Genomic DNA, 140,647 nt, shown 5'->3' on the forward strand with positions numbered 1-140,647 from the left:
TTTCATCTAAAATTAGGATTTTTATCAGGTTTCTGTATTTATGTTCAGTTATTTCACTTTAATAGACTGGAAAAGGACCTGCACATTGCCATTTAAAGTAAAATGACTCAACCTATGCATAGGAGCTTAATAAAAATCCAAAGTTTAGACTAAAATTTCAGATGGCACTTAGAGGCTTTTGCATCTGAACTCTTCATATATACATATATAACATACTACTGTTTTTATTTATATAATATACTGTTTATATTTTATTTATTTGTATTATTCCTTTCTGTCACATCTTTTCAAGAGAAGAGATTATTTTCAAGTTGAAATCTTTTAAATGGGAATCATAAAATGTCAACTCTGTTCTCAAATGTGAAAATATCTAAAACTGACAATCCTGTCACTTTTTAAAAAACATAATTACACAACAACATGTATCGATATTGTCACGATGCACACACGAGGAACACGGAATTGAAGGAGCAATGAGACACGGAGTAAACAAATCAAAAGGGTTTTATTTACAAGGGATCACAACACATCAGGATGACTTTTAACGGCTCAGGAACTCAGAGAAACACAGGGTTTAAATACAAGGGCAAAATAGGATAATTAATTAATTAAACAGCTGGAACCAAATAAAAATAATGGGGACAGGAACAGGAAACTCAGATAAGGCCATGGTAACACATGGAGATAAAACCTGGCCCTGACATTACTCCTCCCTCCCGGAAGATGCGTCCCGCGCCATATAACATCAAATGGGAAAGCTGGGTGGGTGTTCTGGAGGCCTCTAAGAGCAGGATTACTAGAAGAGAGACCTCCAGAGCGGGCGTCATGGTGGATCTGTCAACTCCAGGCGCAAGGCGGAGTAGGGAACACAGGGGGACATAACGGCGAAGCGAACAATGGAGCTCATGACGGAGTAGGGAATACAGGAGGACATGGTGGTACAGGCAGCTCAGGAGGTCAAGGCAGAGTAGACTCCAAGGCCGCAGCTCCAGTCCTGCCTTGGCCTCTACGGCTGGAGCCCTTCTACCACCCAAAATTACTTGGGGATGCTTACAGGTTCCAAAACCCATTGTGGGTCATGGCATGAGACTATACCCTCCCTGGGCTTACTTAAGGCTTGGGAGCCCTTCCAGGGCTGAACTGGGGATTGGGAGCCCTCCCTGGGCTGAACTGGGGATTGGGAGCACTTCTTGGGCTTGACTGGGGTTTGGAGCCCTCCAAGGGCTTGACTGGGGATCTGGAGACCTCCGTGGACTATGCTCTTGGGCTGGGCTAATACTGGTGCAAACTTTGGGGCCTGGGCCAACATTGAAAAAAAACTCCGGGGCAAAGGCTGACACCATTCTCCTCATCCCATTTTCCACTTCTGGATCGGGGGAAAATGCATGGACTGGGACCGCAAAGCGGAGTAGGGAACACAGGGGGACATAACGGCGAAGCGAACAATGGAGCTCATGACGGAGTAGGGAATACAGGAGGACATAATGGTACAGGCAGCTCAGGAGGTCAAGGCAGAGTAGACTCCAAGGCCGCAGCTCCAGTCCTGCCTTGGCCTCTACGGCTGGAGCCCTTCTACCCCCCAAAATTACTTGGGGATGCTTACGGGTTCCAAAACCTGGGTCATGGCATGAGACTGTACCCTCCCTGTGCTTACTTGGGGCTTGGGAGCCCCTCCAGGGCTGAACTGGGGATTGGGAGCCCTCCCTGGGCTGAACTGGGGATGGGGATCCCTCCCTGGGCTGAACTGGGGATTGGGATCCCTCCCTGGGCTGAACTGGGGATCGGGAGCACTTCTTGGGCTTGACTGGGGTTTGGAGCCCTCCGAGGGCTTTGCTCTTGGGCTGGGCTAATACTGGAGCGAACTCTGGGGCCTGGGACAACACCCTTCTCTTCACCCCTACTTTCCTCTTCTGAACTAGGGGAAATTGGCATGGTCTGGGCCAACACTGGAGCAAACTCTGGGGCCTGGGCCAACATTGAAAAAAACTCCTGGGCCAAAGCTGACACCATTCTCCTCATCCCATTTTCCTCTTCTAGATCGGGGGAAAATGCATGGACTGGGACAACACTGGAGAAAACTCTGGGATGTGGGCTGACACTGGAGCGAACTCTGGGGCCTGGGCTGACACCCTTCTCCTCACCCCTAGATTCCTCTTCTGGATTGGGGGAAAAGGTGTATAGAGCCATCACTGGAGCAAGCTGTGGGGCTGGAGCTGACACCCTTCTCCTCTTCCCTAGTCTTCTCTTCTGGATCGGGGGGAAAAGGCATGTTGAGCCATCACTGGAGCAAGCTCTGGGGCTGGAGCTGACGCCTTTCTCCTCTTCACTAGTCTTCTTTTCTGGATTGGGAGGAAAAGGCATGTAGTCAGCGGGTGAGAGTGCTAAACATACTGTGTAAGCTTCCCATATTAATGTCCGGCGGGCTTGCCATATGAACCGCCAGTTTGGCCGGTTAACTTGACTTCTGAGTGTCCGGCTGACTTGTCTTCAGTGCAGACAGCGGGCTGGAGTGAGCCACGGCTAATGGCATTTATAATGGTGCGGCCGATACGCTTCACAGCAGGGTGGTCTTCATACCTCGGAGACACAGGGGGGGAAAAGAAAAAAAAGAACGGCCAGCTGTTCTGTTATGATACACACACGAGGAACATATGAACGAAGGAGTGAGGAGACAAGGAGTAAACAAATCAAAAAGTTTTTATTGACAGGGGATCACAGGGCTCAACACATCAGGATGACGTTTAACAGTTGACATAAGCCCTATTCGGACGGGACTAGTTTTACAGGGGGTTGTTAGAGAAATATGAGTTTCACAGACGTACTTGGTGATTTTAATCCCGTCCGAATCTGCCACGTCTATGTTTTTCTCACACAACCTTTGTGATAATTCCAGAGCAAATTACCTACTGTTTTTCAGCAAACTCCGTGATCCTCTGAGAAAACTAATCCCGTCCGAATGCGAATGTCTGTGATTGCCGGTGATATTTTATTTCACAATGCGTTTCTTTGTGTGTTTTGGCCAACATGAATTACCGTAGATGCTCTTACCACGCGCATGTTTGATATATTTGCTTACCGACAAAGAAATAATAATAAAAAAAATAATAAATTTAATAAAATCAAGAGCAAGATCACGTAAACTGTTAATACCGGCTATTGTAATATCAGCATCAGGTAAGATTACTCACGTTCAATTATGCACTCCGTTACATAATGTTTTAATTACATATGTACCTTTATGAAAATTAAACATAAGGTAGGTTTAGTCTACTACACAAACACAAAAAAAAAGGAAACCAAGTTAAACTAAAGGAACCACACATTAACATGGTTTTGCTATACTAGCCGAACTCTGTAATAAACACAGAGATGTTAGTCCCGTCTGAATTGGTACATGAAAATCGCAGACGTCAGGTGGTAAGAATCGAAACTCAAACGTAGTTTAGAAAACTAGTCCCGTCCGAATAGGGCTATAGACTCAGGGAAACACAGGGTTTAAATACAAGGGCAAAATAGGATAACTAATTAAACACAGCTGGAACCAAATAAACATATTGGGGACAGAAACAGGAAACCCAAATAAGGGCATGGGAACACATGGGGAACAAAACACACACAAAACCTAGTTTGTCTGTCAGTCTGACTGACATATCTGTTTTAAAGTAAATAAAATCTCCTTTAAAGTGTTAATTCGCCCAAAGATTTACTTTCTTCTTTCAGACGAATCCAGTCGGAGTTATATAAAAAATAGTCTTTGATCTTTCAAGCTGTTTAATGTCACTCAGAGGGTGTTGCAGTGCTTCAGTCCAAAAGAAGTGAAATAAAACCGCCCATCCATAAAAGAAAAAAAAAAAATGTCTTGCACGGCTCCGGGGGTGAACAAAGTGCTTCTGTAGCAAATCGGTGCGTTTTTGTAAGAAAAATATCCATATTCAAAATGTAAAAATCACTTTAATCTAGCTTGCGCCAACAGTTGTACACGGAAGCAGCTCCCGGCTGATGATGTATGAGGTTTGCGCTGCACATGCGCCGGTGAGTCTTGTGAAAACCAAGGTTTGTTAACTGGTGCAAAGGAAGCAAAGTTTTCTTACTTTAGCAAAGGAAAACCTCTCCTCTTTGCTTATACTGAAATCCTCCGACATTCTCCTTTCCAAATCCTCGTTTTGTACTTCTAATTAGTGACCGATGTTTTGTTTTGATCTATCCACTGCGTTTCCGCATTCGTCACTTATGAGCAGTGCATGCACAAAGTCGACCTCATACGTCATCCTTCTGGAAGACTTTCCGTTTACAACAGTGAGAGCAAGCCTTTGTTTACCCCCGGACCCATATGAATTTTTTTTTTTTTTTTTATGGATGGCACTTTTTATTTCACTAATTTTGGACTGAAGCACTGCAACACCCACTGAGCGGCATTAAACAGCTTGAAAGATCAAAGACAATTTTTTATATAACTCTGAATGGTTTTGTCTGAGAGAAGACATATACATCTAGGATGCCTTGAGGGTGAGTAATTTATAGGCTAATTTTCATTTTTATCTAGCAAGTCATCTTCACCACATCTAGATGCCTAAATGCATAGAGTTGCTGCCATGTGATTGGCTGATTAGCAATTTGTGTTACCAAGCAATTGAACATGTGTACTTAATAAAGTACCCAGTGAATGTATTATATATATATATATATATATATATATATATATATATATATATAATTTACATTTTCGGGTGAACTAACCCTTTAAGAATGCAACACTTAAGCACACTGGACTCCAAATGACAATTGGTGCATTAACTGCCATCTTTGTAATTTCTATGTGATATCACATATAAAATGAGATGCTTTTGTAAAATTCAGTTTTCAGTTTCTCAAATTATGAGTTTGAAAAATACATGCATGGTTTTACTCCGCATACTTGGAAACTAATAACTGCAATACTAAGGTTGATTTCTTATTAAAGAGACAGTGTGCTAATGAAAATTGTCAGAATTTACTCGCTCTCATTTATAAAAGACATTTTGAAAAATGTCAGTGTTTATTTCTATTTTTTTTTCCTGTACTTTGGAAGTCAATGGGGACCAATGTTGTTCTTTAAAATATATTTTTATTTTATTTTTTCAAATAGAAACAAACTCAGATTTACACTTCACCCACATGCATAAACATTTACAAAGGGGCAAAACTAGAACTACCACTTCTGTGTAAGCTGAAAGCCCAGAGGGGCCTGTTCGGTGACTGCTGGTCCTGTTGAAAATAATGACATATCCTTGTAGTGAACATTTCCTTATGGGAAATAATCTGCATACATTAAAATTGCTCATACAGGCCAAGCTATTCAAACACATATTATGACATAACAGTAATGAAAAGGGCAGAAAAGTGAATATGAATGAAGAATGTGCACGTGTATGCATGGGAGTTGGAGTCGTTTTGCTGCTAAAAAGTAAAAAGCACCCTCTTGCTTCCCGCGCTTAGTCAGTTTGTGTATGTGTGTGTTGTACTCCATTCACCTGGTGAAATAGAGCAGAATGAAAAGACTAAATGGAGCTCATTATTCATCCCGATACACACTCCCGCCACACACACGCATGCATGCATACCCCCTGCCCTGAACCCCCAACACCAGGCTGCTGGCCACGCTTTTGTTACCCTCTAAATGATCCTGACAGCAAATGAAGCAGCACACACACAATTTGGGCCACTCGTCATTGGTCACTGGACATCACCAGCTTAAAAATCTCTGAATGTGTCACTCAGTTATACTATTTTTTTCCCAGAATCTTCATATTTACAGTGATGCAAATAGTTCAGAATACTGTGAAATGAAAGCGAAAGTTGATCTGTAAATGACAGTACGGTTTGGTCACAAGTCTTTCCGGTTTCTCCTCTTCAGTGGTGTTTAGAAGTGAATGGTGATTTTTCCACAGACCTGTCCTTTTGTAATACATGTCATTTCAAGCACATTTCCACTTATATTTTAGAATCGAAACACTTCAACATGTGATTTGACTCCAGCTGTCATGAATGTGATGTAAACTTAATGACAGTCATTCATGAAATTCAAAGAATTAATTTCTCTGAATCATTCCTAAAAACACTCTTCCATAAATGAAGAAGAAAAATGGGAAAATAAGAAACTACAATAAATAATATAATAATATATAATAATAATAATAATAATAATAACATAAATAAAATCATAATAAAAAACAATAAATGTTCCCCCAGTAACACAATCAGTTATTCCCAAAAAGGAGAGTTTCAAATAAATGTTTTTTTTATTCACCAAAGAATCCTGAAAACAAGGTATCATGCTTTCTAAAGATTTCTATATTTAAAAATAGTAAAGTAATTTAAAATCATAATATTTTTTCAGAATATTATTGTTTTACTATTAGTTATTATAACTTTTATTTTAATCAAATAAATGTAGTCTTGGTGGTCATTAAAACGTTTTTAATGTCAAAAATTATATTAATATTTTATATTTATATTATAATAATAATATTTTTTAATTGATTATTCAATTCTGTCTGTGTTGCATAAATGAGGCCCACTAAGTAAAAAGTTAATTTTAAAAGTCTATTTATCACAGTTGTGTGAGTATGTGCTGCAGGGGTGTGGCATGAGTGCATGTAAGCCCTGATGAGCGTGTGTGTGTGTGTGTTTGTGTGTAGTGCAATGCAGTCAGGGGATTCCACAACACCTGCTCAAGCATTATCACTCATTTTATAGTGGTTCATTAAATGGCAGTACTGCTTCAATAAACACGCACAAGTACAAAAACAAACACAACTCACATTGATATGCATTAATTTATGTTACTAGACACAGTAGCCCCTCATGAGGGGGTTTCCAGTTTGGGGGTGTGTAGTTTTAAGTATATCTATGTCTTTGCAGACACAAGTTAAAACGAAGTATATTGGAAACATGAGAGTATTTTTAGTACATTTTGTACCATGAATGTGTTACATGCTCTCAAATAATGTTGCATGCATGTACACAAATATGAGTAGATCATACACAAAAGAAAAGAAAAAAGGAGAAGTAGTATATGTGTGCGATTTGTTAGCGGTTAGCGTAAGAGAGCTGGAGTACGAAATGAAAACAACTCGACAAGTCACTTCCCCTAAAGCTACACACACACACCTTCCACAATACCTTATTAATATCATAGAAATATTCTCTTATGACAGCGGGGGGAGGGATTTGGAGAGGTTTTAGATTTGTGTATGTGTGATTGGGTCAATACAGTGGAGGAGAGGCTGTCAGTGATGGACAGTGTATGACGGTGAGAGGATGTGTGAAAAAGAGCGACAGAAGCTGATACAAGGGAAAGTGTTAAAAAAAAATGCTGATGATGTTTAGAAGAAATGCAAAAGAGAAGCATGAGGAAAAGAAATTATGCTAACTGTAAGAATTCGAGGTTAATACTTAACACATTTGCACTGTGCCAAAACTATGATAAATAAATGTGGTAGTAAAAAACATAAGCAGAGAGTACAAATTACTTCATTTTTATTTAAAACTTGTATTACATAAATTCAAGAAGTGTCATCTTAAAATGGTAATTACATTAAAAATGTGTGTGTATATATATATATATATATATATATATATATATATATATATATATATATATATATATGAGTGTGTGTGTGTATTATATATAATGTGTTTAGTAGATGAATAACATTAATATATCATATTAGTTTTACTTATAACAAACACATTTTAGTATATCAAACAGAACAGCTGAACTCCCACACTTTCACTGAACACATTTCTGCACATACGTGCAACTTTGCAAGACAAAAGGTGGAAAATACGTTTTGAGTTCTCTCATATCCACCCTAAACCACATCGCTATTAAACTGGGAAGCCACCACTCTGGGTTCCCCTTCACACACAAATGCATGCACACACACACACACACACACACAGAGAGGCAGAGAGAGAGAGAGAGAGAGAGAGAGTTAGGCATTATCAGAGCAAAGCACTTGGGTAATGTGTCATCAGAAGCACTTGGGTTTCAGACAGACCTAAGCAAAGATAACATAGACAAAAACCACAGACACACACACAGAGAAGGAGAGAGAAAGTGGATAGGATTGAAAAAAAGTAGAAGCACAGAAGGTCAGAGAGATAAGAGATGTTTTTGTTTGTTGTTTTATGGATAGAAAGTGAGAATGACAACATATCATTGAGGATTTCTCAAACAATCAACTATCTTCATATCATAGATAAGGCAAGAAAACTTCAATACCTAAAAAAAAAAAAAAAAACTTTCTTATATATAAAACTAAACTATTAAATACGCGATTAAAAATAATAACCCATAATCGTACGGAAGCTTAAAAGCTTTAATATTAATTCTATGAATGCAAAACTATCATAAAATGTGCTCCATGTGTGTTTTGCTATATTTCCAGTAATAAAATAGTTTAGTTTGAGTTATTAACCACTGTGACTGATCATTGAGTCAATGAGCTGAACTTCAGAAAATTCAACAATATGCTCATGAACTGAGAGACACTAAAGTGTCCCTTTTTTTCTCATTCAATTTAACGGAGACCTATTGCATGGATTTCTTTCACAATTCTGTTTTTGCTTTAGTGTCCCTTTTAATGCCTAAAACCACCAGTCCTTGTGCAACCAGAGCGTCCAGAACATTCTTCAGAATGTTCCCTCGTGTTCCACAGACGATAGAAAATAATACACTTTTGGAACAACATAAGGAGGAATAAAGAGTTTGTCTAAATGAGCAGAAATCAAAGATTTTTTTTAAGTTAAGTGATTTTTTCAGCAGAACATATACTTTACGTTTGTGAATTTTTAGAGCAGTGTTTCTAACTTCAGAATCGTTTGAAGATTTTGTAATACTCCTTTTAATGAATCTATAGTATTGACTCACTAGAAATCACCTTATAGGGTTCATAAGGTTAAGTTATACTTTATGTTTTGTTTTACATTAAGACCTTTGACAGCGAAAGGTCATCATTAAAGTAAAAAACATTAACCTTAAAGAAATCAAATGTCACAATGGCTTTCATGTTTCCTTTCACACTTTCAAATAATTTCAAGACTGTTGCCATAGTAACAGACAAGATCAAAAGCCGAGACTTTCATATTGTACATATTTGAAAAATTGTCTCATTTTTCTAAAGTCTGATTCATTACTAAAATACCCTACAAGCCAAAAATAAAAGAAAAAATAACACAGAATGGAGAAAGAAAGAAAGTTACCATGTAGCCAAGCCTCCATCACTGTGGCGGTTTAACCTACCTTCACATTTACGTCTCTAATCCACCTGAAAAACCACAGAAGAACACACACAAACTAAATCACATACAAGTGCTCAAACGGTATTAGCTTCATACTCACTTTGTCCTTTGAAATCTCAACAAATTGACTACATAGAAACCACACGCAAAGCCAAGTAAGAACGAGTAGATTAAGCCGACTCACCGTGTCATGGTTTGATCGGAATGGGGAAGAGGGAGCATTGGAGTTATGCAAAACACACAAAGATTCACTGCCACTTCACACAGCTGACTCATTACACTGCTTTTGGACAAACTTTTGGCCCAAAGGTTAGAGTTCTAGTGTTTAAGGGAATAACAGTTTTAAGAAGTATGAACGTATGAACACATAAATCAATGCAGTCACCTGTTTTTCAAGGTAAAGTCAATGTATATGGATTGCACCGTGAATGCCATAGCATATACTTCCTAAATTCTCACACAGACTAAAAAAGTGCATTAAATGCCCAAGAGGCCAACACTATAAAATGTAAGTGATAGCAAAATGTTACCTTTGACATGGTGTTGTAGTGTAGTGCAATGTTAAACATAATACTAACCATAAAGTTTTCAATCAAAAAATCAACTGCACAAATAATGTTATAATTAATTCTAGCAGGTAGCTTAACCAGCAGCAAATTAGAATGTTTTTAGTTAATTCAATTCTACAGGCTATATTTGCAATATAATCATATCCATTATTATTGCCATAGTTGTTGTATAGACAAGGGAACACAAAAGCAGCGTATACATGCAAATGTCCACTTTATAATGACTATTTTTACCCCAAAATTAACTGTGTACTTAAAGGAATAGTTCATTAAAAATAAAAATTTGCTTAAAATGTACTCACCCCCTCAGGCCATCCAAGATGTAGATGAGTTTGTGTCTTAATTGGAACAGACTCTGAGAAATTTAGTGTTACCACACTTGCAGATCCTTTACAGTGAATGGGTGCTGTCAGAATGGGAGTTCAAACATCTGATAAAAACATCACAATTAAGTAATCCATTCTTCATTCACAAGCGAAAACAGTCCAAACCAGCTCTAAAAAAAAAAAAAAAAAAAAAGTTGGTGGATTTTGATGTGACAGGACTTTTCATTATGGACTCAAGTAAATACTGAGTCAGCACACAGATTTTCACTTTACAAGATATTAGCTGATGGACTGTAGTGGATTACTTGTGGATTATTGTTATGCTTTTATCAGCTCTTTTATCAGGTCTCATTCTGATGGCACCCATTCACTGCAAAAGATCTATTGGTGATGTAATGCAAAATTTCTTTAAAAAAAAATCATCTACATCTTTTCATTGGCCTGAGGGTGAATAAATTTCATTTCATTTTCATTTTTGAGTGACTATCTCATTAAAACCAGTCTGGTGCATGTTTTCACCTGTATTCAATGATGTAGTTTTATATAGTTAATTGTATGATTCATATTTTATAATTGATTAAATGTTCGTCAAAACATTGGTTAGAAAATTTATTATTTTACACTTTCATTATTTAAATATTTTGCTGAAAAGTTATTAAATAACAAAAGATAAAGATGCAATTGTGACAATGTACCTAATATAGTGTGACAACATGCACTGGTATTCAGTCAAGACCATGGGAAATATTCACTGGAGTAAAAAAAAAAAAAAAAAGATAATTCCCCCTCAGTCTTCAAAACCTCACAGTAAAAAAAGTGGATGTGAGCAATGTGGGCAGACCATCAAAGTAGACTGTTCCTATTCAACACAAATAAATGTGGATGGTGAGGTGCCTGTTAGCCATAAGATATAAGGAAGTGAATTTAAGGATTTAAAACATTACAAAATAAAACAGAAAAACCTAAGAGGCAAATGCATGTACAGAATAGAAACAACATTGAAAATAAGACAAGAAAGACCTCCGCAAAACGTAATCTCCTGTGTGCAGGGATTTTCCACTATTTTGCAATTGCCAAATTTATTGACATACATTTTTAAGAATTTATGGCAGATGTTGAAAGTTCCCTGGCTGGCATGGCAGAAATCCACCACAAACTGCCTTGTCTTGCTGATTCAGCTGAAGTTGTCCTCGCACACAATACAAATGGCCCCACCAGTTCCTGTACTCTAAATCATTCTCTATTGTTGATGCCGTCTTCAATGGACAAGTCATCAGAACACATTTTGGAGAGGAAGTCTAAAAAGGCCCCAAAGCAATTCCCTATACTTTGGGTGAATCATTACCATAGTCTTTCCTTTACCACCCATTGGTAAGATAATATGTGATCCTGGAAAAAAAGTCCCAGGATGTTCCACTTCAACACCCTTGTAAGGTTATTCACAAGTCAGATAGATAGGATGGTGGTAAAGCCACTGAAGGTGTCGAAGAACATACAATAGTGGAGCCAATCACAGATGAATTGACAATGCCAAAGAATGCAAGCTTAGAATTAGAAGTAGAATTTAAAGAGATTCTCACAACTGCTGTAAGTGTAGTTTTAGTAAAACAAAGAGTAATAGATGCTGGCACCACAGCCTTGCATCACAGGAATAACTTAATTACATTTTTAATATATATATATATATATATATATACAGTGGTTAAAGTGGGATTTGGCAGGTGGGGGAACCCTCAAATTTTGTGTAGGTGCAACGGAAAAATTACTCGCCGTGGGACAACATACAGAGTATCGTGGTATAGAAATAATTTTTGGGACAAGAGTGTCACTGTGGCCCCAAGTGTCACAATACTTATTCACTTGATATTTTAATGTTTTTTTTTTTGTTTTGTTTTGACAGACTATTCTGTGTAATTACTATTCATGGACATTTTTGTCTCTTTCAATAGTGACAAGCTGGAGTGCTAGCCAACTACCTTGCAGTTAACCTTATGTTTGTCACATGGTTATGATAGTTTTGCAGTTTATTTTAATATCGCTTTCAATTTTGTTTTAAATTTCAGTTTAGTTTTAGTTAGTTTTATCAATGGTTTTGTTAGTTTTAGTTTATTTAGCAAACACATTTCTATATAGTTTTTATTTTATTTTTAATTTCGTTTTAGTTTCCGTTTTAGTAATTATATTATATTATTTTATTAGTAATTATAGTTTAGCAGAGCAAACAGAACACTTCCGGTGAAGACCAAACAAAGACATTTAATTTCATAAAGTTAAATTTTTTGCACAGATTAGTTAACTCTTGTGCAGACATCTTAATAATAAAAATAAAATAATGGTTTGAGATTGAACAAAAAAAATGCAACTTAAAGTAAAAACTATGAAAAATTCAGACAAACTAATTCATATTAAAGATGAGTGTCTGTCGGCGTATGCGTGCGTGCGCGTGTGTATGTGTTGTGCTGGTATTCTCTACATTGTGGGGAAATGTCTCTCCACATGGATGATAATATTATTAGCAATGTTTTGTAAAAAAAAAAAAAAACAAAGATAATAACAGCACATTTCAGCCTGTCAACCTTCGTGAAAATATGACATCTCAAACATACAGAAGTAGTAGGCTACAATAAAGTTTTTTTTTTGCTTGACGGACTTGTTTTGCTGTTGCACCCGCTTCTCGCACAAGAAACTAAAAAAGCAGCGCTCAAGTTTATAGTTCAACTTCTGTCTCATAACCTGTGTTATTTTCCATTTCACTGCCACAGACGCATCCTTTATGATCAGACACATAGTGTTCAAGGTTACGGTCCTTCATTGAGCGGTTAATGGCCTCAGCAACTTCACGCGCGAACAGGCATTTCCCTAAACAGCTATTGGCCAGATTTTCCCATAGACAGTAAAAGAAATGGACACAGCGACCCCATTGGAACTCAATTGAGACAAGTGAAGCCCATTTTTAGCGATTTTTAGCACTTCCGTTTCTGACGCGCAGACTCAAACTAAATTTGATGACGTCAGCAACTGGTCTGTATGTAAATCTTGTACAGATTGTAAACTTGTACAGATGTAAATCTTCTAGTAGCTGTGCGTGCAAACTGCCATCGTTAATCTTGCAGAGACGGCGAACTTGAGCGGGGAGTTCTTTGGCGTGAGTGAGCAGGAGTAAGTATTCTGATTAATTATTTTGTATAGTATTTTAAAATGTAACACCAGGGCTTGTATCTATGGGCTTCTCTCTTGACGTCTCCCCGATTGCCTGCGAGCTTCTCCTCCTGTCTGTACGGTAATTTCTCTACTGTGCGACAGAGAGTCGAGTGGTTATGACGCAATCGTTAGCCTATTTTTACAAAAACTGTTTCTACGGGGCCATAATGTAACATAGAAGGTAATAGAGCCCTTTATACATTGTCGTGTATCTTTAGAAATAAATAATGGACAAATGGAGTCTTTAAACGCCTCAGATGTAAAGTTATTCGCTGTCAAAGTGACGCCAAAATGAATGGGAGTCAATGGGATGCTAACGCAAGTGAAGTTCTGCTACAAGATGGCGGCACGTGGCCAACTTCAACTTCCGGTCGACTTCCTTCTCGCCTGGATTTTCCCGCCACAGTAAAGAGCTTATTAATAACGAAAACGTTTATTGATTTTTTGCTAATTCATATTTTATTTCAGTAACTGTTGTTAGTTTCGTTTTTCATTTATTGTGATTTTTTTATTATTATTCCAGATTACGAAAAAAAAATTTGACCAATAGTTTAAGTCTAGTTTCAGTTTTTGTTTACGAACAAAAACTCCACTGCAACATCCACTAGTTATGGCTAGAACAGGAACTGTAAACACCATGACTTGCTTTGAACCGGTGGCGATGCCCTCAAATCAGACACGAGAACCGTGACTGAGAACATTACACACGTCGGTAAACGTGTTTGTGAAGGCAGGGCCAGGGGGTGATATTACTTCAATATTACTTATGGCGTAAAGATTCCTTCAGATCAAAAGCACCAGGCTGGCTGCAATTTGACAGTGCACATACAACATTTTCTAAACTATAGCCTACTATCGCTCTATCATTGATATTAATAAATCTATTTATTTATTAATTTATCTGACGCCTACTTTAACCCCTGTGTATATATATATATATATATATATATATATATATATATATATATATATATATATATATATATATATATAAAACTGTTATTTTAAATTGCATTACAAAAACTTTTACAAAAACAAATCTTACTGAGCTCAAACAGTAGTGCAATCAATATACTAATATGTCAATATCTGTATTTATTTTAATAAAAATGTCTGAAACAATATAGTGGAAATTGTTGTACTATATAGCAAAAGGAAAAATTCTGGTTTTAATTGGTATAAGTTAATAATAAATTAAGTTTAAAATGTAAAATGAAAATAAACAAAGCAAATTAATGGATGTGTTGACACTAGACTTGCATTAAACTAACACAGCTCATCTGTTGAATTTCAGTTCAGTGAATTCCACTTCCCGCTGTTTTATTTCAACTTCCTTTAGTGCCAATTCAAATCCCAATTTGTGAACTGAAATACAAGAATCCTTAATAGTATATTTTAAATATGCTCCTTTAGCTCTATTAATCAGCATTCCTGAACTCATACTGGACAATAGTGAACACAGCGATTCTGTCAGGACACATCAGTCCTCTCACAGTCCTCTCACTATACCGTCTTACAGACCAAAACACTCCCTGAACCACAGACACACCTTGCACACATACACACAAACACAAACAAATAAACTTCACTACCACACCTCAATCTGTACACCCACACAGCCACATGAAAGACAAAAACTCTTTTTTTGCTGTATTTTAATCCTCTATATTATTTCTATTAATCTCTCTAACTTATTGAAGACGACCTCTGAGACACATCTTGTACACACAAAAGCACTTCCAAGGAATGGATTTTTAGCAGAGCAAATATTTAACACAAGTGGAGGGGGAAACCCAGGCTATGACGCGACCCTATTCGCTTTTTATTATATAATATCAGCACACTAGCGTGAGCATACAGGTATGTATGGCTTTGAGGTTGACTGACAGGTGAGTTATAAAGAACAGGTGCAGAGCCTTGAGACCTGATAAGAGCATTTCAACCCTGCTCCCTCCCCCATAAACACACACACACACACGTTTAAATACACATTACATACACATTTATGCAAACATGCAGTTGTGGTGATACAAACAATGTACGCCTTAGCGCTTGGGGTGCTTACACAACAGGAAGACTGATTTTGATAAAGACTGGAAGGCGGGTTGCGGAAAAAGGCAATGCATCCTATAAACATGGGCTATTTCCAACATCTACCTACTCAGAAGTAACCACCAATGCAACACACATTCATTTGAAATATTAAAAGGACATAAATGCTCCATTCCAAATAGTGTTGAATACATCATTATCTCAAAGACAAATTTGGAAAAAACTGTTAAAATGTTGCACATTGAAATTCAGCTTATTTTGAATTATGCATTGCATCGCGTTGTGTTGTAGGGTTAAAGGAAATGCCCATAAAGCTAAAAGATAATGTCCTGGAAGAACATTACTAGCACTTCTTAAAAAATAATAATTAAGTGCAAAACTGAAACTAAAACTATTTCTTAATTTAAATAAGGCTGAAATAAAATGTAAATATTAGAGGGAAAACAAAATTCAACATTAAACTAAAATTTAAGTGAAAATGAAAATATATTAAAAAAAAGCTAATTTTGAATAATAATAAAAAAAATGATAAATAAATCATGTTAAATAAATTTAAAGAAATAAATAATGTTCTAAAACGTAAGAGCTGCCTACATTTACAGCATCAAGATGCAAAGGCTTTTCTAATATACTTTATTCTAGCCTTAAATTTTAAGGCAACATCGTATGTATCCTTCATAAAGAAGGCAATCCCAGAATGCATTGGGGTGAGCTCACTGAAATGACTTGCTGAATACTGAAAAAACATAAAAACATTTAATAAAAATATGTACTCTTTACCTAATATTTGCTTATTCTGTGCATTTTTATGGTTATTTGAGTAATAGCTTAGCAATATGCTAATTGGAAATCTCTACTGAATGCAATCCAAAAGCATTGGCACACAGAGATTCTTCCCCTGTAGACTGTTACAAACTAGTCACTTATGAGGGCCTTTGATTAGGATGATGGCTACGTAGTAAATATGCAGCTCACCATGTTTTGGAACAGAGCTACAGCCGAGAAAATGAGAAGTAAAGAGAAGACAAAAGCCATCTACAATTCTGTCATGTTCTGTCAAATGTACCCACCCATGCAAACACACACATACACAAACATACGATTGTGCACACGCAATGACGAGGAAGGAACACAAAAACAAGAAGAAAGAACAGGATAGAAAAGGAGGATGTAAGAGTGGTGCTATGTGATCCTTCTGGCAGAACCAGATTGGGATAAGGGTGAATCACCACAGGCTCGGCTCAGCTTGTCTCTGCCCCCTCACCCTCCCATCACACCCTGGACCTCTCACCTGGGATCCGGGATCAGTCCAGACATGCTAACACACACAACACAACCCGGACATGCACGACTAACCTGTACTCTCACCCTGCTTCTCATTCTCTTCAATAATAGTAGAGTAAAGAGAAATATGTGAACGCATGTGACGCATCTGTTGTTTACTGCAAAGTAGGTCCACAGAGATGCTATTTTCTTACTAAAATGAGATTTAATGACTGAGATTTCATAAACCAGGCAGCAACAAACAATGTCAAACAAAATGTAAAAATGAACTGAAAGGCCTGTGCAAAATGTGCAACTATTCAGTGTAAAATTAATATTGTTCGGTGGAAAGCAAAATCAGACCACCATTTGAAGTTTCACAAAGTTCTGAAATGAACGTACAATATGGGATTTTTTTTCATTATTAATTGTACATCGTACTGAGGTCTAAATTGTGCAAATACGATAATTATTGTATGTCTGGCAACACTGAGCTAAATAAGCAATGTAGAGAGTACCTTGCATAAGTTGTCTGAGTGCCAGCAGTTATGCAAATGTGAAATTCAAGTGTGGGTCTTAAAGTGTGCTAAAGATCTACACTACAAATTTGCGGCAATTTTTACAGCATTTTTGTAACAGAAAAGTCATCAGCCTGACTGACAAATGGAAGAGCCACAGGCCATGGCAATCCTTCTCAACAGAGGTACCTACGTCAGTCTCCCGTGTCCTGGGAACTTAACCAGCTGGTTTAGCTCAGAGATATCTTTGCCTCCAGTCCAAACAAGTACATCATGTCAGGCTGCACTGATCCAGGAGTGATACAGGAGGAGTCACAGCCAGGTTTCTGCCCACCTGAAGCACCTCTTGCACTTCAAAACTGCTGTCAATGTAGACACACCATTAAAAAGGACAATGATACTTGGGGAAAGTAGTTAACCTACAGGTGTTACACTGACAAAAAGTTAAAATCCTATTGCTGCCAGTACCGGTTCATATTACTGACAAATTAGATTTTTGATGAATATTATAAACAGTGCCATGATACTTAACAAATAGCAGATGTCTCACTGCCCACATGGGACTTAATCAGACGAAGAGTAAACACAGAAATCTTTTCATGCCGATTAAAAATGGCTCTTTACGCAACACTTCAACAAACACTTGTAGCAACCCGATAAGCATCATGTGATATTTGTCAAATTCATAGGAAAAGGCAACGTCATGGATCCGGGTTCAAGGACATCTAGAATTAAAGAGCAATGTATTAAAGAAATAGTTCAACCAGAAATTACAATTATGTTATAATTTACCCACTTTCATGTCAGTCCAATCCAATTTGACTTTGTGTTTTAAGAGTGTTCTGGTTGCTCTTTTCCTGGTTGCTGGACTGAGGCTTTCCAGCTTCACAAAGGATTCAAAAACACCATTAAAATGAGTATGAAAATTGAAAATCTTTATATAAATTGCACAACCTAAACTACCATTTCAAAAGTTTGGAGTAAGATTTTTTTTAAATACATAAAACGCATAAGCTGCATTTATTGAATCAAAAATACAGTAAAACAGAAATACTAAAATCATTTTAAAGTTACTTTTCAAATAAAATGTAAAAATGTAATTTTATTCATGCTGAAACAGCATTTATCTGAAAAGTAAATCTTCTTTAATCATAGATCTTACTGGTCATAGTTTAGAACATTAGTGTACCTCTTTCTAGAAGATTAAAAAAGACCATTAATGATTTTTCAATCACTGTAGTATCAAAACAATACTATAACATTATACTTTTAAGCTTTAGTAATTTACATCAGAACAAGCAATATCTGTTTCAGACAAGAGACAAACTGCTTGCAAATTAGACATTGGTTAGTGATTCATAGAACTGCTACTTAATGATTTATAGTGGCTAAACAGCACAGTATGGACAAATATTTGAACATGCACAAAACTTCGAGAATTCAAAATTTAATTGTTTTCAGTTCATTTAAAAAACAAAAGGTCACAAAGACACGTGCTGTATAAGTCTGTGATAACACATGGACACCCATATACAGATTCTTCCCTTAAATCCCTGTGGGACCCCCAGAGTCGCAATGGGAGGTCACGAATGTTCTCGTGGGAAAATGCTGGACCGATACTCCCTCAGTCGGGACACAGACCTGGAATCCCGTCAGGCCTGTTTCCACCTTCTCCCTATTCTCAGAGTTCCGATCCCAGCATGTCCAAACCCGTCATGATGCAGACTTGCCGAACGGGAAAAATGTTACTAATATGACTTGGGGATCTTATTTAAGTTTCATTTGGGCTTGTTCTGTCAGAAAAGGTTGTTTGATCATTCATTAGGAAGTCTTTAGCGGAATAATAAGAAGTTAAATGAGGTTTAAAATGTTTTAATACAGCAGACTCTAATGACTGACTTTTACTGGGGTCACATTTCTGAATTGACGGCAGGTTGCACAAAGGTTCAACTTCTCCTAAAACATAGAACGTGCCTGGAAACATCCTGATATACACAGATAAGCCTAACCTCTTCCCCTCCACCTCTTCACCACTTCTTCTTTCCTATAAATTCCAGAGATAGAGGAAAGTGGAGGCAAACAGGACAGACTGGATCTGACTGGTGTATAGTTCTGCCAGAGGATTCTCCATCTTAACGTGGGAGGTTAATCACCTGGCCTGAAGCTCTGGCAAGCAGGGTTTCGCCTGAAAGAATGAAGTCATTTTCCCCCAAAAATTGTCAGTGTGCCATGGACAGGTTTTGCTGCCTACGTTCTGAATTCTACTAGACCTGCACATTCCTAGTTCTTAAAGATTATATAAAATTAGAGCAAACATTTTATTGCAATTATTCTCATAATTAACCTTGTATATTCCGTACACCTTGTATATTCTGTACTTACTGCTTATTGCACTTCTGGTTAGATGCTAACTGCATTTCATTGCCTTGTACCTTACATTTGCAGTGACAATAAAGTTGAATCTAATCTAATCTAAAAATTCTCTTAGTTAATAAATCCAGTTCCTTGTTAAGGAAAGAACAGTAAAGAAAAATAATAAATCTATTATACTTCTTTATAAACTAATATGGATGCCACTTGGTCTTATTGTTGTTATAATATGCAATAGCATTCATTCATTTTTGAGTCTCCAAATACTAATCAAGGGGCCACGGCATTTTGCATATATAAGTAGCATAGTACAGGTCACTAGTGCCCAATTAGTGAATTAGCCAATAAAATTGTATGTAGTTTGCGAGTTTGAGTGCTGGTTACATTTTACAATAAGTTTCATCTGTTAGCATTATTAACAAGGACTTACATTGAACAGTACCTTCATATTTATTCATCTTAGTTAACGTTGGAATCAAGTCATATCTTTAACTTTAGGTATTGCACTATGAATTGAACAAACAATTACATTAACAAAGTGTAAAAAAACACTACAACCATATCATTCATGTCATTATATTGCGCTAGCTGTTAGTTTATGTCAGTTAATGCATTAACTAATGTTAACAAACAAAACCTTACCGTAAAATTTTATTAACACAGCCTATACTAATGCACCTATTTATCTTATTTTACTGCATTTGTTTACTACTTAAAAATCCGCAGCAAAGAATAATTTTAAAGCAAACTCAAGAGCAACAATACTTAATTTGCCTCAGCAGCCATTATGATGTAACTCTCTCTATACCCCTCTCAAAAACACCTGGCAATGTCTTGACGTCCTTCTAGACACACCTTGTCACGGGTCTTCATATTTGCATATCATTTGCAAGTCAAATTAAATTCTCTGCCTGATATCAGGCCAAGGGTCTCAGCAGCCAGTTTTCCACATATTCTGTCTGCGCCTTCAACCTCCCAGACACATCACAAACTAACCCTAAAACATAGCCTCAAGCACAGAAACATACACGAAGCACACATCCAGACAACACCACACACCTGTTAATGAAACACGAAAACTGATTTATTAAATTATTAACTACACTAGGCCATTTGTGAATATTGAGGCGTCTGAAATGGACACCATTGTATGTATTGATACCAATATTTATAAATTATCACGTAGTTTAAACTCTAAGTCTGCATTCTCCACCACATTTAAAAGTTTAAATAAAAGTGTGAAAGTAAAAAAAAAAATAGAAAAGATTGAAATTGAGAAAGTCTGAGGTTCCAAAAAAAAAAAAAAACTTCCAAAAGGAAACATGTTTGAAAGAAAGTAATTTAGAAAGTTCAAAAGAAGTTATAAAGGGGAAAAAATGTAAAAGTAAATTGTACAAATATCTGAAAGATAAATAAGTTAAAAAAGAGATGCAAACTAAATCTGAATGTTTAAAACAAAGTTAGCAAAAGTTCTAAATCTTAGAAAATTTCTGAAATTAAGTTCTAATTATTTGAAATTTAGAAAGTAGAAAGAATATTGAAAAGACTAGATGGAAAAAGTTAAATGAAACACAAAATAAAATATTAACTATAGGCAATTCATGAATAAGTGACACCACTCTGTGTGTTTAATTTTCACATTTGCGAAAAGAAAGCAGAAAAGTTCAAAAGAAAAAAGATAGCATAAGTAGGTAGAAATGTTCTTCCAAGCAATCTCTCAGTTCTTGGGAAGAAACCAGAACATAATGTCGCAAGAACGCTGTGGACCACTGCACTAATAGTGTGGGCAGACAGCGTCACAGTAATTCTACACATGTGTCCCTGTGTCTGCCTTCACGACACATGCATACTCACCCGCCTTTCTCTGTGTGACCCCCACATACACAACTGGCAGACACATGACCACCTTCTTGACACACCCTTACTCAGAGCCCTCATTTGCATAGAGATTTGCAAGTCAAATGAGATTGTATATTCCCTATGTCAGTCCAGGGGTAGACATCTCCAAGTTTACACACACAAACACACACACACACACACACACACACACACACACACACACACACACACACACAGTTTCCAGTCCAAACACTTCAATCTCACACAAATTCCTGATACACATGCAAACTGTTCCTGGTGCTCATAGTTCCAGACAAATAAACTGTAACACAGATACATTTCTGAGGCACAGGCATCACCAAATTTAAAGGAATAGTTCACACAAAAATTTTAATTCTGTCATTCATTACTCACCTTCATATCGTTCCAAGCCTGTAAGACCTTCATTCATCTTCGGAACACAAATAAAGATATTTGTGATGAATTCTGAAAGTTCTCTGACACTCCCATTGACAGCAAGAATCCTTACACGATCAAGGTCCAGAAACGTAGTAAGGACATCATTAAAATAATCCATGTGACATCAGTGGTTCAACCATAATTTTACGAAGCTATAGAATAATTTTTGTGTGCAAAGAAAACAAAAATGACTTTATTCAACAATTTGTTTCCTCCATGTCTCACTGGCTCCATTTTAATGTATGTGCATGGATACACTGTTTACATTCAGATCAAAGCATAAACAACATAAACAGCATATCCCCGTACAGTGCTGCTGACACAGAACAGCATATGTTGTTTACGTCTGTAATACTCTCCAAAATGGCACCAGGGTGATGCTGAGGAGACAAATTATTGAATAAAGTCATTATTTGTGTTAACTCAGCACAGAAATATTATTCTTGTAGCTTCAAAACATTACGGTTGAACCACTGATGTCACATGGATTAGTTTAATGATGTCCTTACTACGATTCTGTACCTTAATGGTGTAAGGATCTTTGCAGTCTATGGAAGGGTCATAGAGCTCTCGGAATTATAATTAATATCTTAATTTGTGTTCCCAAGATAAACAAAGGTCTTCCAGGTTTGGAACGACATGAGGGTGAGGAATGAATGACAGAATTCTCATTTTTGGGTGAAAACTGTAAAAATGGTTGTTTTCAAACAGGTTCCCACAGGGATTTTATTTAAGCCTTTATTAAAGAGTTTAATGAACCTAATCAACCAGCAACGAGGTGAATCACAACATTACAAACAAAAAGACTATATGTTTGTGTGTGTGTGTGTGTGTGTGTGTATAAGCACACACACAATATGGAGTAGTTTGAAATCCATTACATAACTTCAATTGTTTCACAGGAACAAATTATTTTCTGATTAGTGGATTTCTTTGCAGAATCAGGGGTAATGTAGTTTCTCTCTGTAGGAATTTTGCCGTTGAACATGTAAAATGTAATTTGAAATAATGTGGGCTGATAGCTTCAACAAAAGCATTTACCATCGATTAACAAACTCACAAATCATTAAGGGGCCTATATTTAAAGGTTTATAAGTTATCATTAAAAATGTATTCTCCTATGGAGAAATGTTATGTGATTTTTACTTCCAAAACCCAGCTGCACTCTATTGACTGTTGCTAGTCAAAATTCTCAATGTTCAATGGAACAAACCTAAAGATATATTTCTTACTATTAAACTAATTTTACTAGATCTATCAAGCTAATTAAACCAGTCCTTGTTTTAACACCTCAATAAAATTATACCTCACTTTTAAGCTGATATCTGAACATTACAGCTCAGCGTAATGAGCTGTAATGCATCATGAACCTCTGAGAAACAAATGTACTGAAACGTCAAATGTTTTCATAATCACGGTAACATTTTAGTCATGTCATTAAGTCACAGTGAGTCAGTGTGTACTGACAGAAGGAGATCGTATTGTTTGTAGCCTAATATTTGCCTTTCATTAAACCCAAAAATACAATAATTAAAGCAGGCATCTGAAAAGCAGACAAACTAGCTCAACTCATTCTACAGGTTCAACTTATTGAAACACCTTTTTTCCTATTTATCATCTCTCTGCTTGTGTGGAAATCACACACACAGAGCAGCTGACCCATGACACTTAGCGGCATGCTAACACACAAAAAGCCGCTCTCTCTTTCTTACACACGCCTTTTTGTAATGTTTACGATTGCAATAAGAGCAGGTGATAGAGACAGGTGTGTTTTCCTCTGTTTATGGGGGCTAATAAAAAATACATGAGACTGTGAAAAGCACAAAGTAGTATTTAAACGCACGCATAACCACTATCCACAAATAAAACATGCATATGTGTGTCAGAGGGCAAGATGTGTGTAGAGTTAATCTAAAAGTCTAAATGAAGTACAGAGAGCTGCCAAACGAAACAGAAAGAAAAGGAGAGCAGGAAGAGAGTGACAGGAAGAAAAAGGGAAGAGAAAAGGAGAGAAAAAGAGATGGGGCAGTGAAAAATTAACCCTTTCTTTCCCAGAATCATCAGCTTACTCATTTAACAACTCAGTGACTCTCACTGGGAAAGTACCGAGCCTAGGCCAGAAAGGAGGTTATACACGCACACATGATGCTTATATAGTACATTTTTGTGTTGTTAACAATAAAATGAATTTAATTCTAGAGAAACTGAATTAGTCAAGTGCAGTCCTGACAAACGGTATGAGTGCAAACAGGGTCAAACCAGTCACAATGGGCCTCATGGGGATTTGTGTTGAGTGTAAATAGTGCTTGTGTAACATGCACACATAAAAACAGATTATGTTCAATGACTTTAAACATGTAATTTGCACTTCCTGCTAAACCTTGCATGTAGTCTGAGCCCCTTAACGATGCAAGTCAAAAGTCACATGACCTTTTGTGACCTCAAAACATTAAAAATTACTATTGGTCCACTAATATTGTGAATGTATATACGTTTTCATCTTGTACAATTGCTTTGTAGTGTTGTAAATACCTAAATTTGACCCCTGCACTTCGGTTGTTAAGCTTCTTGTCAATAGCATGGCCTGCACGTGTTTTTCAAACACGGAAAGCGCCTCTGGAAAACACACAAACACAACAACAACAAAATCTGCAAACTGATGCGTGGAAACACTCCACACGGAATTCTTCTCCAAGGTAAATAGGTAAATGTTCAAAATAGTGAACAAAGAGTGCGTCAGGTGACCAAACGAGCAGCCAATCACATCCCAGTGTTCCTTTAACTCTCTGGCTTGACTTTGCATTGCAAATAAGTTCATACAAGTATGCAAATTCAAAATGACACCGACCCATGAACTTTCGCGGCTTCTCCCTGGCCTCTTTTTTCCCCACTCATCACATCTCTGCACTCTAGCTTTTTCCCTTTCTCTTTAAAGTCGTCGGGTTTATGAGTTACATATCAGTTTCTGCAGTGTTAGTTCTGATTGCATGATGACGGCAATCCTTAAGCGCCCTCAAGTGGTTATTGACTCGCATTTGTCATAAAGTTCATCTTCAAACAGAATCTTAATGTAACGGAGTCTGTATTTACTCTTTACCCTTTATATTATGATAGGACAATATTAGTGAATATTTAATAGAATAAAAACTGGAAACATCAAAAAATGTTTTTTTTTTTTTTTTTTTTTTACAAAAATATATAAAAATATGCATGTCCCCTTAAACACTCAATATCTTAATTTTTATAAGTGAATATTTATTTGAATAAAAACTGGAAACATCTAAAAATGTTTTTTTTTTTTTTTTTTTTACAAATATATATAAAGATATGCATGTCCCCTTATACACTCTGTTGTTCAAAACCTTAGCAGGAAAGCAAATAGCCATCCACAAAATGATCAGCCAACAGATGCAGTCTATGGTCAAAAAACACAGGGCTTAGGAAAACTTATTTCCTGCCTGGTAGCAGAGACAATTTATTTACTAAGAAAAGAACAGGGAAAAAACGTAATCATTATCACCCTCCCGCTAAATTCTGTCAGCCTTAAGAACAAACAAACATGTGTTACGGAAACGTGGGGGTAATAAATTTAGTCCACAAGTTTCTCATTAGAGCAGGTGCATTTTTGAAGATAAACAAAAATAGAAAGCATGTGCTAGATATAACAGTGGGGGAGAGACTTTACACTACAATATTCCACTCTGAACACCCTCCTGTCAGGCCAACATCACATGTCTGACGGAAGCAAAGGATCAATCAGATTTTCAGCGTGTAACCATTTCCTGTCTCGGTAGACCAGCATATCCTCTCCATGATAACCTTTAGTGATTGGAAGGATGTGGTTTACAGACACAACAAGTTGCAATTATTCCATCCAACAAGCATCCACCCACACATACGTACACTGGGCCTGAAAACAACAGTGTAAACACATGCTGTTGTGTGGAGGTTGTAAGGTCAGGGTCAAAGGTGCACGCAATGCACATCCACACTGTTTCACAAAACGTTTGCAAATGCATGCAACCATCAGTAGTTTTGAAGCATTTCATGCCCTTTTTGTCTGCGTTACTGCTGCTAATATATTTATATGGTAAGTAAGCCTCAGAAAGAATCAGTAATCAATAATATTTTTACTACAGAATTGATCATTTTTGTTTACTGAATTAAATTTTTTTTTTAATTTAGTTTACAGCTAAATTAAAGGTTAAAAATATCTTAATAAAATCACTGAAATTTTTTTTTTTTAAATAACATAGCCAAAGTATATTATTGCAAAATACACTCTTTCAAGGTGATACAAAACCCTCTCCCCCAGGATTTATTTTTCGATAATTAATAAAGAGTGCAAGTGTTAGAGGATCAAGTTGTATATTTAAATTAAAAAAAGGAGAAATAGGTCAGATAGTATTAGTTTTAGACGGTCAGATATTAATATAATTTTGAACACATTTGAAAGGCATATAACTTGTTTAATTCTTTTGAAAGTGATACTGCATTAGCACTTTGTAGAAGAGGATGATAACACATGAGAAACATGGATGAACACATTATTAGCAAACCAAGTACCATGAATTATATTTTGTTCACAGAATTTTAAGCCAGCCCAAAAAAACCTTTATAAAAAAGAAGCATTGCATAGAGCAGAGAAGACCTTATTTATAAACTACATTGGAAGCTGAAAGAAATTAACTTGTAGCATCCTATGAGATAATTAATGTCATCCTGTATCAATGACCGTAATTAGTCATTCACAATGAATAAGTCCATTGTACATAATTTACAAATAAAAATCTGCACATACAAAAAAATTATGTCTGAACAAAAATCTTAAAAAACATGCACAGTGTACTCAGATGGAGGCCCATGTGATTAATACAGAGAGAAAAGGGAAAGAGAAAGAGAGACTGTGCAACCAACATTAAAAAGATATGTCATGTCAGTCCATGACACAGACACATCTTTGTTCCTGAAAGACTTTAAGGTTGAGGGTCAAAGGTGAATACGTCCCTGGCTGCGTCTGGTGTGAGGGAGAATCTGTAAACCAATACAACACTAAAGTCACAATGCATTCAATGCAAGAGCACACAATGTGTTCTCATTAAACTGCATTTGCAGCTAAACTTTATTTATTAGCAAAACGTCAAAGGTTCTGTCCAAGTATGGTGTAATAGTGCTAGAAAACAAACACTTGTGTGGCAAAGATTTGGAAAGTGGCGAGGAAAATCTCATTAGAAGATGAAGACCACAAGTATTTCAAAAAAGCATACCAAATCATTAATGGCCATAAATGCTTTTAATAGGATTTTGTTTTATCTGATTTAATATTCATAAACGGTTTAGATCGTGCTAGGAAATGTGTTCAGTCAATGCTGAGGTGGCTAGCTTGCACAGCTTTAACGTGACTGTTGCCATCATGGACACAGCAAAGAAAAGTCGCCCTCTGCTGGTCAAAATTGAACACTGATGTTTTTATTCAGACATATTCCCTTAGTGGTTCAAATGAGATTTTCTCTGCTATTATTGCATTCTGAAGGATATGAATCCTGCTCCCTGCTCCCAGCTAGTTTAACATCTATTTCCCAGGTTGGGTTATCATGTTTTTTTGTTTTTTTTGAAATGACACTCAGAGACCCCAATTCCACCTTTAAAATCTGCAATTAATTGACTTATCTATAATCTAAGGAAGTTACTACTCGGAAGCAACAGTAAAATGTTTGTGTACATGCACAACAACACAAAGATCAAACATCTGATTAAAAGAAAAAAAAAAACTGTTTTGATCAGATTTTCTATAGTTTATGTAATTATTATTCATATAAAGTATTAAAATCAGATATTTTTATATTATTTAACTATAAAACAATATATATACATATATATATATATATATATATATTTTTTTTTTTTTTTTTTTTTTTTTTAAACAATACAATAATTGTATGGTTAACTGTAAATTGCAATACTAATATTAACGGTTATCTTAAAATCTTTATTTTTTAAAAGTTAAACCATCAAGTTTTTGGTGAAAGATTTTGGCAAAAAAAATGCAGGGAGCCTTTAAAGCTTCTCTTTTGTTGACAACTAAAGACAACTATAATCTCTTCTCATTACAAACTTGTGAATATGATTTGCATTTCCCAAATGCAGGTAATAAGCAAGCAGAGACACTGAAAAAACAGGATCATGAGCTGCTAATGTGTAAAAAAAGAAGACAGTGCCATGCTTCACTCTGAAACATCCAGCACATATTTATTTAATTAATTCACAGCCTTTGCAAGTTAAATCACAGTAAGTATTATTAAGCATTGAATACTATGCAGTCTGATTGGATTTTTATTTTTATTATTATTATTATTATTATTTATACAGGAAAAAAAGATTTAACCTACCCTGGGAGTATCTGGACTGCTGAAAGGTGAGGGTTCAACTGAGCAGTTCTCTTTACCAAACGAATCGTCTCTCCGTCTATGTGCAAACTTTCTTTTCAGTGCTTCGGCAATAAGAGCTGCCGGATCAGATGAACATGCCAATCCTTTACTTCTCCGTCTCCTTACTGGAGTTCCACCTGGAGATCTACAAATACAAATGCATACTCAGTACTGAACTTAAAACGCAGCTGTGCTTAAACTTTGAGCAGGTTAATCCATACCTCTCCACAAAGCGCAGTTTGACTTGTTTCAGGTCTTTCAGCACCTCTAACATAGAGGGCAGGGCAGCAAGTGCTGTAGACGCAGGTGAATCATACTGTGCAAGCTTTTCTCTTTTTGCTGCCTGTCTTTGACGAATCACATCTGACACGGATACTTCCACGCAGCTGTCCGTAGCTGGAGGAGGAAGTGGTGGTGGAGGTGGAGGCGGCAGAGGAGGACAGACAGGAGTGGAGGTGAGGACAGGAACTGGAAGAGGAGTAGAGCATGGAGTGCCAGAAACAGCTGGAAAAATGGAAGGTGCAAACCTGGTGACCAATTACAAAAACGCCTGACCTCTGTGCTTGCCAACAAGGGTTTCTGCACAAAGTACTAACTCATGTTTTGCTTGGGGATCAAATAATTATTTCACTCACTCAAATCCAAATCAATTTCTTAACGCTTATATAATGTGTTTCAGAATCAGAATCAGAATCAGAATGAGCTTTATTGCCAGGTATGTTCACACATACGAGGAATTTGTTTTCGTGACAGAGCTCCGCAGTGCAACATAACAGCGACAGAACAAAAAAACACAATAAGGAATAAAAAATACAAAAAAATACAAATAGGTGGGTAAGGATTGACAATATACAAATTGACAATGTATGGCAGGTATATTAAAAAGAGCATTTATGTATGTACATGTATATTATGTGGAAAAATTGTAACTGTACGCTAAGTATGTGTGTTTGGATAAATAAGTGTATGTCTATATAAATATAAATATAAGTAGTATAGTGTGTTCCATGTATGTACATGTATATTATGTGCAAAAGATTTACGTGTACGCTAAGTATGTGTGTTGGATAAAAAGTGTAGTGTATATAAATATAAATAGTGTAGTGTGTCCCACAGTTATTATCAGCTGTTCATAAGATGGATTGCCTGAGGGAAGAAACTGTTCCTGTGTCTGGTCGTTCTGGTGCTCAGTGCTCTGTAGCGTCGACCAGATGGCAACAGTTCAAAGAGGGAGTGTGCTGGATGTGAGCGGTCCAGAGTGATTTTAACAGCCCTTTTGCTCACTCTGGATAAGTACAGTTCTTGAATAGATGGGAGGGTTGTACCGATAATTCGCTCAGCAGTCCGGACTACCCTCTGTAGTCTTCTGAGGTCCGATTTAGAAGCTGAGCTGAACCAGACAGTTACTGAAGTGCAGAGGATGGATTCGATGATGGTGGAGTAGAACTGTTTCAGCAGATCCTGTGGCAGGTTAAACTTCCTCAGCTGGCGAAGGAAGTACAACCTCTGCTGGGCCTTTTTCACAATGGAGTCAATGTGAATGTCCCACTTCAGGTCCTGAGAGATAGTGGTGCCCAGGAACCTGAATGACTCCACTGCAGTCACAGTGCTGTTCATGATGGTGAGTGGGGGGAGTGCAGGGGGGTTTCTCCTGAAGTCCACGATCATCTCCACTGTTTTGAGCGTGTTAAGCTCCAGGTTGTTGAGACTGCACCAGACAGCCAGCTCTTTAACCTCCTGTCTGTAAGCAGACTCGTCACCGTCCTGAATGAGGCCGATGAGTGTGGTGTCATCTGCAAACTTCAGGAGCTTGACAGAGGGGTCCTTAGATGTGCAATCGTTAGTGTACAGGGAGAAGAGCAGTGGGGAGAGAACACAGCCCTGGGGAGCTCCGGTGCTGATTGTACGGGTGCTGGATGTGTATTTTCCCAGCCTCACTAGCTGCTGCCTGTCTGTCAGGAAGCTGTTGATCCACTGACAGACGGAGGTGGGCACGGAGAGCTGAGTTAGTTTGGGCAGGAGGAGGTTTGGGATGATCGTGTTGAAGGCAGAGCTGAAGTCCACAAACAGGATCCTCACATAGGTCCCCGGTCTGTCTAGGTGTTGCAGAACATAATGCAGTCCGATGTTTACTGCATCGTCCACAGACCTGTTTGCTCTGTAGGCAAACTGAAGAGGATCCAGCAAGGGTCCAGTGATGTCCTTCAGGTGGGCCAGCACCAGTTTTTCAAATGACTTCATGACTACAGACGTTAGAGCCACAGGCCTGTAGTCATTTAGTCCTGTAATTTTGGATTTCTTTGGGATGGGGATGATGGTGGAGCGTTTGAAGCATGAAGGGACTTCGCACAGCTCCAGCGATCTGTTGAAGATCTTTGTGAAGATGGGGGCCAGCTGGTCAGCACAGGATTTCAGACAGGCTGGTGTAACACAATCTGGGCCTGGTGCTTTTTTCCTTTTCTGCTTCCTGAAGACCTGGCGCACCGCATCCTCGCTGATCTGTATTGCAGGTGTGGGGGAGAGGGGGGATGCAGGAGGTGTGAATGGTGAGAGCGCTTGATTGGAGAGGTGTTCAGGGTGGGTTGCAGGAGTTGTGAGTGGTGTGAACAGTTGTTTGGAGAGGCATTCAGGGTTGGTTGCAGGAGTTGTGAATGGTGAGAGCGGTTGATTGGAGAGGTGATCAGGATGGGTTGCAGGAGCTGTTAATGGTGTGAACGGTTGTGTGGAGAGGCATTCAGGGTTGGTTGCAGGAGCTGTGAATGGTGTGAACGTTTGTTTGGAGAGGCATTCAGGGTTGGTTGCAGGAGTTGTTATTGGTGTGAACGGTTGTGTGGTGAGGTGTTCAGGGCAGGTGATGGGTGTTCTTTCAAACCTGCAGTAAAACTCGTTCAGATCGTCTGCCAGTCGTTGATTTTCCACAGTGCTGGGGGGTGGTGTCTTGTAATTGGTGATCTTCTTTAGGCTTTTCCACACTGATGCGGAGTCGTTCGAAGTGAACTGAGTCCTTATTTTTTCAGAATAATTCCTCTTTGCCACTTTGATCTCCTTTTCCAGTGTGTATTTAGCCTGTTTATACAAGACATTGTCCCCCTTCACGTAAGCATCTTCTTTGGCCTGACGGAGCTGTCTGAGTTTTGCAGTGAACCACGGTTTGTCATTGTTGTAATTTAGTTGAGTCTTGGTAGGAATACACATATCCTCACAGAAACTGATATATGATGTTACCGTCTCTGTGAGTTCGTCCAGATCAGTGGCAGCAGCTTCAAAAACACTCCAATCAGTGAGGTCAAAACAAGATTGTAAATCCTGCTCTGCTTCATTAGTCCATCTTTTTACAGTCCTTAATACAGGTTTAGCTGATTTTAGTTTCTGCCTGTAGGTCGGTATAAGATGAACCAGAAGGTGATCAGAACGTCCCAAAGCTGCTCGTGGAACAGAGTGAAATGCATCCTTTATTGTTGTGTAACAGTGATCCAATATATTACTGTCTCTTGTGGGACAAGTAACATGCTGTCTGTATTTTGGCAGTTCACGGGAGAGATTGGCTTTATTAAAGTCCCCAAGAATGATTAAAACAGAGTCTGGGTGTTGTTGTTCTGTCTCTGTGATCTGCTCAGCGAGTTTCTGTAAAGCTGAGCTCACGTGCGCTTGAGGAGGGATGTAAACACTCACCAGAATGAACGAATGAAACTCCCGCGGCGAATAGAACGGCTTGCAGTTAATGAAGAGCGTTTCGAGATTTGAGCAGCACGTCTTCTTTAACACAGTTACATCTGTACACCACCGTTCACTGATGTAAAAGCATGTCCCGCCGCCGCGCGATTTCCCCGTTGATTCTGCGTCGCGATCCGCTCTAAACAGCTGAAAGTCCGGCAGATGGAGCGCGCTGTCCGGTATGGTGTCATTCAGCCAAGTTTCCGTGAAACACAGAGCAGCAGAGTGGGAGAAATCTTTATTTGTCCGAGAGAGCAGAAGAAGTTCGTCCGTTTTGTTGGGTAGAGAGCGGAGATTTGCCAGATGGATGCTAGGCAACGGCGTTCGAAATCCGCGTTTTCTGAGTCTCACGAGCGCTCCCGCTCGCTTTCCCCGCCTGCGCGTCCTCTTGAAGCGTGTGATCAGCGCAGCCGCTCCGCCGACAAGAATGTCCAGCAAAACATCAGAATAGTCGAAAACCGGTGAAATATCGGGAGATGTGTGTTGCCGAATATCCAGCAATTCGTCCCTGGTGAAACTGATTGCAGGAATATAACTAAAGACAGGACAAACTAACAAAAACACAAAAACAACTGCAGAGCACGTCACGGAGGCAGCCATCCTGTATCGGCGCCACTTCTAGAATCTTTCTTTCTTGTTGATATTCAGTCTCTATCCGTTAAAATAATTAAACCTACCATACAAATGACAGAGCCTTCATTTCGTTGTAAGTGGGCAAACTTACAAAATCGGCAGGGGATCAAATAAATATTTTCCCCACTGTATAGAAATTCATAGTATATGTTACCTGCTGGAGCTGTGACTATCATAGCAATCTGTGCTCGCAGTCTCTGTAGTTCCTCTTCCAGAGCGGAGATCTTCTGCAGGGCCTCTGGCTGGGTGCCCTGTCCCAGCACCCTGCCTCCCCTCTGAACCGGGACAGACACGGACAATGGATGTTCAGACCCCAATGAGGGAATCTCAAAAGCTTCCCCCAACGGGACGACATTCCTGTTATAAACATGGTAAGATGTGATGACACTGAACTTTCTCCATAAACCAAAACTTTTATGAAAATGCCTCACACAGAATTCATTACAGGTGTAACTTCTGTAAATATATATTCTGTTAATATGTTGAAGAATATAAAGCAATCTTATACACATGCTGTCAGTGAGCTATTAATAAGCACCAGACAGTTGTGTAGTTGTGTTTATATGGCTTCTGATGTGTGACTACCTTAATTTAGTGTGGCTGTCCCCTTCCTCCTCCACCAGCCAAAGCACATCTGCTAACGTAGGAATGGCTGGGGTGTCCACCGTCACATCAATATGGCCGTGTCTCTTAAATGTCTGCAGAGGAATCTTGAAACCAAGAGTAAGAACTCATTAGTAATAATGCTCTTAAGACCTTCAAAGCCTTTTACATGTGACGAGACTTTAAAGTGCTTTCTAAAACTCTTATTAACAATTCATATCAAGTGAAGCCATGCATGTCCTGTATAAAAGCATCCATTATGCTTGTGTTACTAATGAACCAACAATAAAATAAATATTCTTCAAACTTAAATATTTTTCTCTGATGTGCAAAAATGGTTATTTGATTTGAATAACAGCTAAACAGCAGCTTTGAAATTTAAGAAAAATAGGAAACTACTTGTTAAAGGTTAAGTTAAAAGTGTACTTGCTAATATGGACTTTTTTTTTTATGACAACATGTCCATGCCTGTAAAATAAAACTGGTTTATCTCATCATTATTGTTTACATTCATGGTTGTAATTGTTTTAAGTAACCGAAATTCTAAATAAATATGCTTCAGTTTTTTTTGAAAAATTACTAAACTAAAAAAAGGAAGAAAAATAACAAAATTACTACAATCTATATTAAGATGAAAATGAAAATAAAATATGAAAAAATATACCGAGAATATACATAAAAGTAAAAACAGAATACATGTTTACCTGAAACCGCAGCCGTGGCTGAGGAGAGAGGGGAAGATTTGTCCCAATCATACGGACTATGCTTCGGTATTGTCCACAGTATGTACTGTCCCATACTGGAACCAACTGCAACAATACACAGTTCACAAAGATGTACAGTTAAAAAGTTGCACTTACTCTACAAACCAGCTTGTAAAACTATGTTTTTTCTTTTAATGTTACATGCAAATATATTTGCATACTAAATTAATTTTCACTTTACCATGTCGGGTGGCACTCCAAAGTATTCCAGGACACATCTCAGCAGTTCAACGATGTCCTCCAGCAAAGACATTGGCAGTATTCCTGAGTGCTTCAGCTGGATTTCTGCTGACAGATGAGCCAACAACACACTGCAGCAAACTCCTCCACGTGACCTGAGGGAGCAAATCAGATGCATTCATTCAATTCTGTAAAAAAATCGCCGTTTAAATGTGCAAAGTTAAATTTTAAACACGGAGGACAAACTACCAGCATCAACGAGAGAGGCGTAATTAACCACAGTAGTAATTAATTATTAGCATCAAAGGCATCAGCCACTAACGTTAATACATCGCCTGGTTCATAAGAACACGCAGGTATTTCAAATCCATGCGTTAATCTGCTCTTAATTTAAACACATATGCGTTGTATTATTACAAAATTGAGCTTCTACAAACAATGTCGATTTATTTCATGCGTATTTGTCACTTTACCTCTTCCTCGTATCACGCTTCCCTTGCGGATAAACTCAAATAAAGCTCGTTGCCTGAGAGTGTTTGTGATTGGTCCCAAGAGAAGGGCTGGCGCCTGTAGCCAATCGGCTTGAAGGATTTTTGAACGTCATCAGGGGCCTTCAACCAATCATTTTGTTTAAACAGAAGGAGTGGGAAGTTTTGTATTTGACTGTTCTGTGCGCTGTTAAGTAAACGGCGGTGGTGAGTAGTACATTGTAATTTTAGCATTTAATTAACATATTACACGAAGTTGGTTTTTAGGAATGATGTATAAGAAGGTGAAAATAAAGAAAAATGGATTCGCTCAATTACAGGAATGTACATTTACATTAAACTCAAATCTGAGTTCCAGCGATGTAACTTAGCTTTCATGCTAACAGACAGATAGTTCTTGGTGTCTTCAGCTTTTGTGCTGTAATTAATTGCTTTTCTGTTAACGTTAGCTAATTTAGTTTCACTCGGTAACATTAGTTACATTCGAAAAGTTTATTTAGAACGTATAACGTTACTATTTAAAGGACCTATTATTAATATACTATTAAAAATTAGTCTCATATACATATAATAGTGTCCAGTGGGAAAACCAAGAGATCTAGTTTTGAATAAATTTAAGTATTGGATCATGTTTATTTTTAAAAGTGAATTTGTGCTATCACATATGATTCAACTAATTCGTTTTCATATCCTATTTTGTTTCAGATATCCACAGAAATGATGGATGCATTATCAGTAGTCACACAGCTGCGGGACCTGGCATCTGAACCACAGAATCGGGAGGTGATTGTTCAGGACCAAGGTTGCCTTCCAGGACTAGTGCTGTTCCTCGACCACAAAGACCCGAAAGTGCTGTTTGCCACCCTCCAGGTACACCCAGACCTGATTTGTCAGTGCAAAAATTCTTGTTAAACTGAAAAAAGAGCAGGTTGTGATGATAAATTGTTTAATGTTTTGCATGTTTCTTGTACTGAGCTCTTAAGGCTTGTGTCTCCTCAGACTTTGCGGTACCTGGCTGAATCTCCCCGCAACATCAACACCATGAAAAACGAGCTTGGCATGATGGTGAGCCTGGAGACACTGATAGAGAGGTGACTTAATTTTTACTTACTTTGACTTTTAAACTAAAGATATTAATATTTTCCATGTTTTTTATTTTATTTTATTTTAAACGTCTATATTCAAAATTGTCTATATCTATGTTCTTTATCAGTTAGTGTCTTTGAGACACTATTATAGCTTTTATTAGTATTTTGATGTTTTTTATATTTATATTGTTATTTATGTCTATATAAATTTGTAATTCATTTTTATATCTGGAGGGGGGAGGTCTTGTTTTCATTATTTATTTATGTCCCCTTTCTACTGTTTTGAAGGACTGGTGTGACGATTGATATTACAGACCTTGCAAAAGAGGTGTATGGTGTGTTGAGTTCTCAAACACAGAGACCGGCTTCTCAGAGTCCAGAGCAACAGAAGAGGAGAAACAAACCCCAGTTCTTCATCAACAGCTCCAACAAGAAAGCAAAATCAGTTACCCTCCATATACAAGGCTTGGATGGGGCAGTATGTACCATAACAAAGCTTTCACACATGCACTTTGTTGATCTGAACTGGGGTTTCTCATATTTCTGCAGATTACAGAGTAAAATCAGATGTTGCCTTGTGTTGACAGGATCAGAGAGGTGTGTGTGAGGAGGCCCTTTTGAGAGTCAAAGGAGTAATCAGCTTCACCTTCCAGATGGCTCTGAAGAGATGCACTGTACGCATCCGGGCCGACCTGTCCACAGAGGTACACAATATTCCTCTTTCTGTAAGGGGAGAGGCAACCAATAAAAGCAGATTTGTTTTCAAGAAATACTAAAAGCAAATATCTTTTGTTTAGAGTCTGGCCACTGCTATTGCTGCCACAAAAGTGCTTTCAGCTAAGCAAGTCTTGAAAAATGAAAATGGAGAAGAGGTGGGTGTTTCTGTTGCTTTTAAGTATGTATTTAAATGTGTTTTATAGTGAGGGTGATATGCTGTTTAAATAGGTTGATGACCCATACACTTGCTGTTATTTATTTACATGGCTGTGTTATGGTTCCAGGTTCTCATTCCAATCAGCACCTCTGGCTCAAAGGTAGAAGAGAATTGCCACCTGCCTGATTACCTGCCAGAGGAAGAGAGTCCGGAGAAAGAGCTAGACCGTGCAGTGTCACGTACTGGTGCTAAACAAGACACCAGTGGCAGCTGGCTGAACACGGCAGCCAGTTTCCTCACTAAAACCTTCTACTGGTAAAGTCTTAAGTTTCACAGACTTTTCCTGGCTGAGTTTGGAGCTCAACATTTTTAAGACCGATCAGCTTAGAAGAACAAGTTGCACCACTACTGGAGCATAAAGCACTAATTGAAGGTCAGGAACTGACAAATGTGCTTTATTAAGCTGTTCAATTTAGCAAATGTGTGAGATCTCCGCCACATCACAACTCTGTGTTGATATATGGATAGATGTTGAGTTCATGTTGTAAATGTATATATGTTTATGAAAACATTTCTTTCCTCCCTCTCAGTATCCAAAATTTCTGCAGAAGAATGTTTGTCTGTTGTATCATCTTTCTTTCTTTCTGATTTCTTGTAAATATTTTCATTTTGGTGTCGATGGAATCAGCTGAAAGACAGATTAAATGTTTAATGCTGTTTTGTGTAAAATAAAAGTCTGGAAGGTGAGTGAATACAGATGCCATCACCAAATAACTTTGTCTTTTAATTAAGATGTATTATGGTTTGATACAAACAAAAAGTTTTACATGACTTTAAACACATTTTCTAAATGAATGACACATATTTAAAAAAAAATGTGTAACTTAAGGTTTTACATTATGAATGTCTTCCCACACATTAACAAATAAAGATAGCATTAATTTAAACTACATAAACAAAAAACTAACCAATTAAATTTATGCAAACAACCTCCCTGATTGCTTTAGAGCTACATCTTGTAATGACAAAGGGTTTGCATAGTTGCAGCGGAAATAGTGTGTTGACCTTTACAGTTAAGAGGTTCTGAGCCTTTTCTTACATGTTATAAAAACACATTGGACACCTTGGCTCATCTTTTGAAAACAACAGCAGTGCATCAGTCAACTTGTAACACTTATAACTGTACATAGTACATATTAGTCTCAAATGAAAAGCACAGCTTTTTAAAACAAACACTATTGCAGTGCAATTGAATTCTCTCTTCAGTAATATAAGTCCTCAGTGTAATATAAGAAAAATATAAATAAACGATCTAAAAATAAAACATCTGAATGCATCATAAAAATTACTAACAAGAAGTGCAATCATCAGTGGTGAGGAATGGCAGCATTCTGCTACACTTTCATCAAATGTTGATGTATTCTGTGGTACAAACAGGCCTGATTTTAATACAAGCTGGAAAGACAAGAAAAGGTTAATCAAATACATTTACATAAAGCTCAACACGTACAAATATACAAAGTGTGTGTTCTGTATGACACACTGTTGCTATTATGCTGTTTCTGGAGTTTATAACTGCAAATATCACAACTGGAACTACTTACATAAGTTTCTCTAGTTTACAGTCTGGATCATCTAGCAAGACCGATAGTGGCCTCACGGCTGAATCTGTGAGATTGTTTTCACTCAGGTCCAGCTCTCTTAAAAGTGAGTGATAAGATCTCAGTGCAGAGGCTAAAATTGTGCAACCTTCCCCTGTGACCCCACAGTTAGACAGCCTATACAGAAAAACAGTGACATATGAACAAAACTTCTCTGAAAGCAACTTGGAAAGTCAGATACAGATACAGCACCCAGTAGATACATACCCTAAAGTGTCCAGCTGACAATGTGGATTTTCCAGTCCAGCACAGAGGATTTCAATTCCCAGATCTTCTAGATTATTTACTCCTAAATTCAGCTCTCTAAGACTTGAGGGTTTTTCTTGAAGAGCTGCAGCCAGTGAATCACAGCAGGCCATGGTTAAACCACACTGACTCAAACTAGGGAAAACAATGATATCGTGGCATTTTACTTAACAATTGTATACGTTTATAAGAAGTATCTTTTGCTGGCTGCATTTGTTTCATCAAAAGTATGGTATAATCATTAATACAGTAAACACCGTAATATTGCGAATTATTATAACAGTTTAAATTAATTTTTCTTTTTTAATAAATTTTAAAATGTAATTTATTCCTGTGAGGTCAAAGCTGAATTTTCAATAGCCATTGCTCCAGTCTTTAGTGTCACATGATCCTTTAAAAATCATAATAGTTTCCTCTTATCAATGTTGAAAAGACTTTGCTGCTTAATTTTTTTCTTCTGAAAATATTTTTTTCCAGGATTCTTTGCTAGATAGAAAATTCTAATTATTTGAAATAATCTAAATAAAAAATAATATTAAATAAATAAACATCTGTACTGAGACTTTTGATCAATTTAATGCATCCTAATTTGTTTTTGAAAAATCTTGAACAATTATTTTTACTTAACACAGTTATCTGATACATTAGAATGTTCATTAAAATGTATGTACAGAACCTACTCTAATTTCATAATGTTGCTGCTGTGATTCCTCAGGACAGGAGAAAGAAGCCTCATCCCTGTGTCTTTGAGCCCGTTACTGCTCAGGTCCAGCTCTCTCAGATACGACGGGTTTGAGTTTAGAGCTGCAGCGAGGACACCACAACCGTCCTTTGTGACCCCACTGTCTCCTAAACTGTTATTAAAGACGTGTGTTCATAAAATGCTCTTGTTGTTAAAACATTTAAAACTAGATTCATAATTTGCTTAATAGAATGTCACCATTCAGCATCCAAATCACCAACTAACATTAATATCACATTATCATTGTTGATTGTAATTTAAATTGAATACAAAGTATCACATTTACAAAAATCATCAATAGTCGGTACACCTAATTACCTACATAGCACTATAATGAAAGTCTCAAAGCTTGAACTGCTCACCATAACATCTCCAGCCTACAGTTGGAAATCTTCACCATTTCAGCAAGTCTTGATACACCGAAATCTTTTATGTGGTTCTGTCTCAGGTCCAGCTCTCTTAGATGAGCTGGGTTAGAAACGAGAGCTGAGGCCAAATCATCAACACCCACCTCTGTGATCTCACACAATGCCAACCTGAAGAGACAGGATATGCTTCAAGAGTTTGCTGAGGGTAGGATATAAATATAGTGCAGATTTAAAACCCTTACCTCAAAATCTCTACTTTACAGTGAGGGCTTCCAAGTCCATTTGAGAGCATTTTCACTGCTTCATCATAGATTGCGTTGCCACTCAGATCTAAAGCTTTCAGAGTAGAGAAGCTGGACCTGAGAGCCGAAGCCAAAGACTGACAGGATTTCTCAGTGAGCAAACCGTAACTTAGCCTACCGGTTGACAAATGAACATTTAGGACATTTGGTAAAAAAATAGTAGTTATGTCTTTGAATGAAGTCTCTTATGCTCACAATGACTAATTTGATAAATACAGGAAAAACATTAATATTTTGAAACCTTTTTATATTCCAATTATATACCTTTTTTATTACAATTTTTTTTCTCAAACTTTTGAATGGTAGTATATACATATATACATATGACAATACAAAGAAAAGAGAAAAAAATACCAAAGTGTTTCAAGCTTTGAGAGTGGGTGCTGTATGACAGCGGAAAGCTTCTCCACTCCATCATCTCCTGGATTATTCCAGTGCAGATCGAGCTCTCTTAAGTGTGACGGGTTAGACAGCAGAGCTGAGGCTATTGCAATGGTGCCCTGAGTTGTAACTCTGCAGTCCTTAAGTCTATGAATAATTCAATGAAAAGTGATCATGAAGACCAAACAAATTCCACATTTGGGTATTGATATCTTCTGATGAACTGAAGAATGGTTTGAAGAGGTTTAATTCTATTGCAACTGACCTCAGTATCTCAAGTTTACAGTGCTGATCCTTCACGTAATCGGCTAAGATCTTAATTCCTGCTTCTCTCAGACTGTTTTCACTCAGGTCCAGCACCCTAAGGTTTGGAAGGTTTGGAAGCAGTCCTGTTTTAAGAACAGAGCAGCCGCATGTGGTGATTCTGCAGTATGAGAGCCTGAGGAAAGAGTAACATATCACATGATGTGTTATAGTACTAAATATTAATTTACAACTACAATATGGAATCATTTTGTTAAGGAAATTAAAAGTAATTCAGATATGCTAAAATGTTTTTTAATGATGTATGCTTTATTGGGTTTTTCATATGTAGTATTTTCAAAAAACACTTTAGATAAACGTCTTCAGTACCCTGGATAGGGTTAGTTAAGCATCTTGTTTCCCTCCGATTTAACAAAAGCATTAAAATGATCAAAAGTGACAGTAAAGACATTTATAATGGTTTAATAAGATTTCTATTTCAGTGTCTAAGAACTTTACCTCAGTTCCTCTAAATTACACTGTGTGTTTTCCAGTCCGGTGGTCAGAAGCTCCAGCCCTTTGTCTCCAATGGAGTTACTGCACAGATCTAGCACTCGTACATTAGAAGAGCTAGAGCCAACAGTGGAGGCAAGAGTTCTACAGCATCTCAAAGTAAGTCCACAATTATCCAGTCTGGAATATAATGTGAACGTAATAAATGAGAAACACAAACACACACGTGACCTCAATCAACACAAAAAAAAACACTAAAACAAAAACTCACAGCGCAGTTTCTGAAGCTTTGACCACTGGCATCAATCTGGTGAGGCCTTCATCCGATCTGATATACTTCTTCAGGTCAAACACATCCAGCTTCTCTTCTGATGTCAGCAACACAAAAACCAAAGCAGACCACTGTGCAGGGGAAAGTTTAGAAAAATGCCCTGAGTTCAGGAACCGCTGGACCTCCTTGACCAAAGAGAGATCATTGAGTTCATTGAGACAGTAAAAGAGATTTATAGACTTTTCTGGCACGGACATCTCCTCTATCATTTTCTTTATATATTCAATGGTTTCCACAATGCTCTGACAGTCTCTGCTACCAGACTGAGAAAGCAAACCTTGTAAAAGGCTCTGATTGGACTCCAAGGAAAGTCCCAGAAGGAATCGGAGAAATAGATCCAGATGTCCATTCTCACTCTTTAGAGCCTCGTCAATGGCACTCTTATGCAAGTCAAACAAGGTGGTCTCTGTAAGCTCTTGATGCTCTTCATGATCCAGAACGTTTCTGTGGTGGACCTTAAACATGTAATACACATACATTGCTGCTAAAAACTCCTGAATGCTCAGGTGGATGAAGCAGTAGACTTTGTTCTCGGTTAATGCTGACTCCTCTCGGAAGATCTGTGAGCAAACTCCTGAGTACACCACTGCCTCCTTCACATCAATCCCACAGGCCATCAGGTCTTCCTCATAGAATATCAGATTGCCATTTTTCAGTTGTTGGAAGGCTAGCTTACCTAGCTTTAAAATCCTTTCTTCATCCTCCGGGCCTGGGTTGTGCTCTCTGGTGTATCTCATGTTTTTCGCATGGGTTTGGAGGAGAAGGAAGTGTGTGTACATTTGAGTAAGAGTCTTGGGGATTTCTTCATCTTCTGCTGTGTTGAACATTCTCTCTAGCACCATAACAGAGAGCCAACAGAAGACTGGTATATGACACATGATGTACAGACTTCTTGACGACTTTAAGTGCGTGATGATACGACCAGAGAGGTGTTTATCATTTATTCTCTTGTTGAGGTATTCCTCCTTTTGTGGATCATTAAACCCTCGAACTTCAGTCACCAGATTGATATAGTCGAGAGGGATCTGACTGGCTGCTGCTGGTCGAGATGTTATCCAAATGAGGGAATCAGGAAGCAGATTGTTACTGATGAGATTGGTTAGCAAAACATCAATAGAAGCTGGCAGAGTTGGGTTATTCAACTTTCCGTTATTCTGGAAATCCAAAGGAAAGCGGCATTCATCCAGACCGTCAAAGATGAAGAGAACTAATTGGTTTTCAAGATTATCTCCAGAGCCTGTTTCCATTTTGAAGTGTTGGAGAAGCTCAGTCAAGCTGAAATGTTTCCCTTTCATCAGGTTCAGTTCTCGGAATGGAAGCGGATACACAAACTTGATATCCTGATTAGCGCTGCCCTCAGCCCAATCCAGTATAAATTTCTGCACTGAAACTGTTTTCCCAATGCCTGCAACACCCTTAGTCAACACACATTTGATGGGTCTGTTTTCTTCAGTAGAGTGTTTAAAAATGTCATTGCATTTGACTGGAATGTCTACTGTGGTTTTTCTCCTCAACGCTGTCTCGATCTGTCTCACCTCGTGTTCTTTGTTGACATTCTCACTTTCCCCTTCAGTGATGTAAAGCTCTGTGAAGATGTCGTTCAGGAACGTGGGATGTGATTGTTTGGGCACGTCATTGTAAATGCACTGAAATTTGGCTTTCAGTCTTGTTTTAAATTCTTGCTGGCACTCCATTGCTGATTTTGAATGGACAGTTAATTCAGGAATACTGTTCTTGTGAGACCTGTGAAAATACATTGACAATAAAAGTGTATGACTGGACCCTGAAGCAGAATATGCTGCTGTCCAACAAATTTGGGGTCAGATGAATTAATAACTTTATTCTGAAAAGATGCTTTAAATGGATCAGTAAAGGCAGTAAACACTGACACTGAAGACTGGAGCAATTCAGCTTTACCATCACAGGAAATTACGAGACATAAAGGGAGACAGTTTGTATAAATTTCTTACTGTTGCTCAGTGGCAAAGTCTTCAAAATGGAAAGCAACTGGTTCAGTCATTGATGCCTGGCTTTTGTTCGACACATCATTCAGCTTTCTCTGCTTACCAAACCTTCAGAAAAAATATAAGTTGGCTGTATTTATGCAAAGTCCTTTTAAATTATGTTTTACTTTCAAATGTTCAGTATGACTAAGCAGATGTTAAATACCTTTGTACTGACAAAAGAGGTTTTCTTTTTAAATCAATTGGATCCAGCATAGAATTAGCACTTTTTAAAGAAGCATGGCTGTGCTGATTTTGTGAGACTGTCCTTGAATGAGAGATAAAAAAAATTGTTTAAAAATACATTTACTAACTCATTTAACTCATAAATAATGGAAACGACATATTACCACACTTTTCTCACCATGCAGTGCTTAAATCTGGCAAATTCATTAAAATGCAGTTGATCAAACCACAGGGTTTTTTTTTTTTTGTTAAACTTAATGTCCAAGGTTTCATCAGCTTTTTTATTTTTCCTCTAGGAAAGCAGTCCAACAATGAAAACAAAATGTTCAAAGAGTGTTATAAAATAGATGATAAAGGACAGGAAAACCTAGGAAATATAAATACACAAGAACCAATGATTAAACAAGACATGTCTGGACACAGTGAAGGAGTGATTACTGAACAAACACATGACGTGTACTAGAAAGATGCAATTTCGAAATGTGAACAAAAGAGACAGGAAAAAGATAAGAAAAAACACAGATTGGTACAGGTACAATATGTAATACTAATTAATAATGAACTTGAACTTTAAGTAAGAGATTCTTATCAAATCTAAGTATCCAAGTATGTTCAAAAGAATGTATGACCCAAAGTATACTGGCGTGTGGAGGACTTTCTCTTAATCTATAAATGGTTTGTACTTTCAACATCAGTGTTGCAATTAACAAAACACAGCAAAGGAATGAGGAACCACTAAGTGAAGTTAGAGAAGTTAACCAGTTTCATACATACATGTGGGTTTTTGTTTGAAACACTTTTTCTGTGGTTTAATTGTGTACACCATTTTATGAGTGGCCATGTCATTTTATGAGTGACCACACACAGGCTGTGATAAGTGCTGTGATTGTTAGCTCTCCAGCATATATATATATATAGATAGATAGATAGATAGATAGATAGATAGATAGATAGATAGATAGATAGATAAACATGACTGTATATCCATGTACACTTAATGCCATGTGATTTTGAAAACATCACATGCTAAAAAATCATCACCAGTACTTGCATCATACATCTGTATCTTGGATTACTCATAGAATAACAGAAACAAAACTGATTGAAAAAACAGTAACTACACTTGGATTGATGTGTTATGTAGGTGACTTTTGCTTTGAAATACGCCATTAATGAAATACGCATGCAAATAATTACGACAACAGTTTGTAACTAACACACCCAGTTAAAGAATCTGACATTTTTATTGCCACCCTTTGTTGTCACTGTCAGTCTAAAGTGGGTGTAATCTAATTAAAGAACGTTTCCTCTCTAATATCAAACATTCTAAGCAAGGAATACATTCTATTATTTCGTTCAGTTTTGTACCACAGTGATAGCCTACTGATGATTGAGAAAAAGACGGATAATTATGCTACTAGAGACTATGACAACGTTTAAAATGGAACATCCAGTAGATTAGAAACACTACTAAAAATCGAAAATGAAAATAAAGTAATTTGAAAGCATTCAGTTAACAGTCATTGTAATCATTAATGACGGTTTAATTTAGGCTATAACTCCCAACCATCATCAACTGTAACATTAAATAATACCTTTTAAAACGTTCAAGTTGAATTCAGCTATTCGTATAATGATTTTAGGTCAAGCCAAAGACCCATTATACCTGTTATTTAAGAAACTAAATGTGTACTTACGATCAAGCGAAATTATGTCCAAATGTCTCGCTCATTCAGCTTTCGCTTCAGTGATTTCACTCCTGTCAGTCAATGATCACGTGGTCACAAAGGGGTGGGTCTGCGCTTAGCTCATATTATTATGGTTCAGGTTTTGCACATGTTGCTCTGGTCTTTCAAAATGTTCTCAAAACTTCTACAAAAACAAATGCATCCGGTTTTCAGTCATAATTTAATTAGCTTAAAACTTTGATGTAACGTTTGAAGTTATTTGTTGGAAAATAACATTTTGCTTACTTTAGTGATTTAACAAAATAACAGATTAAAGTACACATTCAACAAATATGGTACTTTAGTGTACCCTGACCTTTAAAAAATACTGTTTCTACTAATAACTCATTTAATTTAATAAAAATTAATAGCATGTTAAGTTATTTTAAGAAAAGCAAATGAGCTATATGGGCTCACCAGACTAATTTTGCAGTACAAAAATTTACAATCATTTATTTATTTAGTCGATTTATTGTTTGTTTGTTTTAATATTTTCTTTAATAGCTTAATTTTGATGTGAATTGCAAAGTCACACAAATCAGAGTTTTAAACAGTTTTTAGACCAAAATAATAAAATAGCTCATAAAATTTAGTGTGACCTTCTGAAGTTGATGGTCTATAATTTCTAAAATAAGTTCCTTCACTGACCTCTTTTTGTTTTAAATTCCAGTGTCTATTTTGTAGAAAGTGCCAGTATGCTCTTTTAATCTAAATCAATCGAATGATTTAATCAATGTGTTTTTATATGGTTGTGCAACCATACACACACAATAAGCTATGTTAGCTTTAACAGTCCCCTATGTAGCACTTATAAATGAGTTCAATAGTGAATTCAATAGAATGAAAATTAAATTAGATTTGAATATACTTCACTGACCCCAGACTGTCAACGAGAGTTTGCACTCCAGTCTCATACTGTGAACCTGATGATGTAAGGAGTCAATCATAGCTGGAGTCCAGCCAAAACTAAACACTGCGGAGCTGCTCCAAGAGGATGTGCGTATGCAGTCCTGAGAGCTTGATCAGTGTGTGCACGAACAACACGCTCCTGGTGAAGACCATGAAGCCCAAGTCTCTCTGTGTCCCGCGGCTTGGCCTCTTTGAGGACGGTAGATACAGGCGGCAGGTTGATACCGGCGCACCGGAGCAGAATCAGAGGGAGAAACCCAGAGATCTGCACTTCACTTTACTGTCAGAGAGATCTCAATACGAGCCTTTAGTGGAAGATGACAGCCAACACAAACTAAAGGAGGAAAAGAAAGCAAAAAAGAAAGAAAAGTATAAAAAATACAGAAAGGTAAGTTGAATATTATGCCTTGTGAATATTGTAACAAATTATTTATGTAGGCTAACTGCTTTTTATGAACACTAAGCTTTCAAAAGGCTCTGGAAGTTTCTTATGCCCACCAAGGCTGCGTTTTTTTGATGAAACAAAATATATATTCTTATTATCAATGTTAAAAATAGTTGTCTTTCTAAATATTTTTGTAGAAACTGTAAGTTTAATGAGTGCTTGAAAAATAAAAGTATTAATTTCTTTAAAATAAATATCTTACTGAACTTAGAAATAGTAATGTGGATTTTTTTTTTTGCCTGCTCCAAAATAATAAATAGCCTACAGCCTTTTTTAAACTAACTTTTATTAATTTAGACTCACTAGTATGTATTTTTATGTTGTAGGTTATCTAGCAGTGATTTTTTCCATTTTCACTGGTAACATTCCATTAGTAGGCTATTCACTGTTTTACTATTGGGATACAGACAATCCTACTTATTATTGGCTATCCAACAGTGACAAGTAACTGTTCCAGCAGTATTTGTAACCTGGTTGTGGTTTGTAATTCTTGTAGCTCCGATATCAACACTTCTGATTAATTTTATTTTCAAGTGTTTATGTAGATTTTCTGTTGCACGGATTTAAGCATATAGAATAATTCTTTAGATTTGTAAAAATGGTGTTTCCTGATTTAAAATCTTACAAATCCCATTGAGTTTCAAAATCCTGTTTATGAGTGAAAGGGTGACATAATACTACAGAAAACTGTCATGTGTTTTTCAGTAATGAAAAGATGCTTTCAAAAACAAAATGTTTTTGCAATAACCATGAAATTGTATAGTTCTGATTATGAAATCATGCACAGGTCCCACTTCAGTTGATGCTTTGAATATAATAACCATATAAATTGTTATTTTCTGAACAAGCACATGATTTTTCTTTGAATTTGCTGACCCGGTGTTAGACTGGGTCAAAGATCAATGGATAGCCTGTCTGGCATTAGACTGTTTCCTTATCAGACTTAGCCAATTAAAACTGATGAGACTGTGAGTAAATAGAGTATCTTTAGTAAATGCATCTCACTGTAATCCACTTAATATCTATAGCATAGTTTTTTTTTTTTTTAAAAGCATTCAATAACTTAACTTGTTCAAGTTTGGTGTGAATGGCTGGCTTTTTCAATGATGCAAAATAAAACAGAGGGTTCAACAATAAGAAATTAATGTTTCTGGCCCAATTTGTTCTTCAAATTTTCCTTTTTCAAATGCAAAATTATGTTTGAGATTCAAAGCAATTTAAATCATTTCAGAAAACCAGCTTTTTTATGTTTGCAATCCATTGTCAAGCAGAAGAAACTTCCTCCCACAGGATAAAGCAGTGCATCCTGTTTCTGACCTGTTGTCACAAAGAGGGACAGTCACTAACATAAAGCCACTAAACTGCATGCTATTTACAGTTTAAAATGATAGTGTTTAATCCAACTAAATTGCCTACTTGGAAATCCTTCAGCTATTTAAACCACTCAAAGTCTTAATTCTGTATTGCTGCTGGCAAAAGCTGGACCTCCTGGATCTGTGAATGAAGCTGTGTTTCCTCAGTCCAGTCTGTGTTTTTTCCCCCCAACTGTTTAATGATTTTGATTCGCTGCTCACATTTACTATGTTCCCTAACAGCCAAATCATTTTGTGTAATTATTTTAAAAATAAATAAAATTAATAAAGCACCAAACCATCAGGGGTCATACAAACCATTCTGTTTGTTTTACAGAACGTAGGAAAGGCTCTTCGCTACAGTTGGAAATGTCTCATGTTGGGTCTGCAGAACTTCACTGTGGGATATTCCACCCCTCTTTCTGCTGCAGCGTCTATTGTCCCAGATTTCCATCCGGGAGGAGCCTGGGGTTAATACAATCTGTGACCAGCATTTGTACATTATTTGTACCTTTATGGACCATTTAATCCTGCATGTCTAAATGCTTATTTAAAAATGGACAATACATCTGCCCTGGCCGTGCTTTACCTGTCGTGCTGTAAATTGTTCAATTGTTGTAAATGTCTTCTCTTTAAATTTGTGTCAAAGTGGAGTATTCATCTTGCATTAGTGATTTACAGCTATAAGAAAGACATGGATCTCTTTTTACTCTCAGATCTATCTGTATATATTTTGCTTTGATTGAAAGAATTTACATGAATTTCTGTACTGAAGTAATAAAATGTTTTTGTATTATAAAACTATAAATTATTTCATGCATAGCTTGCAATTTTTCTCTTTCACTGTTGAGCAAGTTGCAAGTGTTATGGTCACCTGAATTCATGCTGCATGTAATGATGACAGAGGTGAAAGTGATTTAGACTTTTAACTGGAAGAGATATATGTTTATGCTCTGTAAAGTGAATGAAATTCCCTCTATAATGTTTTATTTGATGGACAAAAGATAGGATTTGCTTGACTTAAGGAAGCTGAATGCTCTTAGAGAGGAAAGTAGGTGTTTTCAAATGGTATTAGGGGCAAGAGCCTTAAAGACAAAGGATGAGATTATGAGAAACCACAACAGGAAAAGACAGTCTGGCACAGGGCAGAGAAAAGTCTGTGCCTTGACATGTTTAATAGGGTTAGTGAAAACGGAGTATCTGTCAAACTTGTAACACCTGTTTAAAATGAAATGTGATGGAAAAACCTTAATAAATGAAAATTTAGAATTGGACTGTTATATTATGATTATTATTATTATTATTATTATTAAAGCAAGAAATTTATTTTGCAAAGTGCTATTTTTATGCATATTTACCGAAAATAAATTAAGAACTATAGATCATATCTGTTTTATAGATTGCTTTATAGATTATAACTGTAAAATATCACATCAAAAACATTTTAACATATATCCCAATTTAAATAGAAACAGAGGTTTATCAAATAAGAACAAACGCAGTGTTTTATAAGTTCCGTTTTGATTTTGCTGCTGATACCATAGCTGATACAGGTGTGATGTTGCAGCAGACAGATGCGCTGTTACCTCCAGTGCAGCAGGTGACGCTGTTCAACACCCAAGTCTCGTCAGTCACGTCACTCCAACCATCGAAGAAACGCGAGAAGACATCATGGCGGGATTCATGAAATCCGAAAGTGGCTTTGGAATCGAAACTGTCAGATTGAAAGTTATCTTGACTGCTGTGTTGTTTTTATTTCATTCGTCTCAAACGTCAGGTAAGCAATAATTATTGTTTAATATGTATATATATTGCTTTTAAATTATTTAGGACAATTAAGAAAGCTATGTGTTGTTACCCTACTTAATATGTAAGTGGATGTTGTTAAAGCGATAAAAACTGTAAAAACCGATTAGTTAAAGTTGTAAAAACTGATTTTTTGAATAAAGCGATATGTAATTTTTTTATTATATTATTTAAAATCCCATGCTACGTTTACTGTGTTAACCTAACTGAGACTTGTTATAGCACTTATATATCATTGGTCTTTTTGTTGTTTTTGATTACTTCCACTGTCCTCATCTGTAAGTCGCTTTGAATAATAGCGTCTGCTAAATGAATAAATGTAAATGTAATAAAATCATTATTTATATGTCTCAGCCAGTTGTTTTGTAGTAGAACCAAGAATATTTCCTAAGATCAATGACAAAAAAAAAAAACCTCCAGCTTCAGTCCACTCCTTGTGAAGCTCTCCCAAGTGTTTGAATTGACTTGTTGAATTGAATTGCCAGTATTCTCAAGCTTTCAGTCATCCCTGTTGATTGTGCACCTTTTCTACCCAATTTCTTCCTTCTGGTCAACTTTGAATTGAATTTGCTTTGATACATCACTCTGTGAGCAGCCAGCCCTTTCAGTAATGAGCTTCTGTGACTTACCCTATTTATGGATGGTGTAAATGATCTTCTTATGGACCACTGCCATGTCAGCATTCTTGCCCATTATTGTGGTTTCAAAGAACAAGAAATACCCAGAATTTATACTGTATGGATGGTCATTTAATAAAACTCAAATGTACTGGATACTGGATTTTTTACTTTCATGAGCTGTAAGCTCTAATCATCAAAATTAAAACAGAAAAACTTTTGAAATGTTTTATTTTACAAGCAATGAATCTAGAATATATGAAAGTTTAACTTTTTGAAATAAGTTAAAAAAAAACTTTCACGATATTCAAAAAAATATTTTAGATGCACCTGTGTGTGTGTGTGTGTGTGTGTGTATATATATATATATATATATATATATATATACAGTAGTCAACATTTGAAGTGGATCAAAAGTTTTAATCAAAGTTGTCCTAAAACAAGAACACATTTTGGTTTTAAGACATTAAGACAACTTTGATGTAAGGATTTGATCCACTGTTGACTAGTGTATAGATAGATTCACACAAAGTATGGCTGTCATTTTCATCTTCATGCAGGTGCCACCCGTCCCATTATAGAAGTAAAAGATGGACAAGAAATCATATTACAAGCTGCACAACATTTCTGCTACAATAACTCCATCAAACCTGGATGGAGAGAAACATGGACTAGAATACAGGTAAAGGACTTTTAATTATCTTTTGTTTATATCGCCAGTAATGTTTGCATCAGTATTGACAGTGCCTTCCTCTTATGTGATCAACAGGTGAGAGTGTGGAGCACTACAAAACTGAAGGTGACTGTGGTTAATGATGAGCAGGACCTGCAGGAGCTTGAGCATTTCAGCATCTGGAAACTTGTGCAGTACTTTGTACATGAACAGACCAATGAGGCCACCGTGAGCATCAGTCTCTTTAACAACAAGACCTGTTTCAGAGTGGACCCTTCAGATTCCCATACACTCTATACTGTACAACCTAGTCGACGTGAGTTGAAAATGTATTTAAAAGAAAGATCCAAGTGGAATGGAAAACCCATTCCAGTCTTCACGCTCTTGATATGATCGGGACTGTGATCTTGATTTTGACATTGACATTGGTTTTTCTCTTATAGATTATGACATCTACTTGTTTTTGGTTTTTCTGGCTGGACTGTTGCTGTTTTTTTTTGCAGAGACTCTGAGCAGGTAATTGAAACTATATCTGTTTATATACAGAATAGTTAACCCAAAAATTAAAACTAGTTAGTAAAATGATTACAAATGATTATTTGAGTGAGCTATTCCCTTAATCAAAAATTTAAGCCAACTCTGCTCTTTTTTTTTTCTTGGATGGAGGCACAATTTGGGTTGTTAGTTTGAGGTAGTGTTGGTAACTCTTTGTGCTTGATCTGTCGTGTAGAAGTCAAGTGTTCTACTACTCTGCTGGCATGAGCACTGGAATGATCGCCTCCCTTATCATCCTCATCTTCGTCATTGGCCGTCTTCTTCCCAAGGTAGATTCCTGTCATTCTTTCATTTGTTTTAAACCTCTTTCTCTCTAGTATCTACCACTGAGCATCTCAGGATTTTGTTCATTTTGTTTTAGCAATTAATAGTGAGATCTTATAAAATGGACTTATTTTCAACATGTTTGTTTCCTTGGCCTGTAGAAAAGCCCATTCTATGTGCTGTTGATGGGCGGATGGTCTTTTTCTCTCTACGTCATCCAGCTGGTGTTTAGGAATCTCCAAATTATTCTTAAAGATCACTGGCATCTGGCTATCGGTGAGAGAACCATCAAAACATTGTGGTGAAATTCCACCTTAGGTCAGGTAGTAAGGTTTTAAGAATTTTTTTGGATTTTGAATTTTTTTTAAAATACAAATAAAAGTTCAATCTTTTTTTTAATGCATACATTTAATACATAGAAATTTTGTAATATGGCATTCCTTAGTGAAAAAATATTCAGTGTCAAATAATTGTGGACAAGACTTATATGCACTGGATTACAACCCGAATTCCGGAAAAGTTTGGACGTTTTTTTAAATTTTAATAAAATGAAAACTAAAGGAATTTCAAATCACATGAGCCAATATTTTATTCACAATAGAACATAGATAACGTAGCAAATGTTTAAACTGAGAGATTTTACACTTTTATCCACTTAATTAGCTCATTTAAAATTTAATGCCTGCTACAGGTCTCAAAAAAGTTGGCACGGGGGCAACAAATGGCTAAAAAAGCAAGCAGTTTTGAAAAGATTCAGCTGGGAGAACATCTAGTGATTAATTTAGTTAATTGATATCAGGTCTGTAACATGATTAGCTATAAAAGCTTTGTCTTAGAGAAGCAGAGTCTCTCAGAAGTAAAGATGGGCAGAGGCTCTCCAATCTGTGAAAGACTGCGTAAAAAAATTGTGGAAAACTTTAAAAACAATGTTCCTCAATGTCAAATTGCAAAGGCTTTGCAAATCTCATCATCTACAGTGCATAACATCATCAAAAGATTCAGAGAAACTGGAGAAATCTCTGTGCGTAAGGGACAAGGCCGGAGACCTTTATTGGATGCCCGTGGTCTTCGGGCTCTCAGACGACACTGCATCACTCATCGGCATGATTGTGTCAATGACATTACTAAATGGGCCCAGGAACACTTTCAGAAACCACTGTCGGTAAACACAATCCGCCGTGCCATCAGCAGATGCCAACTAAAGCTCTATCATGCAAAAAGAAAGCCATATGTGAACATGGTCCAGAAGCGCCGTCGTGTCCTGTGGGCCAAGGCTCATTTAAAATGGACTATTTCAAAGTGGAATAGTGTTTTATGGTCAGACGAGTCCAAATTTGACATTCTTGTTGGAAATCACAGATGCCGTGTCCTCCGGGCTAAAGAGGAGGGAGACCTTCCAGCATGTTATCAGCGTTCAGTTCAAAAGCCAGCATCTCTGATGGTATGGGGGTGCATAAGTGCATACGGTATGGGCAGCTTGCATGTTTTGGAAGGCTCTGTGAATGCTGAAAGGTATATAAAGGTTTTAGAGCAACATATGCTTCCCTCCAAACAACGTCTATTTCAGGGAAGGCCTTGTTTATTTCAGCAGGACAATGCAAAACCACATACTGCAGCTATAACAACAGCATGGCTTCGTCGTAGAAGAGTCCGGGTGCTAACCTGGCCTGCCTGCAGTCCAGATCTTTCACCTATAGAGAACATTTGGCGCATCATTAAACGAAAAATACGTCAAAGACGACCACGAACTCTTCAGCAGCTGGAAATCTATATAAGGCAAGAATGGGACCAAATTCCAACAGCAAAACTCCAGCAACTCATAGCCTCAATGCCCAGACGTCTTCAAACTGTTTTGAAAAGAAAAGGAGATGCTACACAATGGTAAACATGCCCCGTCCCAACTATTTTGAGACCTGTAGCAGAAATCAAAATTGAAATGAGCTCATTTTGTGCATAAAATTGTAAACTTTCTCAGTTTAAACATTTGCTATGTTATCTATGTTCTATTGTGAATAAAATATTGGCTCATGTGATTTCTTTTAGAAGTCTTTTAGTTTTCATTTTATTAAAATTTAAAAAATGTCCCAACTTTTCCGGAATTCGGGTTGTAGATCAATTTGTAAAAAGTGTGCTAAGGATTATTTTTTATTTATTTAATAAATAAGAATTATCATTCACTTTGTTTTTATGGTATAGCTTGTTTGCAGTCACTTGATTTTGATGAGGTGCAAAATGCAGATGATTGGCAGGAAGTGAAAAGCAGAATGGACTAGATGGCGGAAAATCTTTACTGTACTGGTTAAAACAAAAAAACTTTTGTATTGAATTGAAATATTTGCCTGCTATTAAGGTGGTAACAAACTATTGGTGGTAAGCAAGACTTGTCTTCCAGTGCCCGGTTGCACAAAGCACCTTGAGTCTTCCCTCTCGGCCCCGCCCCACTCGTCACAAAGACCTTCATTCATCTTGGAAAAATATACGAGAGATTTTTAATGTGCTCCCATATTTCTGTCCATTCATTGAATGACATAAATTTAATCCATATGATTTACACGATTCAGATTTATATTCATGTTTTTATTTGATCAAAAGCTTAAACGTGTGCGAGTTCAATGCACTCACATTTGCACTATTGTTGACCATGTGAGATATGTGCTACATATGTAATGTAATCACTGTTTATGTGAATCAATGCCTAAATTCAAATGTTTATCATATCAAGCAGCCAATCATGTCAAGCTCTTTTGTTTTCCCACCTGATGAACAAAAACGTTTGGTACATAAAAAAAGATCCTTGTGGTTCCTTGGTTCGATCTATTTGAGCAACCATAAAATGATGCAAAACACAGACTGATATTGCACTCTATGTAGAAAATATCTTCCTGCCCTCCATCTGCATTTCATGTGCAAACAACCTATTACTTTTTTTATTGGAATATTATTAACATTTGAGTTATTGAAAATATTTTATTGAAAGTATATCAGTTACTGAATGTTTTTTATGTTGTAAATGTTTAGGTTATATCATTGTGGTTGGGTTCATCAGTTTTGGGGTGTGTTACCGCTATGGCCCCCTGGTGGATAAGCGAAGTGTCAACATCCTGTCCTGGACGCTGCAGATCTTCGGCCTTCTGCTGGTGTACGCTGGAGTTCAGGTCCAGCAAGTAGCTCTGGCCATCATGATAGCTGCATTCTGCTCCAAGAACATGGAGTACCCTTTTACCAAGGTCTTCATGCTTTATCAGTGAGTGTACAACTTTAATAAATGCTGTTCTAGTACATGTTAAGCAACATAGTCATTGTCTTCTTGCTGAATGAATGCTTCGAAGGAAGCTGAAGCCAAAGAAACTGGAGCCCCGCCGTCTGCTGACAGAAGAGCAGTATCAGAGACAGTCAGAGGTGGAGACTCAGAAAGCTCTAGAGGAGCTTAGGAAATACTGCAGCAGTCCTGAGTTCAACACCTGGAAGACTGTCTCCAGGCTCCAGTCTCCTCAGAGGTATGAGAGCTCATTTGAGAAACAAATATATAGTGTTAATAAAATAATGCCTTTTATGGTGAATGTCTTGAGAGAAACCTAAAATGCCCAATTATCTAATTTAGGTTGCTTGCTTAAAGTCTACTGTATCGTATCTGATACGCAAAATTGTCAACAAGATCAAAACTTTGCTGCAAACTCATACATTTGGTCATAATTTAGCACTTAAAAGACCTTTTAGTATAATTCTGACTTCAAAATATTGAGGTAACATGCTCAATAAGACCAAAAATTAATATATTAATTCTAATAATAAGAGTACTCTGTCTTGCGCTCAGGTTTGCAGACTTCATTGAAGGTTCTCCACATCTACTGTCCAATGAGGTGTCGGTTCATACACAGGAGTACGGGCTGGGTGGATCGTTCTTTGAGGATGAGCTGTTCTCCACTGATGAGGAAAATCAGGAGGAGGAGGAGGAGAAGGAGGGCTGGGAGACGGATGACGATGTTAAGCCAGATGTGGCATCTCCACGACTCAACAACACACGGGTGAAATGACTGATGAAGCATATAAAAGTATATCATTTAAGCAGATCTGTGATCAGTTAAAGTATAGCATTCACTGTTCTTCTGTATGAATCTTTAGAGGTTTTTATTCATGACTTCAGTCTCTGATGCATTCATAATGGACTATTAACAGTGAAAATGCCCCGTTGTTTTCATGGCTCATGAGAAAGGCCAAAAGTTGTCTGTTTTTATTTTTCTTAAATCTTTGAGTTTGAAATTATGCAGAGACTTCCTGTGTGAGGAGGTATCTGTGAACGCTGTGCTGTTGCATGGACTGTATTTTATGTGTTTTGTTTTTAAGTTTCGAATACTAAAATATTGGATCGGAAGAGGCACATTATACAGTTTTTTTGTTTCTGGCAATTGACTGGAGCTGTAAGTCTGTTTAGGTTACAAGCACTTTTTTTATTTTAATTTATGAATGCGTAATAAAAGCAGAGAAATACATACAGTTTGCCTTGTATGGGCTTAGCCAATCTCATGAAATTCAGAAATTGTTACGCACGTCTTTGTAGTGACCACTTGGTGGCAGCATAAAATCTAACATTTTATGGGCACTTTTGAAACTAGCATGTTTTGTTCACACATGTATGTGCTTTGCAAGAAAAACTACAAGAGTGGACCGAAATGAGACTTTTTGAAGAGTTTTTAGTAATACTGCCACCCTAGTTGTAACATACCATAGCACAAATATAACTAATGTCATTCTTACACAGTGGAATAGCTGAAACTCCTAAAGATTTGCATATTTTCTGTGCTTAAAATCCCCTTATCAGCACCATTAAATAATTTTATACATTTAAACTTATTTTAAAATAAAAAAACTTTTTTCAATATTTATGTATATTCAGTATTTATTTTTATATTCAATCATTTGAACATCACTACAGTACGAAGCCCACTATATAAGGACATGGTGATGGGGAAAAATTAAATCGGAGGAAAAACAATATTTTAATGTTTTAGCGTTTGCTCGCAAGACTTTTCGTCGAGAAACTTGACGTTGGTTCACTGAACTAGAAAATAATAAATTTCAGTGTTTTCTGCGAGCGAACAAAGGTTTAAAGGGGAACGCAAAACTTGTGTGTTCTCTCATGAAAAAGTGGAGATCTCCGAGAAGCTTATGCTTGCTCGTATAAATATGAAAATATCTGGTCTCCCATTCAATGCTTTTGAGAATGCTTGCGAAAACTTTTGTTGCCACGAGAAAGTGTGCATTTGCTCTCACAACGTTTGTGAAAAACTATATTTAACTATTATTTTTTGCTAGCCTATGAAGGAAACCAAATGTTTTGCAAGAGAAAGTTTCTCGAGGGAACGCAAATAAAATATTATTTTCCCCACCGTGCATTTTTCACGCGTTTTCAACAGAATCTTCTGCAATAAGAAACAAATCAGATCTTAAGAATAAACTTCTGCTAAATCATTTTCACTTTTCTTCTTTTATTATTGCTGACTCACTTCTTCATCCCCTTCAGTAAATAAACCAGTAAAAACACAAAGTCATTCCGCAGCCGTCAGCAGAATTAGACGCAGTCCCTTAACCACTGTTTTACGGCTGATCAGCTTTTGGTTTTCTTTATACAAATGCTGCGGTTTGACTGACCTTCATCGATCAGTGCATGCCTTTCTTACAGCAGGCTCTAGAACAGGAACAAGCAGAAAGCAGAATTGCGAGAAACAGCAGATGCATTGTCTGTTCTATCACAGCTGCGCCTCAGCTTTTGGTTTTGGATGCGACCAGGCTTTGAAAGGCTGAAGCAAGAACATATATCACAGCCTTCCTTGTTGCTGTTCTTCCTCTGCAGCTCATGCAAATACTGTTTGCATTCCAGCGGTGACATCAGCGGTGCTCCCCTCGTGTCACTAGGATTCCTCAGTATTCTAGCGCACTGAGCCAGAATACCATTTGCATGTGCTTCCGTGGTAAATAGACCGCGTGTATGGAAAGCTGTTGTAACATTTAATCTATAAGCCGTGCTAGTGTCTTTTTTCATGTTACTAGTACTTTTTTTTTGTTAGATACTAGTATCTTTTCCATTAAGTACTAGTACTTATTCATTAGGTAGTGCTTATTATTTAGGTACTAGTGTTTATTCTTTAAGTACTAGTGTCTTTTATAACCAGGGTGCGATTTGCCGGGTGGGGGGGGCCTTGGGGGGGTGCGTGGGATTTCCCCCTTTCTGGTAAATGTATCCCTGCCTCTGTTGAATTATTTCTATCCCCCCCTCAAAGTGATCAGTGCTACTACACTAGTGGCGAGATGGATCACAAAACTTATCACGGATCCGTGGTTTGATTAAAGTCAATTTTATTTGAAAATGCGCTACTGTGGCTGGCTCTGCCGCGCAACCTCTCTGTATTCACCAGACTTGCTCAGTGTCCCGCCCACGGCGCTATCTGATTCCTGACACCTCACGAGTAATAGCCTATCAACACTTGCGAGTCGGTTGAAGCCGGTCCGCTGGGCAGTGGAGTTGCTAACTTTGCGACTTTATCGCTAGATTAAGCGACTTTTTTTTCTTCCAAAAAAGCGACTAGCGACAAATCTAGCGACTTTTCGGGCAATCATTATTAAGTCTCTGAGACTCTCTGGTGCTGCCGTACGAGCGTGAGGTCTCTCTTTCCCAGCGCAAGCCTCTCTCTGCATCTGCGAGCAAGCGCAGAGAGCAGCAGCACTTTCAGTTAAAAAAAAGATTATGTTTTCAAAATTAAGATTCTGTTGCTTCTAATTCTATTTTACAAGCAAGTATAGCCGACATCAGTCACAGCACATTATTGAGAATTAAATGGCTAAATTAAATTGCAGTAGTGAGCATAGGTAGGCAATACAATACAACGCACTTACGTCATACATATGCTAATTAGCTCATGACGTCATCTTGTTCATGTTCTCATTTATTTTTAGGAATTAAAATGTTTCAAACACCCCCCCCCCCTGTTTGTTTCACAAATCGCACCCTGTTTATAACAAATAAGTACTAGTATCTAATGGACAATTACTAGTGTCTATTTAATAGGTACTAGTATCTAATGAATGAGTAGCTACTAGTAGCTAAAAAATACATACAAAAATTAAGTACTAGTCACTAGTGGAATACATACTAGTCAAAATTGAATTGTTGATATCTCAATGATGGATCCCATAGAAGTCAATAGCAAAAAAATTTAATTTGTTACTAGTAACGATATAAAAGTTACTAGACACTATTGAATTAAGTACTAGTATCTACCGAATAAGTACTAGTGCCTATTTAATAGATACTAGTATCTAATGAATGAGTACTAGTATCTAAAAAATACATACTAGTACCCAATGAATAACTACTAGTACATGAAAATTAAGTGCTGGTCACTAGTGGAATACATACTAGTCATAACTGAATAGTTGATATCTCAATGATGGATCCCCATAAAATTCAATGGCAATTTTTTTTTAAATTTGTTATTAGTAACAATATAAAAGTTACTAGTCACTACTGAATTAAGTACTAGTATCTAATAAATAAATTATAGTATCTAATGATTAAGTACTAGTATCTAATTAATAAGTACTAGTTACTTTACAAAAGACACTAGTGGCTAAAGAATAAGCACTAGTATCTAAAAACTAAGTACTAGTAGTTAATGAATAAGTACTAGCGCTTAATGGAAAATATACTATTATCTAAGAAAATAAGTACTACTAATGTTAAATAAGATATCAGTAAAGTTTATAGATTAATTGTTACAACTACTTGCCATACAGCGTGTGTTCCATATGCTAGGCAAATCGGTGGCATAGGTGGGCCGAGGACACTATTCCCCTCCTTCTCCCTCTTCCCTGAAATGCAGCTGGGAGACACCTGAGCTTGTAGGTGGGGATTCCCGTCCAGCTATCGCCTTATCGCAGTTGCTGGGCTTGCCCCGTCCAAGTGTAGGTGTGTAACATGTAAAATTCACGGATTTCCCCCGGTACACCTTCACAACTTATCCAAATGCGCGTCTATATTCATCGGACTGACACAACCGAGGCTGTGTGTACAGCGTGTGTTTATTTAGCTTCCTCGTGGCTCAGGCTTACACCTCTTCCTTGTTCACCTGTGTGGTTTGTTGTTATCCAATAGGTGAGAGGCGAGGATTCCCACGTTAACTGTTCATCTGCATGTGGTCACATTGATCCTGTAGTATTATGATCGCTTTAGATGATTTACATGCTTCCGTGCAATGTGATGCAACTTCATGCCATTCGCTCTAAGCATCAGACCTCATTATTTTACTTATCACATGGAATAAAAACCAGTGGCTAAGAAATGAGGGCCATATACTGTGACATGCAACTGTAAATGTCATTTATTTGATACAGGTGTATGCAATGGTTTGCATATCATATCATTACATTAGGTCATTTGAGATTTTGAATATTAGTCCAAATGATTTTATGACTGATAAGTTATCTTGTGCAAGAGCCATTTTAATTATACCAGTGCAACACATTATAAATGGGTTGAAAAAACAACATACTAAACTGGAAATTTGATGCTGAAAAGATATATTGTGACAATGTGGGGTCCAAGAGTAAAAAAAAAAGTTAAAAAATAATAATCTCAAATTTGAACAAAAAAAATTGATTGTAAAGATAGTTCGAATATTTCAGTTTGCTGTATGAACTCCACAACTTTGTGTAAAACTTGAAGATCCTGATCTCAAAAACCATCTTGTCCTTCTGTAAACATTTCACATAAAGGAATGAACATGGAGAATATAAAAAGGGCAAGAACATGTTTTCTTTTTCATTTAACATTCTTAGGTTTTATTTTTAAACATTCTAAAACTTTCCACCAGTTAGATTTTGAATACTACATTTTCAATGTGGTCTCAGACTTTAGTTCCCCACTGTGCATACTTTCACTTTCGTATTGTGAACAAAAATGATCCATGCAGACATGAACATTTAAAAAAATCTATAATAATAATGTATGCGCACTATGGCAATTGGGTCAAATTGTAATGTTTCATGATATGATAACAAATGAAATAAATACAGGAATTCAAAGAAATCTAATATAACTGTGCTCTACGAGAAACTTAAGCAACAAACTTTAAGTGAGCACTTTAAGATTGTTTATCATATCACATTCAGACATTGTCACAGATTATTGTTTTGCATTTTTCAGGGAAATGAAATGAGAAATGCAGTTCAAAATAAAATCAGTTTCTCTAATAATTGAACATAACTTATTTACTGCAGTTGTCCATGTTGTATATATAATAGAACATTGACAAAAACTCTCTGAATATTATAATTCAGAACTATCATGTTTTGCCCCCACAGTGACAGAGCTTGTTGTGGCAAATAGGTTTATGCAGAGAATATCAGCAGGTGATAACTGGCACATTTTCTGATGCAATGCATTCAAAAACATCCTTGAATGTGATGAATCTAGAAATTATGATGGAGATCTAGAGATTATGATGAAGAGAAATTACAGACATAAGACAGGATTTAAAAAAAGAAACCACAGATTGAATAAACCTGAGCATGGAAGGCTTTTTTTAAATAGTGTACTTCAGTCCAGTGCAGTTTTGGTTCCTTAAGGCCTTACGACTTTGGACCAAGGAAGTATCATATGGAGAATAAAGGAATTTCAGTCATTTCATCTCATCTCCATGATGCTACATCCCATCCATATCAGTATTTATTTATACCAAACAGACGAACTCCATGAAACTGAGGCAGTTTGGGTAGGAGGACACTTAGTAGTGATCCTGTGTTGACTATGAAGTGAGTTGTATCATATTTGGTGTAGAAGCTGGCCAAGATGTACCTATGAAAAAGACAAAAAAAAAACGCATTTAATGTAAATATTATACTTAAATGTAATGATTTTACTTTAAAGGATTATACATAATTGAGAACATCAAATAAATAATATTCAATTATAAAAATATAAAAGATATGAACAAAATAAGTAAAATAAAGTAAAAGTTGATATAGAATTGTAAAAAACAATTAGTAATTTTAATGACTGATTATAATAAAGTAGTTTAGTAAGTGCATATAGTCCTATTTCTGTCAGTTACTACAGGAATATGAACATGACTCACAGTACAATAGGTAAGATGGTGAGGAACTTCCTTGACGCTGTAAACTGAATGCCATAGTCCATCTGTTCCCAGTGAGTGAGCAAACGTGCCTTGCCTTGGTCCGGCGTCTCAAATGGTGTGCCTTTGACGGTATGTAAAAACAGGTACATCGCCTAGACAGCAGAGAAGTGAGTCAACACTTGACCATTTAACTCATTTACAGTTATGGCCAAAAATATCGGAACCCTTTGTAAATATGATCAAAGGAGGCTGTGAAAATTAATCTGCATTGCTAATCCTTTTTATCTTTTATTTAAAAAAAAAAAATCACAAAAATCTAAACTTCCATTGGATATTAATTATTTTAAATTGGGGGAAATATCATTATGAAAAATGTTTTCTCAAATACACACTGGACACAATTATTGGCACCCCGAGAAATTCTTTTGAGTAAAATATTTCTGAAGTATATTCCCATTCGTATTCACAATTTTGAGCATGATTATGAACATGAAATTATCCAGCCATGGATCTGTTTCACAGAAATATAAAAAGGAGGGAAAACAAAGCTCAAATTCCCTTAATCATCCATCACAATGAGAAAAACCAAAGTATATTTTTCTGATCTGCAGCAAAAGACCCCAGCTGGAGAACTGCAGAACATAGTTGAGTCTCAGGGTCAGAAAAATTGTCAAACAGCACCTACATCACCACATGTTGTTTGGGAGGGTTTCAAGAAAACTTCTCCTAGCTCATTCAAAAACAAACTAAAGCATATTCAGTTATCAGACATGACTGGAACTTCAAATGGGACTGGTTTCTATGGTCAGATGAAACTAAAAACTAGCTTTTTAGCAGCAAACACTCAAGATGGGTTTGGTGAACACAGGGATAAAAAATACCCCATGTGTACAATGAAATATACAGCTGTATTTTTAATGTTATGGGCCTATATTTCTGCTGGAGGTCCTGGACGTCTTGTTCAGACAAATGGCATCTTTGATTCTATCAAATACCAACCGATAAAAAATCTAAAAGTGACTGACTCTGTTAAAAATCTTATAATGGGCCATGTTTAGATCTTCCAACCGTACAATAATCCAAACACAAACCTCAAAAACAACACAAAAATAGGTCAATGGGCACAAAACCAAGCTTCTGCTATAGCCATTCCAGTCCTCTGACCTGAACCCTATAGAAAATGAGAGGAGTGAAACTGAAGAGGACAAGCACCAACATGGAGCTGGGAATCTAAAGGGTTTGGAGTGATTCTGGATGAAGGAATGGTCTCTGATCTCTTGTCAGGTGTTCTCTAACCTCATCAGGCATTATAGAAAAACATTTAGAGCTGTTAAACTGTCAAATGAAGGATTCAAAAAGTATTGAATAAAAGAGGGGCTTTAATTGTGGCCAATGTGTATTAGAGAAAAACATTTCATAATGATATTACTCCCCATTTTAAATTATTATTCCCCAATGAAAGGTTAGATTTTTAAAATAAAAGATCAAAAGGATCAACAATGCAGATTCATTTTCACAGCCTTCTTTGATCATTTTTACCGATATTTTTGGCCATGACTGTATGTTTATTCTACATAGACTATAACAATTACTAAAGCTGTATGTGCTGTTATTAATGTTACTTATTAGTAATGTGTCATTTAGCTGATACTTTTGTTGCTTTAGTGTTCTATGAAGGACAGACAATGGGAGTGAGTAAATAAGGACAGCATTTTTGGGTGAAATATCTCTTTAAGAGTGAAAATGTGTGTGTGTTTTTTTTAAAGGAATAGTTTACCCTAAACTGAAAATTTGCTTTCATTCACTTCAATTCATTGCTGAGGGTGAACTGGTGAGCAACTTAGATATTGCTACATTTTGCCATAACTATTATCATAACTATATCTTCATCTTGGATGGCCTGAAGGTGAACACATTTTAAAAATATTTTCACTTTTGGGTGAACTATTCAAAAAAAAAAAAAAAAAGAGAAAGAAAGAAATCATTTTAAAAGAATAGTTTATCCAAAATTAAAATGCTATTTTTGAATCACCCTGAGACCATCCAAGATGTAGATGACTTTGATGGACTTATTGATGGCCTGGAATTGTGTGATTCACTTGTGAATTATTGTGATGTCTTTTATCAGCTGCTTGGACTCTCATTCTGACGGCACCCATTCACAGCTGAGGGTGAACTGGTGAGCAACTGAGATATTGCTACATTTTTCCAAAACTGTAAGAAACGAAGTATCTACATCTTGGATGGCCTGAGGGTGAATCAATTCTCAGCTAATTTTAATTTAGTTAACCTTTAAAGATTTCTTGCATGGACTGACCAGGTTGTGTATGACGTTGGTGAGCGTCCACACCACAGGCACACTGAGGAAAGGGATGCTGAGCAGGACCACATGCAGGGCAGTGGTGAGCAGCAGGTAGGCCAGCCAGATCCCCCGGCTGTTCATCACCCGAGTGTTTGGGTTCACCTCGCTGTGAGCAACGCCCACATTCATCCTGCACGAAAACAACAGCCGTGATATGATTCATGCAAACACCCAAAGAAAGCCATTAAAAAACAAATTAGGATGCCCTTTACCAAGACCACACTCTTTACAATGAGATATTCGTTATCACAATTATATAACATTAACCTCTGCGACGATAATTTGTTTGTGGTTTATTTAGGGGTGTTTACGACCGACCGAGTCTAATAAACTTTGCGGTGTCTTAATTATAGTGTGTACAATATTCATGCACATTTGTCACCCGAAACCTGTTAGCTATCCGGCTAGTGGATTCAATAGTAACTTAGTTCAGTCGCTGCTGATAATAGCTGAAGAAATGGCTGCATGAAAAAGAGCCATGTTTGAAACACAAATGAAACAAGCAATCAAAACTGCTCAAAATGCAAGTTAAAGTACATTAAATAGAGTAAATTAAGAGCTAATGTTGTCATCTGACAGCCACCCACCTTGCGAAGTAACCAGGAAATAGACAGTCTGCGGCTGTGTTTGAAAACCTAGCGAGTCTCCTGCGTAGACCGCATCCTAAGCGCGTGCCCGGCAGAGCCGATGACGATGTCTAGCAAGAAGCGCACTAGGTTTGAAACACAGCCGTAGATTCTCTCCGCCTTCTGAACATTACCACAAGGAGGATTTATTTTAAAACCTATTTTACCTTGTTTTATTCTTTTTTTTATTTCAGTGTATTTTTATTTCAAATTTTATTACCAGGGTATTTTTTGTGTAGGAGTTTATTTAGATATGTCAGCTTGTAAGGAATATGTAATTTACAATTTAATTTTTATTTTCAAGTAGGTCAAATTAATATAATTGGAGTAATATATAATATAGCCTAGTAATAAAGAGTAATATAAAATAAATATTATTTACTGTGTTTGTATTAGGCCTACTTTTTTATTTTAATATGTTTTTATACATAATTCTTAGTTTGTATTGAAGCTTGTATATTTTATTACACTTCCACAAGTACTGACATTAATGTTGTACTTTTGTCAAATTAAACTTTTAACATTTAACATTTGACAAAAAATATACATATAATATAATATATAGTTATCAGAGGTGATATCTAGAGTTTTTATAGATTTACTGGTAGTGGCAAGATTCCTACTTCCTTTTCACATACTGTGACCACAGGAAATATTTCACACATGTATGTCATAAAAAGAAGAATGATAAGAATGAGTATAGTTCAATATTTTAGCAGTGATGTCAGAAAATATCTGATGATGATGCTTTCACTCTAATATTTGTTTAAAATTTTCTTTGAAATATATTTGTAATTTTTTGTCCTTGCCTTTCTGTCTTTCCTGTCAAAAGGAAAAAAAAATGTATTAGCTGGAATAAGTCAATAATGTTGAACTCTGTCTTTGCTTGTTTTGTGTGTTTGTTGGTAAACCAAGTTCCCTTTTGTAGGTATGACTTAATTCTTGGCAGGACAATATACACATGTTCCTGAGAGAACTAAGTGGTGACAGAGTCTCTGAGTTTGGGACATATTTTGCAGGAAGCTTTATACCGCCGTAAAACATAGCATGAATGTTTATGGAAATCACATCTTCCCTCTCTTTTTACAGAGAGCTGGTGACCAGACTGGGAAATTTGAGCACATTCGCTATGTCATTTCCTTGTTGAGAGTATACTAGTACTAGTAAAAGTAATTTGCCTACATGTTAGTTCTTTAGTTAATTTCTTTGTCCCCTTAACAAACAATACACATGAATGAAGACAATAGAAAACTTCTTGATATATTTATTAGCTATAAATTACATACTTCTTTGCAAATTATTTAAAAACATGTTACACATTATAATAAAATTGTACAATAAATATAGAAATAAATAAGAACACAATAAATAGTTCTATAAATATTTCACCTCATGTCAAGCATGAACTCTTAATGTTAACGCAAGATGTTATTAAATCCATGTTATTATAACACAGGAGAACCTCTGATGATGCAGCGAAAGCTATTTGAAGGTTTTGACCAACATGATCCCAACTGACATGTATCTGTCTCTTTCCTCTCAATCTAACACTGTTTCATCTCAACTTTAGAAGCTTCTTTGGACGCCAGAAATGAGAAGACGCGTGCAGATATGATAGAAAAAGAGTAGAGCCTTTCCACGCTGTCCCGGCACAGAGCGTTGTCATACCAGTCCACTGCAGTCAAAGGATGGTCCAACACTGGTTCCTGATCATCAAGAAGAACAATAATGGAATTAAAAGTGTTTACTAGAGAAACCGATGCAGCAATAATTTACATACGAAACTTTCCAGGAGGATAACAGATAAGGATGTGGGAACAGCTTTGTGCCCCTTGCTGGTGGCAGGTGTCCAGACATTATATCAAAAGGAAGTACATAAACAACAATAGCAAAGATTTTGAATAAAAACAGACATAGGCCTACCTTAAGCGTGCGCAGCAGGTCTCCGGTAACGTCTGCGATCTTGCTGGCACTCTCTCTCCACTTACTGCAAGCTGAATTCTTAAACACGCCATTCTTGTGGAAGATTCTGGTGTAGTTTTTCAGAGCGAGAACAATTCTTGATTGACAAGTCTGAAATGCAAGACACATAGGGACAAATTACAACATTTGATAAAGTAAACACTCTTCTGTGAAGACCTTAGTCAGGATAGATGCCATACTGAATTTTATGTGACTGTGAGGGATGCTACAACTACAATGGCTCACACTGTCTAAAAGTTTACAATTTTTTTTCTGTTTTCTCTTGAAAACTTAATTAGGTGAACAATTTGAATGTTTTTAAGTAGCAGTACAAATATTCTTATTCCTGTCAAAAATTAAATATGGCTTCACACTAGCCTAACAGCTGATCTACAAGAGAAATGAGGAAATTGTTACTATAAAAACATGCATCTGAATTATTCCGTTATTTAGCCTACCTCTTTGTTGCTTTGGAGGCTCAGTGGGTCACATGTGTCAATCGGTCTTATAGACACTGGAGGTTCATCAATGATACTTGAAATTTTTGGAGACTCAACCTGCATTGAACATAAAATGCGTTATTGTTTTTATAAAGAACTCAAGAAGGTGACTGAAGACTAAATCTTAAAAGAAATGAAGATAAGTTATAAAATTAATATATCATTCTTAATGTACGTACCGTGTTGTATAAATCTCTCGCCATCGCATTGAGTTTGATGGACAGCGCTTTACACTTGGAGAAGTTCACCTCAGCTAAGCGCGATGGAGCTCCACTGGCGGCTGACAGCGCCGAAAACGCCACGCAAAATATCAATAATAATGACGAAGCCATTCAAAATGTCCTGTAGAATCTGTTACAGTGTATCCTTTCTTCTGCAGTGCTTAGAAGGCAAATTGCTTGTAGTGGCTGGATCGCATCCTTTTGAATACGGCGGTGAGTCATTAGGATTTCCCCTGACAGGTAGGCAGGCCAGAGACTTAGAGAGCCTAATTAAGTAGTTACTTTGAGTTTCGATTTCATTAAAAAAAATTATTGTTCTTCAAGATGCTCTACATAATACTTAATACCTTGATGAGATCAAATAATAATATATATTTTTTAATGATTAGCTCCATGACCTTTAATAAAATTAATGTCTTTTAAATTGTTTAAATCAGGGTGCTAAGTCCTATTGCAGCTAATTATGGGATCAGTTGTGGTTTGGGGGTATTAAAGCAATAGTCTAACCCCAACACCCCCCCCCCCCCCAAAAAAAAAGAAAAAGAAAGAAAGAAAGAAAATGATTTATGACTTTATTTTCTTCTGATAAAGATTTTTAGAAAAACAATCAGTCTCTGTGTCCATACAATGCAAGTGGATATTCACCCAAAAGTTGACAATTAATAAATAAGTGATGGTTTATATTATTGGGAGAATTTTCATTTTTTGGAGAAGTATCCTTTTTAAGGTACCTATATCCACAAATAACAAATGTATGTTATGGCTATGGGCCAAAAATAAATGTTGGATTATATCCAAACATATTATTTTAAATTTTATTTCATTTTAAACATTTTTAAATAATTGAATATACAAAAATGTAAATAAAATGTAAAAAAAAAATACTCAAATTAATTTTGATCATATTCAATTATATATAGGTTTTACATTCCAATGCAATAAAGAAATTAATAAATACAAATGTACATAAAAAAAAAAAATGAACATATGCTTGAGCAGCATCCTCTAACCCTAAACCTACCCATAACAGAAAACCTGTTTGTTTTGTTACACTTTCAGATAAACATCATATACTATTTTCAATAACTGTTTTTCCTCATGGGGACTGCAGGCCGGTCCCCATAATGTCAAAAATGTCAGGTTTCACGATCCTTGTGAAGACATTTGGTCCCCACAATGTAACATAAACAAGTACACACACACATATAGAATTTTTTGTTTGTGTGTGTACGTTTTATATTTAGATTTTACAATTTACATAAATTACATTTTTACATTTCATTTGTTTATTGTATTTCTGACACTGGTGTAGAATGTTTTTCCTACGGTACTGATACTGATTGTGGTGTAAGGTCACATATGAGTGGAATTATCTTGAAAATATTCTAACAAATATTATTAGTTTGAAATTTAAAATAATTGCCATCAACCAGTCCACTGAGGTGCTGTACTGAAAGAGGGCACAAGAAAAGTGATAGAGGAAGTCTGATGATGTATGAGTAAACTTAATAAATAGACCTAATACTGACCCATGCTATTTGTTATATACATTTTGACTTCAGCTATTTATATATGTATTTATTCATTGTACTTATTTATGTATTTTTTATTGATTGGTTGATGGAGTGATCGAAATAAACTAGAGATATGAGTTTCACATGGAGTCAAGGTATTTTTGGAGTGTACCTCAAGTTTGCTGACAAAAATCAGCTTTAACTTAGAACTGCATTTAGTTACAGGAATTTTCTTCCACCTCGACCAAGCACATATAAGATTCATTAGAATTTAAGGTGGTAAATCTCCTCGGCAGGTCTTCCTATTCACAAATGTTTCACCAATTCATTGACATTACTACATAACAAAACAATTCATCCATTATAACTGAAATGATAGAACTTCCAATGCTGTAACCCTAACCACATTTCTTAGAATCCTGAATGAGATAGTTCCCTCATTTGAGAGTTTTTATTTATTATAATGGGAGGAAGTGAGACTATGTCCACAAACTGTGCATACAGCAAACACAAAATTTCTTCTTTCCTGAAGACAGCTGTCTGCTTGTAGTGATGTAAACATGACTGATCCTATAAGTTCCTGTTGACTTTTTATAGCTTCTGATCATGTTTGTCTTCAATCTGTCTTAACGTACAGACCGGCTCATCAATAAATAGCCTAAACCTACCATATTTAAGCTTTGAAAACTTTTCCATACATTCATTTGACATGCCAGGGAAATGTTTAAGGTTTATGATTTGTTTGTGTTATTATTTGACATATTTGAGACTGAGATGTATTAACAAGAGCCTTTGTATTTTGGAGCCAACACATCATGCAAGTCACATAATTATATAATTTCTGTTTTGAGATAGATAGATAGATAGATAGATAGATAGATAGATAGATAGATAGATAGATAGATAATATTTTCATTTCAAACAATCTTAAAGCACCGATGATGATTCCGGATGCAGTTCGATCTAACCCGGAAGTGCGCGCTTGTTATTGTTTTGAAGGAAGCGAGTAGTACGAGCATATGGATCCGAGGATAACCGTATTTTAGAGGTATGGTTTTATCCCGTTAAATATTTACAGTTCACAAGTCCCTTCCTGCTAGTTTGTTGAAATAACTTAATAAACGAAATGAAATACTGAGTAAAGATGTCAGACGTGCCATGCACAGAAATGTAATAACTTTTCTCTTTTATTCGGATGTATTTTTGCACGCATATTTTAAAAGATTACGTTATAACAATTATTTGAATGGACTGCGGTAGAATACCGGAAAACAGTCACATACTTTGATTTAATAACATCCCTTTTATCCACGAAGTGTGCAACAGCTCAATTTTATTTTATTGTTATATATATATATAACATCAAACAAACAAACTGTACACACACACACACACACACACATATATATATATATATATGTATATGTATATATACAGTGCCCTCCTTATATGTATTGGAACAGTAAAGACAAAATAGCTTTCTCTGCTTTGGAGTCAAGACATTTACAAATGTGATTAAAAGATGAATATGTGACAAAACTACAGAATGACACATTTTATTATTAGGTCTTTCGACACATACATGTTTTACCAGATAAAAAGGACAGCACTTTTAGAGTTCATCCCACTATTTGATGTGAGCATAAGTATAGGTAAAGTTTAATTTAAGGCAGATGTAAAAGATTAAAAGCTAATATTTAGTTGCAGATCCCTTGAATGCAATCAGAGCAGTGAGTCTGCAACCCATAGACATCACAAGACTCTTGGTCTTATGCTTTGAATTGCTTTTCTCCAGCCTTTAATTCAGCCAATTCCAACTTTCTCTTGTTTTGGGGAGTTTCTGTCTTTAGCCTTCTCTTCAGATGGTGAAATTAATGTTCAATCAGATTTAAATCTGGAGATTGATTTGGGCAATCTTTGCCCTGATAAAGTCCTTGACTGAACTGGCAGGGTGTTTTGGGTCATTGTCCTTATCCAATATGAAGTGCTTTCTAATGAGTTTGGTGGCATTTTCTTGAATATTGGTAGACAAGATGATTTTGTACCCTTCCAAATTTATTCTGCTACTGCCATCATACATTAAGTCATCATTGAAATGAAGAGGTCCTGTTCTAGAGACAGTCATGCATGTCCATGCCATGACACCACCTCCACCGAGCTTTACAGATGAGGCTGTATGCTCGGGATCATTTGCAGTTCCCTTTTTTCTCCACACTTTTGGTTTCCAATCACTTAGATAAAGGTTAATCTTTGTCTCATCGGTCCATCAACTCAATTCCATAACTCTACTGGCTCACATTTGTGAAGAATCTTGCCTTTCTATTTTTGGGGCTGATCAGAGGTTTGCATCTTGCTGTGTAGCTTCTGTAATTCTGTGTCAAATTCTCCTGGGGACTGTAAATTGACAGAGCATCACCCCAGCTCTCTGGAGGTTGTTGGTGATTTTACAGACATGTATTTTAGGGTTAATTTTCACAGTTTTTATGATTTGTCTGTCATTAATTACTGTTGTTTTTCTCAACTGATCAGGTCATCGTTGGTTGCTGATGTTGCCGGTAGTTTCCAAACTCTTGACTTCTCCATGCCCTTTGTTTTTCCTATAGTTCTAATTGACTTCCTCTTTAATTTTAGCATCCAAGCTGCTTGCTTTTCTTTCAGAGTCGGCTTCCTAGTCTACATCCTGGTTTGTGTGTGTCATCATCGAATGCAAGACTCAGAATGCAAAAGCAACGGATATCTCTGATACGACACATTCCCTGCTTTTAATGTGCCCGGTTGCATGAAACTCCTTAAGTGAGGGTTTCCCTGAGGGAGAAAAAATCCCTGAGGTAAGGGATTTCATTAAGAGCGTTGCAAGAAACCTCTTAACTGTCACCCTTACCTAAGTGTTTATACTAAGTGTTTCACAGTAGTTTCTGACAACATACGGCAAAGATCGCCGCAGTTGCTATAGTTACTACCTCTAACAGTAAACGGAACATAACGAACCACAAAGCCAAACCTTTGCTAAAATCACATTTGTATTAATATATTTTTGCTATGGAGAGTACAAACATAACAGAAAACAAAAAAACGTAAATCAAACTGGACAGAGGACGAAAAGGCAATTATTGTTTTCGTAAGTGGTTATAATAATAATAATAATACTTTTCAGCCTTTCATCAACCATTCATCGTCTCCAAGGGATTATTACGATCATTAAAAACACGCCTTGGTATTTCCTCCTCTTCAATTAACACTAAATCAGCCATAGTATTTTGAGTTTAAGTTGACTTAAGGGAGCTGTTTTGGTCCCTTAAATTTATTAAGGTGAAATGGTCACTAAGGACTTTGTAGCAACACTTAAGGGAACACTTAGATAATTAAGGGGAAAACTTAATAACAGCCTTAAGTTCCTTAAAGAAACCCTTAGGGTTTTTTCTTGCAACCCAAGTTTCACTAAGGGTACCCTTAACCTTATATCTAAGGGATTTCTTAGCTTAAGGAGTTTCATGCAACCGGGCACTGAAGAATAGACCTGTGAGGCAACTGTTCCAATACTTATGCTCACATCAGATAGGGAGATGAATATCTGGTAAAACATCTTTATGTTGAATCACCGAATAATAAAATGTGACATTCTGTTGTTTTGTCTCATATTCATATTTTAAACATATTTACAGATTTCTTGACTCCACAGCAAACAGAACAATTTTGTCTTTACTGTTCCAATAGTTATGGAGGGCACTATATATATATATAAATATATATTATGTGTGTGTGTGTGTGTGTATATATATATATATATATATATATATATATATATATATATATATATATATATATATATATATATATATATATATTTGTTAGTTTGTTTGACGTTTTAAATGTTTTAAGAACAATACCTGTATTATATACACAGAAAAACGCAACACAACTATTTTTTTTAAAGTCATATATATTTTTAAGGGACACAAAAGGAACCCTTGACCCCTTTTCCTATCCTTCTAACCCAGCACCACCATCCTCATGATGAACTTTGAGGGTCTGGACCCGGGTTTGGGCGAGTACACGCCTGGCCTGCATGGCGGCCTGGAGCCCGGTCTGGACTCTTCAAGGGACCCGCGGCTCGACCCAGCACTGCTGCAGGGCGTGGACCTCGACCCCGATGCGCTGGCTGTTCCTGAATCCATGCACATATTGGAGGGCATGTACTCGGAGCTGCACAGCGTGGCTGCTGAAGTTGGGATCCCTGTGACGGCAACACATTTCGATCTGCAGGAAGAGCTGCTGTGGATGGGGAACCACCGGGTGAAGTGACACATTTATTGCTGCATTTATGCTAACAGTCAAAAGTTTGGAATAATACAGTTTTTTTCATGTTTTCAAAGAGGTCTTTTATGCTTACAAAAGCTGTGAAAATACTTATATTGTGGAATATAACTACAATTTAAAATCGTAATAATTAATTTAACATGTTAAGATCTTTATTCCTATGTAATAAAAGCTGAATTTTCAGCAGCCCTTACTCTAGTGTCATGCTGATTTGGTGCTTAATTTTTATTGGGGCTCAATTAATAATAATGGTTCTTATTATTAATACTGCCAACAGTTTGTTTTTGCTCTGTATTTTTGTGAAACAGTGATATATATTTTTTGGATTCTTTGATTAATAGAAAGTTAAAAAGAACTGTTTATTTGAAATATAAATATTTTTAATATTATCTTTATCATATTTAATCAATTGAATGTGCCCTTGCTGAATAAAAATATTCAGTTTTTCTTTAAAAAAATGTTTTTTTTAGCAGCAAATTAGCATATTAGAATGATTTCTAAAGGATCATGTGACACTGGAGTAATGGAGAATTAATCTTTACCATCACAGAAATAAAGTGCACTTCAAAATGTATTCAAATAGAACATACTTATTTTAAATTGTAAATGAAGTTTTGATATTACACAGGCATTTTTATTTCACTATTCATTTTAGTTTGAGGGAACAGTTATGCCCTTTTCAAAAAATGTAATCACTGGAGTCTATCCTGAATAAAAATGTTTGGAGGATCCTCTAAGAGAATATTACATTTTCTCCAATTTCAAAAACAGCATCTCATCACTAAGCCAGAGTGAAACTAAAGATGGTTTACTTGATTTCAAGTTGAATGGTTTTGGATTAGATGATGAATTAAAATATATATATATAAACAAGTGTGATCTGGCAGATTGTATTTGGAGGAGAGTGTTGATAATGGGCCAAAAACTTTATCAATAAAAAGATACACTTAATTTGACAAGACCCGACTGGTGCCACTGACTGAAGACTGAGTCCAGTTGAGCTGGAAGGAAAAGGTGATTCTTGCATATAGGGCTGAATGGAGAAGTCTTTGAAACCAAAACATAATCTAAATTGAAGCCTGATCTAGAGGGTATTTGCTATGACTGGGCATTGAGTACACAATGAAATACAAATGGGCAATAAAGCTAAAGCAGGAAGGGATGTTGAAGTACAGGAATTATTATTGCAAACATTTGACCAGGAGTGTAGCCTAAATCATCTTCTCAAATAATATGCTGAGCTGTAAAATGAATCCGTATACCTGGCAAATGTTTTCACCAAAAAATCTGCATGATTGGTTTCTGCTGAAGTTGGGACATTTAAGGCTAAAGTTTAATCTCGTTCCAAAAATTCATCTGTGGTTTGGATAGCCATCAAACGCATTATCTCTAATGTACTTCCACATCAAAGAGGTGATGTCATTTTATTCACAAGCATGAGTCTCATTTCTGACCTGGGTGTGTGTTTGTTCTTTCCTCTGTTTCATTACAGGGACATGCAAGTTCCTTCTTTGGTCCCACAATGGGCCGCTACTCCTCTTTCCAGGTGCACATGACCGATGATATTCGCCACATCCAGAGTATGGACACAGGGGTGCTGTTTCTGACCAAAAACAACCTCAAATGCCTCACGCGAGGAGGTTTAATTATGTTTGATTATACGTGAGTTGCACACCCACATATACTATAATGATTATTTGAAGATGTAAATTTAGGTATCATGTCCATACTAGCACTCCTTTGTCTGAAGCCCTCAAAGCATAATGTCATGCTGAACACAGGCATATCCTGCAAATACTGTAATAAAAGGTTTTATTTGCTTATGTATGCCTATGTGTGGGTGTTCATTCATTCATTTTTATTTATTTTTTCAGAACGGAGGAGGGTGCTGACATGCACAGTTTGATTCTGACCGATAATAACACATTATTAATGGGGGGTCTGCAGAACTTTGTGACTGAATTGGACCTCACAACAGTACAGGAAACACAAAAAGTAGGACGATGCAACACTACTTCAGGAATTCTTTAAAACAAACTGTACCTGCTTTATATAGCATTTATTAATGAACATTTTCAAAATAAAAGAACAAAGGTAAAATATTAAATGTACATTTTATAGTTCAGCTTTATCAAATTAATATTTTTTTCCTTAATTTAATGATTTTTAAAGATGATTAAATATGTAAATGAATGGAATTATTTAAAAAAATTGAAATTCTATATATAAAATGTTTTCAAATGATTAATCACGATTAATCGGATCCAAAATAAAATATTTAGTTTACATAATATATGTATGTGTGCTGTGTATTTTTATTATGTATATATAAATACACACACATGCATGTATATATTTCACAAAAATAGGTTGTTTATATATTCAATATATTTATTTATAATATAAATTATATGAATATAAATATAGATGAGTAAATACATGTAAATATTTTCAAAATATGTACTGAATGTGCGTGTATTTATATATACATAATAAATATACACACTAAAAAATGCTGGGTTGTTTAAACCCAACTTTGGGTTAAATATGGACTAACCCTACGTTTGGGTTAAAAACAAAATTTAACCCAACAGCTGGGTTAGTCCATATTTGACCCAAAGTTGGGTTGAAACAAACCAGCATTTTTTTGAGTGTACACAGAACACACACATATAAACAAAAACTTTGATTTTGTATGCAATTAATCATTTTACAGCACTAATATATATAAGTATATATAGAAAAAAAGTTTTCTCATTTTATTTTATTATCTTCATGTATGGCTTTTGTGGGATATATCTTAATGGGAATTTTACTCTTATCTATAATAGATTAGAGGACTTTTCAGTATTAAAATAGTCAGAGCTCTTTCCTGACATTTCATTTCCACTCTCACTCTAGTTCACTGTTGAGGTGCCTGGAGTCGCCATCATGAGACAGTCCAACTGCTTCTTCTTTTGTGGTCACACATCTGGCAAGGTGAGTGAAGGAGTAAAGCAAAAATGGATGTGGAACAAATTGTTTCCTCCTTTTGCTTTTCCTACAGAATAGAGGGATGTTGTTTATGAAAAGTTTTGTTCTGAGCTAATGTGGGAACATGCTGCCTACACTTTAGCTGTAAGCACAGGTAGAATACACAGGGCTTTTTCACACATTCCTAATTTTCTCACAGGCTGATCAGCTCAGACCATTTAGTAGTTGGAATTTTCAGCTTGTCCACAAAATTAAGTGGAAGAGCATGGATCCATCTGTCTCACCATAACAACTTATATGGTGGTTCATATACTATATCTAAACATATAGCCTATAAAATAGATAATTAACCTTATTTTCTGGCACATATTTATGGATAATGAAATAATTTTTCAAATGCATTCATCTATCTCTGCAGTATGTAGTAAAATATATAGTAATCATTATTCATTTGATCTCTTCACTGTCATTTGTGTCAATTATTTGTCATAGGTGTCTCTGCGTGATCTACGCACATTTAAAATGGAATACGAGTTTGACGCGTTCTCTGGCAGTCTGTCTGATTTCGACGTAAACGGTAACCTGTTGGCAGCGTGTGGCTTCTCGAGCCGCGGCCTGAATGGAATGTCATGCGACCGGTTCCTCATGGTGTACGATCTGCGCATGATGAGGGCCATCACCCCACTGCAGGTCCACGTGGATCCCCTTTTCCTCCGCTTTATCCCCACATACACCTCCCGTCTGGCTATCATCTCACAGACAGGTATGATGCATGGACGAGTATGTCACGAAGGTGGTAGTACTGGTGGCTTTTACCTAACTTTCTATATATATACATATTCATGTTCAATAAAAGGAGAACTTTAATGGTAATTCACAGAATAAAATACTATGAAAAATACACGGGATGGTATTGGTGTGGTTGCCACACCCAAGTGCAATCTGCCAACTGTCCCTGATATGTTGAAGAAATGTTGGGGGATTTTTGTTTGTAACTTGCAAAATATTTTAATCATCCAGTAGTGTTCTTCTTTGGATTACCATTGTTGTTCCCAGCCTCACGTTTAATCTAGTTCTTTTCTTCTGAAGCATACTGATGTTATTGCAGTTTTTCAGCATTCAAAAGTCCCACCTTACTTTTGTTTCCTCCTTGGTGGTTGTCATGTTGTCCACAGTTTCAGTCGGAGGGTCACATGAACTAATCATGCTGCACATTATCGAAATTAATTATTTGTTAATTCTATTGTAAATAAAAAATAATAAAAGATTGCAAATTAAATTAAAAATGTACATTCTAAAAAATAAAATAAAAAATTGGGTCTTGCTCTTGAGTTAGAAGTTGAATCAGATGTCTGATTTGAAATACGCATTGTTACTGTTAATTTTTTGGTTGTTGTTTTTTTTTAGTTTTTATATATGCATATCTACAACATAACTTTGCTAATTAGTAATAGTAAAAAAAAAAAAAAAAATCTAACATTTTACAAAAATATTTGTGATAATTTTTTTGTCACTGAGATCCTGGTGTGTGAGTCTGTGTCTTTGTGTCTGTAGGTCAGTGTCAGTTCTGCGAGCCCACCGGCCTGGCCAATCTGGCTGATATCTTCCACGTCAACACTGTGGGGCAGCTGCTGATGAGCTTTGAAGTGTCCTCCAGCAAACAGGCACTCTCCTTTGGGGACTCTGGTGGCTGTGTGCACCTGTGGTCCAGCGCCCCAGAGGTGTCCTTTAACAGTTACTCCAGGGAGACTGAGTTAGCTCTGCCCTGCCTGGTGGACTCCCTGCCCCAGCTGGACTGGAACCATGAGCTCATGCCTCTGTCTCTTCTACCCATGTCCCTCACCAGTACAGAGCCCCTGCTCTCTGATTGGCCCACCTCCTTTATCATGCCCAGCCCCAGGTATGACTACACCTCGTATATACACTAGGGTCAGTAAGATATTTTAATGCTTTTGAAAGAAGTCTCACAAAAGCTGCATTTATTTGATCAAAATAAACTAAAACTGTAATATTGTGAAATATTGTTGATTTTTATTTTAATATAGTTTAATCCTGTAATGGCAAAGCTGAAAATTTCAGCAGCCATTATTCCAGTCTTTACTGTTTTAATATTACAATGAATATGCTCAAGAAACATTTATTTTTATTTAATATTAATATTAACATTGAAAACAGTTTTGCTGATTCATATTTTTGGATTTGATGACTAAAAACAAACAGCATTTATTTGAAATAAAATATATTATGAAGCAATGTAAATTCTTTACTGTCACTTTTGATCAATTGAATGCATCATGTATCATTCTGACATCAAGCTTTTGAACAACTGTGCATGTCAATATTTTAAAATAATAAGTAAAAGATGTAGTGCTTGAAGATACATTGAGATACAAGTGCTATTTTTCTTTTATGTATTATTACATTTATTTTGTTGTACACCTATTAATTTAGGTTTTGATCATAGCAAATGTAAACTCAGGCTACATTTTTAATTCAATTATGTTCAAACATTATACATTTTTTTTACATTGGTAATCCAACCACATTTTGAGTCAAAAAAAGAGAGAAAATTTTCAAAAATTTGTGCTGCAAATTTAGTAGGTCATTTGGGTATTCTATGCACTCATACATACATACATTTGCATATTTTGCTGAAAATCATGGAGTATTAGGGTAGGATGGTATTCTGCACATCCCCTGTACTGTATTTGAGTGTTACTGTGTAATACTGCCCCCTGCAGTATGTCTCAGGCAAGGTCATGATCCATTCTCATAGACCTGGATCTATTGTTTAAATTTTAGCAAAAACATATTTGGTAGCTCTCACTTTTTTATTCACACTAATTTCATTTACACAGTTCTGATATAAATTCCCTTAACAAATGACATGTTATATGGAGATTAGTTAATGTAAAGTGCTCTTTTCACTATCAGACGGGCTCCTCCAGTAGATCCAGAGATTCTCAGGACTATGAAAACCGTGGGCTTTATTGGATACGCCCCCAATCCTAGAACCCGTCCCAGAAACCAGGTAAACTCAACAGATTTCAATGGTTCCAGCCATCAGTAAATGTGTAAAAATAGTATACAACTTTCAAGACAAAGACTTTCTATACGCTGTAAGAGTGAAGTCCTATCTTACAGTAACGTAGCTGATCTAGTATCTCTGGTATGTTTTTTGACAATGTGTCAATCATTTCAGTGCAGCTATGATGTCCAACCAGTAATTTCTTTATGCTATTAATCTGTTTTTGCCAGGTTCCTTATAAGATTAAAGACACCGGGCTTGAGTATGACAGCTATAATCAGGTCCCGGAATCTCCTATTGGTCGAGATGAGGAGCCGCATCTTTGCATGGTTCCAAGGAAATACAGGAAGGTAGTGATCAGCCATTGTTGTGCAAAATCCTAGGATCTTTGGTGATAATTATGTACTCCTCAAGCTATTTTGTCCATTACAAATGTTGGCACGCAGGTTCTTTTTAGATGAGATAATGTTAAAAGTATTGTTATTAGAACAATTGAAGACAGCTGAGATACTGGGTTCTGATTATGTGGCACGTGTTTATTTCAGGTCACCATTAAATATTCCAAACTGGGACTGGAAGACTTTGATTTTAAGCACTACAACCAGACTTTGTTTGCTGGTTTGGAGCCTCACATACCCAACGCTTACTGCAACTGCATGATCCAGGTGAAAATACACACACAAACCATTTTTACTGCAGTTTTATACTGAACATATTATGTATAATAATATTACATTTATTAGATGGTGACATATTTATTCTGATTCATAATTATACACATTAAAATGTAATTGCCTTATATTTGCCTCAGGAATCTAAAAATAACTTCCCAAATGTCACCATGCCGATTCCTCTAAATAGTCCTTGGAATTTTTTATGCTCTCTACGGAATTTTGGGAATGCACAACTTTCACTTTGGATGTTCCATTTCTCTGGAATTGTGTTAATAGTTAATTCTGTGTGTGCTGTGGCAGGTGCTGTACTTCCTGGAGCCAGTCAGGTGCCTGGTACAGAATCATTTGTGTCAGAAGGAGTTCTGTTTGGCCTGTGAGCTGGGATTCCTTTTTCACATGCTGGACTTGAGTAGAGGAGACCCCTGCCAGGTTCACTAACACTTTCAGTTCAGTCAGAATTCATCCCCAGCTGAGCTGTCAGCCATGCATAGCATATGCAAATAGACTAAGCACTTGTTTGTTTTCTTAACAGGCCAGTAATTTTCTCCGAGCTTTCCGGACAATCCCGGAGGCGTCTGCTTTAGGTTTGATCCTGGCTGACTCTGATGAACAGACAGGGAAAGCCCGTCTAGGCCGTCTCATCCAGAGCTGGAACCGTTTCATTCTTGCACAGTTGCATCAGGAAACACTGGAGCAGGAAGGGCCGCAGGCATACCGAGGAGCCAGCAGCAGGTGTGGAGCATCATTCTTGAATTCAATGCTATAATTTACACAAGAATGAAGTTGAGAACAATTTAGATTTTGTCTCCACGGCAGCACACTGGGTTCCTCGGGGGAGTCTGTGATTGGCCGGTTGTTTGGCTGTGAAGTGGAGAACAGCAGTTTGTGTCGCTGTGGAAAGGAGACAGTTCGCTCCTCCTTGACTCTGCTGTTTACCATGCACTACCCTGAGCAGAGCTCTCTAGGTCAGAACCACCAAACATTCACTTTCTTCTTTTATAAACTTAGTAAATTCATTAAATGATCTCTTTGATTTTTGACAGATAAGACGATAGAGGAATATGACTTTGCAGAAATCCTAAAGAAGAGTATATGTCTGGAGCAAAGCACACAGGCCTGGTGTGACAACTGTGAGAAATACCAGCCAACAGTAAGTTCTTACATGCTTATGTATCTATATAAACATGTTCAAAACGCTAAAAAAAATATAGGGGTCAGATTTTTATTTTGAAAGAAATTAATACTTTTTTCAGCCAGGATGCATTCAGTCAAAGGCTATTTCTTTCTTTCTTTCTCATTTATTTCTATAGCAGAAATTAATACAACCCAATTGTTGCCCAAAGATATGTTTTTAATAGTGATTTAAAATCAAATAAAGGCTGTTTACCATGAATTTTTAACATGGATAATAATAATAGATATTCATTGAATACCAAAACAGTGTATTGGAATGATTTCTGAAGGATCATGTGATACTGACTTGTATCATGTATCAAAATAAAAAAACTTTAATAAAAATTAATTGTAATAAGATTTCACAATATTACCGGTAAAGCAAGTAAATGCTGCATTGGTGAGCAGAAGAGACATACTTTAAAAACTTTCCAAGATTTGGTAAGAAACCAGAAGTGTAGAAGCACAAAAATACTAAATATTTCAATATTTTTAGGTACAGACCAGGAACATTCGCTGTCTGCCTGATGTTCTGGTGATCAACTGTGAGGTGAACAGCGTTAAGGAGGCAGAGTTCTGGAAAGCACAGACTGAGGTTAGTCCTATATCCCCTCTTGTTGCCAGATTATATAGTCATGCATTTACAGAATTCAGCCATAAATCCACCCCTAAATATCCTCTAATGCTTTAAACAGCCATTTGGATTCATTAAAGATGGCTTTGTTATATGATATTTTTCTGTCATTCAGCTGATCTGTATGTTATTGATGTGTGACACTCTAGGCACACTGATTTATTTACATTTTCCATTCATTTATTTTTATTTTTGTTCACAGTATGCATACGACAAAGCTCTAAAGAAAGAAGCAGCTGAACCTCCCAAACCCAAAGAGCCTTTACCGACAGAATGGTGTTTAGAGTAAGTGTGCTGATTGTCAAAACGCATCTGTCTATATGTTTTTTTTATTTAATATAATCATATACATATATAAGGGAAGAGCTGTGCAGCGTGGAGGGCTTGACCTTTGACACTGAAGTGGAGGACATGAGGCACGTGTGGATCCCTCTCAGTCTGAAGATGTGCATCAGTAAGACTCAGGGCCTGGAGGTTAGCAGCCTGTCTGAGGGAGAGGAGGTGAGGACACATTTTAACTGTTACAAAGGGTGAACTTCCTTAACCACATCAAGATTGTAATACTTGGGAAAGATGACTTTGCTCAAATTAAATGTGTCTTGTTTCTTCTCTTAGCTGATTGAAAGTGAAGAGGCAGAAGGAGCATCTGTCTATGACCTGGTCGTCACTGTTTCTCATATCCAGGATGCTCGGACCGGAGGAAACCTGGTAGTACATATCAAAGTGGGCGAGACCTACCATCAAAGGAAAGAGGTATGAGCGAATCTTTAAAGTACAGTCGTGGCCAAAAGTTTTGAGAATTACATAAATATTAGTTTTCAAAAAGTTTGCTGCTAAACTGCTTTTAGATCTTTGTTTCAGTTGTTTCTGTGATGTACTGAAATATAATTACAAGCACTTCATACGTTTCAAAGGCTTTTATCGACAATTACATGACATTTATGCAAAGAGTCAGTATTTGCAGTGTTGGCCCTTCTTTTTCAGGACCTCTGCAATTCGACTGGGCATGCTCTCAATCAACTTCTGAGCCAAATCCTGACTGATAGCAAACCATTCTTTCATAATCACTTCTTGGAGTTTGTCAGAACTGGTGGGTTTTTGTTTGTCCACCCGCCTCTTGAGGATTGACCACAAGTTCTCAATGGGATTAAGATCTGGGGAATTTCCAGGCCATGGACCCAAAATTTCAACATTCTGGTTCCCGAGCCACTTAGTTATCACTTTTGCCTTATGGCACGGTGCTCCATCGTGCTGGAAAATGCATTGTTCTTCACCAAACTGTTGTTGGATTGTTGGAAGAAGTTGCTGTTGGAGGGTGTTTTGGTACCATTCTTTATTCATGGCTGTGTTTTTGGGCCGAATTGTGAGTGAGCCCACTCCCTTGGATGAGAAGCAACCCCACACATGAATGGTGTCAGGATGCTTTACTGTTGGCATGACACAGGACTGATGGTAGCGCTCACCTTTTCTTCTCCGGACAAGTCTTTTTCCAGATGCCCCAAACAATCGGAAAGGGGCTTCATCGGAGAATATGACTTTGCCCCAGTCCTCAGCAGTCCATTCACTATACTTTCTGCAGAAGATCAATCTGTCCCTGATGTTTTTTTTTTTGGAGAGAAGTGGCTTCTTTGCTGCCCTTCTTGACACCAGGCCATCTTCCAAAAGTCTTGGCCTCACTGTGCGTGCAGATGCGCTCACACCTGCCTGCTGCCATTCCTGAGCAAGCTCTGCACTGGTGACACTCCGATCCCGCAGCTGAATCCTCTTTAGGAGACGATCCTGGCGCTTGCTGGACTTTCTTGGACGCCCTGAAGCCTTCTTTACAAGAATTGAACCTCTTTCCTTGAAGTTCTTGATGATCCTATAAATTGTTGATTTAGGTGCAATCTTAGTAGCCACAATATCCTTGCCTGTGAAGCCATTTTTATGCAACGCAATGATGGCTGCACGCGTTTCTTTGCAGGTCACCATGGTTAACAATGGAAGAACAATGATTTCAAGCATCACCCTCCTTTTAACATTTCAAGTCTGCCATTCTAACCCAATCAGCCTGACATAATGATCTCCAGCCTTGTGCTCGTCAACATTCTCACCTGAGTTAACAAGACGATTACTGAAATGATCTCAGCAGGTCCTTTAATGACAGCAATGAAATGCAGTGGAAAGGTTTTTTTGGGATTAAGTTAATTTTCATGGCAAAGAAGGACTATGCAATTCATCTGATCACTCTTCATAACATTCTGGAGTATATGCAAATTGCTATTATAAAAACTTAAGCAGCAACTTTTCCAATTTCCAATATTTATGTAATTCTCAAAACTTTTGGCCACGACTGTACTTTCTAGATTTTTGATAATATGTTGGACATAAGCGACAAACTGTGTTTTCTGTCTTGCTTTCAGGGAGTAACACACCAACAGTGGTATCTGTTCAATGATTTTCTGATTGAGCCCATTGACAAGGTAAAAATGGCATGCATCAGGAAAATTCTAATTTTTCCTGTTATGAAAAGACCCCATGTGTACCCCATATGTGACCCTGAATTGTGTTGCAATATGTCTCTGTTAGGCAGAATCAGCTCAGTTTGATGTGAACTGGAAGGTTCCTGCTGTACTTTACTACGTCAAGAGGAACTCCCATCCCAAGTATGATTTGCGAAGTATGTGATCATTTGTTTTTTTACAGAGATGCATTAAATTGATAAAAATCTGAATAAATTGATATATGTTACAAAAAAAAAAAGCTTTTCTTTTCAACTCTATTTATCAAATAATTTTTTGAAAAAAAAACACCTTGGTTTCCACAAAAATTTTAAGCAGCAAAACTATTTTCAACACTGAAAATGGTAAGAAATGTTTCTTGAGCATCAAATTAGCATATTAGAATGATTTCTTGTCAAATCTTAATATTTCACAACATTACTGTAATTTTGATCAAAGAAATGCAGCCTTGATGAGCATTATTATTCCTGCATCTTCTCCATTTCCTCCTAGTTAATAACCCTATTGATGCCAGCGTTCTGCTGACCGAAGCCTCGCTGGCACGGAAACAGAGAAAGAGTCACGCCACCTTCATACCTCTAATGGTGAGCGAGATGCCGCAGGCTGCAGACCTTGTTGGATTGGATGCAGAATTTGTCACGCTCAACCAGGTCAGTGGGAAACACTTTAATGTTCTAGAATTACTGCCTTTTTTTTTTTTTCTCCTACCCACCTTTGAAGCATACTTTGATGGATTGTAATAGTTTAAAGTCTGTCAGAACTCTTTAGTTTTCTGTTGACTTTTATAGAAAGATTTTTAATGAAGTAAGGCCAGATTTAGGTTTAGAATTGTTATCTAAGCTCAAATTTAAAAACTTAATTTAACTTAACTAACCTCGTTCTCGCCATGAATATAGCAGAGGTAGCTTGCATGGTGTTAGAATCTAAACAAACATCCCAAATATTGAATGCTTTTGTGTGTTGCTGCTTGAACAGGAAGAGGCAGAACTGCGCAGTGATGGGACCAAGTCCACCATTAAACCCAGTCAGATGTCTGTTGCTCGTATCACATGCGTGAGAGGCCAGGGACCCAATGAGGGAGTGCCGTTCATTGATGATTACATATCAACACAGGAACAGGTCATAAATCAGTAGAATTGTTCTAAATGTAACTTACATAATAGGGAAATTACCTTTTGAAATTTTCAGGACCTTTTAATGACCTCATAAAGTGAGAACTAAACTTTTGTGCCTTGTCAGGTGAGATGTGTTATTTGTTAGTTTCACTTGTGACAGTGAATCTATTTGAATCATTTAACTGTAAGGTGAATCACAGGGATTAACTATTACTGTACTAGTGATTTCCATACTTTGTGTTTTTGTCAAAATGTTGGAAAAAACCTTTCTGCTTCTTACTTATTTAACCTCTTTGGATGTACAGGTGGTGGACTACCTGACCCAGTACTCTGGTATCAAACCTGGAGACCTGGATGCAAAGATTTCCTCGAAACATTTGACTACTCTGAAATCCACATATTTGAAATTGCGATTTCTTATCGACACCGGCGTTCGCTTTGTCGGCCACGGGTTACAGAAAGATTTTCGGGTCATAAACTTGATGGTGAGTTGAATTTTTGTGAGTTAATGTTTTATTTAGCTATTGCTGAAGTGTTTAAATTGTAACCCCTCACATTTTTAGGTCCCAAAAGAACAGGTGATTGACACCGTCTACCTCTTCCACATGCCTAGGAAACGAATGATTTCTCTGCGTTTCCTTGCATGGTACTTTCTCGGTAGGTTTCTTGCATAAGGGTCATTCCGTGTCAAATCAACCAAATTTCAAAAACTTCCCCGGCTCAAATTTGTGATTTTGCAAAAAAAAAAAAAAATTCTGAAGACAGACAGACATGTATAGGCGATGAAAGCAAAAATATTTAATGACATGGGTGAATTTTTACTGAGTAGTCCACTATTTTGTAGAGGAGATTCAGAGACCAGAGATTCAGAGCCAAGTTACAAGGAGGTCAAAATGACTTCAAAAAGATGGCAGCATCATAATGTTATTTTTACACACAGATTGGTAAGTCTGTTAGTAAAATCTGTGGACAATATTTGTTACATTATGTGCCAAATGGTGACCATTTTAAAACTTTTTAAGACCCAATATCTAAAATGGCATCAAGATATATTTAATACATCTTGAGTTACAGTTACCTGCAAACTTTGGATAAAAAAAACATTAAAAGTGCTGTTTCCCCATTTTTTAATGGTCACCATTGGCACATAATGAAACATTGATTGCTAAAGTCTACAGATTTTACTAACAGACCTACCAATCTCTGTGTAAAAAAAACATTATGATGCTGCCATCTTTCTGAAGTCATTTTGACCCTCTTGTAACTTGGCTCTGAATCTCTGGTGAAATTTGCCATTTTGACCCCCCTCTACAAAATAGTGTACTACTCTGTAAATATTCATCCATGACATTTAATATTTTGACTTTCATCACTATGCATGTATGTTCGTCTTCTGAAAAAATATTAGCAAAATCAAAAATTTGAGCCAGGGACCTCTGGTTGAGTTAACAGAATGACCCAGAAACTTTCCCTTATCTCTTGACCTCATAAGTCATTTTCTATATATCAGTGTTTTATGGCTATTTGCACATTTGTTCAGATCTGAACATTCAGAGCGAAACTCATGACAGTATCGAAGATGCACGGACTGCCCTACAGTTGTACAGGAAGTACTTAGAGCTGAGTCATAACGGAGGACAAGAAGAGTTCCGGAAGGTTCTCAAGGCTCTCTATGAGAAAGGACGCAAGCTAGACTGGAAAGTGCCGGACATTGACTCTGCAGATGGTCAAGGTAGCCCAAAAAATATGAATCACTGAAAAGGCAGTGAGATTATTTTATGTAATATATATTGGATATTTATGTCTGTATACAAAATGTATTAAATAAGTTATAATACAGTATTTTTAGTGGTTGTTGTTGTTTTTTTAAGTTTTGCAACACATTCACAGTTGAGCGATATAGGTTTGTCAATTGTCATATAATGAAATGCACACTCATTTTATATACTATTAGCCATAAACAAGGCTGTCAGTAGATTGGTTGAAAATGTACTTACCCTCAGGCCATCCGAGGTGTAGATGAGTTTATTTCTTCATCAGAAAAGGTTTGCATAAAGTTTAGCATCGCATCACTTGCTGGATCATCTGCAGTGAATGGGTGCCGTCAGAATGAGTTCCAACAGCGGATAAAAACATCACAATAATCCACAAGTGATCCATACGACTCCAGTCCATCAAACTCATCTTGGATGGCCTCAGGGTGATTCAATAATTTTGTTTTGAAGAACTTTCGATGCTCTTATCTCTTTGCAGGTACAGCTGTGTTTCCCTCTGTGATGGGGTTATGATTAGACCCGTGTTGGTTATATTCCTGCCAAACAGATGCCAGTTCAGCAGTCATTTCTTGCACAGCCTTTCAGTTCTCCTCTAACAGCTCTTGAGCCAAATGACACCTCTTAATGAGTATGTCATTATCTGTAGATGGCCAAGCTGAAATAAGGCTTGTTATTCTGTGTTAGAAATGTCTGTTTTGTTATGAAAAAAACGGCTGGAATCAAAACAAAAATGTTAAAACATTTCATCATGTCAGGGTTTTCTCTGCTGCTTTGAGTAGCCTGTAAGTGGTATTAAGAAGTAAGGAACAAGAAAAAAAAAAGTTGAAACTCATTAACCAAATGTTTGTTTGCTCGTGACACCACGGTGGCTTTTTCACCAAGGTATTTATGTTGGGTCAAAAACTGCACTTATACAGAACCTGACTTATTGCGCAGAGAATATTACTTGAGCAGTCAATGGATTTACTGTGTTATTTTCTATATTGTAATGTGATGTACACTTTCATAATGTGGCAGCTGAATAAAGGCTTTTGGATAAACCTTTTAGTCTATTTTAAAGCTCATTTCAACTGGGTGGATTATTTCAGCAAATTCAATAGCATCAGGGAAAATGTTATTTGAAAATACTGAGAACTAGTGTAGGCTCAAAGTAAAAAGAATGTTCACTCTTTAGGTAAGGTATATTCTCAAAGACTCAGATATGCCACTGAAACTTTTAAACAATAAAATGCTATTTTAAGAGAACATTATAAAAACAACAAGCATGCATTAAATAAAAACAAATCATAAAAATGAATAAAAATTTATATATGTAATTCATATATTTTCTGGTTATACTCTGCCTTTAGCTGGATATCTCTCTTGTGTACCGCATATTTGATGAAAAGTGATATTGATATTTGATTTAGGAGTGAATCATTCTCTTGATTTGGCTCTTCTCCAATGAAAGAGTCAAACTCGGACAACTTATAAATGAAAGGATCTGAATTCGTTTTTTTTTTTTTTTTTAAATCAGCAGTTGAAAAACTTTTGATGTTTTAGTAAACATTTATTATAAGTAAACTTTTTATGATATACGTGATCATACTTCTTATGATCTTCAATTACAATTCCATGTTTGACACATTGGTCAGAGTTGTTAGACAGACCCTCTTTTTAAATTTAGCTCCAGTTTGCTTGGCTGGTGGGGAACTGTAAGTGATGGAAATATTTTAAGCCATGACACTCTTGAGTTGACAACAATGATGTGTTATTTCTGTCCTACTGATTAAACAATGCATAGATTCTTTACTATCAAGTATAACTCTCTCGGTCTAAAGCATATACAAACATTTATCCATTTTGTTGTAATCTGTATTATCTTTGCTAGCAACATGTATTTTACAACTCTGTACTTTTCCATAAAATGATAGCAAACATTGCACATTACAGCACAATATAGTTCTCTGTTTACCTAAAAGCTCTTCAGTCTTGTATATTTTATTGAACCTTTTTAAGTGTATTTCTAGAATAAGGACTATTATTTTCTGAGCAAGAAAATATCAACACCATTATTTCTACTCAAAAGTACTGAGTTTGTTGTTGTTAGTAGTTTTATAACAGGGTGAAAACTAGATGTGAGGAATGCGTATATTATTATATAAGACAACAATATGCATGTACTGTAACTTAGCTTTCAAATTCTTTGTTTAATGCAATAATTTTATATATATAGTTTCCACTGAAAAAGTGACAGCTGTTTTATTTTGTTAAATAAATGCTACATTTACAGTATATAAACATAATGAATTGAATTCATTAATTACATTCATTAACAAAATATTATTATTTTGTAGAAGTATTTTAAAACTATTTTACAATTTTAAATTTTCATTATCCAACCTCTCTCTCTCTCTCTCTCTCTCTATATATATATATGTGTGTGTGTGTGTGTGTGTGTGTGTGTTAAAATATGTGTTTAAAGTAATATTATACAATTTAATTATACATATTTTTTATGTATTATTTTAGGTTCTATCATATCTATTATAAATACATTATTTACGCTTACCGAACTTCTTCAATGAGCAGTTACCAACAGTAGTAATATAACAATTTAAAGAACTTTCATAAACAAATAATGTCTCTTGTTCTGATTCCTCTTTGTTAAGTTACATCAGTTTTTCACGGGACTTCACCGGATGTTATTTCGCACGTACAATTGCATGGTGGAAATTAAAACGCTCCACTGGATCCATTTGAAATGGAAACAATGTTAGAAAAGCATAACTCATTACATATACTCAAAGCAAAAACGAAATTGTGCTAAACGTTACCTGGGAATGATGCATAATGAGCTCAGAAGGGAAGAAAAGTTTTGCTACTTTGTCAAGTTCGTTCCCGCACGGAAAGGTTTCTTTGGCAATTTAATCGAGTGCAACGAACCGGACGTTGTCAAAATATTAATTGTATCTTGTCAAATATAGTAGCTATTATTCACGAAAATGTTTTAAAAGAAATGTTAATTCTCAGAAACTTCATTTTCCTTTACATGTAAGTTGAAATAATTAATACATTTTGAAAATGGCCATACCGCGTCATTTATATTAGTTTTTAATCTATTTATAGAACTCACTGTGATGCAATGAGAGTGCTTGTAATAGTTTAAATGGTGAAAAATAAGAGTGAAATCCCACCCTGAAAGTTGGCCAAAGAGGTCTGACGTCACGTTCCCATAATGCACGCGCCCATCAGCTCCTGCTGTCTGTGTTTAGAGGGAAAGAAACAGCAGGCCCGAAACAGACACACTTTATTGAACAAAAAAAATAAGTTATCCTCTGCGAATAGTTTTTGAGAGTTCTTCGAGGTATGGCTAGGAAACGAATTTTTTATTAGCGTCCTTGCGAGATGTAGAATGGAGGAATGCATGAGAACTGCAACTTTAGCGCGGATCAAAAGTTTCTGGTGAGCACAAAACTGTTTTATGCAAATGTTTTATAGACTGTGAATTTAGGACCGCGTGGACTGTTTGCATTGATGTTCAAATGTTTGAAACCCTCATGGAGTTTCATGGGTAGTGTTGTTTTTACTTTTGATAAGATAAATGTGTGCCATTAACCCACATAAGAGGGCTAAATGTTGCGTGCGCGAGCAAACACATTAGCTACGCGAAAGACTGATTGCGCTTTCAGTGTCTTTTATTTGTTTATATTTTTTTAACATTGGGGGAAGCACGAAAGGATAGTTTGATTCGTGTGGATTAGCTCTTTATTACGGATCATTTCGATTTGACCATTTAATCCCAATGTTCTGCGGTTCTTTAGAGATTTTACTGAGCGAAACGTGCCAGAAGTAAATCGACTAAAAGATTACATCAACGAGGTGTAAATAAGATAAAAAAAATATATTGCCAGACACACCTTTAAAAAAAAGTAAAGTGAATTTTATTTTATTTTATAAAATCCGATGTTACGCTAACATGACATTTGTATGTGTACATAAAGGGTAATTTCATAATTGCATGTCATATTTGCAGTAAACTATTAGTTGAAATGGAGAAAAATGCTGTTACTATGTAGATTATTTGTAGGCATTTTTAATTTAAAATATTCAAAGCTGAAAATAAGCAAAAATGTTTGTTTCCATTGTATTTGGTAATTATGCTTTATTTCTACATGGACAAATTTTATGTTTGAAAGATAATAGATAGAAAAAGCATATTTTGTCCAAATTTTGTTCTTTTAAAGCAGAGCCAAATTCATAATCTTCAAAAAAGATTATTTTTACTAAATTAAAACATAATTATAATAATGAAGTAAAATAGTTTGGATTTATGTACATATTATACTACTTCAAATGGTTTCCTGAATGATGTCCATCCATTCTCTAAAAGGGAGGGAGTAATAGTGGACATGCATTTTCCGGAGGTCTGTCAAGATAATGAATGTGCTTTTGTGAGTCTTGAAACAGGTAAACAAACCCTTTATAAATGTCACTAACCAATCATCATTGACATCCCCTCAGGGTGTTTTTAAGTTTCTCTGTTGAAATCTGTTACCATTCAGAGAGACAGGTTGGTTCAAAGAAAACTGATTTGCCATTAAGCACTCTTTAAGTTTTTAAATTTTATTTTTTATTTACCATCCAAAGTTTTATAAATGATTCTAAAAAAGTGGTTTTTCCATTGTTTATATATAAAATAAATTTCATAGTTCAACAATTCCAAATTTCCATATTTTTTAAGTGTTATGTTTAAACTAAATCATCAAGAATTTATTATTTTTTTCTGTTTATTTCTCTTTTATTTATTCTTATTACATTCTAATAAGTAAAAATATTTTTATTTTTCAGAAATATTCTGTTATTTAAGTGATATGTTGAAAGAAGACCATAGAAATTGATGCATTTGTGTCCTCCCAAGGATTTTAAAACAAAATATGTATATACAGTATATAAATGTTTTACCACCATATTGCATATTATTACATTGTATATGCCTTAAAATATTTTTTGGGATAATGTAGCGGCAAAAAAAAAAAAGTTTAAATTATAATTGATAAAGGAATTGTTAAAGGGATCGTTCACCCAAAGTTTTAAATTGTCGCCATTTACTAATACTCTTTCTATGGAACACAAAAGAAGATTATTGAAGAATTTTAGAAATCAAACTTTTTTTGGTTGTTGCATGGCCAAATCAAATGTGAATTTATTACTATTTAAGATTATTATTATATACTACTATATTATATACTATTATAGTGGGGAAATCATTGGTTATGCTTTGTTTACTTTTTTTATTTACACTTTGTTTTTATTAAGGTGTCATTGAGGTGTAATTATATAAATCAGTACTGAGTAATATTAACATGTACCTAATATATGGTTAGGCTTAGAGGTTTATTTATGGTTAGTTGCTTTTTACTGCATTTTAAATGTTATTACTGTGATAAGTGCATGTATAAGATGATGTTAACAAATCCTTACCTGCTGCAGTTTTTATTTATGTGCAGAAGACTGAACATGCAAAAAAACAATCTTCATTCCGAAGAAAAATCACCTGTTGGAGCTTCTTCTCAGGTACTTGCTTTTGTCTTTAAAACAGGGCTATCAAATACTGTTTCTGGAGGTCTACCTGATTTAAGGCCCCATCCACACGGAGATGCGATTAGTTCTATACTCATAAATTTTGTATCATATAGGCTTTTCATCCACACGTATCTGGCGTTTGGGGGAGTGAAACCGATATTTTTTTAAAACCGGGTCCTGGAGTGGATTAATCTGAAAACGCTGCCATTGTGTTTTCGTGTGAACAGCGAATCCGTATATTTTCTGAAACTATGACATAATCATCCCACGTCTGACCCCTAGTCATACACCGCTACGTCACGTAACAGAAACAAAACATGAACAAACACTGAATGATTGTCTTTTTATTAACTAACATTAACACAGATTGATAAATGTATTGTTCCATGTTCCTTTGTATACCATGCGCAATGTTTATGTGCATAGTCCAATTCTTCTCTGTTTTTAATGCATCTCTGTGGCAGAATTACAGCATCACTTAGTGCTCTGGCATGTATACTACATCGTTTTGTGTTTTATGTGGATGCAGATATTTCTTGAAACAAGAAAAAAAAAAGATTGGATAGGGAGAGCTCTGGCTTCGTGTGGACGTAGCCTAAATTTGGAGCTAAACATTACAGGTAGGTAGATCTCCAGAAACAGGATTGGGCACCCCTGCTCTAAAACAGTGTGATTATAATTGTACTTTATTTTTTAACCTTGAATTGTTGTCATCACTGATCGTTGGCCTTTCACAGATGTACAGTGACATACTCCCTGAGAAATAGCCATATATGTGAGAAAATGTTTCATGGCAAAGACCAGCTAAACAGCCACCTGCAAAACTACGACTCCAACAAGCAGGAACTGCGGTGCGAGGAATGCGGAAAGCATTACAACACTCGCCTGGGTCTCAGACGCCATGTGGCAACACATGCCACCTCTGCCAGCGGTGACCTCACTTGTAAGGTCTGTCGTCAGGCCTTCGAGAGCATGCCGGCGCTACTCGAGCACCTGAGTACGCACACCGGCCGGCCACCTCCGGGGACTGTGGTACGAGAAAGGAAGCATCAGTGTGAACGATGCGGCCGACGCTTCTTCACTCGCAAGGATGTGAGGCGCCATGCAGTGGTGCACACTGGCAGACGGGACTTCCTGTGCCCTCGTTGTGCCCAACGCTTCGGCCGTCGCGACCACCTCACCCGACACCTGAAGAAAAGCCACGCGCAAGATTTTGAGACCCTTCCTCCGATGCCCATTAAAGAGGAGCCCAGTCCTACCGTGTGCTCTGTTGGATCTCCGAAAGATGCCACAGAGGCATTTTCCATGGCCATGTTCAACTCTCAAGGACTTCCGAGCACATCTACCTCAGGGGTCAATCATCACCATCACACGATGGTGTCTGGCCCCCTTTCTAACCCAATGGGTGTGGGCTGCTACCTTGAGCCAAACAAGCCTCCTCCGCAGCAGTACCAGCAGGCTTCCAGATATCAGCCGGGTTCCACTACCTCATATCTGAAAGCAGAGATGGAGACCTTCTTGACTGAGCTCCAGTGTGGGCCAATGCCACCGCAGGCTGCCGTAGCGTCTGCCGTCTCCCGACCTGGCGACCTTCTCCCTGATACTCTGGGAGGTCAGAGTGCCCATTTCACTCTCAGGAACTCGGCGTTCACCTCAGCTGAGCCGCCTACCACCTCTGCCAACATGGACCTCTCGCACCTGTTGGGCTTCCTGCCGTTTGGCCTGCCTCCCTACAGCACTACCTTGGGATACTCAAGCACCACCAACGCTGTGTCCCCAAGCTCTACCTCTCAGCTCTCTGGGCCGCTTACCTCATTTCAGCCACAGTCACTGCATGAGCCTCAGGCTTCAGGGCACTTAAACCAGATCTCTGGTTTTTCTCCAACTCTACCTCGATTCCATCAGGCCTTCCAGCAATGATGTGTCCACTATGACCTGCCAGTCAAACGCGACAGTTCTGTTGTGTCATTGCCAAGTAGTTTTTAGGTAATGACCTGGAGATGAAGTTCATTGGGTGCGAGGTCCTCAGATGCATCCTGTAGAATTAGATGAAAGGATCAATAGGATAGATGAAGTTTTGCTTTTAGTTTGAATAGTTAAACTTTGTGGTTTTTCCTAGAGGGTCTTCAGAGTAACTGTTTTGTAGTGATAAATGAACTTATAAAATTCATTAAAAAAAAAAAAAATGAAACTGAAAAGTTAGCAAAAGAAATACCTCAGTATTTTTGTCAAGAAGAAATTTATGCTATTACAGTGTTCTCCGTTGTAAAATGAAGCACTTTTTTATCAACGGCACTTCTATGACTAAAGGTGCGGTCACTCTTATTGTTCGAACTAACAAATTTTCGTTGGCAAAATCCAGTTATTTCAATAGGAATCCACATGGGTACTTTTGTTTGCAGGTGAAATATTTCCCTGCCAAATTTCATAATCGAGTAATATGGTCATGTAAATTTTATGTATTTAAAAATAAAAAATTTGCTAATGTGACCGCACCATAAAAGTCAAGTTGAACTGTGTTCTTAGATGTACCTCTCAGCTCACGGTCACACAACACAAAAAAACCTACCTCTCTAAGCTGAACTCTTGTCACAAAAAGGATTCAACCATTTGACAAGAAATGAAGCAAATCCTCACGCGAATTGCGTGAAGAACTTTATCTCAATGTCTTTTTTTTTTTGAATGCACAGTGGTTTTAGCTATTAAGTTTTTAGAGTCAGGTGATTAATTAGCATTTAATTAATTAGCTTGTGTTGATTTTAGCCTTTAGGTAAAAGTTTTTAGGCGCTTCTGTGTTCACATCCTTAATGCTAATGAAAGGAATCACAGTTATTGTGGAGACTATTGTGGAGTATTTTGTGAATTAAATGCAGGATAAAGCATTGATCATTGAAAAATCAATGTAAAGTGAACATCTGTTTAAAATTAAGTAGCCCATTCTGACAAATTCCTAATATGGGAACTAAGTAAAATATAATTTTCATTTTTTGTTTTGTAATAAACAAGAATTTATCATATTTGCTCCCGGAATATTCATGTAAAAAAAATGGTTATATACTGGCTTTACACAATACGTAGTTCTCACACTACAAAGATTCCCTCAGTTTTTTTTTTGCCTGGATTCAGAAGTTTCAGACAAACAAATCTTAGCACACACCCAGTTATTGCTGAAAAACACTTCATGTATCTCTCCAAGCTAAACCAGGAGCACTGTTAGAAAATAATGTTTTGTCATGTAAATTTAAATGGTATTTTAGCACTGCTTCGCTGTCTGTACTTTTGACTCAGTGTTACATGGACCAGTGGCCTATAAGGTAACTGTGATGGCATATGCTGTCAAATCCATTTTGTTTGGGCCAGCTGAAGGTGTGAAATCATTTCATTAGTTTTTATTTTGTTTAGAAACTACCATGACCATTTCCTTCTTTTTCTGAACTAAAATGAAATACTTCAACCCAACTGTGACATTTAGACTCAGACTGATCTACCTCAGTGAGATGCACACCTGTGCACAGCTGTACTGTTCCTTTAATTAGAAATGTAAAGTTTCAATGGCTGTTTAGATGGGAGTAAACAGGTGTTTTACATCTTCAAAATTCCAAGCATTGGCATTTTTGGGTTCCAAGGACTGTTTGTTTTCATAAACATTATGAAAGCAAAAGTGGGTGAGTGAGACATTAAGGTGAATGCGCAAAGAAACAATGTTAAGGATGAATTAAGAAATAAAGCATCTTGTAGAATTTGTTTCTGGTGTGTTTCATTCATGATTTACTGTCAGTAAAGAATAAAAGTTGATGTTTTTACCAAGGGCTCTAAAACGTCATTATGTCAAGGTCATTCATATTAATGCAGGGGCTACTAAAAATCATTAACAATTAAGGTCTTTAATGAACTATATAAAAGTTATATAATTATAAACATGAATTATAGAAATTAAGAGAAGTATGAAAAAATATAGTCAAAAAAATCTTTGTTTAAATAAAATACTGAATTTTTATAATGGTTTTATAAACTAAATCCTGTTTATCATAAAAAATACAATGAAATAATATACATAACGTTAATATTGTGATGTCTAATAAGGCTGCAGAAAGATTATTACTAGTATGTGCAATACAACAATCTTATTAATAGTTGCAAACCAATTTAGATATAAAAGGCATTGTGTTGCACAGGTGTTGATTAAATTAGTCAATCGGATGAACATGACTGTATCACTTTTAAATACTTAATTCACATACAAAACAAGAGAGAAATTCATTTTTCCGACAAAAAAGAGAAAAGCATTTTCGTTAAGGCATATACAAGGGCAGCTAATTTCATCCAAACAGGAAGTGGAACTGATGTGAAAAAGGACCCTAATATTAAATTAGATAGCTGCCGAATATACTGGCGACTTAATTGAATTTAGTTGATTCATTCGCACAATGAATAGTGTCCATTTACTAGTAGTAGACTAAGTGATTTATACCCGTATTCGGTTTGGGTCGCTTGTCAGTTTCAGTCTGGCTGAACTGGCTCGAGATGGCAGACGAGGCTCTCTTTCAGTTTCTGCACAGTGAAATTATTCAATATGTCAACACTGCAGAAACTGGGGAATCGGTAAGAGCCCTGAAAACACTGTCACAGAATAGCGTAATAGAACTGAGTAAGCACAGCACACTAATAAAACGAATTGTGAGAAAATTGAATGCTGAATTAATGTTCTGCTGTGCTCAGGAGAATGGACGATGTGTTTCTAAACTTGAGAACATGGGCTTTCGTGTGGGACAAGGACTTATCGAGAGGTATCATGGCAGATCTTTTAATCCATGAATCCAAATGTTATTCTTCTGATGACATCCCATGATCGATGTTATTTATCTGATGAGTTTTATTTGTAGTACTGCAGGTTGTCAGTGGACCCAATTGTCTTTAAGTTAATTTTGCTGAAAATTTAATAGACTATTTAATTAGTATTTCAAATAAATAGCCATATTTTCTTGAGAAGATGCATCTCAGACACATTTTTATTCACAGGTTTACCAAAGACACGCCACGTTTTAAAGATGAGCTCGATGTTATGAAGTTTATCTGCAAAGATTTCTGGACCAGTGTTTTTAAGAAGCAAATTGACAACCTGAGAACAAACCACCAGGTGTGTACATTATAAAGCTAATTCATGTAATCTCAATTTATCTCAGTGCTTAGCGTATGTCTTCATTGACTAGAGGTGCATAATTAAGAAAATCATCACATGTTGAATTTGTTTGAAGGGTATTTATGTGCTACAAGATAACAAGTTTCGTCTGCTGACCCAACTGTCTGCTGGAAAACAGTATCTGGAACATGCGCCGAAGGTAAGCAGCATAAATAACTTCAATAAGCTTTAATGGTGAATTAAATAAAAACAAACATAACCTGACTTGATCTTTATCTGAACCTACAGAATCAATATCTTCAACCATAATGAGATATGTAGTATTTAAAATTGTTTTGTAATAATACTGTATCTACAGACATAGAAGAAGGAATGTGTAATATTTAATAAAATATCAAATAATGTAATTAAAGGGATAGTTCACCCAAAAAAGACCCTCATGTTGTTGCAAACTTGTAAGACTTTTGTCCATCTTCAGAACACAAGTGAGTATATTTTTAATTAAATCTTAAAGATCTCTGTCCCTCTATGGACAGTCTATACAACTACCAATTTTTGACTTCAAATAAGTTCATAAAGAGATTGTAAAACTCATTTTTCTTTCTCATTTTTTAATTCCTATAGTTCTTAGCCTTCACCTGTGGACTGGTCCGAGGAGCTCTTTCAAATCTTGGTGTGAAAAGTATAGTCACAGCGGAAGTATCAGTCATGCCTGCTTGTAAGGAGCTAATTTTATGCAAAAATATAGTCTTAGTGAAAAACATTAATACATTAATGAAGTTAGTTCTCTGAGTCTGAGTTCATCGAGTTCTAATTAAATGTAAAATGTAACTAATTGTTTCTTTCTGGTCTTCTGCCATCCCTCCTCTTCTGCACCTTCTTTGTTCTTAGGCAAATTCCAGGTGATGATCCAGAAGATGTAATTCACTACACAGAAGCGTATTGCTTATAACATGTGCATCTCAATTTTATTGCCTTGTCATTTTTATATTCCCTTGCCCATTTTATTGTCACTGATATTTATTTTATTTGCAATATCTTGCAAACTACTGGCATTTAAAGTGATTTGACATACAAAGGTCAAGCCTTATTGTACTGTATTGTGCTAGTATTTTGACATGCATTATTCTTTGTCCACATTCACTGTTTTGGTTATTAATTTGCACTGATAACATTAAAGCTGGAATCCTAGTTTGAGTCTGTGCTTCATTTTCACTGAATTTAACTGAAAAAAGAATAGCCTATTGAGAATTAAGATAATTGTATGAAAATATAACTTTTTACTAACAACTGATCACAAAAGATAGTTTTGTAGAACAGAAGACCGTAAAAGAAGGTAATCTGTGAATAAAATAATTATTAATTTATTTAAGCTTGGTTGTGGTGAACAATTAAATTATTTTTTTTCCCTATAAGACTGTGTTTTATTAACGTCTACACCTACCCCAACTCTAAACGTACCTTACAATAATGAAAAATAATTGTTGTACAGAGTGACAAAAAATTACGGCGCATTCACAGTAGCCCTTCTAGACTCTGCCTCCTGGCTTTCAGCTAGTCACGTGGTTATCGCGTTCGACGTCACAAACGCGGAGCTAATAGAAAACGAGACGCACCGCGTTTAAGCAATCTGATTGGCTGATTCATAAACGCAGTTTTAACGGCACCAACATTCAAACTAGCATTCTCGTCTGTTCGTTTGTGGAGGAGGATACGTGTGTCTGTTGATTCAAAAATTTACTATATTTTTTTCAGCTTGTGATAGTAGGCATCGGTTTAAAACGTAGGTATATTTTCTTTCCCATTTGTAGACATTATCATATTTGATTTTGACTCAACTGCTGCGTTTAAATTACGCTTTAATTGGTGCGGTTGTATTTGACCGTAATCGCTGCAAAACAAGTTTTTAATGTTCGATGTAATAGAACGACGGATTTCAGAGTATATTTTCTCAATTGATTGGTTATGTAACTTATGTAAACATTATTTGGGCATCGTTTGTTTACATTTAGACTTTTTTTTTCGTGATTATGTGTAATGAGAGATGTATGCGGATATTTCATATCAACCGATTCTGAAATGATCGTGTAAAGTGTCGATCTGCCATTTAAGATGCATTAGAATATTAATAATATGTAACTTGCGTAGATTACATTGATTTTTCTTTTATTCCATAACTGCTGGATGAATTTAGCGCTGCTATTGCACTCTGGGCCTTGAGTCTGAGATTAGCCATCAACTGCCATTTTGCGCCGCTCTGCGTAGGAAATGTAGATCTAACGTACTTTTATATATTTTTAATTATTATTATTTGTGCATCTTTGCTACAGATTGCGTTTTAACTGTATGAATCCTTTTTCTTTTTGGTTTTGCAGAAGATTCTGGTGTGAATATGGACGAGGGCTCTGCTGATGCATACACATGGGATGCTCCTTCTCATGTTATAGAGTCTATAGATGATTTTGCCCTGGACCCTCAGGATAATGCTGACCAGTGGTTTGGTATGACTTCGGTCTTTGTCTGTGTGTGTGTGTGTATGTATATTAATAATATATACATGCATAAATGTTAGGTAAAAAATGTTAGCCTTTATGCACTGTAAGTCACTTTGGAGAAAAGCGTCTGCTAAATGCATAAAATGTTAATAAATGTTCAAGTGCACAACTAATAATAAAAATTAAACGCATACATGTTCAAATGCACAACTATCTTTGTTCTGTTTTGCTATTAGAGTTGAAGGCAACTCCTAAAGGGGGCACTGTGGAACAGCTCACCACCCCTTTACAGACGAAGCTTTTTGATGAAACCCACAATACCAACAGACCCAAAGCTCTAGTGTCTCCCATGGTCAAAAAAGAGGAGACCATAAGCTCAGGTTGGGAGAAAAACTTCAATAAAATAAAAAGATGTTTTATTATTCTTGTGGAATCTTAATATTTGCTCTGCTTCAGATGTCAAAGTAAGCACCTCTGTGGAGGTCCCATCTAACATAGTCACATCATGGGGAAATGGCAGAACTACTTCAGCTCCTGGTCAGGGCCAGAAATCTGTTCCTGTTCAACCACGGAGGTAAATGAGACATTATCTGTAATTTATATACATCCTGGACCATTTTTTCACTCTCTTCTAGTCAAGTCCCCTTTATTTATATGGTGCTTTTAACAATACAGATTGTCAAAGCAGCTTTACAATATCAAATAGGAAAATAGTGTCAATAATGCAAAAGGGCATTGGTAAACAAAAAAATACAAGATTTTCAGTTAAAGGCAGTTCATCATTGAATTCAGTTATGTCTTCGTCCAGTTCAGTTTGAATAGCATCTCCGCAATCAAGTTGATGATATCGCTGGAAATTAAACAATTCTAACATCGGTTGACTCCTGTTTCTTCTTGTAGAGTGTCCAAACGGCCTGTACCTAGAAATGAAAAACCTGCAGCTCCTACAACACCTCCTCTGGTCAAGAAAAGAAGGTATGTTTTTCAAAGTTTAGAGTTTTATAGTCTATTAGAGTGTGCTCAATTAGTCGCTTTGTCTCGCTGCATAGAGTTGTACCGGCTGCCACAGCATGGGGAGTTTTTGATCAGCGGCAAAGGTAAAATTAACTGTGTGCTAAGCTGAAAAGGGCACCTAGTGTGCATTTAGTAGACTTCACTGGTGAAAATGCTGGTAATGTGGGGTGTTACCTGGAAGTAATAATTCAATGATTTTTTTTTTCTTTTTTTCTAATTATATGCTTTTGGTTTATCTCCTCACAGAAGCTCAACATCCCGACCTGTGCGACGCAGTGGTGCAGGTGTTAGACGCAGCGGCACTAGTGTGAGACGCAGCGGTGCTGGCGTGAGGAACAGTGTCCGACTGAGAAACAAACCAGCCATTGCCTCAAAGACCTCAGATACTGTCTCCACCTCCAACACTACACAGTGAGAGATAATCCTGTTAGCAAGTCAAACTACACTATCAAAAGTTTGATATTTTTATAGCATGTTTTAGTGCTGGGCGGTATACCGGTTCATACCGAAAACCGGTGTATATTTTCGTTATGATATTAATTTTTAATATACTGCCATACCAATGTATTTAATTACTCAACGTTCGGAATTAATGTAATGCTGCGCGACACTGTTTCAGACGGACCCTTTGCAATGTTGCACTTCTAAACAGCGACTGTGAGGGTAAACACAGCAGTGCTCTGGTGTTACGTTACAGGGAAGATGGATGCTGCAGAACTAGTAGAACATGATACAGAAGAACCTGTGCTAAAAAGAGGAGCAGGAACCATTTAACACAAGCAATTTGCTCCAGCACCTTAGCCGCAAGCACGTCTTGGAATATCTACCAGCAGAAAATGCATTGAACACCTGATTATGCATTGGGGGAAAAAAGTAATAAACCGGAAAACCAGCATCATTTTGAAAAAAAAACCATGATATACATTTTTGGTCAAACCGCCCAGCACTAGTATGTTTTCCAACTTTAAGGATCATGTGACACTGAAGACTAGTAATGATGCTAAAAATTCAACTCTGCCATCACATATATACATTTATTTTTTTACTTGTAGTATAATTTGATTAGTATTACTTTTTTACTGAATCAAATAACTGAAACTGAGGTAAGATTTTACACACAAAAAAACAAACATGAAAACATACCCAACCTCAGACTTTAGGTAGTGGTTGGTATTTGTAAAGAACAGGAGCTTCCACTTGTCTTTTCAGTTGATTTAACATCAATGTATATTTTATCATTTACTTATCAGAAAGTTTTCATTTAAAAAAAAAAAAAAGTAAAATATATGCGCTTTCTTTGAATTTCAGACAGAAAAGCACAGAACAGCAAGAGATGGAGCGCATCGAAGTTTTACAAAAAGAGGTGGCCGAACAGCGCCGTAAGAACGAGGCAAGCTACAGGGCTGCACTGGCAGGCAGTGAGTCACTAACAAATCTATTCTGTTCTTAATGATGAGAGCAGTGCTGCATTTGTTTTTTATTTTAAATCGATTTTGCATTAATTGGCTGTTCTGGTTGTTTTGAAGGTCAGCTTCCTAAAAAGCATGTGCTGTCCACCACCATTCCCAAAGAATTCAACTTCCGCTCTGATAGCAGGCTGAAGAACCACTCAGATGGAGGCTCTGCAGTCGGCAGCTCCTATAAGGAGGTGGATTTCACCTCTCAGCTCCGCAAGCACCCATCTTCCCCTGTGAGTACAGTAACTAGGATGAATAGTTGGATTCTTTTTGAAGCTGCTTGATGACTTCAGGTGATTTTAATTGTTGTCATTCTGTAGATGAAGGCTCCAAAGGGAACAACCATTCCTAAACCCTTCAACCTCTCCAGAGGAAAGAGGAAGCTTGATGAGGCAGGAGCCTACGTGCCAATGGCCCAGCAGATTGAACAGTTTCAGAAACGCACTCCCACACGCTATCACCTGCGTAGTCTGTCGAGCCAGGAAAGAGGTGTGTCTCCTGTCAGACCCTGTTTCTGCTAGCTTTAAATATTATTAGCATTGCATTCTTGTGTGATGCTGTTAAAGCAGAACCGTATGACTTTTCTTCAGTGGGATAAATGCATGATTATTTCCTCTGAAATATGATCTGTAATCTACACTTCAGATGATTGACTAATTTTACCTGTATTTTATTATTTGCAGGACCTTCACCAGTGAAAGCTGAGAAGCCAAAAATCACACACCCCAAAACGCCACAGCTACTGACTCGCCAGAGACATCGTCCCACAATGGTGAAAAGCACTGCGGAAATTGAGGCAGAAGAAACAGAAAAAATGCAACAGTAAGTTTTCCAGAAACTTTTGTTTTAATGCTTAATTTTAATTAAGCATTAAACTTTAAACAAGAATATCTCTTCAAACTTTCCTTCTGTCATCTCAGGTTTAAGTTCAAAGCTTTAGAACTCAACAGAAAGATTCTAGAAGGTGCTTTGGTTCCTAAAAAGCCAGCAAGTAAAGAAGTTACCAAGCCTGAGGGCTTCCAGCTGGAGATTGAGAAGCGACTTCAGGAGAGGCAGGCCAGTAAGAAGCCTGAGGAAGAAGAGGACCACACGTTCCATCCCAGACCTCTACCAACTCGAATTCTGGAGGAAGTTGTGGTTCGTAACGTTTCTCTCAACCCTATTTTTAGGTTTGTTTTTACAGAGATTATGATGTCCTTTTTATAATTCCATTGTTGCTGATCGCCCCCTCAATAAAGGGTGTCCCAGAGAAGAAAGTTCTAAATCCAACTGTTCCAGAATCACCTGCATTTGCTCTTAAAAACCGTGTGAGAATGGAAAAGAAAAAAGAAGAGGTACATTTTAATCTTATGCTTTATATCAATCCATGAAACTGATATTTGTTGACTCTTACGTAACTCCTTTGCCTGTTCAGGAGAAGCCTCCTGCTCCAATTAAGGCACATGCTGTGCCCCACTTCCTGCCATTCCAACCCAAACTACCAGTGAAGAGCCAGGTAGAAATGTGCCCTTTCTCATTTGAGGAACGCGAGCGTGACCGAAGGGTAATGAAGGAGAAGAAACTGGAGGAAATGAGAAATGAAGAGGTATTTTCTTTTATGGAGTAGCTAAAAGTCTTATTGTTGTTCATTTCATAACTGTCTAAATTGGACTGCCTCATCAAATCTCACAGGTACCTAAGTTTAAGGCCCAACCCCTTCCTGACTTCCATGAAGTGCACCTCCCTGAGAAAAAGGTAGTAGAGCCCACCAAACCTGCTCCTTTCAAGCTGATGGTTGACGAACGAGGAGCTGCAAAGGGTGAACGCTGGGAGCAGATGGTAAGATCTTAACTGGTGCTCCGTAATGCTCACATCGTTTTAGATGCGAATAAAATGCATCCAAAATGATGTGACCATTTTTTCTCTTAATTTTAAATATAGATTTATTCACACTGGTCCTTGAAAACCTCTATGTGAACGCACTTGAAAAGTGAAGGGGTTTACGTTTTAAGTTTGGGGGAACACATCCCCTGCTACAGTGAGCTACTGCAAAGGGATGAAAGAGCCACAGGTTGCAGACCCCTGTTGACCCACATGACCAGTGGTTGACTTAGCAATTGTGTTTGCATGCTTCCAACTAGTTAGCCAGTGGGAAATCACTTGTCTCTGCTTTTGTGACATGTGTATACGATCGGTCTTAACTGGTTCCTTCCTTTTTGAAAATGTTTCTCCAGATGAAAGAGGAGTTGAAACGACAGGCTGAAGCTGCATGTTTTAAGGCACAACCAAACAATGTAACGCACAAAGAACCATTTGTACCGAAAAAGGAGAATCACTCCATCTTGGGTATGTGGCAGGTGGTTTTTGTGATCTTTCCATGTAGTGTTGCACACCCCATGTTGTGCTGTCTCCAGTCTGATCTTTTTTTGGGCTTGCTGGCTTTGTGTGAATTTTGTTGAAGTGCACAGTTAATTTCAAAACCAACTCTTGCTTCCTTCCAACTTTCACCTCTACCTGACCACTTCATCTGGTCCTCTTTGTTCACCTTTGGCATTTTCTCAAGCCAATACTACTAATTCTGCAGTTCCAGAGGCATTCCAGTTGGCCACAGATCGGAGAGCCAAGGAACGTATGGAGTTCGAAAAGGAGTTGAGCGAGAAGGAGGCACTAAGGTCTCGCATGGAAGAGGAGTGGACAAGAGAACGAGAACAGCAGGAAAAGGAGGAGATTGCAAGGCTGCGACAGGAACAGGTGAGAGATTTCCGAATGTTGCTTGTCCTCCCAGGCCTGGAAAGTTATGAGATAGGATCAAGTAATCAAAAATATTTATCTGCGCTTAAAAAGAACAATGTATTTTTTCTTCATCACTTCAATGTGAAATTTTTTTGGTCCACTTAAATTGTACATTTAATTCCATATCTTTTTTTGAAAGGTGCGCAAGGCCCAGCCAGTCAGACGTTACAAGCCAGTGGAGTTGAAGAAAAGTGACGTGTCTCTCACTGTGCCCCAGTCTCCAAACTTTTCAGATCGTTTCCGCTTGTAAATGTGTAATGCACCGTTAAATTGACGTAATTGTACATAGTTATCTTAACATGTTTTGCTATATTGTCTTTTATATCTCTTTATGATGTCTGAACTATTACAGTAGTTTTTATCTGTCTGTGGCTGATGCATTAAGCCTCTGTGGTCAAGTAAAACAATTTTAGTTGGGTGTGGTGACTGCCCCAGCTAAATTTCTCTTTTTTTTTTTTTTTTTTTTTTTTTTTTTTTTTTTCTTTTTTTTTAATTCCTGTATGTGAAGACTAATTTTTTCTGTTCTCTTTTGACTGTATTCCATTTCTTGCAATAAAGAAACTTTTAGTATAAACTGTTTGTTTACTGCTTGTAGTGGCTGAACTGAAATTAGACCATTCATACTCCTCATAAAACTATTTCTTTCTTTGGTTGAGTGTCATCCATAGGCACGCCAGTCTTGATCTAGCACTTTCTAATTATTTGTCACTTTTTTTTTTTTTTGTTACTAAATACTTGTCGTACAAAGTTTTGATATGTAATTTCTATGTAGGTTAACTAAAGGGCAGAGGTTTTATTCCATTTAAAGCTGAATGACTGTCAGCAGTGCATGGTTGAACACTAAAGGTACCTGTCTCGCATTTGTTCTGCTCATGCTTGGTCTCTTTTTATCTTGCAAAGACTCTGTTCCCCCTCCCTGAGGCTAGCTCTGTGTTCCTCTATTATCAGTTGACTGTTTGTGAGCCCCCTTCTCTGGTCTGCCTATTTCTGGTGAGGTGGCCACAGAGTGATAAAAGAGGATTCTGACAGACTGGTACTTTGTGAACTTCCAGGTAGCAGTGTTTAAACCATTGGCCAGAAAACACATACTTTTTACTGGATAAACCTCTTTACAGGTGGGTGTGAAATGGTTGAATTTATTGACATCTTATTTGTAGTAGAATCTGAAGATATTAAAAAGTCCATGTTACTTGCCAGCTGTGCATGCAAAACTTTGCCTACCTGAGTTTTATTTTGTTTCTCTGCTGGGGGAAAAAAGTTTAACCAGTGTAAGTTTGTTTGCTGGTGTAAGTTAGATTTATTTTTTTTAAAGGAGGTTGTGTTCTTTTCAGCTGGTCATGCTAGAAGACAAGCTAAAGTCAGTTAAGACCAGCAAACCAAATATTTCAGCAGGGTTTCTATTAAAAACTTAAAATTAGCAACAATGACTTTCACTGCGTGTAAATCCACAAGTCTAATTGTTTTTTTTATTACCTTAAGAAGACCTTGTCTTCAATAATGATTTTTTTCATCTCTTTCTAGCACAACCTTCATTCCATGTCTGTCAAGGGCTCTATGAAATGCCCCTTGCCTCCATCCAGCCCCACAACCCTGAAGGCCAAGGTTGATGACCTATGATTTAAAGTGGAGCACTCCTCTTGAGCTCAGGGAGAAGTTGCCGACCTGTGTGTGACCAGCCAGCTGTCAGCTCAGACCAGACTTCTGGGTTCTCTTGAAAAGAAAGTCCTGGAGATGAGAACAGCTCTGGAGGAACTTGCACATGGTATGGAGCCAGGTCTTAAAGGGGATAGTCCAACCAAACAAAAATTTGTCATCATTTATTCATTAGTCCTTCCAAACCTTATTCTCTACTGCTGAACAAAAATATTTTGAAGAATTTTAATAAAACTGTTGGTTCCTGCTGACTTCCACTGTAATTTTTAAGTCAATGGGAAACTAAAAGAGTTTTGTTACCAGTATTCTTCAAAATATACTCTTGTGTTCCCACAGAAAAAAAAAAAACTGAAAAAAAAGTCATACAGGTTTGGAACTAGGTTGGTGCTATATAGTTTTTTGTTTTGTCTCTTAAATATGTATTGTCTGGAGGACAGACAGAGTGAGAGCGTGTCTGTGCCTTTATTGGCTCTACAGAGATTGAGATCCCTGGCTGTTCGAACCTCTGCGGTCAGTGGGAAAGAAGACAACAGCCAGAATTGCTTTAAAAATGCTTCCATTAACTCTTAAGACTACGGCAAACAGTGATTACATTAATCAAAATGGCATTAATTACATTTGTTTAAACTGTAATTTAAAAAAATTTATGAGTATAGGAATGTTCTCACCATAATTGATGATAATGACACAGAAGCACAATATCTTTGGAATTGCTTTCAGAATTGAGCTGGTGAATCAGACAATCAGAATCCATTACATTTTAAAGTTCTTGAGCATTTAAAGCCCAGTACCACCCAGTGATACCTTCAGTATCCACAACAGAGAAGTGCTGGAACGATGAGATGATCAGTTCTGCTTACTTCAACTGTTAGCATAAACTTAAATGATTTATCATGTACAATTATTTATTTAGCACCTTTTTAACATCATATTGAATAATTGTATCATCAGGGTTGCTTTGGCAAGGTGCACAAATGTACGGAGACTAAGACGGATGAGGCTTGTTGATAAAATCTTTAACACAAGAAATGCCAGAGAAAAGAGTTAGTAGATCTGTGTACATATATAATACTTTACACTTATAATTGAAAGCATTTGCACTTTGAATGGAAGTGTCATAACATACATGTAGAGCTAGGAAGTGTGTGATGCAGTGCCGTCTAACACCACATAATTTCACATATAATCTGTCTGCAGTGCGCATGCAGTCCGAGTGCGTTACGTTTGTGGTGCTGAAGCAGCACGGACTCATTGTGCTTTCACACAGGACGCGTTTGCAGTCTGCTACTGATCCGTGGCTGTTTAAGCCACAAAACGCAACATTTGTCCATTATTTTGATATCAAATCATGTAAAAAAAAACAAATCAAAAAGCTTTTTCAGCATTGTGATACTCTTTCATCACAGTACAGTAACAATCTTTCATAGACATATTTAAATTCAAATATAAACAACATATTACTCATGCATTTGACTGCTAGGTTTTTATAATAAGTTGCTGAAACAAGCTTCAACACATTTAAACACAACATTAGCCTACTTTTCTTGTTAGAATATCGCAAACATTTAAAATTAAAACTCACCACTGATAGAAACAGTCGACTCTCGTGCCTTTTTGCATTTTAATCTTTATTACACGCAATCCAACAGGTCTTAAATAACTTTGTTTTTCTGCCTCTATAAAAGTGCATATATAATGTTGCCCTGTTTCTCTAAAGTTGCTCTTTCTTGTTTTAAATCTAGCCAAAACCCGTGTGTTGCGTGTGAAACACAGTAGGCTTTAATTAGTATACATTTATTGTAAAATGACTGCATTTCCGTGTCAATCCATGTTAATTTTTACCGATAATTTTTAAATGATCGCTGCACTGCTGCAGACGCACTGCTCCTGGAATGCATTGATGGACTGCAACCACGTGCAGTGTGAACGCTGAAATCCGTTAACATGGGTGCGTAAAAAAATACGCAACGCATACGCACTGCAGACGGAGTATGTTTGAAACGGGCGTAAGGGTCCAAAGATCAGGGGTATCCAGTATGGTTTTCCACCCTTGACCCTTACGCACAGAGATTGTTCCAGATTCTCTGAATCTTTGGATGATATTATGCACTGTAGATGAAGATAACTTCAAACTCTTTGCAATTTTTCTCTGAGAAACTCCTTTCTGATATTGCTCCACTATTTTTCGACACAGCATTGGGGGAATTGGTGATCCTCTGCCCATCTTGACTTCTGAGAGACAATGTTGCTCTGAGAGGCTTTTTTTTATACCTAATCATGTTGCCAATTTACCTAATAAGTTACAAATTGATCCTCCAGCTGTTCCTTATATGTACATTTAACTTTTCTGGCCTCTTATTGCTACCTGCCCCAACTTTTTGGGAATGTGTAACTCTCATGAAATCCAAAATAAGCTAATATTTGGCATGACGTTTCGAAATGTCTCACTTTCAACATTTGATATCTATTTTCTATTGTGAATAAAATATTAGTTTATGAGATTTGTAAATTATTCCATTCTTTTTTTACTCATAATTTGTACAGTGTCCCAACTTTTTTGGAATCAGGTTTGTAATCAGTTACTATCAATCTCTGTATATGTGTTGCTGTCAAAATAATGCTCTACCACAATTTTTTTTTTTTTTTTACCATCATAACAGTAACATTATCAACTAGGTCAATCAGGTCATTTGAGACAACCTGTTGTTTTGCAAGACATGGCACTAAATGAGATCCAGGTCATGAACCAGCTCAGTCACCCCAATATCCTTCAACTTTAAGAAGCCTTTGAGGTCAAGAATCAAGTTGTGCTGATCTATGAAACAACAGAAATCGTCTTTTCTATTCAGTGTGGAGGGAGGTGAGCTGTTCGAGACAATCGTGGATGAGAGCTGTCCGCTGACTGAAGTGGATGCAATGGTGTTTGTGAAACACATCTGTGAGGGTGTCCAGTACATGCACCAGATGGATGTACTTCACCTGGACCTCAAGGTAACAGATGAAGCAAAAAGGGCTTACTTTGTTCTGTCAAATTTAGGCAAGGGATTTTGTTCTTTCCTCAAGGGATTCACTGAGATTATAGCATAAGCCTTTATGGAAATTGGAATGTCAGAGGGAAATGTGTAACAGTTTATCACTTTTTTTTTCAGCCAGAGAACATTCTTCTTGTTAATCACTCTAGCCATCAGGTGAAAATTATTGACTTTGGACTAGCAAGGAGGTGTACAATACACTGCTATTGTATTGTACTTGTCTGTGCATGATTGTATTCAAATGAAGATAAGTGTATTTTTGCTGGCATGACCTTTGCCTTGCATACTTTTCCAGTGACCACTGTGTATTTCTGAATGTGTCAGTCCTCAGTCCTGAGTCCACATATTATAGCCAAGGCTTATTTTTATGTTTAAGTGGCTTTTCTCCCTGTCCCTCTTCAGATATAAACCACGGGAGAAGCTCAACGTTTCATTCGGAACGCCTGAATTTTTAGTTCCAGAGGTTGTGAACTTCTCTACAGATATGTTGACTTTGAAAGTCGTCACATACATTCTAAAGTAATACAATGCATTCACCAAAACATGTTATTCATCAATAACATAATAATTTGAACAATATATATTTGAATATCTATATATTTGAATTTAAAATTCACTGTGAGACATAAGCAAGCCTTGATTACAAATTCAATAATTTTTATTAGTGGTTCCATACAAATTAGTCACAAAGATTGGCTAACAATTGTGATGTCTGGTAAATGTACTGGGAGAGAATCCAAAAACATCAACCAAGGCAGTAAAACAGTATCCAACTGCTTAATCTAATTAAAGCAATAACTGTTATGGAGTATTCTGGACCGCATCCAAACAAGAAAAATAAATTTGTGTAACCTTATTAGCTTCATTTTAGATGAACTCTTGAAATGGAGAAGCAATAAATATCATATTTGATTTTGGTTGTTCTAGATTAAGTGGCCTTTCTCCTTTTCTGGGTGATGACGATAGCCAGACCCTTAACATTATGCTTATAGGCAACTGGTAGGCCGCTATTATATTGATTCTATACTCAACCGAACATGAGCTAATAATAGACAAGTGCTGAAACATCTATTTAAAAATCACAAAGTCTACAAACAGCTCTAAAGAACGATTTGAAGTGAAATCTGTTGTAAAATTTTGTTATTTCTGTTAAATAAAATTGCCCCCTTTTGGATGTCTGTAGTTACTTTGATGAGGATGCGTTTGAGCATTTGTCTGCTGAGGCTCTCCAACCTGCTGATCAGAAAAAGAAAGTGAAGACCATCCTGCTGACTGTGCTCACTATGTGTGCTTTTATTATATGCAGATCATGTCTATGTGTTGTGTGCTGCATTGCCACCCACTTTTCGTATCTGAATACTGACTGGATGCCAGTGTAATTATTCAAATGCATCTGTAACATGCAATAAAACTGATGTACAAATGACATATTTCTCTTAAATTTCATTTTGGCATCACATTATTAATTTTTTAAGGATTTGTTAATTTATCACTTTTGTCTTGCCAAAGTGTTATTTTAACTGAAAAAGCATGTAAGAAAATGTTGTTAATCTTAAATTGAGAATTGTTTTCAGCTGATTATTCATATTCAAAGGTATATAGTAGAAAAAGACCAATGGTGTGATCATTGAATCATACTAAACATGAATTAGAATACTGGTGACTTCTGTCATGTGTTGTGTGTTGAGTGTTAGACCAACAGGAAGTAAAAACAGGATGTTCACACTAATGCAGTGTAGAAGAACCAGTTTTTGAAAATACATTCATGTCTTCTTTCACTGATGAAACAGGATATAATGCTCTCCCTGTTTTACTTGCGTCTAAATATAATATATTTAAATATAAATATAAATATAATGCTCTCCCTGTTTTACTTGCGTCTTGTCTCCTCTGCTAAAATGACATACTACCATAACAAAATTAACAATTCATCTCTCGCATGCTTTTTAAAACATTTTTCTCACTTCTTTGTCCTCCTCCTCCCCCTCCTGCTTCATCTCTAATAGCTGACGACTTTGCAATGTTTTTCATTAATAAAATTAAACACATTAGTGCACAATTTTCCACACCACAATCAGTCAAGCTCATATCACCAGCAAACTTACACTCATTTACATCCTTCTCTTCACTCTCTGAGGCAGAAGTCTCAAAACTCATCTTTTCTAATCACCCTACAACTTGCCCGCTTGATACTATTCCATCTCATCTCCTTCAAGCCATTTCTCCTGCAGTTGTACCTGCACTCACTCACATCATCAACACTTCCCTCCACTCTGGTGTTTTTCCCTCATCATTTAGACAGGCATGTATAACTCCACTACTTAAGAAACCCAACCTCAACCCATCTCTTTTAGAGAACTACAGACCAGTTTCCCTTCTTCCTTTTATTGCAAAAACACTTGAACGAGCTGTGTTCAAACAAGTCTCTACATTTCTCACACACAACAATCTCCTTGACAGCAACCAATCTGGCTTCAGAAGTGGACATTCAACTGAGACGGCCTTGCTCTCAGTTGTTGAAGCTCTAAGACTGGCAAGAGCAGAATCCAAATCTTCAGTACTTATCCTGCTTGATCTGTCTGCTGCTTTTGACACAGTTAACCACCAGATCCTCCTATCAACCTTACTGGCAAATGGCATCTCAGGAACCACACTTCAATGGTTTGAGTCTTACCTATCAGATAGGTCCTTCAAAGTATCTTGGAGAGGTGAGGTGTCCAAGTCTCAACATCTATCTACTGGGGTGCCTCAGGGCTCAGTTCTTGGACCACTTATCTTCTCTGTCTACATGGCATCATTAGGTTCTGTCATTCACAAACAAAAACAGCTAGAAGCCTTGGAGTTATGATTGATGATCAGCTGACTTTCTCAGACCACATTGCTAAAACTGTCCGATCCTGCAGATTTGCTTTATTCAACATCAAGAAGATCAAGCCCTTTCTTTCGGATCATGCTGCACAACTCCTTGTTCAAGCTCTTGTTCTGTCCAGGCTGGACTATTGCAATGCCCTCTTGGCAGGTCTTCCAGCCAATTCTATCAAACCTTTACAATTAATTCAGAATGCGGCAGCAAGATTAATTTTTAATGAGCCAAAAAGAATACACGTCACACCTCTGTTTATCAATTTGCACTGGCTTCCAATAGCTGCTCGCATAAAATTCAAGGCATTGATGTTTGCCTACAAAACTACCACTGGCTCTGCACCCATTTACCTAAATTTGTTATTTCAGACTTATTTGCCCTCTAGAAGCTTGCGTTCTGCAAGTGAACGTCGCTTGATTGTGCCATCCCAAAGAAGCACAAAGTCACTTTTACGGACTTTTAAGTTAAATGTTCCCTTCTGGTGGAATGAACTCCCCAACTCAATCCGAGCAGCTGAGTCCTTAGCCATCTTCAATAATCGGCTTAAAACACATCTCTTCCATCTTTATTTGACCCTCTAACTTTAACACTCACTATTCTAATTCTATTCTTAAAAAAATCTAACTACCTTTCTAATCTTTTTATATTCTATTTTCTTTTCATTCATTATGCAATTGTATATGTATGTGTTTGTGTATGTGCAAAGACCTCTAACTAGCTTGCTCTATTATTTTTTATTTTTATTTTTTATTCTATCTGTTTTCTTTTTATTTATTATTTAAAATCCCATGCTACGTGTACTGTGTTAACCTAACTGAGACTTGTTATAGCACTTATATATCATTGCTCTTTTTGTTGTTTTTGATTGCTTCCACTGTCTTCATCTGTAAGTCGCTTTGGATAAAAGCGTCTGCTAAATGAATAAAATGTAAAAATGTAAAAATGTAAATGTAAATAAAGTAATGGTATGAGTTAAATAAACAGTCATGCCCATACAAAATATATGTAACCTCTTTTTTTGATTGCAACTTCAAAAAACAAAACAATTAATTGATTAAATATTGGTTATGTACTTATTAACTATTTTTCAACTTAGCAGAGCAAAACTAATAATTCATCATTCAAATGAACACAGTCACACTGGGAGAGGCTTAAAGATAAAATGAGACTTCCCCCAATCTTCAGAATGGCTCTGATGAAATTGAATCCAGAACTCCCTTTCCATGACTGCACAAGGTTGACCTCCCTTAAATGATTTTGGTAAATTTCATTAATTCCTACAGTCTATAAAATTATTTTTTCAGGCCACGACAATGTTGCAATAAAATTATATCACACTGAGTGTGTATAATGGGAAAGATGATGGTGAATGATTTCTAATCTACGCTGGCGTCTTCAATATGTTGAATGATATTTGCAAGACTGTAATAAAATAATCTTATATTAATTGTAGTTAGTAAAACAAACAACATGGCTTTTATTAGTGACATGTACTGGTTTTATATATGATGCAATAATCATATGATGGCAAATCAAAATTGAGATTTTCTTTTTAGCTATTTGTCTCAGTAGATGGTTTTAGACTTTATACTGGTGTAAAAATATTTTGTTTACTGATAATACACTCATCCATATAATATAAATTAGTAAAACAATATAGGCATATATATATCTGAATAACTTGCATGACTTGCTGGTCATGTGATGCCAACATGGTGGCTATCATGAGGGACTAGGGAGTGACCTCATAAAACAGCGGATACATAGACGAATTAAAAGTGCTGTTGTGTACCTTTAACATGTGATACTCGTATTGTTGTTGACAATACATTTGAAGCATTATAAACTATTTTAACTGATTTAGGCAACTTAATCTGTGGACAGACTGAACTCAACACAGTTGGTTGATATGATCAAGAAGGTACATGTTTAAGATTTGAAAGGGAAAAAAATCTGCGAAGATACTCTATGTGTTTGTGTGTGCTGGAACCAGATTTCAACACTGGTTAGGTTTATTAAACAAGTCTGAGCACATTTAAAGTAAAGCGAGTATTTGTGTTCTAGGCTCAGCCTCCTCTGAAGTAAGTCGGTAAGGTAAGGGGTGGGTGCGCCTACAGGAGGGATCACATTTACTCAGTGACTTCTCATATCCGCGTGCTGTTGCTTGGACATATAGCATTCGAGTTTTCACTCTACAGGTTTCCTGAACGCTAGACTTGACATTTTGACAGAGGTAATGTTGTGTTTTTTATTTCTCAGCGATGTTTTTTTCGACGAGCGCGCCATTCTCCTATTCAACGTGTAATTTAACGGAACTTTTTCGAGCGAATTCGAGATTTAAGCGAATGTGTCTCACTTTCTCTTCGCTTATAAGGTACACTCGTTGTTTGCTATCTTAAGTAATTGGTTTTAACTGGAAATTGTCGAAATTGCAAGCGGGGTGTAATTTAATTAAGGCAGTCAATAGTCGCACTGTTTCCTCTCCTTTGCGGTCGTCTTGTGTCGTAGCTTGAATTTAAAATCTTTTCTGAAAGCGCGAGGGCCTAAAAGTCTTCACAACTTAATACATATTGGTGTGTTTTTTTTTTAAAACGCGACACCTGTGTTTTATCAGATTTAAAATACCACCTTGTAAAGCCTTCTAAGGATTTGGTTAAGAAATAAGACGTTTGTATAACAAGAGGAACGGGTTTATCATTAAAAAAATAAATAGCCGTTGAGCCTCGTCATACTTAGAAACTTTATTTACAATTGGTTTACAGTTAAAGATCGTGTAACGTTAGCTTTTAAAGGCAAATTTGACGGTAAACATTCACTATTTATTTAAAACAGATACCAGATTAATTTCCTTTTTGGTCTGGTTAAAGAGAATGAGGACTATTATTATATTAGGCCTTATTAGGGTCCAAACCCCCCATTTTACTACTTTATTTTTGCCTATAGACATTTTGTTCGGCACATCTTTCACACAAAGATTTTTACCTTTTACATATAATAATAATAATAATAACGTTCTTAATCTTTTTTGTATCTTGAGTTACAGTCCAATGATACTTTGTCCTGTAAAAACTAACATTACACACTGAATGAGACATTAGCCACTCAGAAAAATGATTTTGGAGTTATTTCTAGTAATTTTGTGATGTTAGTCATGATGTCAAGCGTAAACCTGACCTGTGAATAGTTTCTATATTTTTAACCTTGCAGTTATTAAGGGCAGTGGGAGTGGTCATTTACTTTCGTCTATGTGCTTTGACCTTTATTTTTACACAGGAATTCATTAAAAAGCACCATGGCTGTAGAAGGAGGCGCAAAATGCATCAAATACCTGCTCTTTTTCTTTAATTTCATCTTCTGGGTGAGTAACAAATAATATTTGTATTATTTCACTAGAGCATGTGTTATAACTGCTGAAAGATTTTCCTGAATTATCGTTGGTTTATTGCATATTATCTGCAGGCTTTATTGTGAAAGACTTATACGAAATGCTTTCCTAACCCTCACTTTTTACAATTCATGCTGCTTCACGCTGACTTTAGTTTAGCGGGTGGCTTTGATGTAAAAAGGAGATATAAAATGGCCTTTTTTTCTTTACTTCTCATAAGTCTTGTGGTATTTCACAATTCCCCCTCCCCCTCTCAAGACCTCAAAATGATATTTTGAGTGTTCGTAGTATCTATGACACAGTTTTGTCAGTCAAGGAGTTTAGTGGAGTAAAAAAAAAAAATCCCTCTTCTAGTGACTCAGAGAGGAAAGCCAAAAACTTTCACAACATTCAGGATTATGTATTTCCTGGCTTTGTCAGATGACAGGAATACAGTCGATTAGTGTTAGCTTTCAAAGACCAATCACTCATGTGCACGGGTGTTTACTCAGGAACCGGGCAAACCTTCATAAAGCTAATGAGAATGTTGTGGTGAACTCAATTTTATTTTAATTACCGTTTTAACCTGTAGAGTGCCACAACCATTTTCAAGGGCTAGAATTAAAGCATGCTTAATGCAGAAATGTGGTTTTGTTGTTAACACATTTCGCTGTTAGTTGACTTTGGGGGATTAAAGTGTTTATGGCTGTCCTTCAGCAGCTCGCTGATAACGCAGGCTTCCTTTCAGGTCATGGAAAATAGCACTCACTTCATCCCAGCAAGTTTGTTTGATCACGCAAAGTACTACTTTCTCATGCATTCATCTTGTGCTGTCGGTGTTGACATTGTTTGGTGTCTAAGCATTCCCTGGTGTAAATGTGCACACCACGCACTCTGTTTAAAGTGTAACCTGAGCATTTAGTGGTATGTTTTCCAAAAGAAAAAAACATTCTTGCATGTACTGCACACTATCCTTCAAACTGAAAACATAGTTACAAATGGCCATGTACTTGTACGAGCTGACACCTTTTTTTTTTTGGTTGTTTTTTTTTTTTTTACACACGTATTCCGATGGGGATGTACACCAGACCATAAGCTCATTTTAACACCCATATCATCTAGGCTTCCTGTTGTCAGACAAGCACACTGAAATTAGTTTCTGTGCACTAGGACACATTTAATTTCCTAAACTACATTTGAGTTTTATGGTGTATATAATAATGGGAAGGAATTATTTAGATATTTGCCTTGCTGTTGCTACTGTGTTCTACTGTAGTCATTTTTTGTTTTATTCTGGTATACAACACAGTACTTGAACTACTATCTGTCTACTACGAAAATTTACTCGCCTTTTATAATTTAACTGATTTGTGACACAGAAACATCACTTTAGTTAAGGTATTAAGTGAACATCAAAATAAATGAGAAATGTTGTAAAAAATGTCCACAATCACAAAGAACAAAAAGAAAAGAAAGTTTAGATGGGTTTAAATTAAACACAGTATGTGTGGTATTTAGGTGATTTCCAAGGGACAATTCATTGGACATTGTCACTTGGAAATTCTCAACTGTAATGTTAGAAAACACAACAAACACAAAATAAAATTATATTTTTTATTAAACTACAATGAAACAGTTCCATTTCTGTTATTTTTAACCAAACATTTAGCCATTAACACTTCCAGTGAATTTGAGAATTACAGGTGCGTTTGCTTTTCTAGTTATTTTGAACTAGAAACAAAAAATAAAATACAGGAAAAACTACTCTGTGGAGTTTTGTCCTGGGAATTTAATAGTCTCTCTTCTCACTGAAAGCAAGAGAAATTTAAAAGTTCAGTCTCAGTCATGTGATTGATCTTCCTATTTGTGACGGCATCATGTGACTTTCCCCATATGAGTAGCAACGATCATCTGTTGACGCATTCAGAAAAAAAAAAAAAAGCCAAAGGCCAACTGGAATATGTGCTTATAATAGTCAATTAAACACCACTCCTTATTTGGGACATTGTCATGTGTTTCTTTATGTAATAATAGACACTCCTGGCAATTTCAACGTATATCTTTATTTTACTCAGCAGGATTTATCCTCCTGTTGTTTCCTCTGTCAGTTTTGTTCAGGTACCTGCTGCTACTTATTACCCTCAAATATTTACTCGGGTGTTGCTTTGTATGTTAGCTGCTTCGGTATAATCATAAAAGTTGATCTGGGTTGTTGACTTGCTGTGGGACACCCATACAGCTTTCATTTGTACAGCCGACATATACGTATTACTGAACATCCTTTACACTTTGCTCAGCTGTGCCGATAAGTCCTACTTTACTTAAGAGACATTTACACAGTACTTTATCTGTGTGATAATGATAGTGCGTAGCTAATTTCCTGATTGCTGACAAACTTACATAGCATGATGAATGGATATTTCAGGGCCATCACCAATGGCAAATTACTGTACTGAAATTTGCAGACTCTCCTAGTTCTAATAACTTACCCACACCTAGTTAAAACTCCCTTTTTATTTTTCTCTTTAATACTAACACAAACATCCTAGAGTCAAAATCATGGCTTTAGTGGAAAACAACACTTAAAAATTCCTAGTTGATATTAATTAGTAAATTGAAAAGATAGGGTTACTCTTTATTTTAAGGTGTCCTTGTTAAAGTGTAATTATGCATTTAAATACTCAGTAATATTAATTAACCACATGCATTTACTATATGGTTTGGATTAGGGTTTGGCTTGGGGTTATTTCATGCAATTGTACATAATTTATTGTTATTATAATAGTAAGTACATGTAACGTGTAACAAGGGTACCTTAAAAATGTTTTTACCAAAGATGGTTAAATCCTAAAATAGTCTCAGATCAGAATTTATCAGAATTTAATAAAGACTTTTATTTCATTTTGACCCTTTAAGATAATTTAAGAAGGCAAACACATGACGCGTGGCTTCTGTTTTTAGGTTTCAGTTCCTATTTTTTGAGTCTCTTTTTCATTGTTTTATTATTTATTATATTGTCTCTTTTTATTTATTTATTATAGAGGAGTCTTTTGAAGTCACTGTTTTTCACACTTCCTCTCTCTGTCTCTTATGTCTAGCTATGTGGCCTGGCCTTAATAGTTGTGGGGGTGATGGCAAAAGTTTCTATCAACACCACGGCCTTCCTCCAAGGATACTCCGGGTCTCCTCTAGTGATCATAATTGTGGGAGTCATCATCTTCTTCATTGCATTCTTTGGCTGCTGTGGTGCCTGGAAGGAGAATCAGTGCATGGTCACAATGGTAAGAATGTGTGATGAAAATATTAATGTTCTAGTGCATAATAATGAGGTTCGGGGATTTAAGTAAGTGTCATTTAATGGGTAGGGTTGCCTCAGCTGTTTGCACTAGGGCTACCATTTATTCATAATGTTTCGGTATTAGATTTCAAGCTCATTGTAAACAAAGACCTAGTCACCATGTATGACATGAATCCAGTAAGCAGCTTTCAAATTTGTTATAAAATAGTGCTTTTAATTGTTAGGTTTGTTTTGATCTTATTTTAGCCGATGCAGAAGTCAGCTGTCATAAATGTCAGTTGCTATAATGCACACATATTTATATTTCCACATTTTGCCAGATTTTTATATCAAAAAGATAAATAAAAAAAATTAGATTTTTCCAAGTTGTGCATTAGTGTTATTTATTATTGTCTAATGTAAGTATTTTATTATGTCATGCATTTAAATAAGTAAATAGATTAACATTGAAGATTTGGAAAATGTATGTAAAATTGTTTATCAATGGACAAATTGGGAAATAAGACAGAAAATATAAATTAATGATAAAATATGGCATGTACTGGGGTAGTAGACAATGTAACAGAGTTAACATGTAAATGTATACAAGTGTACTTGTGAACATATACTGTTGACTGACTGAAATATGAAGTTTATATGTGGGGTTAAGTTTAGTGGTGAAGCACACTAATATGAAAGTCCACTTTTACTCGGCCAAGCTGTGAAACTGATGTCATCAGAGAAGGAATGTCATTCCAGAGAGGAAGCAAATGTTTCGATTTTAATTAAAGATTACCAAGACAAAAAAGTTTTTCCCCAGTAAATTAACTTGCATGGATAAATTGTTCACCTAAAGACTAGTGATGTGTGCTAACAAAGTATATTGTAATTTAATTGAGACTTTAAGTATTGCCCAAGAAAAAAACTGGTACATATTTACGCTACATCCAGGCTGTATTTCCACTAACTTGCTGCCAGCTGATGCTTTTTATTATATACCGTCTGCTGTAAAGCTGCAGCATGTCTGTGTTGACATGGTCAACACATGGCCAACAGGTCAAACCAGATTCCTTTTTATAAAACGCTTAATTTGAAGAATAGATGTGTATGTGAATATTTGACTAAAATGGAAATCAATGAACTGGTGCCTCAGAATGTGCCACTGTATGCCTAAACACCTACAGTAGCGCAGCTCCCACCAGCTCTCAATAAAATCATTAACATCTTTTAAATGCCATTCATTCACCTTTATCATTTAGCTCTTCTTTATTTATTCTCTTCTAGTTTGCTGTTATTCTCTCCCTCATCGTCATCGTTGAAATCGGAGCTGCCATCGCTGGATATGTCTTGCGTGGGAACGTGAGCACTCTTCTCTTTGGCACTTGATTTTTATTCATCCTAGTTTCCTAGTACTATTTGGCTCATAATAATTTGTTTTTTTCCTTCAGCTGACTGAACTCCTGAATAAAGGTTTTGACAGCATGATTGCAGGATACAACGAAACGGAAAACCGTGAAGCCATGGATGGTATACAGAGAGATGTTAGTGAACCCAAACATCTCACATTTTGGACGTCTGTCTTGATTTCCATTTTCACATGCATGCAATAGTGTCCTATGAGTTTCTCCCATTTTGTTTGCCCAGTGCCATCTGTTGACACTAAACTGACATCCTGCTTCCTCTTATTTACATTAAGTCATTTAGAAGCTTTTATCCAAAAGTGACTTACAGATGAGAACAATTAAAATCAACAAAAGGTCAATGATATGCAAGTGCTATAATAAGTCTCAGTTAGCTTAATGCAGTTCTGCAAGGTTTTTTTAATAATATAATAAAAAGAAAACTGATAGAATAGTAAAAGAATAGAGCAAGCTAGAGTTAAAGACTTATTTTGCTTTTGTTAAATTGTATAATAAAAAAAGAAAACAAATTGAATACAAAAAGATAAGAGAAGTTATGCTGTTGTAGGTCTTGTGCTGTTATGTGGCTAAAATTCACTTTAGACTCTGTGCTGCACAATCTGAATGACTTATTTTTATTTTACACACACACACACACACACACACACATATATATATAATATATATATATATATATATATATATATATATATATATATAATTTACAAAAAAAAACCCCGTTAAATATGTATGAATTTGTAATGTCTTGTAGTTAAAGTGCTGTGGAAGAAACTCCTCTAGTGATTGGATGAACTCAAAATTCTTGGCTGCCAATTCAGTCCCAGATTCCTGCTGTAAAAACATCACTAGGGATTGTGGAAAAGGAGCTCTCCAACAAACCACTAAAATCTACACTGACGTAAGAAACTTTTTTTTTAAGTGCACTGTTTTCTCTTCTGTACTGTGGTATTTTTTACAAAGAAAATCTACAAAAAATAAGATTGTCTGTGTCCTCGTAGCTTTTAAATGTTAAAATTAAAAAAATAAAGCCTGGTAGAAATTGTTTATTGGAGAGGATTTGTGGGATGTGCTATAAGCACTTAGATTTTGGTTTTGTGTTTGTTTACTACAGGGATGTCAGCCCATTTTGGACAAACTTCTAAAGCAAAATATCCTGTGGATCGCTGTGGCAGCTCTGGTCATTGCCTTTGTGCAGGTAAGACCTGAAAGATTGGTTTTTCTATTACATGCACATCAAAACATTAATGCAAACTTCCCTTTCTCATACACCAACCAATTTTTTATTTTTTTGTTTTTTTAGATCTCGGGCATTGTGTTGTCCTGCATTCTGATGCGAGCCATCCGCAGTGGTTATGAAGTCATGTGATCACATCTAGTTACATAACTTCCCCCATATTAGCATATCACTTAAAGCTCTGTTCAGGTGTTTTGAAAACTATATAAATGCCAGTTATTTTCCCCCTTGCTGTGTAAGTTGACAGTACTCATTTTCTTTGAGAATGAAATCTCTATTACGTCTATGCTTCTGTGACTAATCCTGTCAAGTCTGTCTGATTTACCGATTTATACTTTAGACAGTTGGTTTTAAACTTGATCTTTACTGCAGTGACATTCCTTTGGGTTACAAGACAACAATCATTTATTACTGATATGGCAAATTTTATACATTTATAGAACATTGGTGTCAAAATAGGAAGAATAAAATGTTCTAAACAAGTTTGTCATTGTCTTAAATATAATGAACTGTGTTCTGGTAAATCAGTGCTACCTTGATAAAGGATGCAAACAGAGACCATAAAGTTTGAAGTCTTTTAATAGAAGTTGCAATATTTTCATACTGCACTGGCTATGTACTTTAACACCGAACCAAACAGTATTGTCTCTTTATATAAAAACAAAATAAAGCAACACATTTGGCAACATGTAAAGATAACTGCATGAACTGCACCTCTTTTGTACCTGTGTTCTTAAGTAAAAGGCACCTGTTAAAAGGCTGAATAAGAACAAGTTATTTCAGAACTTGACAAGACTCATTTAGCATAACATAAATGCTATGACCAAACAGCCCAGTGCTCACAGGAAACCGCTTCTTATTGGATAGGACAGGAACCAGGTGCAATATTGTTCATGTAGTCTTTAGAACTCAAAAATAAATAAATATAATTAAAATAAGTATATGCTGCATTATAGAACATAGCTTAATAATATATTAAGGAATTCACTTTATCTCCAGTATTTTTAAAGGCTGTTAACCTCTTTTCAGTTTGGCCATCAGATTTAAAACATAAAAAATGGGTTTCTATAATAAAACATTTTAAACCATCTTGAGCGAGAAACTAGAAAAATGAATGTGATAGGTGATGCTTATCAGTGCAGGTTTTACACAAAGGTACAAAATGCAATTCACCAATGACTGTGCATGAACAACTGTGTTTAGTAGAATAAATATTCAGAATGAAAATATTCAATATAAGACCAATGTGAATTAATTCTAAAATGGATGCATTAAGCAGATGTTCAGTGTGCTTTTGGTCTCAGATGTGGTTAGAACCTCTCCTAGTGTAAATGTACTTCATTAATTACACCCTGTCTATATGCGGAAAAAATTTAATAATGAAATTATTAGAAAAATTCAAGAATCCCAATGACATCTTTCAATGACCATGTCCCTCCTATCTGTTCCTTACTGAAGTAAACAAATTTGGATACATCTCCAAGAAAAGCATTTAAAGCATGACAAACCCCCCCCCCCCCCCCCCAAAAACAAACTCAAAAAAACTTCATTTTGAAATTAATGTGCGACTAAGCCAAAAGACTTATGGTAAAAAAAAGTTTGTTGCACTGTTTGGATTTGCACACAAGTCTGTTTGCTCCCGCTGTGTTTTGCCTTTGGGTGTGGTGGTGGATGATCAGGGCCTGGCGTTTAGAAGATAAGTCACTTACTTCCTCCAGAGGTCAGTGACGTGGGTGTTTAGGGAAGTTTACAGTTAGCAACACCATACAGTGCAGATAGAGGGAGGTCTCGGACTCTGGTCAAACAGAAAGGAAACGAAAAACCACAGTGAATGTGCAACACCGTAACTGTCAAGTCTGTTTCAAAAGCACATCAGTTGTTTCTTCTGAGCTTTTTGTTCATGCTATTCAACACAAAGCCCTACTGACCAATTAAGAAACATTAAGGAATATATTTTAAAAGAAAACTTTAGAATACATCTATGCTCAAATACTGAATACTGTGCAGTACACACTATACTTCAAAATAATGTGACTGTAATGATTCATATAAATATGCTACACTGTTATTCCATGTTTTCATCTAGTATTTTTAAAATACTTCATTTTTGGCAGTTAAATGAAATGGTAAAAAAAAAAAAGCAATTACTTGTGGTTCATTCATGACACTGCACTGCATTGTGGGATACAGTATCCTGGGCAATGGACTCAGTTGTACACTATACATTTTGTAATGTATCGCTGTAACAGCGATTTTGCAGAATGCTGCAAATGAAATGTTATGTTTAAATATCCATATAAGCCATGGTCTAATTAAATGTGCACTCATTTGCATATATAAGGGGATTTTGGACATCTGTTTTTATCACTCCCTAAATCAGAAAATAATGTCAGCAGTCAGAAAATGGTTTTAGTAAGAAAATGTTGTACAAAAGCAGACAAAAATATATTGTATAAACAAACTCTTCTGTGAAAAAAAACTTCAGAATATAGATAGCAATAAAACTGTAAAGTTTAGTGTATGTAAGCTGTATGAAAAAAAAAAGCATTTAAAGCACTGGGCATTGTAATTGAAATAAACTTTCAATAATGTAGCAAAAACAGAGTTGAGAAAATAATGTTACATTCACGTAAAAGTTGTTACCTGTTTTGTAATTTTGTCACATACAAATTAAAGTTACAAACAATAATTCCTGCTCTGAAGATGAGAATAGTTCAGAGTAGAACATCTAGGTTTTCATATGCACCATAAAAGTAGCAAGCTAGTATGCTATTCAGAACATAGCCTTGAACTTATGGCTTGTGTACCTTTGAGGTGTGTTGAGAACTGCAACCACTGTGTGAGCCACTCCTTGCACTGTCCTGAACTCAGGCGGTCTGGATTCAGTCCTCTCACGTAACATGCCTAGGAGATGTGAAGTAAAAGTATTCTTCAAAAATCACAAAAAAAGGCTGCTAACAGAATGCAAAAGGCAAAATAAGGAGTGACCTCTGACCTCTCTGAGCTCTGTGTCGTTTAACTGATGCAAGCCTAATCGAACAATGGCACGGTCAAGCTGCATGAGTTCAAAAGCATGGCTGTTCAAGCGTCGACCAATCCAGAAGCCTGGGAGGCGGGGCGTCAGAAAGAGCAATGCACAGAGGTGTCTCTGCAAATACATTTTAAACAAGACTTATGTACATTTGAAGTGAAGTTCACTGTTAAACTAGCCAATTATTTGGAGCTCACCATCTGATCTGCATACATACTCCTGATACCCAAGGGAGGTCCAGAGAACAAAGTTCTCACTGCATGGACATCAGACACCACAGGATGGACTCCACTTCGGACCTGCAGACACACATTTATAATAATTAAACAGTCCAAATCTGAATAAAATAACTAACTAAAGGGCTGTGATTTTACACATATGTAAAATAATGAATTAGCTCAGGCTACCTTACTGCAGAGCTCTGAAAGACGGCTTCTGAGTCGGCTGTCTTGGGCCGATGTTGATGTGCTCTCCATCCCTTTGATGATAGCCCAGTGGTGCTGGGCTCTCTGGGCATGATACACCCCCTGAAACTCCACCAGCTGCTGTGGGGTCCAGAAGTGCCGGATCAGAAGCTGACGAGGATAGAGGTACCTAGAGGATGATTCAGGTGATTAGCCAAGCACAAGAAAGAGGAAGAAACACCCCTCACCCCATTTAATAAAAAATTATAAATTATTAATATTCAAAATATTTTTTACTTACATTTAGAAATTACTCAAAGAGATATATTACTACTACAAACAAATTACTGTCCTGTAAAATAAAAAGCTGAGTATATAACAAACTATTAATGAAAACAGTATTTCAATTGTGAAAATTTTAATCAGTAAAGAAATATTACTATGAAAATAATACTAATTATTATTATCACCATTATTACTTTGCTATATAATAATAATACATTTTTATTATTACTGTGAAATGCATCAATTTTTCACTCAGATTGCCAATTCATGTGGGTCATAACGTCTCAGGTCAAAAATGTGTATAAATATGGAAAAAATCACATCCTTATGGGTGAAAGTATCGCTGGATAAATTAATGGAAGAGTAACAGATAATAAGGGAGACATTCAATATTCAATCAGTTTCAAAGATGCAAAAATACTTCAGAATTGCTAAAAAGACTAAACACTGAATAATCAGTAAGTAAGATGCTAAATACTCACATAAGGATGAAGACCAGATAGTTGGCAAAAGGAGGTATTGATATGATGACCAATGGAATGGCTTTGATTAAGTCCTTGCGGAGCTGAAAGCAACACACAATAAATTATAATTGAATACTTATAACTAATAACAACAATATATCCCATAATTGTCTGCTTGAGTGCTTTACTCGCCTGCCTGATTTTCTCCATGTCACGGTAAGGCAAATTCTGGTGCTCTATTCTTTCACTGAGCATGCGGGCTACGATTCTTCTTACTTCTTTACCATCTTGAAACAGGAGCCGGAAACCTTTATAGAAAATCATAAAACCAATATCATAACATATTTGCCAGAGATGGTTTCAGGATTAAAAAAAAACAGTAATTATTTTAAATATTTCTTATTCACTCTGACCTTTCATAAAAGTGTGATAAATGACGTAAAATCTTGGAAAGCAACGTTGCAGGAATCTTTCATATTTCTCATTGGCCCATTTCAGACCGGACACAACGCTTCGACCAATCCCGTGCCTGGCTTGTGAAGGCGAGTAGTGTCTAACGAACCACAAACTACTACACAGACAGACATAAACAAACAAATAAATAAATAAAAGATGTTGTGTGATGTCACAGGGCAGGGCATGTTCTGTAGTTCCTGATGAACCCAATGCAATTTTTTCTTTGGCCAACAACTAAAAGGAGGATAGACAATAGGAAATATTTCTCTTGGCCCCATTTGTCTTATTTATTATGAAACATCATCATCAGTATCATTTTATAACGAGTTTATATCCAAAAACACCTCGCTGTGTGGTATGAAAACCACCGCCTACATATGATCGATCATTCCGAACTGATTATAAACAGTACCTGGGTTTTGTGGAAGCCAGACTGGGTGTGCAGAGACTTGCTTTAACCCCGACAGGTCGTTTTCCGTACAGTAAGATCAATGAAGCCCCGCGGCATACCCCTCTACAGGACAGCGCCATCTTGGACTGAGCCAGACTGAGCAGCTGACAGTTCGACGTGGGCGTTTCTTCAGGGAATGGAATGCGGGCGCGGCTCTGTGATTGGCTGCTTTAATAACCGCAAATATTGTAACAAACGCGCGCCAGATTTTTTGCGTAGATGGATACCCTTCTTGGCACAAGAAAATAAAAAAGTAAATATATGTATGTATTATAGATTAATGATCCCTCATGTTTTGTTGGTTGAAGCCTCAGAATAGTCTGTTTTGCTGTTTAGATGTTTCATCTAATTCAATATAAATTTTTTTTTATTGTTTTATATATACAAAGCCGTTTTGCTACTTATTGTTTGTTTCTTGTCTGTATTTTGGAAAAGTGTTGACCGTGGTATATATTTATGATAATACACAATAATGACGTTACGTGATATTCCACGACTACGCTCTCAATGATTGAAGTCAGCAGAAGGTGAGGGGAGCACTCGAGTACCTCACGACTACAAAAGACAATTTGTAGGTGTTCTGACAAGATAATGCTATTTAAAGAAATTACAAAGTAGCCCACGTCAAGTTATGATTTTTTTTAAAAACCTGCAAATGTTTTTGATTGAAATTCCTTGACTTTTGGCCTTCGTCGGCCTCCCTTCTTTCAAGTGGTTTGTCCATCTTGTTTAAAACGCGCTGCTTTTCTACTCAGCAGTGTGTGTGTGTGTGTTTTTAAAGTTTGTTTTGTTTTTAAACTGGGCTTTTTTTTAGGGTGACATTTTTATCGAAGCCAACAGAGCACGCAAGGCCGAGCAAACCTCTCCAGAAGGAAGCAAGCAAGCATGGCCACCTATAGATTCGGGAGTAGTGTCGGTCCGTCTGGAGTAAACTCTGAAAATCAACAGCAAGGCTGGAATGAAGAGACCGGTAATTCAGCATACCGGTTTCTACAGGCCTTACACCTTTTAAGTCACAAAACAATAGTTAAAACATGTCTTCTCTACTATAGCAAAACCACGGACAAGTTGCGCAGTGTAATGGAAAACGCGTGTTGTGTAAACCAGCTGCGAGTTTAATGATGGCGCCTCTTGTTTCCACAGGCTCTTGTGAAGACGCTGATGACGCCAGTGACCCCAACAGGATTGTGCAGTGCCCATATGACAAAAACCATCAGATCAGAGCTTCTCGTTTCCCTTTTCATGTTCTCAAGTGCAGGAAGGTAGGTTATGGCAGAGGGAACCTTTTCCATGTGCTAATATCTCATGTAATATTTACTGAAATTGTAAAAACACCGTGTACTTGGCATTGGTGGAATGAGAACTTTATCTGTAAACCCCCATCTGTTCCAGAACCACCCCAAACTGGTCGGTGAACTGAAGACCTGCCCCTTCAATGCCAGGCACTTGATTCCCAAGCATGAGTTGTCTCATCACATCGCAAACTGTGAAGACAAGAGGACACTAAATGCTGAAGATGGTTAGTGTCACACATTTGAACATGGGCTGTTACTGTGTACATTTTCACTGTACTTTGTTATTTGGATGAGTTATAAACTAGTGAAATCAAAATTAAGACTTTTATTTTTTTTAGGAAATGTAGAGCTGCTGGAGAAGTTTCAGGTGCCTGTTAACACCTGGACAAACCCTTCCCCTAATGAGGACTGGGAAACAGGTCTGTGACATGTTGAATGCATGCTATGCCTTTTTTTTGGGGTGTTTTTGTTTACGTAAACTAGGCTTCTGCTGTATATTTGCGGTGGCATTGCCTTATTAAATATGCATAGTTTCTGGATTTTTGGATTTTGACTTAAATGAATAAATCCCTTCTTTCTGGATATCCTCTTTTTGGCCTTTGACTTACAGAGACTGATGATAATGCTGCTAAGTTTGTCTGGGGCAAATCCAACAATCAGCTTGCCCAAAACAAGTGAGTCCTCAGTGTTGTTTTCCCAAGACCTTTAAAAAAACAAACAAAAAAACTGAACAGTAAGGCAAACTAGCAGTGTTTCTGAGCATTTCATTTTTGGGTAAAATAACCTTATAATGGGGTGGTGGCAAGTAACCAAGTTTAACCACTAGGGACACTCTTATTTACCTGTTTTCTGACAAAATATCGCTGACCTTACCCTGATTTTTACTTTACATACATCTGCACTCATGTTTTTGTCAGGCCAGAGCCATCTACCACCATCAGTTTATCCAATGGACTTCGGGCACCACGGACTCTTCCATGGAAACTCTGTAAGCACTCTTGACACTTGATTTAACCAGGGGTTTTAGCTTTTAAACAAGTCTGCTCTTGTATTTGTGGATGTTACGAATGCTCCTGTAGATGGCAGCAGCACCTTTGGCTGATTTAAGCAGTCCTGTGACAGGGGCCAGTTGCATAAACATAGCCACTATGTTAAGACTGAGTTTTAAGAACTAGTTTCACAAACTAATAATAGACTAGGGATATTTAGTCTTTTCAGATTCACATAGACCAATATGCTATTTTGTAATCCCAAAAAAAAGTATGACCTGTTTTGAAGTGGGAATAAATAATAACCCATAACTTAAGACTAGGGCCTAAAAAAAAAAAAGTTTGGTTGTCAGTTGAGGTCATTGGTCGATAGGGATTTATTATTTTTTTTATTTATTTATTTTTTTCTCCAGTGGCAGTTTTACACACACACGCGCGCGCTGATTTTAAATGTGTGTACCGGTACTTTTACGACAGTGATTCTGTATTCCCGTTTAAAGTCTGTTGTTGCCATAGACACGCAAAACGCACACACACACAAAAAGCCTTCGCGGGAGTTTGACAGGCGATCTCATAGTAGATTAACATGGAGGATTTGAACTTGAAAAACGGAGTGTACAGACATCTTTTTGTAGTCAAACAACATTCTTTATGTTCATTTATGTGGTTTATTTGATTTTGATGCTATAAATTAACTAGAAGCAAGAGACGATCAGTTAGTTTTTAACTGATGATCTAACTTACAGCGTTCTGTTCGACACATTCAAGAGCCACAAAACGGTATTTATTGTTTACATTTCTTTAAAAAATAACCACATTTGAAAGGTGAAATAACCAAATGAGACTTTGTTTCATATTAAAAGTAAGCTGTTAATGTCCTGTCTGTCAGCATGTTGTCAGTGCCCTCTCTGTTCCGCGATATATTGTTGACTCCCCCCGTGTTTCTCTTAATGTTACGATTTCCAAACCTTAAGTTATAGCTCACTTTAGGAATTGACAGTTAAAGGGTTTTGATGCAATACTTAATGGTTTTTAACGGATTACTTAAGTGTAAAACAGCATTTAAAGGAAACTGTAATTTAATTAACGATGTGTGAAAGACCGTTCTTCCCCAGTCTCATAAAATAAATTTGGGTCGCACATAAATTGACAGGGTCGGTCGGAAACCGGAACCAAACAAATTTTTTTTTTAGGCCTAGTTCAAGCAGTTTATGCTACCTGCCCTTGGCTGTGTATGTGTAACAATATTTTCGCTATTCTCACTACCTTTCCTCTCTCTTTTTACCAAGGATGTCACCTTTGGATGGACTTCACTGGCTAATATTACTTTGAGGCCTGTGTGATTTCTAGCCCAACTTGTTTAAAGTCTGCTTATATTTTAAAGCTTTTCATTTTAAAGTGTTGTGAAGTTTCCCTTTTTCCTATTTTCTACAAGTTAATATGGTGTCTATAACCAGCTATGGTCCATGTGTAGAGACGCTCCTTATTAAACCAAAGAATAGTGTCATATTTCAAAGGAGAAGTCATCAGTGCCATTCTTTCTGGACTGTTTGCTTTAAACTTTCTTTGCATTTTGTGGAAGTGGTAACCCTTAATCTTGACTTGTATGATTCATTAAAGATTTCTTTAAATGCAAACCTATTGCTTTTGTTTTTATTTTTTTAAATCTATGCATAATGCTTTGAGCATTTTTAATTAGTGTGTGTGAACATTCTGTCCTTTTTTTTTTTTTCTCTCCATTACAGTGGCTGCTTTGAGTCACAGAGATGATGGGCTAGTGTAACCCATGTGTCAATATGAATGGAGCATGAGTTAGTCTGGCAGGGCCACAGGTCTGCCCCCTCTTCCTCATCTTCTGTGCCTCGTTTAACCCGCACAGACAGCTGGCCACACCAGCTCTCCCCTGCTAGCTGCACTGACAACAGACATTTACACAAATGACAGGGTTTCTCTGTGTGTGTGCGCGCGTGCTTGTTTTTGCGTAGGCAGGGCTGATTGTTCGCCCCCTCTGGTGTCTCTGCATCTGTGTGCCTGTTAAACACAGCTGTGTAGCATTTCCTTCAGTCCACTGTTGCTCAGAGGAGCACTTTACAAGCTCGCTTTTATTTTTTTTTAACTTCACACATTGGGCATGTGAGCAAATTAAGTGCAGTGCTGGAGTTTTGTGATTCTTTGATTTTGCACATGGTAGTTAAAATTTAAAGCAGTGTCCTGCAAGATGATGTCCTATACTTAATTTAAGTGTTTATTTTTTTACTTCATTCAATTGTAAGTGTGAAAAGGCTAAATGATTAAAATGGTGAAATATATAATGGCCAAGATTCATTGTGTAAAATAGACTACTTTTCAGAACTTTGGGATCAGTAAGACTTGATCTTTTTTAAAGAGGTCTCTTATGCTCATCAAAGTTGTTGTTTTTTTTTTTTTTTTTTGGATGAGATGCAGTAAAACAGCAGTATAATGAAATTTATAATTTAAAATCTAGAATTAAATTTATAATATTTTAATTATAACAATAACAAATCTGTTTTTCTTGTTATGAAGTGCAAGTTATTCCTGTGATGTCAAATTGTTCTAATATAATTTTATTTTGTGCTCAAGTAATACTTATTTTCAGTGTTGAAAATAATTGTGCTGCACTTTTTCCAGAATTTGAATAGAAAATTGAAAAGAACAACTTTATTTTTTTTAATTTTTTTATAACAATGTATGTCTTTATGGTCACTTTTATTTAACTGTATGCATCTCTGCTGAATAAATGTATTAAAAAAAATTCACTAACCTCAAGCTTTTGAACAGTAGTGAACTAAAATATAATGGATAATACACTGGATAAAGAACAAAAAATAAAATTCTTGAACCGTGCATTTCCTCTCACTATTTCAAGGTTCTATAATCAAGCTTCATGGATGGTATTTGGGAAATGCTAAAAATAAATTCTTAATGAGACCACAGGATTTTTCTCCCATAGCTCATTAATATGGGATAGAATATTGCCCCCCTCAATTCTTCAGTCTTAAGCCATAACTAAACCTGATCTGAATGCAGAGACAAATCCTAGATTACACACAAGACATGCTTTCACGTGACTGAGAATAAAGACCCTTCATTTGCATATGATTTTCTTAAATTAGCCAGCATCATACTGTAGTCTCTCACACTCTTCCTTTCGCTCAGTGTTTTGTTTTGACATGAGCGTGTCAGTTCATCATTAGCCATGACATTACTTGTGGAGCTTACTATAGAAATGGGTCACTTGTACCCGTCAGCTATGCTGAAAGAAAAATAACGCAATGTGGAATTGCTTTTTTTTGTCTCATTCATACAGATTTTAATGTGGTCGTTAAAAGGCTATACTTGGATAATAAAATTGGACATGAATGCATCTTTTGGAGCAGGAAATAGTGTTGGTGTATATGGTTGTTGTTTGAGTGTTCTCTGCCCTTTTTCTGGATTGCTGTATATACTCTTCATGAGGTGCAAATATATTCTGTCCTTCAATTAATTTTCCCCAGAGAGCAATTCTAGCAGCATGTGCTGTGTCTTTCCGTTCTGCCAGCATTTTACAGTTACATCAGAAAGCGCCTAACATCAACGTTTGGTTGCTGTTTACTGGACCAATAATAGTTTAGTGGAGTTTCAGTTCAGTGTGATATTGTGGATTATTTTAACATTTTGTTTTGGCCTCTTCCTTTTTTTTTTCTTTAATAATAGTAATATTATTCATAATTACTGTTTACTGTAGTAGTGAATAATGGCATTTCCATCACAAAATTGACAGTATTTGACTATTCAGTTCTCATAATTATGACTTGGCGACCTTCATAATTTCAGTTTGTCATAATTTCAACATTATGACTCTAAAGTTGAAGTTCACATTGACTCTTTTTTTTTGTCCATATCTCATAATTTCATAATTTAACTGATTTAACTTTTCATAATGTAGTATTTTTTCATAATTATGCCTTTGTAACTTTCAATTTTCATTTTCTAATTGACTGTCATAATGTTACTGTTGTCATAATTATGACTTGGTATCTCAATTTCAATTTTTTCAATTTGTATCATAATTTTGACATTTCATCAAATAATTGACTTATTGAGAATTTTACAGTAATTTTCTCAATTTTGACTTCATTGCAACTTACCGTCCATTCAGATATGACTTAATATCTAATAATTTTGTCATACTTTTGTCCTAAATGACTTCTAATAATGCTTTACCAAAGCATGTTTTTTTGTTTGTTTGTTTGTCTGTCTAATTTAACATCAAATGCCCCCCCCCCCCTTTTCTTTTTCTTTTTCTGCTTCCTTTATTGGTGAGCCAGCATTAAACCTTGACTTTAACAATATTTTCTCAATTAATGTAGAGCAGTGATGCACAAAAATCAATTTCATGCACTTAAAGCATTCAATATTAGCTTTAAATAATGCTCTTATTGTGTGTGAGGGTTCCTGAAGCCCAGATGGGACAACAAGTGGGGGGAAAGATGCCTAATAAAGGTGTATTATTTGCATGCAATGCGATAATTGAAGGACTTTCTGGGTCACCATTTGCGTAAGCACTGTATGAAATAGCTGCTCACCACGCTGCAGTTTGAAACTGCATGTTTGAAAAGGTTCAGCAAGACATTTCTGACAGAAACCCATGGGAAGCACAGTCATGCAGAGGGAGTGGGTAGACAACCAGCGTGAATTTGATTACATCACCGTTCCTTAAGACTCAGAGAACTTGCCTTATATTAGCATTTTGGATTGTTTTATTTTCTGGTCATTTATAACTTTTCTGAAATACTTGATTGTGATTTGGGCAATGATGACGTTAAGCGCTTCCAGGTAACTAACACTGTCTACTCACATGTCTCTTGCATCACACCGCAAACTCACAAGCTCAAAGGATTTCAGTGTAATATTGTACTATTGTTTCAATGTTCATCTTGTAGCTAGGCTGATTTCGTACATTTTTCTTAAAATGAAAAAGCTAATATAGGTCAATTATGAGAATTTCTTTTAAAAACATCTTTCACCATCGCAAGTATACTAGAAAGCCTAGGCCTCCACCAATAAGTAAACATAGGAAATGTATTTTATCTAAATTAAAAAAAATGCATTTTTAAATATATTTCATTTTTTAATGTGATAATTTTTTTTTACATTTTTTTCCACATACAGAAGTTTTTTATTTGCATTTTTTTACATACAAAAAAGTAACAAATAAATTTCCCAGGCATGGAACACCATACAATAGTGATTGATTTTAACTGTAAAACACTATAAAAATCCTATGATAAATCTGCTACTTTTCTTATATACTGTATATGATAAAAGAAAATCTATAAGAAATCTACTGATAAAAAATATTAAATTTAGTAGTTTTTGGAAGTGAAGATTTGTCATCTTATAATTTACAATGCAAAACCATCAGTTGACATTAGCAGTATGATTTTTTATTTATTAATTTTTTTACAGTGAAGATTTTAAACAGTAAAATAAAATATCAATTCTCATTGAAATCTAGTTATGCAATATTTGGTGTGCTGTACAAACATTTGCGCTTTGCAGTACTGCGGCAGGTCATAAAATGCCTTTTGCTGTCAATCACATTTAGACTCATTGGACTGAACAAAAAGGAAGGGAAGGGGGAAAAAACAGTCTGTCACTTCCTGTTCCTCACACACCAGTGGAGTGATGGGTCGCTCTGTCCTGACTGATGGAAAGGTATTGCAGCTGTTACTCCCAAATGCTGAGCTAAAGTCTGAGGCTCATGGGACAACAGGGAGCGCATTAGAGCATTTGCGCATGCAAAACCGAGATAGGCATTCAGAGGGATAGAGAACAATAGCAACTGAATCAGCAAGGTGAATTAAAAAGGAGGAGAAAAGTCTGGACATCATGGTGTCTCATGTCATTTATTAAAGCATCTGTGGGTGTATGACTAATACCATACTAAATCATAATACAATTTAAGTGTATTTAAAGATCTTTAAATAGTACTAACCTATATATGTTGAGTTTTTTTCCAATGCTAACAGCTGTGTGACTGAAAACTCAGTCTTTCACATTTGCTTAATTAAGCCAAAGTCTCTCCAAAGAATTAGAACTTTCTACTGAATGAAGCATTTTTGTATATAGCATGTTGAGTATCAGTTGAGGGTAACTGAGGCTATGAGATGGTGTGATTAAACGCAGCAAGTTTTACTCCCCGAGTCACGCAGTTAGTCTCCAGAGAATCTTTTTTAGGTTGTGTCCCCCGTGGCTTTTCGCGGGAAACCCTTGATTTTGTATAACATCTGTCAACGATGAATAAAAATACTGATTACTTGTGGGAGCTAAAGCTGTCAGATATGATCTAAAAGGAAGACATTTCATAGATGGTGAATGGTTTTGGATTCACCTCAAAGTATTTTAGGGCATCATTATAATTATGTTTCTCTGTCAGTATAAGTCTCAGTGACGGGTGGTAGAGTGACTTCCTGTGTGCAAAGAGGCCTACTGAAGAATCGCTATAAAAATCTAAAATTATTTCTGCCTCTTTTAGCTTTACAAAATGGCTTGTTGCAAAACAGGTTAAGGTGGTTGCATCCCACCTAGACCCTTTTATATGCTTTCACATTTATGCTAACATGTATTGTAGAGGCCTCACATTTTTTCCCCTCTTTTTACTCTGACATTTCCCCTGTTCCATAGCCTTTCTCTAGCTCTGTCAGTTTGTAATGCCACGTCACTTCTCAGGACCGTACCGCTGTCTGACAGCCACTACCACCGGGAGTGACCTTTTCTTCCATTCCTTTCATCCATGCTACCACTCGCTCTCCCTCTATCTTTAAAGAAGGGCTGAAGAAATATAAAGCAATCACGGCATCAATCATGCAGTGGCTCTCTGGGGAAAATTCATGAGAACCCGTCGCAAGATTCTCTCTTTTTTAGTTCCATCATCATGATATTCTGAGGGAGAAAAATAAGATATGCATAGAGTCTAACTGCATAGGCTGAAAAAAAGTAAAACAATTTTTTTATTTCCTTACTGTGAAATATTTAACATTTAAACACCAATTGAAGATAAAGATATCTACCCATAATATATATGTGTTCATTCTAGACCGGCCCAAAGAGAATCTGCAAAATTATACACATGTACTGCATTAATAAAAAAAATAAAAAAAATGCAGTATAGGGGTATTATATTAAACTAAAACCATAAAAAAAACTTGGAAGAAACTAAATGTGAAATACAAATTAATAAAAACTATATAAACATATGTAAAAAAACAAAAACCAAACAAAATGCAAACAGAAAATATGAAACTATATTATTATCTCGATACTAATCACTGATACAGTAAAAGCAAAAAAAATATATATTGTTTGAATATATTTTAAAATGTAATTTTTTTCTGTGCATAATCACTCCAGTCTTCAGTGTTACATCTTCAGAATTCATACTAATATGCTGATTTGGTGCGCTATTTTTTTTTTGAGCCGCTTGCACAAAAATATTTTTTGTGCATGAATGAATTTCAGTATTCTTTGATGGACAGAAGGTTCAATTTATTTGAAATATTTTTGTGACATTATAAATGTCTTTACCATCACATTTGATTAATATTTACTGAATAAAATATGAATTTATTTAGAAAATGATTCCACCTGAGCCTTATCATAGCCTATTTATCAATCAAAAACTGAACAAATTTAGATTATGCTGTTTATAGTATAAGAAACCAGCATCTGTATGGTAAAGCAGTGCATGAAAAGCTTCATAAAAAGGACAGTGATTAAAAAAAAAAAGCAGCAGTGGGCAGTTACATGCGTGCAGGTAGGGTCTGGTGATCTGAATGTCCTAGGATTGGGGTCAATGATATAGCATGCAGCCTTAATCTCTTATTTGGATTATGGTTCCCTATATTCTGTTGCATGTATTTCAGCACCATGTGTTTTAGGGCACTGAATAATGTCTTTGGCACGTTTTCAGCAGTCACATGTATTATACAGTGTATGGCTTTGACCGTGTTCTTATGATGTCATTCTTGTAGCAGTAGTGTATGTTCAAATATAGGGGACAAGGTATTATCCAACTGATTTTAGAAAATTTTGCAACATCTCTTTAATATTACCTTCAGGTTTTGGTTTATGAACACTGACATGAGATGCTGATTGCAAATAAAATGAAGGCCAATCTTTTGCATAATAGTTTAATAGAATTAATAAACTAAGGGCTGCAGGTCAAATAACATAATGTTATAGTTGCCATGCTATAGTCTAAGGAATTCATTCACCACCATATTTGTGGTTCAAAAATACTGTCTTAAAATAAAAATGCGCCACTTGTTATATTCTCCCCAGGCTAAAGCTTATGTGGAAAGCCAGCTGGTGAGTCAGCAGAATGTCAAATTAAAGAAACTGACATATTTTGAGTCATTCTAAGCTTTTTAGCTGCTTGTTGGTGGAAAAAAACATATTGTTGCAGTTTAAAATGTTAACCAACCATATTTCTTATGCTTCCAATGACATGAGCTGTTAACAGAATTAAAACGTTTGATGGCCTTTTCGAACAAATATGAAAAGTTGTTTAATAATTTTATATTTGTAGAGATATTTAATAGTCCACCAAAGCTTAGCTGTAAGTGATCTGCACTGTGGGTGTAATGCAGCTGCCCAGATACCTAAGAAGGAAAAGATGAATAATGTGCTTCCATGTGGAAAAGGTCATGTGATAGATGGAAATTAAAATCATTTGTTGTCCTTTTTTTTTTTTTTTTTTTTTAAGAACTTGATTCAAGGTTTTTTCCTCTACTGAAGACACTATGCTTGGACCTTTGCAACTGACCTCCAGAGGTTGAGAGACTTTTTGTGATTGATATATCAGAACACAATTTATGTAGGCCTATTTATTAAGACTGTGAAATGTGATGGCTCCTAGTTAATAATCTAATTTGATGGACAGATCAAGTTATAATTGCTTGTTATTTAACTGGATTGTCATGTTTTGAACCTTTGAAAAACTCTAAAATGTCATATAGGAACTAAAATGGAACAGTGTTTTAGAGTTCTCTATTTCCTTTTAATCAATTTTGCATGCAAGTTAACACAATCTTTCTTTAATACATTAATTATTAAATTCTTGAATCATTTCAAGGAGTCACATGAATCAATTCAGCCAATATAAATACAAAAGAAATGACAAATTCATAATTTCAAATGATCTGTCCTGGATTGATGAATTTGTCAGGTTATCTTTCTCTGCTCTTGTTGTTTCTGGTGTCTTCATGAAGATGTGTTTTGAAAGAAGATGTAGACAAATATTCATCACCACACATTTCTGGCTTTTCAAAAACATGCATTCATTAACAGGTTCTGGTCCAAGATGAAATAGCCTATATAAAAATAAATTTAGTTCATCGTTGGCATGAGAACCATACCAACAGGTGTCGTTCGTGAGAGATTTCCAGTTTATGTCCGATTTATGCAGCAATCATAATAATATCCGCATCTTTGGAAGGTCTTCTGTCCTCCACCAGCAGATTTATCATACTCTCGGACTTGATGAGTAGATTGCACCCAAGGAAAAATATGCCAAAAATGACCGTCAGTGACAGCACACAGAGAACCGCGATCTGCACCAAACGCATGATGAACTGATCGCGCTCGTCCTGAACCGGGGAACCGAGCCCGTCGCTCGTGATCACCGAGAAGTTACTGCAGCATCCTTGAACGCTTTCCAAAGGCTCCTTCGCTGTAGAGATCGTCCGGTTCAGTAGTCCATGTGAGACATTCATGTCGAGTTTTCGGTGGCGTGTATAACGCGTATTGATGTTTTAAAACTTCCAAAAACTAGATTTGCCAAGGTCACTTGCATGGATGTAGTTTAAAAGTCAAAAAACAGGCGTCTAAGCGTCGGTTTGTGGCATATAGTCTGGTTTATGTGTTATATATGATGGAGTACATCATCCAAGCATCTCTGCAGTGATGTCTGGAAGAGCGCACTCCGGTATTTTAGTGTGCCTTGGAGCGCGCGCTAAGAGGCGCGGCGACGCGCACACACTTTCTTCTGAAGTAAATGACCATGTGGCTTTTGAGGGAGGGGATGTCTCAAAAGTAGCCTATGTACCTATTTTATCAGCATTTTCAAACAAAATTCAGTAAGCACGAAGGGTTTTCTTCCTTTTTTAATTTTTTTTAATAAGTTAACGTTAGTGTACTTCGTTACCAAGAAGAAACCACTTATGAGCATCCAGGAGATCAAATGTGAAGTAAGGTAAACGTCACGTAAACGGCCACTTTATTCCAAAAACTACTAAAATACAATTTCCACCACCATAATTTCCATCATATTGTTTTGAGATGTGGTAAAAATTATTCTCTGGATTCGGTTTAGAGTTTCAGTTACAAATCTACAAAATAGGCATATGCTGTGACATCCAACTGTCGAAAACTGTAACAAATTAAGTGAACAAATTAGCGTAAAAGGTGAGTTTTAAGGTAAGTCTATCATTATCAATATC

At 36.4% G+C, this 140,647-nt stretch overlaps 14 protein-coding genes across 25 annotated transcripts; 9 read left to right on the forward strand and 5 right to left on the reverse strand.

Moving 5' to 3' along the window:
- Positions 1 to 26,330: 26,330 nt before the first annotated feature.
- Positions 26,331 to 34,807, reverse strand: mtfr2 (mitochondrial fission regulator 2). 2 transcript variants are annotated; one of them, XM_059528147.1, is made up of 8 exons: positions 34,678 to 34,807; positions 34,206 to 34,359; positions 33,965 to 34,069; positions 33,243 to 33,367; positions 32,812 to 33,014; positions 28,532 to 28,814; positions 28,272 to 28,455; positions 26,331 to 26,916 (listed from the first exon to the last, which is right to left on the reverse strand). In XM_059528147.1, exons 2-8 carry the CDS (start codon positions 34,275 to 34,277, stop codon positions 26,872 to 26,874), a joined length of 1,017 nt encoding a protein of 338 aa, XP_059384130.1. In that variant the 5' UTR covers positions 34,278 to 34,359; positions 34,678 to 34,807; the 3' UTR covers positions 26,331 to 26,871. The 2 variants fall into 2 exon arrangements, with proteins under 2 accessions (XP_059384130.1, XP_059384129.1); XM_059528146.1 differs by lacking the exon at positions 34,678 to 34,807 and adding an exon at positions 34,454 to 34,478.
- On the forward strand, positions 34,728 to 37,397 carry LOC132118352 (armadillo repeat-containing protein 1-like). Its single transcript, XM_059528149.1, has 7 exons — positions 34,728 to 34,899; positions 35,398 to 35,562; positions 35,692 to 35,783; positions 36,069 to 36,258; positions 36,368 to 36,484; positions 36,578 to 36,652; positions 36,782 to 37,397. Exons 2-7 carry the CDS (start codon positions 35,410 to 35,412, stop codon positions 36,971 to 36,973), a joined length of 819 nt encoding a protein of 272 aa, XP_059384132.1. The 5' UTR covers positions 34,728 to 34,899; positions 35,398 to 35,409; the 3' UTR covers positions 36,974 to 37,397.
- A 3-nt stretch (positions 37,398 to 37,400) lies between these two features.
- On the reverse strand, positions 37,401 to 45,370 carry nlrp12l (NLR family pyrin domain containing 12-like). 5 transcript variants are annotated; one of them, XM_059528142.1, is made up of 14 exons: positions 45,328 to 45,370; positions 43,809 to 43,922; positions 43,611 to 43,712; positions 43,412 to 43,513; positions 41,382 to 43,184; positions 41,117 to 41,290; positions 40,620 to 40,793; positions 40,328 to 40,501; positions 39,914 to 40,087; positions 39,666 to 39,839; positions 39,242 to 39,415; positions 38,523 to 38,696; positions 38,259 to 38,432; positions 37,401 to 38,109 (listed from the first exon to the last, which is right to left on the reverse strand). In XM_059528142.1, the coding sequence occupies exons 2-14, from the start codon at positions 43,901 to 43,903 to the stop codon at positions 38,100 to 38,102; spliced, it is 3,504 nt and encodes a 1,167-aa protein (XP_059384125.1). In that variant the 5' UTR covers positions 43,904 to 43,922; positions 45,328 to 45,370; the 3' UTR covers positions 37,401 to 38,099. The 5 variants fall into 5 exon arrangements, with proteins under 5 accessions (XP_059384125.1, XP_059384128.1, XP_059384127.1 ...); XM_059528145.1 differs by lacking the exon at positions 43,809 to 43,922 and having other exon boundaries at positions 45,328 to 45,366; XM_059528144.1 differs by lacking the exon at positions 45,328 to 45,370 and having other exon boundaries at positions 43,611 to 43,707; positions 43,809 to 44,524.
- A 937-nt stretch (positions 45,371 to 46,307) lies between these two features.
- On the forward strand, positions 46,308 to 49,337 carry si:dkey-126g1.9 (uncharacterized). Its single transcript, XM_059527059.1, has 2 exons — positions 46,308 to 46,654; positions 48,401 to 49,337. The coding sequence occupies exons 1-2, from the start codon at positions 46,352 to 46,354 to the stop codon at positions 48,536 to 48,538; spliced, it is 441 nt and encodes a 146-aa protein (XP_059383042.1). The 5' UTR covers positions 46,308 to 46,351; the 3' UTR covers positions 48,539 to 49,337.
- A 285-nt stretch (positions 49,338 to 49,622) lies between these two features.
- Positions 49,623 to 56,468, forward strand: LOC132117747 (nuclear envelope integral membrane protein 1-like). Its single transcript, XM_059527060.1, has 9 exons — positions 49,623 to 49,840; positions 51,047 to 51,168; positions 51,256 to 51,475; positions 51,603 to 51,675; positions 51,890 to 51,983; positions 52,140 to 52,254; positions 54,997 to 55,222; positions 55,308 to 55,475; positions 55,793 to 56,468. Exons 1-9 carry the CDS (start codon positions 49,735 to 49,737, stop codon positions 56,010 to 56,012), a joined length of 1,344 nt encoding a protein of 447 aa, XP_059383043.1. The 5' UTR covers positions 49,623 to 49,734; the 3' UTR covers positions 56,013 to 56,468.
- A 3,862-nt stretch (positions 56,469 to 60,330) lies between these two features.
- Positions 60,331 to 65,206, reverse strand: LOC132118354 (ORM1-like protein 2). The gene is made up of 4 exons (XM_059528150.1): positions 65,058 to 65,206; positions 64,426 to 64,600; positions 62,109 to 62,260; positions 60,331 to 61,828 (listed from the first exon to the last, which is right to left on the reverse strand). The coding sequence occupies exons 2-4, from the start codon at positions 64,597 to 64,599 to the stop codon at positions 61,693 to 61,695; spliced, it is 462 nt and encodes a 153-aa protein (XP_059384133.1). The 5' UTR covers position 64,600; positions 65,058 to 65,206; the 3' UTR covers positions 60,331 to 61,692.
- Positions 65,207 to 70,244: 5,038 nt separating this feature from the next.
- Positions 70,245 to 88,523, forward strand: LOC132118355 (PAN2-PAN3 deadenylation complex catalytic subunit PAN2-like). The gene is made up of 26 exons (XM_059528151.1): positions 70,245 to 70,341; positions 73,292 to 73,586; positions 75,103 to 75,272; positions 75,485 to 75,605; positions 76,512 to 76,589; positions 77,076 to 77,346; positions 78,138 to 78,483; positions 79,518 to 79,614; positions 79,842 to 79,961; positions 80,157 to 80,276; positions 80,586 to 80,714; positions 80,818 to 81,017; positions 81,102 to 81,250; positions 81,329 to 81,435; positions 81,955 to 82,053; positions 82,295 to 82,377; positions 82,452 to 82,593; positions 82,708 to 82,845; positions 84,495 to 84,554; positions 84,661 to 84,751; positions 85,086 to 85,243; positions 85,569 to 85,712; positions 86,014 to 86,193; positions 86,272 to 86,365; positions 87,249 to 87,440; positions 87,962 to 88,523. The coding sequence occupies exons 2-26, from the start codon at positions 73,305 to 73,307 to the stop codon at positions 87,994 to 87,996; spliced, it is 3,606 nt and encodes a 1,201-aa protein (XP_059384134.1). The 5' UTR covers positions 70,245 to 70,341; positions 73,292 to 73,304; the 3' UTR covers positions 87,997 to 88,523.
- Positions 88,524 to 90,693: 2,170 nt separating this feature from the next.
- On the forward strand, positions 90,694 to 95,345 carry LOC132118356 (zinc finger protein PLAGL2-like). 3 transcript variants are annotated; one of them, XM_059528155.1, is made up of 4 exons: positions 90,694 to 90,927; positions 91,856 to 91,932; positions 92,973 to 93,039; positions 93,786 to 95,345. In XM_059528155.1, exon 4 carries the CDS (start codon positions 93,832 to 93,834, stop codon positions 94,966 to 94,968), a length of 1,137 nt encoding a protein of 378 aa, XP_059384138.1. In that variant the 5' UTR covers positions 90,694 to 90,927; positions 91,856 to 91,932; positions 92,973 to 93,039; positions 93,786 to 93,831; the 3' UTR covers positions 94,969 to 95,345. The 3 variants fall into 3 exon arrangements, with proteins under 3 accessions (XP_059384138.1, XP_059384137.1, XP_059384135.1); XM_059528154.1 differs by lacking the exon at positions 91,856 to 91,932 and having other exon boundaries at positions 92,956 to 93,039; XM_059528152.1 differs by lacking the exon at positions 91,856 to 91,932.
- Positions 95,346 to 97,370: 2,025 nt separating this feature from the next.
- LOC132118357 (trafficking protein particle complex subunit 6b) lies at positions 97,371 to 99,379 on the forward strand. Its single transcript, XM_059528156.1, has 6 exons — positions 97,371 to 97,650; positions 97,768 to 97,835; positions 98,068 to 98,185; positions 98,304 to 98,387; positions 98,813 to 98,906; positions 99,080 to 99,379. Exons 1-6 carry the CDS (start codon positions 97,573 to 97,575, stop codon positions 99,109 to 99,111), a joined length of 474 nt encoding a protein of 157 aa, XP_059384139.1. The 5' UTR covers positions 97,371 to 97,572; the 3' UTR covers positions 99,112 to 99,379.
- Positions 99,380 to 99,812: 433 nt separating this feature from the next.
- On the forward strand, positions 99,813 to 106,388 carry LOC132118358 (targeting protein for Xklp2-B-like). 3 transcript variants are annotated; one of them, XM_059528157.1, is made up of 18 exons: positions 99,813 to 99,971; positions 100,564 to 100,689; positions 100,920 to 101,063; positions 101,140 to 101,257; positions 101,584 to 101,658; positions 101,733 to 101,780; positions 101,944 to 102,108; positions 103,006 to 103,115; positions 103,224 to 103,387; positions 103,475 to 103,643; positions 103,838 to 103,976; positions 104,075 to 104,291; positions 104,393 to 104,488; positions 104,569 to 104,739; positions 104,826 to 104,972; positions 105,368 to 105,479; positions 105,697 to 105,884; positions 106,066 to 106,388. In XM_059528157.1, the coding sequence occupies exons 2-18, from the start codon at positions 100,581 to 100,583 to the stop codon at positions 106,174 to 106,176; spliced, it is 2,283 nt and encodes a 760-aa protein (XP_059384140.1). In that variant the 5' UTR covers positions 99,813 to 99,971; positions 100,564 to 100,580; the 3' UTR covers positions 106,177 to 106,388. The 3 variants fall into 3 exon arrangements, with proteins under 3 accessions (XP_059384140.1, XP_059384141.1, XP_059384142.1); XM_059528158.1 differs by having other exon boundaries at positions 105,718 to 105,884; XM_059528159.1 differs by lacking the exon at positions 101,733 to 101,780.
- Positions 106,389 to 115,263: 8,875 nt separating this feature from the next.
- LOC132118359 (CD63 antigen-like) lies at positions 115,264 to 123,252 on the forward strand. 2 transcript variants are annotated; one of them, XM_059528161.1, is made up of 8 exons: positions 115,264 to 115,395; positions 116,748 to 116,832; positions 119,937 to 120,119; positions 121,400 to 121,474; positions 121,564 to 121,656; positions 122,288 to 122,434; positions 122,648 to 122,731; positions 122,837 to 123,252. In XM_059528161.1, exons 2-8 carry the CDS (start codon positions 116,767 to 116,769, stop codon positions 122,900 to 122,902), a joined length of 714 nt encoding a protein of 237 aa, XP_059384144.1. In that variant the 5' UTR covers positions 115,264 to 115,395; positions 116,748 to 116,766; the 3' UTR covers positions 122,903 to 123,252. The 2 variants fall into 2 exon arrangements, with proteins under 2 accessions (XP_059384144.1, XP_059384143.1); XM_059528160.1 differs by lacking the exon at positions 115,264 to 115,395 and adding an exon at positions 115,552 to 115,707.
- A 1,145-nt stretch (positions 123,253 to 124,397) lies between these two features.
- On the reverse strand, positions 124,398 to 128,016 carry LOC132118364 (LETM1 domain-containing protein 1-like). The gene is made up of 9 exons (XM_059528167.1): positions 127,823 to 128,016; positions 127,368 to 127,525; positions 127,147 to 127,262; positions 126,973 to 127,055; positions 126,209 to 126,395; positions 125,999 to 126,100; positions 125,766 to 125,918; positions 125,578 to 125,674; positions 124,398 to 124,565 (listed from the first exon to the last, which is right to left on the reverse strand). Exons 1-9 carry the CDS (start codon positions 127,939 to 127,941, stop codon positions 124,492 to 124,494), a joined length of 1,089 nt encoding a protein of 362 aa, XP_059384150.1. The 5' UTR covers positions 127,942 to 128,016; the 3' UTR covers positions 124,398 to 124,491.
- A 268-nt stretch (positions 128,017 to 128,284) lies between these two features.
- Positions 128,285 to 131,782, forward strand: LOC132118363 (gametocyte-specific factor 1-like). Of its 2 annotated transcripts, none has more exons than XM_059528164.1 (8): positions 128,285 to 128,432; positions 128,676 to 128,831; positions 129,005 to 129,123; positions 129,254 to 129,380; positions 129,495 to 129,575; positions 129,767 to 129,830; positions 130,074 to 130,144; positions 131,435 to 131,782. In XM_059528164.1, coding segments are annotated over exons 2-8 (549 nt in total). In that variant the 5' UTR covers positions 128,285 to 128,432; positions 128,676 to 128,746; the 3' UTR covers positions 131,437 to 131,782. The 2 variants fall into 2 exon arrangements, with proteins under 2 accessions (XP_059384147.1, XP_059384148.1); XM_059528165.1 differs by lacking the exon at positions 128,285 to 128,432 and adding an exon at positions 128,458 to 128,575.
- Positions 131,783 to 139,184: 7,402 nt separating this feature from the next.
- Positions 139,185 to 140,181, reverse strand: LOC132117748 (protein reprimo-like). The gene has a single exon (XM_059527061.1). The coding sequence runs from the start codon at positions 139,919 to 139,921 to the stop codon at positions 139,607 to 139,609; it is 315 nt and encodes a 104-aa protein (XP_059383044.1). The 5' UTR covers positions 139,922 to 140,181; the 3' UTR covers positions 139,185 to 139,606.
- Between the last annotated feature and the right edge of the window lie 466 nt (positions 140,182 to 140,647).

The sequence above is a fragment of the Carassius carassius genome, chromosome 37, assembly GCF_963082965.1.
Source record: "Carassius carassius chromosome 37, fCarCar2.1, whole genome shotgun sequence".
In the NCBI taxonomy this organism is placed as follows: domain Eukaryota; kingdom Metazoa; phylum Chordata; class Actinopteri; order Cypriniformes; family Cyprinidae; genus Carassius; species Carassius carassius.

Coding starts and splice junctions, on each gene's coding strand:
- mtfr2 (XM_059528147.1), bottom strand. CDS start 34,277: ATGTCTTTGCTGGAGGACATCGTTGAACTGCTGAGATGTGTCCTGGAA. Junction 34,070..34,205: donor TTGGAGTGCCACCCGACATG/GTAAAGTGAAAA, acceptor GTATTGTTGCAG/TTGGTTCCAGTATGGGACAG. Junction 28,815..32,811: donor GATAGTCACAGCTCCAGCAG/GTAACATATACT, acceptor CCATTTTTCCAG/CTGTTTCTGGCACTCCATGC.
- LOC132118352 (XM_059528149.1), top strand. CDS start 35,410: ATGATGGATGCATTATCAGTAGTCACACAGCTGCGGGACCTGGCATCT. Junction 35,563..35,691: donor TGCTGTTTGCCACCCTCCAG/GTACACCCAGAC, acceptor GTGTCTCCTCAG/ACTTTGCGGTACCTGGCTGA. Junction 35,784..36,068: donor CTGGAGACACTGATAGAGAG/GTGACTTAATTT, acceptor ACTGTTTTGAAG/GACTGGTGTGACGATTGATA.
- nlrp12l (XM_059528142.1), bottom strand. CDS start 43,903: ATGAAACCTTGGACATTAAGTTTAACAAAAAAAAAAAAACCCTGTGGT. Junction 39,840..39,913: donor TGTAAAGTAGAGATTTTGAG/GTAAGGGTTTTA, acceptor CTGTCTCTTCAG/GTTGGCATTGTGTGAGATCA. Junction 39,416..39,665: donor TGTAGGCTGGAGATGTTATG/GTGAGCAGTTCA, acceptor CTTTAATAACAG/TTTAGGAGACAGTGGGGTCA.
- si:dkey-126g1.9 (XM_059527059.1), top strand. CDS start 46,352: ATGTGCGTATGCAGTCCTGAGAGCTTGATCAGTGTGTGCACGAACAAC. Junction 46,655..48,400: donor AGTATAAAAAATACAGAAAG/GTAAGTTGAATA, acceptor TTTGTTTTACAG/AACGTAGGAAAGGCTCTTCG.
- LOC132117747 (XM_059527060.1), top strand. CDS start 49,735: ATGGCGGGATTCATGAAATCCGAAAGTGGCTTTGGAATCGAAACTGTC. Junction 51,169..51,255: donor AAACATGGACTAGAATACAG/GTAAAGGACTTT, acceptor TGTGATCAACAG/GTGAGAGTGTGGAGCACTAC. Junction 55,223..55,307: donor AAGGTCTTCATGCTTTATCA/GTGAGTGTACAA, acceptor AATGCTTCGAAG/GAAGCTGAAGCCAAAGAAAC.
- LOC132118354 (XM_059528150.1), bottom strand. CDS start 64,599: ATGAATGTGGGCGTTGCTCACAGCGAGGTGAACCCAAACACTCGGGTG. Junction 62,261..64,425: donor CCAACGTCATACACAACCTG/GTCAGTCCATGC, acceptor TCTGCTGTCTAG/GCGATGTACCTGTTTTTACA. Junction 61,829..62,108: donor ACCATCTTACCTATTGTACT/GTGAGTCATGTT, acceptor TCTTTTTCATAG/GTACATCTTGGCCAGCTTCT.
- LOC132118355 (XM_059528151.1), top strand. CDS start 73,305: ATGATGAACTTTGAGGGTCTGGACCCGGGTTTGGGCGAGTACACGCCT. Junction 75,273..75,484: donor TTAATTATGTTTGATTATAC/GTGAGTTGCACA, acceptor TTATTTTTTCAG/AACGGAGGAGGGTGCTGACA. Junction 80,715..80,817: donor GTAGAGGAGACCCCTGCCAG/GTTCACTAACAC, acceptor TTTTCTTAACAG/GCCAGTAATTTTCTCCGAGC.
- LOC132118356 (XM_059528155.1), top strand. CDS start 93,832: ATGTTTCATGGCAAAGACCAGCTAAACAGCCACCTGCAAAACTACGAC.
- LOC132118357 (XM_059528156.1), top strand. CDS start 97,573: ATGGCAGACGAGGCTCTCTTTCAGTTTCTGCACAGTGAAATTATTCAA. Junction 97,651..97,767: donor CTGCAGAAACTGGGGAATCG/GTAAGAGCCCTG, acceptor TGCTGTGCTCAG/GAGAATGGACGATGTGTTTC. Junction 97,836..98,067: donor GGACAAGGACTTATCGAGAG/GTATCATGGCAG, acceptor TTTTATTCACAG/GTTTACCAAAGACACGCCAC.
- LOC132118358 (XM_059528157.1), top strand. CDS start 100,581: ATGGACGAGGGCTCTGCTGATGCATACACATGGGATGCTCCTTCTCAT. Junction 104,292..104,392: donor GAATTCTGGAGGAAGTTGTG/GTTCGTAACGTT, acceptor CCCTCAATAAAG/GGTGTCCCAGAGAAGAAAGT. Junction 104,740..104,825: donor AGGAAATGAGAAATGAAGAG/GTATTTTCTTTT, acceptor CAAATCTCACAG/GTACCTAAGTTTAAGGCCCA.
- LOC132118359 (XM_059528161.1), top strand. CDS start 116,767: ATGGCTGTAGAAGGAGGCGCAAAATGCATCAAATACCTGCTCTTTTTC. Junction 121,475..121,563: donor GATATGTCTTGCGTGGGAAC/GTGAGCACTCTT, acceptor TTTTTCCTTCAG/CTGACTGAACTCCTGAATAA. Junction 121,657..122,287: donor TGGATGGTATACAGAGAGAT/GTTAGTGAACCC, acceptor AATGTCTTGTAG/TTAAAGTGCTGTGGAAGAAA.
- LOC132118364 (XM_059528167.1), bottom strand. CDS start 127,941: ATGGCGCTGTCCTGTAGAGGGGTATGCCGCGGGGCTTCATTGATCTTA. Junction 127,263..127,367: donor TTATCACACTTTTATGAAAG/GTCAGAGTGAAT, acceptor TTTTCTATAAAG/GTTTCCGGCTCCTGTTTCAA. Junction 126,101..126,208: donor TTTCAGAGCTCTGCAGTAAG/GTAGCCTGAGCT, acceptor GTGTGTCTGCAG/GTCCGAAGTGGAGTCCATCC.
- LOC132118363 (XM_059528164.1), top strand. CDS start 128,747: ATGGCCACCTATAGATTCGGGAGTAGTGTCGGTCCGTCTGGAGTAAAC. Junction 129,124..129,253: donor ATGTTCTCAAGTGCAGGAAG/GTAGGTTATGGC, acceptor CATCTGTTCCAG/AACCACCCCAAACTGGTCGG. Junction 129,381..129,494: donor GACACTAAATGCTGAAGATG/GTTAGTGTCACA, acceptor TATTTTTTTTAG/GAAATGTAGAGCTGCTGGAG.
- LOC132117748 (XM_059527061.1), bottom strand. CDS start 139,921: ATGAATGTCTCACATGGACTACTGAACCGGACGATCTCTACAGCGAAG.